General features: G+C 39.8%; 10 protein-coding genes across 13 annotated transcripts; 2 read left to right on the top strand and 8 right to left on the bottom strand.

Annotated features, from left to right (window-relative positions):
- Window positions 1–9,099: 9,099 nt before the first annotated feature.
- Window positions 9,100–20,525, bottom strand: LOC141596487 (putative ribosomal large subunit pseudouridine synthase SVR1, chloroplastic). Its single transcript, XM_074416664.1, has 10 exons — window positions 20,001–20,525; window positions 19,145–19,224; window positions 16,536–16,636; window positions 16,317–16,389; window positions 16,112–16,205; window positions 15,949–15,997; window positions 14,605–14,755; window positions 13,265–13,321; window positions 12,648–12,703; window positions 9,100–9,703 (listed from the first exon to the last, which is right to left on the bottom strand). Exons 1-10 carry the CDS (start codon window positions 20,425–20,427, stop codon window positions 9,643–9,645), a joined length of 1,149 nt encoding a protein of 382 aa, XP_074272765.1. The 5' UTR covers window positions 20,428–20,525; the 3' UTR covers window positions 9,100–9,642.
- Window positions 20,526–23,716: 3,191 nt separating this feature from the next.
- On the bottom strand, window positions 23,717–30,072 carry LOC141596486 (aspartate--tRNA ligase 2, cytoplasmic-like). Its single transcript, XM_074416663.1, has 10 exons — window positions 29,433–30,072; window positions 28,970–29,080; window positions 27,867–27,980; window positions 27,492–27,782; window positions 27,285–27,398; window positions 27,041–27,088; window positions 26,302–26,381; window positions 25,858–25,973; window positions 24,693–24,807; window positions 23,717–24,058 (listed from the first exon to the last, which is right to left on the bottom strand). The coding sequence occupies exons 1-10, from the start codon at window positions 29,922–29,924 to the stop codon at window positions 23,932–23,934; spliced, it is 1,608 nt and encodes a 535-aa protein (XP_074272764.1). The 5' UTR covers window positions 29,925–30,072; the 3' UTR covers window positions 23,717–23,931.
- Window positions 30,073–33,993: 3,921 nt separating this feature from the next.
- On the top strand, window positions 33,994–40,651 carry LOC141596485 (110 kDa U5 small nuclear ribonucleoprotein component CLO-like). The gene is made up of 11 exons (XM_074416662.1): window positions 33,994–34,597; window positions 35,860–36,070; window positions 36,483–36,551; window positions 36,968–38,158; window positions 38,343–38,441; window positions 38,532–38,690; window positions 38,785–38,870; window positions 38,944–39,142; window positions 39,235–39,345; window positions 39,519–39,725; window positions 40,314–40,651. Exons 1-11 carry the CDS (start codon window positions 34,062–34,064, stop codon window positions 40,410–40,412), a joined length of 2,967 nt encoding a protein of 988 aa, XP_074272763.1. The 5' UTR covers window positions 33,994–34,061; the 3' UTR covers window positions 40,413–40,651.
- Window positions 40,652–42,915: 2,264 nt separating this feature from the next.
- LOC141596484 (xylulose 5-phosphate/phosphate translocator, chloroplastic) lies at window positions 42,916–44,455 on the bottom strand. The gene has a single exon (XM_074416661.1). It carries the CDS (start codon window positions 44,312–44,314, stop codon window positions 43,064–43,066), a length of 1,251 nt encoding a protein of 416 aa, XP_074272762.1. The 5' UTR covers window positions 44,315–44,455; the 3' UTR covers window positions 42,916–43,063.
- A 1,112-nt stretch (window positions 44,456–45,567) lies between these two features.
- Window positions 45,568–47,697, bottom strand: LOC141596490 (uncharacterized). 3 transcript variants are annotated; one of them, XM_074416668.1, is made up of 3 exons: window positions 47,400–47,697; window positions 46,503–46,823; window positions 45,568–45,983 (listed from the first exon to the last, which is right to left on the bottom strand). In XM_074416668.1, the coding sequence occupies exons 2-3, from the start codon at window positions 46,804–46,806 to the stop codon at window positions 45,760–45,762; spliced, it is 528 nt and encodes a 175-aa protein (XP_074272769.1). In that variant the 5' UTR covers window positions 46,807–46,823; window positions 47,400–47,697; the 3' UTR covers window positions 45,568–45,759. The 3 variants fall into 3 exon arrangements, with proteins under 3 accessions (XP_074272769.1, XP_074272771.1, XP_074272770.1); XM_074416670.1 differs by having other exon boundaries at window positions 46,503–46,834; window positions 47,400–47,526; XM_074416669.1 differs by having other exon boundaries at window positions 46,503–46,831; window positions 47,400–47,526.
- A 2,336-nt stretch (window positions 47,698–50,033) lies between these two features.
- On the bottom strand, window positions 50,034–54,863 carry LOC141596489 (RINT1-like protein MAG2). Of its 2 annotated transcripts, none has more exons than XM_074416667.1 (4): window positions 54,437–54,863; window positions 54,259–54,345; window positions 52,376–52,476; window positions 50,034–52,290 (listed from the first exon to the last, which is right to left on the bottom strand). In XM_074416667.1, exons 1-4 carry the CDS (start codon window positions 54,759–54,761, stop codon window positions 50,392–50,394), a joined length of 2,412 nt encoding a protein of 803 aa, XP_074272768.1. In that variant the 5' UTR covers window positions 54,762–54,863; the 3' UTR covers window positions 50,034–50,391. The 2 variants fall into 2 exon arrangements, with proteins under 2 accessions (XP_074272768.1, XP_074272767.1); XM_074416666.1 differs by having other exon boundaries at window positions 50,034–52,293; window positions 54,437–54,851.
- Window positions 54,864–56,575: 1,712 nt separating this feature from the next.
- LOC141596483 (RNA polymerase sigma factor sigB) lies at window positions 56,576–62,795 on the bottom strand. The gene is made up of 7 exons (XM_074416659.1): window positions 62,532–62,795; window positions 61,525–61,715; window positions 60,011–60,598; window positions 58,874–59,104; window positions 58,367–58,507; window positions 57,388–57,588; window positions 56,576–57,204 (listed from the first exon to the last, which is right to left on the bottom strand). Exons 1-7 carry the CDS (start codon window positions 62,593–62,595, stop codon window positions 56,923–56,925), a joined length of 1,698 nt encoding a protein of 565 aa, XP_074272760.1. The 5' UTR covers window positions 62,596–62,795; the 3' UTR covers window positions 56,576–56,922.
- Window positions 62,796–63,356: 561 nt separating this feature from the next.
- Window positions 63,357–70,074, top strand: LOC141596482 (uncharacterized). The gene is made up of 15 exons (XM_074416658.1): window positions 63,357–63,898; window positions 64,555–64,869; window positions 65,474–65,662; window positions 66,058–66,193; window positions 66,512–66,849; window positions 67,191–67,320; window positions 67,502–67,630; window positions 67,734–67,778; window positions 68,413–68,492; window positions 68,678–68,774; window positions 68,993–69,082; window positions 69,190–69,243; window positions 69,486–69,551; window positions 69,636–69,923; window positions 69,979–70,074. The coding sequence occupies exons 1-14, from the start codon at window positions 63,468–63,470 to the stop codon at window positions 69,786–69,788; spliced, it is 2,253 nt and encodes a 750-aa protein (XP_074272759.1). The 5' UTR covers window positions 63,357–63,467; the 3' UTR covers window positions 69,789–69,923; window positions 69,979–70,074.
- Window positions 70,075–71,297: 1,223 nt separating this feature from the next.
- Window positions 71,298–73,869, bottom strand: LOC141596481 (nascent polypeptide-associated complex subunit beta-like). Its single transcript, XM_074416657.1, has 6 exons — window positions 73,764–73,869; window positions 72,743–72,810; window positions 72,159–72,307; window positions 71,966–72,022; window positions 71,818–71,856; window positions 71,298–71,618 (listed from the first exon to the last, which is right to left on the bottom strand). Exons 2-6 carry the CDS (start codon window positions 72,808–72,810, stop codon window positions 71,443–71,445), a joined length of 489 nt encoding a protein of 162 aa, XP_074272758.1. The 5' UTR covers window positions 73,764–73,869; the 3' UTR covers window positions 71,298–71,442.
- A 2,655-nt stretch (window positions 73,870–76,524) lies between these two features.
- On the bottom strand, window positions 76,525–79,379 carry LOC141596488 (dihydroflavonol 4-reductase). Its single transcript, XM_074416665.1, has 6 exons — window positions 79,111–79,379; window positions 78,039–78,208; window positions 77,655–77,846; window positions 77,404–77,563; window positions 77,022–77,214; window positions 76,525–76,936 (listed from the first exon to the last, which is right to left on the bottom strand). The coding sequence occupies exons 1-6, from the start codon at window positions 79,274–79,276 to the stop codon at window positions 76,759–76,761; spliced, it is 1,059 nt and encodes a 352-aa protein (XP_074272766.1). The 5' UTR covers window positions 79,277–79,379; the 3' UTR covers window positions 76,525–76,758.
- Between the last annotated feature and the right edge of the window lie 64,275 nt (window positions 79,380–143,654).

Raw genomic sequence — 143,654 nt, 5'->3', positions numbered from 1 at the left:
CTTTGCAATTTCTAGTCTAATTTACAGCAATTAATCACAAGCAAACATGGAAAGGAGGCATGTGAATCATATTTCAACAATTAAAAGCACCAAATTGATCATAATAATCGAAAATCTCAGATTGTTTCACTTCTCTAACACATTCAAATCAGTAAACCATGTACATTAAGAAGAATAGCATACCTTGATTGAGTAGCAAAGTAAAGAAACGAAATTAAGCAAAGAAATCAACCCCAAGAATCACCACTAACCCAAGAGAAAGAGATTTAGAGAGGAAACAAGGCTTTAGGGTTCGAAATATAGAGGAAGAATGAGAAGAAATAGAAAGATTAGGGGTTTTAAGAAACCCGTAGGATTCACTGTACAGTAACCTACTCGATCGAGTGCCTAGGGTACTCGATCGAGTACCACCCTACTCGATCGAGTAGGAGCTATTTCATCGAGTATCTGCAGGAATTTTTCCCACATCCCGACATCTTAGCTTCCTAACTAGATCGAGTGAGGTCTACTCGGTCTAGTAAGCACTCGCACTCGGTCAAGTATGGTTAAGTACTCGGTCAGAAATACTAAGTAACTTGAAAATTCCTGCAAAACAACATTGCGTGTCGATTCCAAACTAAGGTCGGAATTCGGCACGAATTATCACACTCCATCACGGATTACAACCATTACTCACGTAAAACGTAGTTCTTCAACGAATAAAGTGTACGTCACATTACGCTATACAAGTTACCCAACTCGGTTTACCTGCTACCTAATCTTCTATAAATATAATCACACCATCATATTACACTTAAACTTACTTTACTTGTTACTACTAAGCTCGTGTTCACTTCAATTTGAAGCATATAATTAACATCAATTCTTTCTTTCACTTATCACATGAATACATACTTTTTAAAAAAATTACTCAATCATGTCTTACATTCTACCATAAGCAATTCATTTTGCACGAATCAAATATTACGCAGCGGAAAAATTTCAACCAACAAATAAGGCCCAAACGCATTACTATATGTTATGTCTCGAATTATAACTCAACTATACTATAACTATCATCATAGTGATTACTGTAGGATTTATAAACTCGTATATGACTCCCGTCATCATTAACTTATAGCAAACACCTACATGTTCACTCTTCATGTCACAACATTCAATTCCACATTTTCACGCATCTCTATTACATAAACTTCTGTCACATATCTCATAACCATCGTATAAACTCACTAATCATTCTAAAAACTCCACTAATTTCACCAACATTACTATACGCGGCCCAAATACCACTATCACACCCCTATTAACTCTAACAAGGTCTTAACCGGAGATAGCTCCGGCACAATTAACATGCATATTACACATAGACACACGGACTCCACATTCCCATACCAGGTGACTGGCTTAAGTGTCAAGGGGCCAAGGTTTTGAAATGAGGGCGCCTACTCACCCAAAACCTAGCATCAGTTGGGGCTCCCATTATACATACACCAGGTTCATTTTATTAGACTCCCTACGTTCATTATGTTCATTTGTTACAGGTTCCAAAATCGTCGCTCTGATACCACTTTGTAACACCCCCATATTCAGAGGAGCCTTAACTAGGCCTTCCTTAGCATATAAGGGCGTTACCATCTCGGTTGCCCGAGGTTAGTAATAATCAAATGTCGATAAAAGAACTCTTAAGTTATATTACAAGTGATTTAAACCAACGAACAGTATAAAAGATACAACTCAAAGACTACTCGTTATGACCATCATATCTCGTGAAGACTCATCCCTGCCCGGACTTCAGCTATCCACAATATCAACACCTGCTAAGACCGACTGCTCACCATAAAGGATCACGGCAGACACATAACAAACAAACAACTACACAAGGTCAGTACTGAGATAAGATACGACAATGGTAACTACAATCATCGATACAAACAATGCTATCATTCTCAAACACAATCACGATAACCCAACCAACTCACATCGATCGTCCACTTTGGACCCACCGCCAGCTGGGGGCCGCAGCCGTACCCACCAAATCCCCGCTCCTCATAATGAGCGATAACCCCGTCCATTAATGTGCACATCCCCTCCCGTGGCGGGTTCCACGGAGGGCGAAACTAGGCGTGAAGTCACTCCCGCAAGTGACCCCACTCACCGAGACGCATCTCGAAAACCGAGACAACAACCACAATCACAAATGCCACAAATACACACAATACAATTACGATACTAAGCAATCACAATATAACCACAACGACCGACATACTAGACCATCTACAGAAACTGAGTAGGCGAACCTACCTTTAAGCAACTGCTACCAATCCATGCCAACACATGACATATCCAGCAATCAAGCAAAGCCTATAAGCCCAACACAATCATCTATTACTACCAAGCAAACCCTAATTGCAAAGAACAAGGACACGGATGATGATTATGACATACCTATAGGAAGGAACTCAGCAAAAGACCGCTACCCGACTCAAGTGACGCCCTCCTAAGGCTCAAGGATCTTCAAAAGGGCTTCCATGGAGGTTTTGAGGTGAAGGGAAAGGGAGGAGGCGGCTGAAGGATAGGAGGAAAGTGGCGGAAGTGATTTGCGGATTTAACAAAACGCGATATAAAACCCTCGCTGAAAACTCGGTACTCGATCGAGTACCCAACATACTCGATCGAGTGACCCCCTACTCGATCGAGTAACCTAACTACTCGATCGAGTAGCCTCTACTCTATCGAGTACCACTCAAGACACGCAACCCAAGATGGTTTTGGCACGCAATTCTAAGACTAATCCCGCTCCCAAGGTCAGTCAATGCTGGTCAAAGGGTCTTTAGAAAGGGCGGGTATTATAGAGTGGGGTCGGTGTGAGGCCCACCCTTGCTTTTATGCTTCTGTATTTGAGCCTTGGTTTATTTCTTTTGCTTAACTGTTGATTTTGTTTCTTGCAGATCGATTTGGCCGTGATCTCCCCGTCTCCATCCTAAACAAGTTGGGGCTTGACCAGGACGGGAGAGTTGTTGAGCTGCATCCTAAGGCCGCGCCACGTGATCGCAGACCGGCCCCTCACGAACTTATGGAGCAGGCGTTGAAGGCAATGGATGTGGCGGCGGCTCAAGCGGAGATTGGCGGTAACGTGCCGCGCCGGAGACCAAAAACAACGTCTACGGCGGCTACGACGTCAACTCCCACTCAATCTTCAGTCCCCGCAGTCCAAAAGGAGACGGTGGTCGTCAATGTTGACGAGGACGTCACCGTTCTGGATGGTCCTCCTCCTTCAAATAAGAGGAAGGAAGCAACGCATGCTGCTGCTGTTACTGAGGTGGGGAAAGAAAAGGGGTCAGCCGGCCCTCTGCCCAAGAAGGCTAGGACCGGTACGGATCTAACCCACGGCTCGGATTTAGCAGGTTCCTTAGGCATTCCTGATGATAGGCTTTCTGATATGTCGATGAATGTTGACATGGATGCTTTGTCTGGATTTTTTGTAGATTAGCCGTCGCCAGCTGTTGTTCTCACCGAACGGCAACTGGAGAAGCAGCCTGTGCAGACGGGCGACAAAAATGTCACCGCCGATTCCTCGTCCGAGAAGGCTTCTTCCATTCAGCTCAGGGCGGACGGCATAAGGCTGGCCAAAAGGCTGGTGAAGTGGGCTGAAGCTGCCGGCGCTCATATTATCGAGCAAGAAAAGCTCATGGCTGAAACTGCCCCTGTGCTTGAACGGCTTAGGCTCGAGCTTGCCGCTGCTAAGAAGGAGGCCGAGAGGACGAAGAGGGACTTCCAGGTCGTCATGAAGGACTTCCTCGCTGAGCGAAAGCTTAAGGAGGAAGCTGAGAAGCTGGTCCTGGCCGAGAAGGCTAAGGTTGAGTCTGCGCTGGCTGACGCCGCTAAGCTGCGGGGGGAGAAAACCAAATTTGAAGGCGGCTATAAGACCATGGTTGAGCAGAGGGATAGATGGAAGTCCCTGCACTTGGCCGAGGCGAAGGAGCATAAGAACACAAAGGCTATCCTTGCTCAGAGGGAGAAGGATATTGAGACGCTGAAAACCGTCATCATCCCTGACATGTGTGCCCGGTATCGGGACCAAGCTGAAGATGCTACCAGGGATGCGATTAAAGAGCTCCTTCCTGAAGACACCTTCCCGTGGCAAGATTTTGACCGGCTTCTGGATGAGAAGGCGGCTGCTGCGGAGGCCAAGGCCGCGGACGAGGCGAAGGCGGCGAAGGCCGCTCGGGAGAGGTCATGGAGAAGGCGGCCCGGGATGCTAAGGTGAAGGAGACCAGAGAGGAGGCTGAGAGGGCAAAGGCAAGTGAAGCTGCCAAGCTTTCCTCTGGGCCTCCCACCGTTGGTGATGCTGCTACTGTTGCCGGTGGCGAGCAGCAACAAGCATAGGGAGACGGGTGGTCGTCACCAGATTCACCCGGCCCTTCTGACAGCTTCCGATGTTCGGGGGCCAACTTTTGAGCCTTTCCTCCCTGCCATCCTTTTGGCGCTTCATGTCTCAATGTTGTAATATTTTGTTGTTCCTTCGTTTTTTTTGTTAAACATTGGTAGGTTGTGTTTAGGCTATCCCTAGGGGGACGGCCGTCGACTTTGTTTTGCCCCACCTGTAAACATTTTTAACAAAGTTTGTTTATTTGCCTTCGGCTTGGCCGAGGCTTTTATCTCATCCTTCATTCAGTTGTCTTCTTACGTTTTTAAACATATTGAGCGCTTTTTCGTTTTTACCTTCGGCCTGGCCGAGGCAGTTAGATTGCGTATCTCAACTGTACTTAAACGTTTTTAAACATGTTGGCATGTCGGTCGCTTCCTCCTCCACTCCCGGTCTTAGCCGAGGCGGTCAGATTTGCGCTTCCCAACCGCTCATTGTGAACATGTTAGCGTATCGGTCGTTTTCCCGTCACTCCCGGCTTTGGCCGAGGCAATCGAGGTTACGACTCGACGGCGTCGTATCTATAGACATATTGATCGCTTCCTCTCGCCACTCCCGGATTGGCGGGCGATCGATTTGCGTTCTCAATTGTACTTATACGTTCTTAAGCATGTTGGTCGCTTTCGCGAGTATCAATCGCATTTGTAGTGACCGTTGCCGGGGCGTCTACTAAGCATGTTGGTCGCTTTCGCGAGTATCAACTGTATTTGTAGTGACTGCCCGGCTTTGGCCGTGGCGTCTACTAGTGACTGCCCGGCTTTGGCCGTGGCGTCTACCTTGGTACGACTACGGAGGGGGCTCTTTATTTTGATGGAAAACTTGGATCACTCTTCATTAGATATAATCATGCGTTGGGGTGCCCACAACGGTCTCGGACACCTCCGCCACTATATGAAATATTTCCTAAGGTTGTCTGTGTTCCAGTGGCTCATTAGAGGCACTCCCTCCATGTCTGTCAGCCGGTATTCATCGGGTCGCCCTCTTGCTGCAAGGATGGGCTCTTCCCTTTCTCGGATTTCTTTGCCACTTTGAGGGATTGCATGTTGCACCCCCTGGCAGATACTTTGACATTGACTATTTCGTCTCTTTCGTCCTTTCAGACGAGCTTTTGTGCTTCCCCCCGGTCCGAGACATACATCAATGTCAGGGCCCGGATGGACATCACAGCATCGGCCTCGCTCAAAGTGACCCGGCCTATGAGAACATTGTAGGCAGACGAACCATCAATAACCACGAACTCAGATAAAACATTTTTAGCCGCGTCCGCTTGGCCGAACATCACCGGCAGTCTGATTGACCCCAGGGGTACCAAGCCGGCCCCAAAGAAGCTGTATAGCGGGTTAGCGCAGGGGCTCAGGTCTCCAATCTTGGACCAAGATTAAGAAAGCACTCCTGAACATGATGTTCGTGTAGGCGCCTGTGTCAATCAGGCACCTTTTGACCAAGTGGTTGGCTATATCCAGGTGGACTACAAGCGGGTCGCTGTGCGGGGCGACGACTCCTTCGTAGTCCTTCTTTCCGATGGTTATATCGGGGATTGTGGAAGCGGGGATCGCTGTTTTGGGCACAAAGTTGATGGCTTGGTATAGCTCATTCAGTGCCGTTTGTGCCCATTAGTCGACCCACCGTTCTCGTTCCCCCAATGACAACCTGGATCACTCCCATCCGCCGGAATACGATTTTCTATTCGCCCGTCGGAGCTTGTTTCGGGCCTCCACTACATACTTGCCGAGGGCCCCCTTTCGGATCGCTCTTCGATGGCGTTCCTCGATGATCGACGGTTGTCGGTCTTATGGCCGGTCTGGCCGTGGTACTCGCAAAACTGGCTTGTGTCGCTGTCCCCCCTCACCTTGGGGGGCCTTGCCCACTTCTGCCCTTCATTCTTGCTCAGGGTGAAGACCTCGGCTGGAGAGGCGACCAGGGGGGTGAGACTGCTGTACCGCTTCTGGTTGTACGGTCCCGAACCCCCTCCGGCGCCCGTCGAGTGTTGTTTCCTGTTAAATCTCTCAGGCCGTGACCTATTCACGTCACGGCGACCTTCATCAATGTTGTCCCGGCGGCTCTTCCTCTCTGGGTGCCCATATTCACTGTGGCCTACCCAGGTCTTGTGATAGTCCTCCACTTTTACGGCTCGGTCGGCCATCTTTCTGGCGGAGTCCAGGTTGAGGTCTTCGCACTTGATCAGCTCATTTTTGAACTCGTCTTTTGGGAGGCCTTTCATCAGTGCGAAGGCCGCCAGTTCGATGTTCAGCTCACGGATCTGCTGAACTTTCGCGTCGAATCTCTTCACGTAGCTCCGGAGGGACTCGTCCTCCCCCTGTCGGATAGTGAGGAGATCTGATGTTTCCACGGCCCTTCTCTTGTTGCAAGCATACTGGGCTAGGAAATTGTCTCTCAAGTCGGCATAACAGTATACCGAGCCATTAGGTAGCTCCTTGTACCAACTCTGGGCCATCCCATGCAGGGTCGTTGGGAAGACTCGGCACCACACCTCATCAGGCTGCTCCCATACCGACATGTACGACTCGAAAGCCTCGGCATGGTCGGTTGGGTCGCTATCCCCTTTGTACGATAAGGGCGGCAGCTTTAGCTTAGTCGGCACAGAGACTTCGAGGACATAGGCACTGAGGGGTTGTCTGACCACGTGTCGAATGACACGCGGCGATCGGCTCCTCGCAACCTTAGTCCGGCTTCTCTCCCTCTGGCGGGAAGGGCTTCTTGTTGTCCGACTTTGGAGAGTCGGACTTCTTTCATTTCTTCGGGGGTGGCCTCGTTGTTTCCGCGGCGACGCTGTCCTCTCGCGAGTAGGGGAAGGACTTAGGTCTGCCACTGGCACCACGGGCTCTGGCGGCGTCCTAGCATGGCCAGCTCCTTGTATCGCTCCGGACAAGTTGTTCGGAGTCACTTTATGGGCCCTGGTCACCTGTGGGTGCGCTGCCGTCACCGTCGTCGTGACAGAGGTGATCGGCGTACTACCCATTAGGTCCAGGAATAGCTTTAATTTGGCTGCATCGACCACATGTCCCATGACAGTGACTTGGCCGTGAGCGGCAATGTTTCAGCTCTTTTGGCATCCCGTCGCCGGCTCGGTGACTTGGCCTGGGGGGGCTCGCCCGATCTCAGAATTACGGAACGTGTCATCCTGGTAGAATGCCATTCCTTCACTCACAGTTTCTTGTTGTTTTGACATCTTCTTAGCTTGCTGAATGGGTTTTTCTTTGTTTTTTTTTTGTAAGGGAGGTGACTAGCTTTTAGTATCAATCCCCACAGACGGCGCCAATTGTTCCGGGTGTAATTCCGGAGCAGGATTATGACCACTTAAACTTGTAGAATGACGTCGTTGGCTTGTCTCTTCCTTTCGCTCTCTCCTGTAAAGATGAACAAACTGAGGGCTCGGCTTGGTACCGAGCGTACTCACTCCGACGCTCAAGTCAGTAAACTTAAAGAGATAAGTTGTGTGTTAACTTGGCAAAGTATATTGTAGAGAGATAAGGGAGTTTATACCAGATTATTAGATGTTTTTCGGATAGTTTTTGGATCTTTTTCTCAATGAGAGAAGAGGAGTATTTATAGACTTTCATCTTTTGTCACGTAGTGGCCAAGTGGCCAAGTGGCTAGCAGGTGGAAAGACTGTCTTACCCTCGGTCGAGGGACCTATGGCAGGCCGGCGGTCCTGGTTGACTCCATGCCGAGGGGACTTGGATGTGAGTACGCGGATATGCCTCTCGGCCGGCTAGTTGCCGAGACCGAGACCCAAGTGACAGGCCGACAGGCTATGTCGGTTAGGCTGTCTGATACGTTGACTTGCTGTCTTTTGGCTTTGACCTTGCTCAATATGTTGACTCGGTCAGCGGGTGCAGAATATATTGGAGTACTTTGTTTATTAAATTTTAACTTTGTTATTTAATAATTTTTTTCCGAAGTGTACGTCATTAAATTAATGTTTAATATATTGGAGTACTTTTATTTTTTTAAAATTACAATAAAAACATGTGTATAATTAGTTAGTAAATAATAATTGAAAAAAGTAAGAGAGAGGTTTTAGTGGGGTAGAGTGTAGAAAATGATTGGAAAGTGAAAAATGATTAGATTAATTGACCCAGGTCGTGACCTTTTGCTTGGGAGGGTGAACATGGGTCAAGTTAATAAGGAGTGATTAAGAGTAAAATTCTAATGGACCCGATTAAGTCGACCTTTTGCTTGGGGATGGTCTTATAAGGTCAAGAGCAACCAAAAGGTCACGCTAATCTCATGCTTAATTGTTGGTTAAGGCGACCCAACAAGGTCGCGACCTCCCTCGTGACCTTGCTTGGGGATGGTCCAAGTAGGATATACTTAACTTTTTATTGTACTAGTCTTTGAGCTCTAAAGAGGTCCATCTATTACTGTGCGGGTAGTGCCCCAAGTATTGTTAATCTTCTTTTCAGTGAACATATAAAAAAGGGAACAACACAAACTACATTAACCGAAACACCTACTAGTACTACTATAGGAACAACAAAGGTAAATCAAGACTGGTAGGCAATGCTAAGGCAGAGGAGGATACTTATCTTACCAGCAACTCAATTGTTGGGAGAGTTTGTTGAAACTTGTACTTCAAAACGTATTTACTCGCAAACACCTTGTAATCCAACAAATACATCAAGTATTTAGTCGCAAACACCTTGTTACAGTTTCACACTTAACAGCTATAGCTGATAAATTCACTATTAGGCAATCCTCCCAATTTGGATACACTGAAATCTAATTAAACTCCAATTTTTGTACACATTAGAAATACAAATGTAAAAATGAACAATAATTCTACTCTTCTATTCAATACATTCCGGATGCACTGCAGATTTATCAGTTACTTTTCCTTCCCCAAAGTACATAACAACAACGACGCAGCTATAAGCGATTTTCCACTGTTATCATAGTACTCTGCTTTCCAACTTGTCAGGTAAAATCTTTCCTTGTAAATATTCTATTCCACTTGGAAAACATCTTACCCAACGGAGTAATAATCCCAAAATTGTGATAAGGAACTTGCACGACACACCAATTGGGCAGCTAATATATTCTCCTTGCGGCTCAATGAAGGTCCAAAAGGTGTCAGGTAGACAAAAACCATGCTACAAGTAGTTAACGTTCTTCGCTATTATATCTGTCTTAACCATCATTGGCAGCATGATTACTCGGAAAGTTGGAATGCAAAAGATGCACCACTTGCCATCTCACTTCTCCCCTCCTAGAGCTTTGAGATCATTTTCTTTTAGTTCAACATACTTCCCAAGCCTACAGTAAAAAAAATGGCAGACAAAAATAATGTACAAACACCAACAATCTTGATAGTTTTTATGGTGAGCAGGTAATAGTTTGTAGATGGTTTAACGTGTTTTATTATCGATAAATTAAACTTTAGGTCCCCTGTGCAAGAATAGAATTAGGTCCCTCAAAGTTAGGGATGGGATTTGCAGATCGCGGATCTATCCAAAATTCACAATCCATACGGGATCCAATATAATTTTTCATGTAATCCAACTATCCAAGTACATACCCGATCCACAATATAATCCAAAAGCCAATTTGACCTAATAAAAATGTACTCGTATATTATATGGCCAAAATTGAAATTTCAAGTGTAATAAAGCCTATATTTTTTAAGAAACTTATTTGGATGGACCAATAATGGATTTAGTTTGGATTTTTCGTATTGGACTTGGATATAGGTTTTTAAATAATGAATCTAATTCGGGTTTCTAAGAGTTTGGTTTGGATTGGATTTTTTTCCTTTGCTTTGATTCCATTTCGGATCAGTTTCAGCTTCAATTGCCATCCCTTTTGTTTGAAGAGAAGCAAGATGCATCGAGGGGCTAAAGGGCTGAGGCAAGACAGAGAGGCCGTATTTTTGATAACAAATTTGGATTTTCCAAATAAAATTTTGGACAACAATACCCTTTTAAGAGTTTTCAAATTGGCAAACATGTAAATAAGTAAAAGTTGGCAAAAATGGGGAAAAGAAATGGCGTAATTATAAATTTAGAAGAAAAAAATAAGAAAATTGTGTATTAATGAGCCTAGTTAGGTGAGCCTTATCTAGAAGGCACACCTAAAATGCATCGAGGCTTTTAGCTAGTCCGTCATACAAGGTGTGCTTTAAGGGCACTCCAGGCGAGCTTTTTTTAAAATAAGGTTTAAAACGGCGCTAGCCGCTAAGGGGGTGAGACGCCAAGGCGAAAGGGGAAAGCGCGCACCCTTTGGACGCAATGCACTCCATTTTTAGTAACAACTTGGTATTTTCCAAATAAAATTTTGGGCAACAATACCCTTTATAGGAGTTCTCAAGTTGGCTAACATGTAAGAAATAAAAGTTAGGAATAACAGGGAAAAGAAATGGCATAATTAAACATCGAAAAAAATACTGAAAGTGCGTAGTGTGAGCCTTATCTAAAGGGCGCACCTAAAATGCACTGTGGCGTTTTGGCAAGCTAAGGCGTGTCTTACATGCACTTGCGGCGTGCATTTTTAAACTAAGGCCAACCCTACTTGGATGACGATTAAATGGAACAATGGGGAAATGGAAAACACGGGAACGAAATCCAGAGCAAGATTGCCTAAGACATTATAAATACACCACATCCATACGCAATACAATCTAATACTTAATTACTTATAGAGCGTCTCTTATTCAACGTGATAGAATACGCTCTAACCCGAAACTGGAGTAAAGGAAAATGTCGAAGAAAAGTTTTGGTGGAGTTATGAAAATGCAAAAGGTGAAAGTGGAAAGAAGAATGGCTAGCCGCTGAACTTCAAATACGAGGAACTTAATGCCATACTTTGGTATTTTAAAACTCATGGGAGCAAAATTACTATACTGATTTCAAGCTCACTACAAAATATAATTTGTGCCCATAAAAAATAATGCCATGAGTGAGCCACCACTCTATGACGTGATAACTCTTGTAGCTAATTAAACAGAATCTTATGCACCAAATCATCACAGCTTCAAAAGGAGTAGATCTTGATGATAGGTAATACAAGGTCTGCCTCCTATAGTCTTGTACTATAACTACGAAGACCAGAGAGAGGAGGTCAACAACTTCGAAAAGAGAGGATCTTCATGAATAGGTACTATAATTCAGATTTCTTTTACTATAATTCAGATTTCGTTTAAAGGAAGTCACAACAGATTACCGCGCCATTTAAAAGCAAAGAATAGATGATTGAACCAAAACATGTTGGCTTGTCAAAAAAGGAAAAGTTATACAGAACCTAACATTTCTATATAAGCTACTTGGACATGACTACTAATGCCAACATTACCATCAAAGTGTACCTTTGTCATAAGATCAATATTTTATGTTATCACTCTCTCCCTCACAAGGCAGCTGTCCACCTAAGTTGCAAGTCCCAATAAGTTGTCCAGAATCCAAAGTCCAAACCTATTTTTCTAGCTAGTAATTCAAAGAGCAAGTAACAAAATCATACAAACTTGCATCACAAGATGTTCTTCCCTCTACAAATTGGAGGACCATACAAGCTCCAAGGTTTTGTGTGAGCTTGTACGACATCACTGATGATTTAGAGATGCCATGTTTTTCAAAAGCTTGTCACTCCTATATATTAAAAACTCAAGCAATAAGTTTAAACTACGATGGTTTGACCACAATCTATGATATAACCATCTTAACAAAGTGTTGTTAAAAAAAATTCCTTATCCAGTATTGCAAACAGTTTCAAATTATAGGGGAACGCTGCCCATTTGAACCCTCGTGCTTGGAGTGCAGCATCTTTGAAGAGGTCAGGGTAATGGTGATGATGAGATGACTAAGTTGATCAAGCTTTTAACCATCCGTTTGATTGTTATAAACATACACGGTGACATACGGAAATTTTTAGATAAAGAAATTTAGGATCTTGAGGCACCCATCTCACACACATGGTAGCATAAATCGGCTAATTTTTGTCATATTTGAGAAATTAAGCTGCAGAAAAAACCTCACATGCCGTAACTTTTAAGGCACAAAAAATATTTCATTCTCTCAACATAACATTGTTTCAAGCTACTAAAGCAGAAAACAGAGACACCATCTATCTTAAGATACATACAAAACGATACTTGGTCACTTTTAGCCAATACTAGTATACTACTAGTTACTGGGCAATATGCAGAAAATAGAAACTTCCATCAAAATTCCTAAAACAAAACAAGGAAAGCTGCAAACTTAATACTTACCTGAGGTCAGTGGAAAGCCTGAACCCACCAATGCGTGTTCTTTTTAGGGTATGAATCTGGACAAGGTTAAACAAACAACATGACCTCGGGAAAATTCTAAATCACGGAGTAGTTGAAAAAGATAACCATAACAATATTAAATATATCATGAAAAGGGTTTTCTATTCTCACACGCCCAAAACAAAACAAAAAAGATTGTTTAAAAAGCACGGATTCTCATTGGTACTTATCCACATTATACATGTGTTACTTTTTAAGAGGTGCTGAGAATCATAATTTCATCAGTCAGTTAAATATTACTGAGAAGATGGTGTGATAGTTGTCAAGTACTTCCAAAATCTAGTGTGGAGGCATAAAATGAAAAAAAAAAAAAAAATAACTAACTGCCAAAAATGTTCTTGGTTTTGATACCACTGTAAGGCTCGTAGCACTATTAAACTTTCCTATATGTATGTTGAACAGAGACATATCTGAGTGAAAGCAAGTAAAGACAAGTGCAGCTGCCTGATAGAACTGATGGTCACCCTAGTTAGCGAACACTTTCTCTCACAGGAGACGAAAAACAGCCGCAATCATGCTGTCAGTAATTAAATATTAGCTCAAAAAGAGGAACCAACCTCAAGCCCAGCATTTTTCACCATCTCGCGAACCTCATGGTTTCTTCCTTCATTAACCTGTCAATTCCGCCATAAATTAGTTGGTAAAGAATCACAACCTCGCCAAAGCTAGCAACCATTAACCCTTTATTTGGAGGGATACAATTTCCCTTGTTTTGTCAGCGGGGCTGAATAAAAGTGTATGGGGGATGAAATTGAGAGATCCATTTTCCCACCTCCAAGAAAAATCATAATTCCTCCAATATATGAAAGTTTTTGAGTAAATCATAATCCAATATATGAAAAATTTGGAGAAAAACTCTCTTGCTCCATTATAGAGACAAATAGAAATTTCAGCTTCAGGAGAAGAATATGATGATTATGTGGAAAAACAATGCAACTTACAACACTAATAACTATGAGCTACGCCTGCCCTTTATATCTCAACTACCTGGAGACACCATACAAGTATACAACAAGCCATTCTCTTTGTACAACAACATCATAGCCTTAATCCCAAAATGATTTGGGGTTGGCCGACATGAATCAACCTTTAGAACCGTCACTGAGTGGTCGCCCGCACACCACAAAATGGAAAGAGATAGAAAGAAAAGAGTGAAAAGCGAATGGGAAGGAAAACATAATACAAAAGTCAAGGTAAACCTATAGGTATAAAAATCAATAATTCAGTTTTATATTACAAAACTTAGATATAAATACAAATTAATAACAATTATTTTGAAAATAGAAGTAAAAATTAATGTTTGAAAATTTTAAAAGTAAACAAAGCATTATTATATAAGGAGTTTTAAGAAAATTGTTTGATGAATCTCAAATAAATGAATAATATTTAAAAAAAATGAAAAAGAAGTTTAAACAAACAAATACTGCTGAAACAAAAACAAAAAATCATATTCCATCATCCACACGTGTCATTTCCCTCCACAATGCTCTCTCCGTCACCATACACTATTCAATCACAAGTGATCTCCTATCATTTTGAATCACCTTCATCCAAGTTTTTTTGGGTCTTCCTCTACCCCTTGCAACCTTTTATGTTCCCCAAGTTTCGAGCCTCCTAACTGTTGCATTAATAGGTCTCTGTCTCACATGGCCAAACTATCCTAACCAATTCTCCATCATCTTGTCCTCTATTGGTGACACTCTCTTTGTATAACAAATTAAATTGATCCCTCAAAATTAACATGCATCCTTATAATTCCTATTAGAAATCATAATAATGCAACCAAATTCAAATTTGCGAAAATCAATGCATACTGAAATGACACATTGGACTCTGAAATACTATGAGAAAAGAACCATATATACATGTCATAAGAAGGAAAATTAACAACGCTTACCACAATACGAAGACGGTCTTTGGGTTTATCTGGCTGCCGAGGAAGTAGTTCCACATATTCAGGAGTACAGTGCACACCATCAATTGTTGTTCCCTGGCCAAGGGCCACTAAGTGACGTTTATGGACATCACCAACAACTGTGGCAATATATCTACAGACGCCAACTGAAGTTAATCACAAACTGATCATACGATACTGCACTAAACATGGTGGCAAACTTATGTGATCATTAACTCCAGTTAGACTATTAACAACGTAGACACGGGATATCCACCCCACAATTCTATAGATAAAAGCAGTTGTTTATACTTCCAAAGTTCATAAATATATAGTACTCCATGTAAGATAGTATACCATCAAAGCATAACTCATGATTTATTAATTAGATTGACAAGAAAGATTGAGATACATAGGCATCTAGTAAGTTATGTAAAATAGCTAGGAATTTTATACTATAAGATAGAATTTCGGAAAAGCACTTGAAGTAAAATTCATCATTTCAAATTTGAAAAGTGAAAAATAAATTTCAATTACAAATTTCCTGCTTGGGAAACACAAACAATTCAAAACTAGAGTTTCGATCTAAAACTAAAAAACTTAAGTCATTTTGGAATGCTCATTTTTCCTTTTGGATAGCCAAAATTTCTACCTGTCACACTCTTTCTCCTCCCTCTCCAATTTACTCATAGACAAAATAATATAGGAACTTTCAACTCACACCATGGAAATCTACTTCTGCAAATTTGTAAAGTTGAAATGAATAAATACATCAACTGTGAACTACAGTCCATTAAAATTTGCAGAGCTCTAAAAATTTGATAATAAACCCCAAAATTTACTTCTGCAACTTTTAGCAATTAAGGAAAATGCATACTTTGATTAATCTCCAAGTCCTACATGACAAACTGAAGATATAAATTAACTTTTTTAAGAAAGCCTACTTGAACAACCCTTCCCAACAATTCCTAGCACAAAACCATGAACGTAGAATAGAACTTCTACGTTGAAGCTATTGGAGGTCTAAGAAACTTAGTTTATCTTGGCCCTAGGTCCTAGCACAAAACATGAACAACCCTTCCTAACAAAGCACATGCAACACAATTTGGCTTGATCGATACCAAGTTTGGTTACTTGATAAAGAAAATTAGAAAGGTAAGATTAATTATGATCATAAACAATGACGCTTGTAATCTTGTACAAATAAACGCCCAAAACAGAGTCAACTCCATTTTTTTAGGTTCTTACTCGGGTACGAGAAAAACAGTACATTAAGTTTATATTTTACCACAGAAGAGGAAGATCTTTACAAATTGCCTTCATTATCAGAAGTAAAAGGGTACTTACTCCTTTGTTAGATTAGAAGAAGGGTGTGATACTCTTTGGGCAAAGTCACCTGGACAGGAAAAAAACCCATTAGAGCATTATTGTCTTCATAAGTAAATCATAACTCTAAATTGTACTACATAATCTTGATACTACGAAGTTAGACAGAGAATTGTAAATTTACCATCATTGGTGACAATAATTAACCCCGTTGTTGCAACATCCAGGCGGCCCACGGTAAATAGACGTGGTTTTAGCTCTCCAGGAAACTTTTTGTCCTGAGGGCATGCCAAGCAATATGATGACAGATTAAAGTATGAAAAGCTTCAGGGTGTCAAGATAACCAAAAAAAATGTGAACGAAGTAAAATTTGCCTATGATGCACGTACCCAACTTTTTAAGAAGTCATCAAATAAACACAAAACAGACTTCGACTCTTTCAGACCAGCTGAGCATATGTACCTGAAATGATGAAAGTATATCAAGCAAAGAATAACAATGTCTTCAAAGTTCTGAATTACAACTTAAAAGACTCTTGCAGTAACAAAGATTGAAAAGGAAAAAAAAACAATAGGTCTTTGCAAACATTGTTGGATTTGAAAATATACCCTTTTGGCTTGTTCAGAGCAAGATAGACCTTTGGTGGCAATCTTTTAGGTAGGCGGTTTCCATTGACATAGATAACGTCTTTACCTGGATCAACTCTTGTCTGCACATCATCCATAGTTAGTAAATAGCTATTCAGTGCCACATAGACAAAAGTTAACAAAGCCTTCCTAAAAAGAATCTGAACAAATCACAATCTGGCGCAAATTTTGATCAGCGCAGACACTTTCAACAAGTGATTAAAGGCTTAAGTGTTGTTTGGTTGCAATAAGGGAAGATAAATTCACATGAACTTCAATTTCACATGAAATGGAAATTCATGTGAATTGGCCAAAAGGTGTTTGGTTGGCATATGGGCATTAAATTCATGTGGGAATTTACACTTCCCATAATTTTGGCAATCAAACAGGTGCAAAAAAGCACATGAATTTAAAGGGGTAACCAAACAAGTCCTTAGGGTGTGTTTGGTATATCAAAGGAAAAGAATCATAAAAGGGATAGGAGGGGAAAGGAAAGGATTACTCCAAATTTCCATCATTGTTTGGTTACTCTAGGGAAAGGAATACATTAACCACCCTCACTACACCACCAACCACCACCACCTGCCACCCTACACTGCCGTCAGCAACTTGCAGCCGACATCAGCGCTTGACTCGATCCGGCCCACAGCAGCTCAACAACCCCACTTCCCCACAAAACGCCCACCCCACCCCACTTCACAATCACCACCAAACCTTTAAAAAACCCTCCCCCACCCTCAGATTACACCAGGGCTGGCGTTTTCGAGCGTGGGAAAGGATATTTCAGGTGCGGGGAACGGTTTTTAAGGTTCGGATTGGTGATCCGCCCGGTAATGACGTGCTGAGAGGATTGCCGGCATGGCCCCGTCTTGTAATACTATGGTTTTATGAGTCTCTGGGTACTCTATCGAGTGGCCTTACTCTGTCGAGTAAGGGTGTTTTGATTGACGAAACAGTGTTGTGCCTGTAGGGTACTCGATCGAGTAGCCTTGGCACTCGATCGAGTAAGTGGCACTCGATCGAGTACGAGACTTACTCGATCGAGTAGGTCGGGTTACGGGGGTTAATTGACGGGTTTTGTTAATAAAGCGGATTAATATATTATAAGTTCGTCATCTTCCTAAAACACTTTTGCTAAAACCTAATTCACTGTTTAAGAGAGTTCTCAAGTACGTTACTTTGCTATTCCGCTTTATTGACAAATTCCGGAGCTAGAGAGGTCGGATTTCATTGTTCTTTGCGTCATAGTGATCCTTGCGTCAAGGGTAAGATCTACATACCATTTTTATAACATTTGGTTAACTTTGTTTAAACCCTAATTTTGGGAATTGGGGGTTTTTATGATTGGTTGTGTATGTAGTAATTGTATGATTATGTGATAGGAGTAGGATTCGTAGAGGAGAGGTTTTGAGACAGCTGCGAAGATCGTCTGCTGTTTGTGTTGCATTCCAGGTAGGGTTTTCCCTACTCAGTATTAGCTACATAATATGTGTGGTGATTGTGCTGTAGTTAATGATTATTGATTGATTCAGACGGTTGTGATTATATCTTGATGATTGATTTAGACGGTTGTTGATTTTGGTGTTATGGTTATTGTTTATTTATTTGTGTGTGTTCTTCGGGGCGTGTCCCTGGCTGAGTGGAGTCACTTGCGGGAGTGGCTTCACGCCCATTATTCGCCTTCTGTGGAACCCGCCACAGAAGGGATGTGCACATTAATGGACTTGGGTTTATCGCTCGATGGAGATGAGCGGGGATTTGGTGGGTACGGCTGCGGTCCCCCACTGGCGGTGTGGAGTACCTGTTGCGATGGGTACTTTGGCAGGCTACACACTTTACACACTTTAGTGTGTAGTCAGTTACGAGGAGATTGATTATGGAGTTTGGGGTTTGATGTGATGACTGAGTTGTATGACTTTTGTCTTTTGTCTGTTGTGATGTATGTTGTGTAATTAGTACTGACCCCGTTTATTGTTTTAAAAACTGTGGTGATCCATTCGGGGATGGTGAGCAGTTAATGAGCAGGTTTGAGTAGAGGCTTTTGGGCTAGCTGGGATGTGTCACCACTGATTAGAGTCTTCCGATGTCGTACTTTAGTAGTTTGAGACATTTGGTTTTAAGAACATGTATTGTACTTTTATCAGTTTGGTTTTGGAATTGTAATCACTTAAACTTTATTACTATTTAAATTATGTTTCGTTATTGTCATTTGATTATCATTACCTCGGGAAACCGAGATAGTGACGTTCTTATACCTGAGTGGTCCTGGTAAGGCACTTGAAGTATGGGGGTGTCACACGTCTGCGGCTGATTGTAAGGAGGTGGTAGTGATAGTGGTTGGGTGGTGGTAGTGGGGGCTAGAAGTGATGGATGTTTGTAGTTAGGAAAAGGGAACGGGTTACACTTAGGGTGGAGGGAAAGAAGGTAGAGGAGTATGGGGGTAAGGAAAGGGAGAAGGGAATGGGAAAATGGGATAAACAAACATCAACAAAGGGAATGATTGTTTTTCATTCCATTACCCTTTCTTATAGACCCATTACCAAACAGCCCCGTTATTGCCTTATACATCATGTCGTTGAGAAGCACCTAACCTGAGGTTTATCACAGACAGTGCCGTTGACAGTCACCTTTTTTTGAAATATGAGCTCCTCACTGCTTCTCCGTGATGCCACTATGAAAGGAAACAATGAAACATACTTGTGAAAATAGGAGACGCGGCTTGACTTACAAGCAATATGCAAAAGCAAATAATCATATAAAACTGTGTAATGACTAATGACAGGCTTCTGATACGTGATAAGTGAAAATCAATCCCCTGAAGCAGAAAGGTGAGGTAGTTCACAGGAAAACAGAACGCATGTTCCAAAATTTGAAAATTTGCATAGCTGATCAAGGAAATCATGGAGGGAGTAATAACCGCAATTCTTGGAACATGTGATCTGTTTTCGCCATTCTATTCTGGAGTACTTACCATTGTCATTAGATTGACAGTAATGTCACCCTTTCTTATCAGTTGCGCCCTCAGTAACTCTCACTCACAAAAATTTGTCGGTTACTCAGTTTTATTTGTACTCACTTTCACTTCGTTTGAGATTCGCTCGCATTCAATCAAAGTCCGCTCTCCCCTCATCCTCTAGTTTTTCTAACAGAATGCAAAATCCAACTATTTGTTGCTAAATTGCTTTTCAATTGCCAAATTAGACTTACATACTTCCTTATAACTCCCTCCGTCCAGGTCATTTGTTTACCTATTTTATTTTTGGGCGTCTTAAGCGATTGCTTATATTTCTATTTTAGGAATGCCTTTGAATTTCGGCCACTTCTCATCCAAGGTAAACAAATGAGCGGGATGGAGGGAGTAATCAATAACAAACACAGAATCAGAAGGCAGCTGCAAATGCAAGAGTAATTATATTTAAATAATAATTGAGACGGAAGGAGTAATACCGCCAGCAGCGGCGAGGACCTTAGCGAGGCGCTGAGGAGGCTCGCGAAAGCGCTGGTTATAAAACCTACGAGCGGCTTTCGAGTACCTTGGTTCTTCCGTCGTCGTAGTCGTTGTTGTCGCTTTCTTCTTCTTGTCAACAACCGCCGCATTCCACGGGGCGGTCTTATCGGCACGTGATTGTCGTGAACGCGTCGGCGGAAACGCGTGAGGGAAGAAATCGTCATCGGAGCGGCGGGAGAGTGGGGTGCATGTGACAGGGTGGTTGGGGGAGAAGGAGGGTAAGTCGCGGTGGTGGAGGGTGGTGAGGGAAGAGCGAAAGCGAGAGGAGAGAGCGCGGAAGGAGGTGCGGTGGAGAGAGAGGAAAGAGAGTTTAGTAAGGGTGGTGGTGGTGGTGATTGTTGTGGTGGTTGCGATGAGGGATGCCATTCCTGGAATTTCGCTGTGACTACGCCGGGGATTTTTGTGTTTTGGATAGGACGGAATTACCGGGGTTTAGGCGCTCCTACTTTGTGATTCTCAGTTTCGGAATTCTGACCATGCTAGACTGAGTTTGGGCTCCTAATTTGGGGAATGGATAATCTCCATTTCCTTTCTCTCCATTTTTTCTCATAATCTCTTAAAATAATAACTAGTGTAGATCCCGCGCAAATGCGCGGTAAATATAGACCTTTTAATTTTTAGTGTATTAGTTATAGATTTTAGATTTATATCTCACGAATTTTTATAAAAAAAACAACTAATATTAAAATTAATTAAAAGAATTAAATAATTCCATAAATTGTGTTTTTTATGAAAATATTTTAACTACATCAAATTTTTTTAAAAAAAATCTTTTTTTGAAAAATCAGTTAGTTTAAGTAGTGGGTCCAACATATGATGGTATAATTAGAAAAGTCAAAGATTGCAAGAAGTATCACGGTAGAATATTTGCAAAATCAATTAGTTTAAGTAGTGGGCCCAACTTAAAACGTGATATGTGGTTTTTTCAGTCCAGAAAGCAGGCCCAATCATAATGGAAAGCACTTGGGCGGGAAACTACTAAGAGAATTTTATTCTCTTAGTAGTAGGGGGATTTTCTCTTATACCTTCGTTTCCTTCATTTTCGTGTATTTTTATGCGTAAATTTAGAATCGTTAAATGTTGTCAATATGTGATCCGGGCCATTAATAGGTACTTGTCTCTCCATTTCTTTTTGAGGAAATGGAGAGAAAATGGGCTCCCTAATTTGAGACAATTGAGTGGGTTGGGGTTGGGTTTGGGTTTGGGTTTAGTACTTTAGTTTATGATGAATTCATATTCCATGGCTAAACGGGTTAACGGGGTTTAAGAGTCCCGGCTTTATAAATAGAGAATGTGAAAACTAAGGTTTATGGGAAAGAGATGGTTGGGGTAAAGGGGGGGTGGGTACGATGGTGGCCGTGAGGGAGAGGGTGGAAGTCGGCCGGGGCGGTGTGCACAGAGGTGTGCTGGTGGTCCTCGGTGACTCTATGCGCAAGCTAAAAGAGGGAGGGGACTGGTGTAGGTTGTCGGTTCTAGGCCGTGGAGGGGTCAGGTGGGTCCGGCCACTCTGGGCGGAAGCAGCACAAGTGGGGGCGGTGGGGTGATTGATGTAGGCGAATGATTGGGTGGCAGCGGCAGGAGCGGTGGTTGAGGGTAGAATGTAAATGAGAGAAAAAAGGAAAATATGTGTTGAAATGAGCGGGTAAAATGGTCATTTGTGTCAATAATTGAGTAAATCATTTCTATGAATGAGCATTTTTTTACAGTTTATCTCTAGTTGTTTATTATGCGGATTAAATTGAATGTACAAGATAAATCTTATATTATGCGCCATCATTTATTCATGCCCTCGAGATTATTTTTTTTTTTAAAGAAAGGAAATTTTTCATAACGCCCCTTAATTTTGTCAGATTTCTCATAGTACCCTGCTTTTAAGAATCCGCCATTATACCCTTGAGGTTCCATTTTTTTGCCTGTGGTACCCTTTAATGTAACGGTCGTTAACGGAATGTTAACTTTTAACACAAATTGTTGTGTAAGACTTAAATTTAGGTAAGACTGACTCAATAATATTAGGCCCATCAAAGTTACTTAGTAAAAATAAAAATAATATTTTTATTTTAATAACTTAATATTATAAGTTGATAATATACATATTTAAATATGTTAGTTTTTAAAATAAGTTATTAAGTTATCAAAATAAAATAAAAAGCTTGATATATTAATGACTTGTGCCTAGGCTTGTTCCTATTGGGCCAGTCTTATGCTATAGGACGGTCCTATAAGAGAGTTGTTGATCTTTTATTCTTAAATTAAAAATTAATAAAAAATATGAAATAAAAATAAAAGTTTTAGCATTTTTCATGGTACCCATGTACTTTATATATTTTTCCCAGATATCCCTATTACAACAAAAAAATCATCATGTTTTGCCATTACAACTCACCACCTAAAAAATTAACAAGGTTGTGGATTTAAAAAGAGACTATAATGAAAATGAATCCTGGCTTATTTGGCGTTGTTAACTCTGTAGAAGAAGCTCGGCAAATGTTTAACATGGCTATGTAAATTAAACGGAAATTTTCCGTTATGGTATCTCTTAATTTTGTCAGATTCTCCATGGTACCTCTATTTTTAAGAATATGTCTATGGTACCCTCGAGCTTCCATTTTTGTACTCATGGTACCCCTAATGTAACGATCGTTAAATGGACTTTAAGTTTTGATTACGTGACAATAAATTAGTAATTAAAAATTACGAAAATTTTCCATGATATCCCTTAATTTTGTCATATTTCTCATGGTAACCCTACTTTCCATTTTTATTTCATATTTATTAATAATTTTTAACTACTAATTTATTGTCACATCATCCAACTTAACGTCCATTTAACAGCCATTAAATTAGGGTGTACCATGGGCACAAAAATGGAACATCAAGGGAATCATAGGCAGATTTTTAAAAGTAGGGGTTCCATGGAAAATCTGATAAAATTAAGGGGTAGCATGAGAAATTTCTGTTTAAAAGAAGATTTGAGAAATAAAGTTAACGGATAATTCACTTGGTACCCTTGAACTTTGTCACTTTGAACATGATACCAATATTTTAAGTTTGTGCATATAATACCATTTATGCTTGATTTTCATGGATGTGGGTGGGGAAGGTTCTCTTCGATTCTTGGCGATTTACACAAGTGGGAGGGTGGTGGTAACTCCGGCAACGGCATGGTGGGAGAGTCGCCGGTGTGCTAGAGGTCGGAGGGTTAGTATGGCGATGGTTGGTGTCATGGTGGCAACAGTAGGTGTTGATAATGGGTGGCTATGAGGGTGAGTAAAGGAAAGGGATTGGGTTACGATGACAATGTAGAAAGACCCGAGGGTAAGGGAGGGGTTCTCATACCCTTTATTTGCATCAAACAAACATATACAAAGAGAATCATGAACTTTCATTCCCTTTCTCTCAAACCCCAAACCAAACACACTCCAAGTAATGTAAAATTGTAAGCAACCTGTCAGAAGTTATTCATTCAAAAGAACATTCATATATCCTTTATGTATGTCCGTACAATTTTGCACGGCCGGGTCCTAAGCCCCTAAACTAGTTTATTGTGAATACAATGGGTGACTTTTGTAGTAGCACACATTCTCATTTAAGATCGATTAAGTAATTAGAATAAAACAAAAGCAGAATGCATAGGAAATAGGAATGCAATAGATTTGCAAAAAGGCCACGCATAAATAATGTGTGTGGAAAAACCATACACAACCAATCAAAACCATACGCGGCAATTTTGAGTTAACCTCAAATGATTAGTTTAGGATTAGGTTAGCTTGTTAAATCAAATGTAAAATATAAGACGTCAAAAAAGTATTTGGGATGGAACAGTCTCAAAGTAACCTTGTCCCATTCAAGACTTGGTGCCAAATAAAATCAAGGCTCGAGCCTGTTTGGATCACGAGGAAAAATAGTTGTCATCCTAATGTCGTCGAGGTTGCAATACAGCTTAACAACACGCTCCAAGCCCACTCCAAAGCCCCCGTGAGGCCAAACACCATACCTGCAAAATATCAGAGTGGTAACAGATTACACCTGCTCAAAATTCCGAGGCCTGTACAAAAAACAGTCTGTCCAACATGAATTTTGAATCTAACGAACGATTTTTGGTGCGCTGATAGAACATAATATAGACCCAGCAAAAACCAGGATATTTTCCTGATAATAACTAACAAATGTATAAAATTCAACTAAATTTTACTCAACCGTAACCTACTTTGAATCTAACGAACGATTTTTGGTGCGCTGATATTTTCCTGATAACTAACAAATGTATAAAATTCAACTAAATTTGCAACAAAGCATCATCAACCCCTAATCAGCTCCATCAATGATCATCATTAGCAACACCAATTAAAAAAGCGCCACCCATCATTATCATAGCCATCTCCTTTATTGATTTGGGTTTTTCCAAACGTAGCATGATGTCTACCAATCACAGGGTATTATGATCGTTCAAGGTATGCCATGTAAATATGTGTTATACGAGATGTGTTATGTGCTGAATTTTGGTTGGATAACCTGCCAACTCGCCTGACTGATGTATACTACTATTCAAGTATTCATTAACTACCAAGTGATGTAAGAGAGGGGGGAGGGGTTCGCGCTTTAGTTGGAGTTGAAAATCAACAACTTACTTGAAGGCGTCAAGGTAACTACTAATTGAACCGACATCAATCCCACATGCTTTAGCACGCTCTTCTAAAAGTACAGGGTCATGAATACGTTGAGCTCCTGAAATGATTTCTTCCCCTGAAGGATAGACAGGACAAAAAAATCAATGCAGACAAACAATTTACTTCTCAGCTATTCACCAAGTACAAACCAGGAATAAAACTCCTGTGGTTGACTACATTTTCACTGTCAGGGATTTCTATTTTGGCAGTAATAAGCCAGTGCAGACTCGAAAAATAGAAATTCACAGCTGAAAGTAACAATATAAGAGGTGTACGACTGACGAGCGACAAATGATGAAGTGAAAAAAAAGGAGTCTAATTCTAAGGTTCCCTAATGAATCTCTAAGCCAAACAAAATACTTCATCCAAATTGAATTCTATACACAATTCCATTTTGTGCAATTCCATTTGATAGTATACATTTCTTATTTTAGTAATTTTAATAGCAAATGTTACAATTACACTTTGCACTCAAGAGTCAAGACCCTACATTTTCGGTTTTTCTTACGACTGTGCCAAAAGCAAATGTCAAGCATACAATGGATTGGAGGGTAAGTTTTATCCATTCTCAAAATCATCGTTGTGACGACACAGAGATTCATTTTCCCCAAGTTTGCAACAATCAAGCTAACAATGCTCAACTCTATAATAATTCTCGTAACTTGTATCCTAATCTTAACTTAGAAGGCATTAGGCAAACCAAGGTAACGAGGAGCCTTGGCAAAGAGGCGCAAAGCATGAGACAATAGGCAATTCATGCATGTGAGGTGAAACTGTTTTACGAACAAATTTGCATTTTCAAAACTAAATTTTGTACAGTTATAGTGCTAACATGTAAAGAAGTAAAAGGTGGGGATAATGGAGTTTCAAAACAGAAAGGTAATATAAATGCAGCAGCAAAAAAAATGAAAATACACAATGGGACTAGTTAGTTGTGCCTTGTATAAAATTTTTATTTTTTAACATAACAAAAAAAAAATAGGGCAAGTATTCGTCATGAACAACAAAAACCCCAGAATATATAAAGTGCTAGTACTGGGAAAAAATTGAATAAAAATAAAGACCAAATGAAGAGATGCAGCCAAAACAAGAACGGAACTTAAACTGCAAAATGATTTGCACTTACCTCTTATAAAGACATCAAAGGAATTGCTATAGTTAGGGTCATCGTCGCAAGGCATTGTGTAGAATGGCCTTATAGCTAATGGATACCGGTGGAGTATGAAAAAGTCCGTATCATATCTGCAAGTAGAAAACCCAATCAATCATCTCCGCTTTCACAGTCTATACTTTGTACAGTCTAACAACTCCCTCCATTTTGAAAATAATTTTTACCCCCACTAATTTCTGGAAAGAAGTTTACCATATCATTTCACTGTTATATAAACCTCTTTACCCCTTACAATTAAAGCTGTACTAATTTTTCTTACAGCAAAAACAGTTCAGATTCCAACTTACAGGTTTATGATGCAACCTACACTTAAAATTCAAAAATGATGACTTTGTAAATAAAGAAAAAAGCTGACAAGATTTTACAGCGGAAGACAGATACAAAAACAGGAAAACTAACTTTTCGCGGACCAATTCACCAAGCTTTTTCTCAGTTTCAGTGTTAAGGTCCCCAAAAGGATCAACTTCGGTACCAGCCTCCTGCATAAATGAAGTACGTAGATATGGAATTCAAATGTACAGAAGAAACATTGTAGAAAGTAATTCACAATACACTGACGTCAAGAACGATATGCACTAAAATCAACCAGACACAAATAGAAGCATTCTAAGCTTTAAAAGATAAGCCTTTCAAAATAACATCGCAGACGCACTTGTGTATGTACGTCATTTTTAGGCAATGCCTTGGTAGAAAGGCAAAGACACTAGCTTAGTAGAAATCCAGAAACATCAAAGAGGTGATTAAGAAACAAAAACTCAAGCGATAGCAGAAAACCAGAAACATCAAAGATTTGCTTAAGTTTCCAAGCAACATATTAGAATCAAGCTTGTTTAAGTTTCCCAAATAAATCAATAAAGCACAATAACTCTATGTAAAAGTATGGCCAGTAATCAAACGATCCCGACCGATTCATGTTGAAGTCTAAACATAATTGCAATTGGCTCCAATAAATGTAGCTACTTGAACATTGGTGGAGGTGGAGATACAAAAACACAGACCAAAAGTAAACAACCTTTTGTAAACACAAATCATACATACATACTGCTAGAACAGCAATTACTAATTGTGAATCTCAAAATAAGCAACAATGATTCTGAATAGTTTTAATATACAAGAAGCAAACTAAATAAACTGTTACCTTAAGCATTTGAACTCCTTCCTCAAACGTGAGCCGCTTTGAATTATACTACACATGAGCAAACCATAACAATCAATAGCCAAGACATACATTCTACGTTTCTACCATACTGGAAAACTTACAAGGATGCTTCAATTCAACTCTAAGTAGGCAGCAACAGCTTACAAATTTAAAGAACAGCTATGCTACAGATTTGAGTTTTGCGGAAGAAAAAGAAAAGGAACGAAAGTTACAGAAACTCAACCTTCAAAGGTGTAAATAATGGGTACTGCCTAGAAACAGCTTCCAATTCTTCTTTACGGTCCTTGGTCAAATGATCAAAAAGGGCCACAAAAAGTTTATCAACTACATCCATAACCTGAAAAAGAAGTCGTAACCCTAATCAAATAATAATGCAAAATCCAAGAACTCCTTAAACTTCTGCTGAGGGATCAGAATATCCAATCTCTACCTCCGAGTAATTCTCTTTAATCACCATTTCGGCATCAAGACCCGTAAATTCACAAAGATGCCTATGAGTAAAGGAGTCCTCCGCTCTAAAAACAGGTCCGATCTCAAATACTCTCATAAAATCACCACAAATTGTCATTTGTTTGTGAAGTTGAGGAGATTGAGCTAGACATGCAGGCTTCCCTTTGTAGTCAAGTCGGAAAACAGCTGCTCCACCTTCACTAGTTCCTCCAATCAATTTGGGAGTATCGATCCACACAAAACTCTCAGAATCCAAGAAGTTAACAAATTTCTGCAAAACTCACATATTAATGTTACCAAGGCCATCAATAAAACTCAGAAATGAACTGAAAGAGTTACTCATATATTTCATTACAGATTTAATTGCACTCCGTAGACGGAATATGGCCTGGTTAGCTGGTGTTCTCAAGTCCAAGACCCTGTAATTTAAACGCGTATCTTGATTAACTCTGACCAATTGTTTGCCCTCCTGCAATCATGCATAAATCAAATAGCATGCTCGTTTATTAATTATTTTCTTAAAAGTATATGAAGAGACTTAGAGTAATAATTCAAGCACAGACCAAGCGTCATGAATTAACAAGGAAAGCAGACACAAAAGCAGCCAATATCTCATAAGTTCACTGACAATTTTGACACTTCCCCTTGATCTCGGCCACAATTAATAATGGAGTTGGAGTGCCCACAGCAAAGGACTAAACCTTCAGTGCAGTATATAAGAAGCAAAGTATATAAGAAGCAAAAAAAACTGACAAAAGAACTTGATGTGGTACACTACCATGTTGCATACCATGTTGAGGCAAAACGCTACCTACAAGTCCTCCACTAAAGAGGAAAGATTACAGCATACATGGTTCAAGGTGCAGACCGCGATAATGATCAATTATCTTCCAAAAACTTTCCATGATCATTTAACATGCAATCCATTCCAGGCTATTTCATGTTTATTAGTTTGAAATCAGATTCATTCACATGCTCATCAATACCATACTCATCATTTTTCCTGCTAATTCAGTTTGTTTTTCTTCACTCAAAACATCCTTCTATGATGCATCTATGAGTGTTTCATATCACTAAGTCATATTCATTCACATGCAATTATGGCTCTTACTCATCCCCACGCTCAATATACAGACAGTAGTATTATTTCAATCTTTGAAATCTACCTCCACCTAAAATCAGCACTCAGCAGTCCTAGGAAAAGGATTGGCGTGATCTGACTAGCTCAATACATGAATCAGCACACGTTAAAACTGATGATTCCAAGTCAATTACTGCCAACTAATGAGTTTAATGACACAACACCTTTCACCTTAATTACCAATATTGAATTGAGTTGAATTCAGAATTCAAAATTCCATCTCATTGAAACTAGCCCTAGCTCAAAAGCTCATACTCCTTATATAATGGAGTAGTAAAGTAAAATTAACAAAAAGCCGGCATAGAACAGTAATTCACCTTCAAAGCTTCATCAATCTCAGCCTCACTACGAGCAGCATCTTCTATATTTATAGGCAGAACCGTGGCTGCTTCGCTGACACCATAAAGCTTACTCACCTGGATTTCAACCTGCAAAAATCACGCCCCCAATATCTTCATACATTGTAAGTTAAGTCGTTAAGACGGTCTTAAAACAAAAATTAGTGGGATGAATACAAAAACTAGGTACTAGCCTCCTTAGCTCCGCCACTGACTGTGGGTTTGAATGAAGTCACTGTGTATCACATTATAATCATTTGTTTACCTTTTTAATTCTTTGTGAGACGGAAAGGTACTAGTATAAAGTTACATTCTTTGACAATATAAAAGGTAATCATTCTTTCTGATTCTTTGTGAGACGGAAAGGTACTAGTATAAAGTTGCATTCTTTGACAATATAAAAGGTAATCAAATGATTGAGACGGAACAAAAATAGAATTACCTCTTGAGTAGTTCCCTTGATAGGCTCATTGGGAACCGAAACGATCCCAAAGACCTTAACAATGGACTCACGATGCAACGAATTGGAAAACTTGACCATCTGCTGACTAACATACCCAGGCTTAACAGTAATCACACACTGAACAGTTGTCCCAGTATTACGCACCACAAGAAACGACATCTTTTTCGACACAGCGCGAACAGTATGAACACGGCCGCGAATTAAAACCTTGGTACCATTGAGCGCCGGTGATAGAGCCTTCACATCCACATCGGTCCACTCGTTACCGGACCCGGTATTCCATTTGCGGTAACCGTAATTGTCAGCGAGCGGGTCGATTGATACTTCGGCTACGGCGGCTGCTGCGGCGGCAATGGCGGATTCTTGTTTCTTGCGGAGTTTTTCTTGCTTGGCGGCTTTTTTACTGAGTTCGGGTTCGGGTGGGGATCCCTCCGGTGGGGGAATCGGGTTTGGTTCAGAGGAGGACGCCATTGATGTTGAATGGGAAGAGAGGAGATGATCGGGGGTTTCTAGGGTTTATTACGAAATCTGTGATAATGATACTCCGTATTTGTATTTGTGGGTTTATATAGTGGCTGCCAGCTGCTTGTCGCGGGCTAGCGGACTTCCTTTTTTTTTTTTTTTTTTTTTAAAAAAAAAAAAAATTAGGGTTTTTTTTGGGAAAAAGGATTGTACATCGAATGTACTACATCATACTTCATGATTTTTTGAGTTTTTGTGTATTTTTTTCGAGTACTATAGAGTTTAAAATTATATTTTAGTTTTATAATGTCAAAAAATCAAATTTTTTTGAGCTTATATGTAATTTTTTTGAGTTATAATGTAACTTTTTGAGATTAAAATTTAAGTAAATAAACTCAAAAACTTTAAAATAAAACTCAAAAATTTTAGATTAAAACTCAAAAACTTTGTCTTAATACTCAAAAACTATACCATCTGATGTACGACATCAGATGTATAATCCACTTACTGGTTTTTTTTGTCAGAAGTTATCTACTCCGACAATTCCATAACATTTAAGTCAATTTGTGTAGATATAAGCTATCTAACATTATTTTTTTCTCCCTATCTAAAGTTTAAATTTCATTTGTTAACAAGTACGAAATATTTTATTTGTGTCCGTGAATAGTTTACACTTACTGGAAAATAAAGTAACGATAAACAATTAACCTAACCGGATAGAGGGAGTACCAATTAACGTTTTCTGTCAAAAAAAAGTTAATTGGGGTTTGATTTACGGAAAAATATGATTTATTTTACTCCATCATTAATCCCTTTTCAGACAAGTCAAACCCCAAAGTCGACTTTTTTTTTACGGAAAACGTTAATTAACACATTGTTAACAAATAAATTTAAACTTTAAATACTTTTGGGCAAAAAAAAATAATGTTAGGTAATTCCCTGCACAGTGACAGAAATATTAGATACCTTTTGAAAAAAAACCTCACGTTAAAATAAAGAATCAATCATCAAAACTAAACGATAAATAGGTAATAATATTAAACGTATTATTTTCTCTCTTAGTCATTAACCCGAAAATGACCGACAACCCGATCCGCTTGACCCGATTAACATACAGAGATAGACTCGAAACCCAAAATAACCCAACCTGACCCTCATTACCTCGATAATGTGACACATCCGAACTAGCCTTATCAGAATTGGCCCGACCCGACTGACTTGTCAGGTGTACTTAGACTTGGCAAAATTGACACGTCCCGAATAACCCGACTGACACGACACCCGAACTCGAAAAACCCAATCGAATGTTTATTGTTGTAAACTGATTATTATCCATAAATAACTTGAAAATAGCTAACCCGAAATGAACCAAAACCCGAAAAAATCCGACGACTCAATGTTTCCCAAATAACCCGACCCAAACCCAATCCAATTGACCCATTTATCCGGTTTATGTACTCATGACCATCTAATAATTTGTCTACGACTCTACTAGAGTCTAGTCTATCCCCACATTAAATTTGAACAACCTCTTACAAAAACCAAGAGCTGTGAAACATGGCGGGCTAGCCTGGCCCAGCCAGGGTGTGTAGGTCGAAAAATGACAGCCCAATCAGCCCCTAATGCCAGGATAATGCCACAATTAATCGGCCCGGCCCGATCCAAACACAAATAATATACTCCCTCCTAGTCTGATTGTTGGTTTCCTTTCTTCTAGGCACCAAAATTAAGTAAATGAATTTGGACCACACAAAACATTCAACCCCACATGGAATTGAATTTGTACCACACAAAACTTACGAAAAAAGGAAAGGGAAACCAACACCAGACTAACATGAAAAAAGAAAGAGGAACCAATAATTAGACTATGAGGGAGTATGTGTATATAAAGCTTAGCCCAGACTGGCACTGACCGACTATGCAGTCGACCGGGTTAGTGCCACACAAAGCTTGGCCTGCACTAGGGGTGCTAACGAGCCCGAGTCGAGCTGAGATTGGCCTTGCTCGGCTTGTGCTCGAGAACCAAAACTCGAGCTTACCCGAGCTTGTTAAAATTGTGCTCGCTATTAAGCTTGCGAACTGTAAAGCGAGCTCGAGCCAAACTCGAGCTCAAATCGAGCATATGTATAATGGTTAATTTTTTGTTTTTTCCTTCCCATATTTAAAAAAAAAGGCTTGAAGGTTAAATGCAAAAATATTTCACAATTATCGGTGAAACATTTGATATATATGATACAAAGATATAATCATGATAAAATACTTTTATGGAATATAAGAAATATCTTATATAATCACTGATAGGTCCATTTTATATACATTTTAACCCCCTATTTTACCTCTATTTTACATGTCATTTGCACTAATGTTAGTGTTTGTGAGCTAATTCCGTGTTCTAGTTGTGCTTGCTTGTTTTCCATTGTGTTTTGTAGGAAATTAAGCTTTTAGTAGCTTTTTCCCGTCAAAGTAGCAAGTACAAGAGTTCACGAGGCTAATGAGAGCAAGTCTTGATCATGCAAAGGAGTTTCGGGAAGCATAGGGGCATTTTGGGAAGAAATTGGAAAACCCGAGCAAGAGGAAACCAATCTTAGTTGGTGGATATGTAAAGAAATGAAATCCAAATGAAAGCCCATGATAAGAGTTTGCATTGGATGCCAAAGGATGCTTAAGATAACTTAGACGGACGCATTAAGACATAAGCATCGGATTCCGCATCAACATTAAGTGCAAAGTTAAGACGGAATTAAGAGAAATTTGAGAAATACCACGACCCCGATCGGGGTTGGGTGGCCCCGATCGGGGTTAGCCCCCTGTAGCTTATTTCCGTTACTCCCTTCACTCCTATAAATAGAAGCTTTGGTCGACACTTCTTGGACACCTCTTACACACTCTTACATATATTTTTCTTCCTAAATTCTCTCTAAATATTAGTAGTTAGTTTAGTTTAGTTTAGTTTTAATTTATATTAGTTTGTTACAACATTTCTATTATCAAGTTCAAGTTATATTCAAGCTTCATTTCAAGTTATTTCCATTTGCATTTGTTCTTCATTTCCATTTCCTACTTCAAGGTAATTATATTTCTTATTTGCACTATGTTATATATCATTCTAATTAACATTAGTTTAGTTTACAACTCCAACATGTTAGAGTAATTTCCTTTGTCTAGGGAATAAAGGAAGCCATGCATGATTAAGTAAATTGTGAATGTTAAAATGAGGCTAAGTTAAATTGATAAATTGTTTCTATCACATGTTTGCATCGTCACGTTTAATCTATGTTTAAAGGCCTTATTCATTGATTAAGTTTGTTCATTCATTCTAAAAGTCGAGAGGCACAAAATTGAATTAGACTAAGCATGTGTAGTAGGACGACCTAGTCATGGACGAGAGTTTCTCTAGGACCTGTTCTATGGTTGGGACACTAATGCCGAGAGGTGGGTGTCTGATGACCTAAACAATTAGTTAACGTTACCTAATCCGAGTTTAACATGATACATTTATAAATTTGCATGTGTGACCCGATTTCCCTAGACAATCTTTTAATCATATTGTTTTTGCATATTTGCATATATTGTTTTATTCACAGTTTTTACATCATTATTTATAAATCAACTCAATCCCACCAACCATTTTCTATTAAGATAAAACTCATTTCATAACAACTAAATAATAACCACCGAGCTCTCTGTGGAATTCGACCCCTTAAATACTACATTCATTTGTTGTACCAAAGGGTATTTTTGCATAGGTGTGCGATAGCCTATCAATCACACAATCAAGTTCGAGCTGCTCACGAGTTTTTCGAGCCGAGCCAGCGTTTGCTCGGCTTGACTCGCTAAGCTCTCGAGTCGAGCCTGAACTCGAGCCGATCTCGCACGAGCCAAGTTTTGACCGAGCCGATCTCGAGTTGCTCGCGAGTTGTCACGTCTCATTAACACCCCTAGCATGCACTGGCGCACAGCCCGGTCCTCACTTAGTGCGACTTGCGAGTGCTCCACTTTCCCAGCCCGGCCCGCTCACCGGGCCAACCCACCGCACACCCCTACAAAAACCCTCGTCCGCGATTTGTAAATCTAAAATCTAAAACCTTCTTCGACCCTCTTCAGTATTCACTTCACTCGTCCCTCTCTCTCTCTAACCCTTTCACCATGGACGACAGCTTATACGACGAATTCGGCAACTACATCGGCCCAGAAATCGACTCCGACAACGATTCCCTCTCCTCCGACAACGACATCCCGGAGGATGACAACTCACCGGCTCCCTCCGCTGCCAACGGCGGCCTCATCTCCGCACACGGCGGTGACAACGACGGCGAAGACGACGGAGACACCGAAATGTTCGATAATCAAATAGTACTCGCTGAAGACAAGAAATACTATCCTACTGCTGAAGAAGTATACGGCGAAGATGTCGAAACCCTAGTTATGGATGAAGATGAACTTCCTCTTGAAACACCTATTATTAAACCTGTTAAAGCGCGTAATTTTGAACTCGGTGTTAAGGACTCGTCTACTTATGTTTCGACTCAGTTCTTACTCGGTCTTATGGGGAATCCTAATTTGGTTAGGAATGTTGCGTTGGTTGGACATGTTCACCATGGGAAGACTTTGTTTATGGATATGCTTGTTGAGCAAACGCATTCTATTTCGACTTTCGATACGAAAAATGAGAAGCATTTGAGGTAGTTTCGCGGATCTTAATTGTGTTGATATTGTTGTTGCTTTGAAGTATTTTGTTTGTGCGATATTGATTGTTTGTGCATGTATTTGATTGTTTGCGGATATTTGATTTTAATTTAGTTAGTTTTGTCACACCTTGATTCGATTGTCATTGTTACTCAGCCGTATTCGATGTTTTCAATTGGTGTTAGGAAGAGTAAGAAGTTGATTTTGTTACTTAGGGTTCGCTTGGGATAGAGCTAATTATTAGCGGATTAATAGTGTTGAAATAAGAAGAGATGATAAGAGTGATGGTTGTGGAGGGTGGAAATTGATGTATTGATAGGGTTAGTATTTGATGTTAGGAAAAATGAGAAGCATTTGAGATAGTTTTTGTACCTTTGGTTGTAGGATGTTTACGAATTTACGAAGTTGATTTTCTCAATTAGGGCTCACTTGGGATTAAGGTAATTATTTACGGAGTTAATAGTTTGAAATATGAGAAAGGGGAGGAGATTGGTGATTTGGTGGTTAGTTGTGGTTGTGGAGGGTGGAAAAGGGGGCGAGGGAAGACTCATTACCTCCATATGGGGGTAGTACATTGCTTAGGGGAGGTGGGTAACTATAACTGGAACAATTATTTACGCTCTTCCTCTTTTTTATCTTCCACCCCCATCACTTTCTTCCATTTTCTAGTTCATTTGACCTCTATTACCCTAGTAACAGTTACCTCCGGCTCCAAACCAAGCAAGCTCTTGTTTGACAAAATTGTGGATGTATTCCATTATTTGACACTAGAAATTTGGATTTTGTTGCCGGAGTGTTTAGACGTTTAGTTGATTATTTTATTGGCAATTATTTGAGGTTACGCATTGAAATTATGTGATTTTGACGGACTAATTGGAAATGTTCAATTTCTAGGTAACAGGTAAGGTATTGTTTGGACTATTACATGTTGATAAGGTCTGATTAGTGAATTTTGTGATTTACATTTGATGTTTGATTTCTTGGTGCTGATTGCTGAGAATAGGACCTTAGCTGGTAGTTTCTGGTTAAAGTTAGCTTAGTTCGAATCTGGCGTTTCTGCGTTATATGCTTCCTCATATCCAACGAATTGTATACATTTTTCAAGAAAGTGTATACAATTGATTGAAATGAAGGGAGTATTAGATTCTAGTAGCACTTTTGGAGCACGTTTTTATAGTGACAACCATGTGGGAATGTTGTTCAGGGGTTTGAATTGAGGAGGGACCTAGAAGCTGAGATGTGATGTGTTTTGTTGTAGGTATACTGATACTAGGGTTGATGAGCAGGAGAGGCGGATTTCCATTAAGTCGATGCCAATGTCGCTTGTTCTTGAGGATAGTAACTCAAAATCGTTTCTTATCAATATCATGGATGCCCCAGGTCATGTAAACTTCTCAGATGAGATGAGTGCTGCTCTCCGGCTTGCTGATGGGGCTGTTCTCGTTGTTGATGCTGCTGAAGGTGTCATGGTGAGAAATTCCGTTTGTTTTCTTTGGCTGCGCGTGGTTCATCTGATGCTGATGTTTAGTTATTCAATTCCGAGTTTCTGACAGCACATTATTTTCACTACCCCAAATCCCAAATCCCTATGCATGAATAGATGCTTGTTGGAGACATGTAGATGAATTATGTATATTCATATTGAGTCTTGACATAAGCTTCTGCTATTTCCACTTTGAAAATTGAAAAGTAGAACTTCTGGAACGGCACCTAAAGTAACCTTTAAAATTTCTAATAATGCAATTTTTTTGGGTGCTTTTTTTGGGCTCACATTTTTCTTAGATGGCCAGATTTCATTTAACTCTTGTTAGTGTCACAAATCATAACATATTACCTGATATATGCTTTTCAGTGTTCTAAATGATTTCGCTATTGTGGTAGGTCAATACTGAGCGAGCCATACGACACGCCATTCAGGAGTGTCTTCCAATCGTCGTCGTCATCAATAAGGTAACAAATTATTTTCCGCCAAATTTATTCTTACATACTGCTATTTGGTTTGGTGACTTGGTCATATTCTTATATTTTTTTTCTGCTTTCCGTCATGCTGTATATTTTCACCCTTCTTAAATTTTTCAGGGTAATTGACTAGTTTCTCTTTCCGTCTCACAAATAACTTCTGAATTTATTGGTCGCTTGGTTGCTTACAAAATAAGGAATTCCCATTCATGGGAATTGTAGAAAATAAGGAGTAAGTACCTAGCTCCTGTGGGTATGCGGGAATTCCTATGCATTTTAATATCTCTGAAATGTTACTTAGAGTTGAGCCAAAGGACCACTAAGGCTTCATTGTTACTATATGGTACAAGTGAGTAAGTGACTGTATTCAATGTGCTTATGCATTTTTTTTTTCTGTTTTTTTCAAGGTTGATAGATTGATAACTGAGCTTAAATTACCCCCAAAGGATGCCTACCATAAGTTAAGACATACTATAGAGATCATCAACAACCATATTAGTGCAGTGTCACCTGCTGGTAATGTCCAAGTTATTGATCCAGCTGCAGGAAATGTCTGTTTTGCTAGTGCAACTGCTGGATGGTCGTTCACTTTGCAATCATTTGCCAAACTTTATGTGAAACTGCACGGTATACCATTTGATGCTAGTAAGTTTGCTGCTCGTCTTTGGGGAGACATGTACTACCATGAGGATACCAGGACTTTTAAGAGAAAACCCTCTGCTAGCGGAGGGGAAAGGTCTTTTGTCCAGTTCATTCTTGAGCCGCTGTATAAGATATATAGCCAAGTCATTGGGGAGCATAGGAAGAGCGTCGAGGCAACGCTGGCAGAGCTAGGCGTCACACTTCCGAATGCAGCCTACAAGCTAAATGTTCGGCCATTGCTAAGACTTGCTTGTAGCTCAGTTTTTGGTACCGCAACAGGGTTTACTGATATGCTAGTTCACCATGTTCCTTGTGGCAAAGAGGCTGCTTCAAAGAAAGTTGATCATATATATACTGGACCTAAAGACTCCGTGATATACAAGTCAATGCAGAACTGTGATTCCTCAGGACCCCTCATGGTTAATATCACCAAACTCTATCCAAAAGCAGATTGCAGTGTTTTTGACGCTTTTGGTCGAGTGTACAGTGGTGAGCTCCAAACAGGGCAGGCTGTCCGTGTACTGGGAGAGGGGTACTCACCAGAGGATGAGGAGGATATGACACTAAAAGAAGTAACAAAGTTGTGGGTTTATCAAGCGCGCTACAGGATACCTATTAGCAAAGCCCCACCTGGTTCATGGGTTCTCATTGAGGGAGTGGATGCCTCTATAATGAAGACTGCGACACTTTCCAATGTTAATCATGATGAGGACGTATACATATTCCGTCCTCTCCAGTTCAACACACTTTCTGTTGTGAAAACGGCTACAGAGCCACTTAATCCAAGTGAATTACCAAAGATGGTTGAAGGTCTTAGAAAAATTAGCAAGAGCTACCCTCTTGCCATCACAAAAGTTGAAGAGTCTGGAGAACATACAATTCTGGGCACTGGGGAGTTATACCTTGATTCCATCATGAAGGACCTTAGGGAACAATATTCTGAAGTGGAAGTAAAGGTCTGTTATTCTTGTTTGCCACCAACTCTTCTACTTCACTCTAGTCCTGGACTTATGACGTATTGACGTGCACCATCTGATAGAATAGTTGGCTCATTTTAATTGTTCCATTCCACATTTGGATTTTATTTTTTAGTCTGTTGCAGGGTTAAACTTACAGTATCTATGTTATAATCACTCTCAGGTAGCAGATCCAGTTGTCTCGTTTTGTGAAACAGTAGAAGAGCAATCATCAATGAAGTGTTTTGCTGAAACACCAAATAAGAAGAACAAGATTACTATGGTATGCTATTTATTCAGGTTGCATGTTTTTTTTTCCAGCAGTTTTGGAAAGTTCTTTTCTATTTATGGATTTGCTTTTATACCTATGTAGATTGCAGAGCAATTGGAGAAAGGACTCGCTGAGGATATTGAGCATGGCGTGGTTAGCATCGATTGGCCCCGGAGGAAACTTGGAGACTTCTTTCAGTCGAAGTATGACTGGGATCTGCTGGCTGCTCGTTCTGTCTGGGCATTTGGTCCTGATAAGCAGGTCTGTTTGTCTGAAATCTTTGAAGTTAGCTCTTAAAATCTGCATCTGAGGTGATGATTTTGGATCCTCTAATCTAATTGCCATTTACTCACAGGGACCTAATATACTGCTGGATGACACCCTTCCGGCTGATGTCGACAAGAACTTATTGAATGCTGTGAAGGATTCTATCGTTCAAGGGTAAGTTTAAGTTCTTATTGTCCGTGAATTTGTGGTTTCCTTCTTCCGCTAAATATTATGTTTGTTTGTGAAGATTCCAATGGGGTGCCCGTGAAGGACCCCTCTGTGATGAACCCATGAGAAATGTCAAATTCAAGATGGTCGATGCTAAGATTGCAGCTGAGCCATTACATCGGGGTACTGGACAGATCATTCCTACAGCACGTCGTGCAGCATACTCTGCCTTCCTTTTGGCGAGTCCCCGTCTTCAGGAGCCATACTATCATGTGGAGGTGTCTACTTATTTCTGTTATGGAACTTCTGATATATTTTTTTAACCTTTTTCCACATTTCTTCTGAAGTTGAATATCACTTGCTTGTTCAGATACAAACCCCAATAGATTGTGTCTCTGCCATCTATACGGTGATATCTCGTAGGCGTGGCCATGTGACTGCTGATGTTCCGCAACCGGGGACTCCAGCATATCTTGTAAAGGTAGGTTGAATGACACATCCATACTTTCTTTGCACATACTATTAGAATTGATTTTCTGCTCTTTTTTTTCCCTTGGGTTTTATTTTCTAGCTGCATTTGCTAGATGGTGATACCCTCCGGCCTCCTCAGCAGTTATTGTTGTTTTAACTGTGGGCTGATCTATTGTTTTCTAGGCATTTTTGCCCGTGATAGAGTCATTTGGATTTGAGACCGATTTGAGGTACCATACTCAAGGTCAGGCATTCTGCTCCTCCGTGTTTGATCACTGGGATACTGTCCCTGGAGATCCATTAGACAAGAGCATAGTCCTGCGACCACTTGAACCTGCTCCCAATTCGCATCTCGCACGAGAGTTTATGGTTAAAACAAGACGTAGAAAGGTACATTTCTCTACTTGCCTAGATGTTTCTCGACTGTACAATTAGGTAGCCTTCTTTAGTATTGGGGAACTATGTCGCTTTTCTTGTACTGTAAAAAAAAGCTGTGTTGCTTTTGTTATTTCAGAAGCATGTTGTGTCTCTTCTTGTAACTCGGGGATATATTGGACTAAATCAAAATAATTTGGATAACCCACCTCACTCACATTGATTCATGCCCTTTTCCCTTCCCTCTCCGTTCTTTCCTCTCCCCCTCTCCTTCTGCCTTCGTTGTGTATCCAAATTCCAACATAAGGCTAGTCAAATATCAGTGGAAACTGCCTCCTTGTTATTATATTGGGAATAGTTCGTCAATTTTGTACATCCCCTCCTTTCCATCAGTCTACGCTTTACATGCTAGAGTTTTGAGCATTTTTCAAGGCATGAGGGTAAAGATACACCGAATGATAATGAATATTATTATTGTTGGATAACTGGATTTAGTCGAAGTGTTCATTTGAACCTGATGAGTAAGTGTCGTATCAGCAAAACCAGTTGGTAACTTCTAGAAGTTAAGTTTTAACTTGGTGTTTTTAATGGTTATATTTGCAGGGTATGAGTGAAGACGTGAGCATTAATAAATTTTTCGACGAGGCTATGGTTGTCGAGCTGGCTCAACAGGCTGCAGGCCTTCACATGCAGATGCTATAGAGGGTAAATCAACAAGCTCCTTTTATTACCATTTCTTTTTATGATGTTCAGTCTTCGTAATTTGATACAATCAAAGGTGTATCATGCGGGCGAATTTTTCGCATATTTCTGGTAGATGTTTTGGCGTTTTATATGCGTCAATGTATTACTGATGTAGAGCCTCCATCGAGATTTTGTTAGTGGAAGTATACCAATCAGGTGAGAACAGATGCGATATTTCTCGTACCATTTTGCTCCAACATCTTGCGCAAGCTTTCATTAAGCCTTCACTAGCTTTTCTATAATTCGTGTTGATTCCTTAAAATACATGCATTATACTGCATTTGAGGCTTGTTAAGCCGGGAGTTATAGTTGGGGATGAATGTCCTTTCTCCTGTATTTTACTTGTGAACATTGAAGTTGAGCTCGTCCTAGCATTGCGCAGTAGTCGTAGTTACACTAATGCTAATTGTACTTGAGTACGTTTTTTCTGTCAAACCAACTAAATAGGCTCCAAATTTATTAATTTGGTGGATTATATTATGGGTACTTGTTAACATTATATTCCGATTACTATTAATCAAACTAACCTATGTGAGGGTTTTCCTTGCTTTATTATTACCAAGTGTTGATTATACTCTCCTTAAAATTAAATCAGATTATTAGTTCAAGATTTGTGCAAATAAAGACGCTGTTATGGACGTCATTCTCGTAGCCTAATTTGCATTCCCTTTAATCAGATTATTAGTTCCAGATTCTTATGTGCTTGCACATGAGAATACATCTTGGACAGTATTAAATCTGCTACACGTCCGTGCAATAAACTGTCTTGTTTGCGAGCATTGTTTATCTCGTTTGTGACCATGATCAATGGCTTCTCACTTGTCGGTAATATCACATTTGTGACCACGATCAAAGGTTTCTCACTTCTCAGTAATCCAATATCGAGTAAGACAGACATTCATGTGAAGCTTCAAGGTGTGAATTTAAAAGACAAACGCATTAGAGGATTGAAATATTGAATGATGTTGTTACCACAAGTGAAAATTAATCCAATATCAACGTTCACCCCTTGCTTGGCTCATTGCTGAAGTCTTCATTAATTCCGATCAATCTCTGCTAAGGTCGTCTCTAGATGATTCATAATTGTACATCTAAATTGGTACTTATATTTAGGAGTGGGCATAATCCCGTCCGGACCGGAAAAATGGACCGGTCCGGACCGAAATCTAATGGACCAGAACCAGAATTAAACCAGTCTCTGGTCCACCATTTTCTAAGATTCCGGTTTCCGGTCCAGGACCTGTATTTTCCAGTCCGGACCGGAATGCTCGGAATTATAGATATTTGCAATTTTTTTAGGATGCTGATTTTCGCAGTACACATTTTATTCATCACAGTACATTTTGACGATTATGCCCCTCTCATTTCCCATCCCATTTTTTTAATGTGTTCTCTAATTTCCTCTCTTATTCATTAACACCGTCAACTACCGGTGTTATCAACTACCTTTATACCACCGTTAACCAAACCACCGCCGTAAAATGGCCACTACTCCCCCCACACTAATCACGATCTTCGATCAAATTCACCAAAAAGCATCAAACAATGCAAGTATTAAACACAATCGCAATAGCAAGACTAGCCCTACAAAACGGCGTCGTATTAGGTGCAAAAATAGAGTTTGGGGAACGCAACGTGGTTCATATATGGTGTACTATGCTGTTTTGGTGTTTCCTCGTACTATTTGCAGGCTTTTGATGCCTGAACTTTAGGGTTAATTAATTTTAACATAAACACTAATTTAGAAAAAAAAAATAACAAAATTACAAACCCTAATTTTAACATAAACTCTAATTAATAGTGGATTAATTAATGAATTAAATACATGCTCTACACTTGAATAATCATCCATAATTGTAGAATTTGAAGGAGTATGAAGGAGGTTAAGGATTCAACGGTGGAGAAAATTAAGTTGATGTTTTTTTAGGAAGGGTAGACAAATTGGAAAGTTTGGAGCAAAAAGTACTATAATGAGTAAAAATTGTACTGCGAAAATAAATTCCGTTTTTTTATTAAAATTATATTTTCAATCCGGTCCGATGGACCAGAATTTTTGGACCGGAATTTATAAAAATGGGCATGTAATGACAAATTCCGGTCCGATCTTGGACCGGAATTTTTTAGGTCCATCCCGGACCGGAATTTTTGAAATCCGGTCTGGTTTTGGACCGGTGCCCAGCCCTGGGAGTTATATTATTCAAAAGAGGCCTCCTAGTGCTGTAGTGCAGTCATTCTTAACCTTTCGCTCTTAGAACGAGTGGAAGGCGAGGTGCTTTCCTGATAGTTTTGATTTGTATTACTCCAGCATCTGTTTTTAAAGGCGAGGTGCTTTCTAAATACCAACACAAAAGTTACTAAACACAACAAGTCTACAAGCATCACTCAATTTCTAAACATTCAAAATTCCCCAGTAATATGAAACTCGAAAAGCAGAATCAATATATAATCGCAAAACAAAGTCTTAATCGCAAAATGATTTGAAGTCGACTGATTAAATTGTCTCATGAAACCAAAGAACTAACAGGACGATAACTTAAACTGTATGTCTACTACAACCATAACCAAAAATCCTACACCAAAACCACCACAACATTCAAACAAACATTCAATCAACTACTCTTCTCATCTTCAATCTTCTTCTTAGCTGCCGCGACCTTAGCCTTCTGAGCTGCAGACGCCTGAGAGTACAAGAAAGTACCTAAAATCGCAATACCAGACCCCAAAGCATTCAAAGGACGAACCGGGTTCCTAAACACCAATACAGTAGACACAATAACCACAACCCTCTTCATTGTATTCCCTACAGAAAATGTCAATGGACTAATCTCATCCAACGCCTGATACGACGACTGATTGTACAAATGATAAAACACACCAGCAATCAAAACCCACAAATAAAATGTCATTGGATTGCCGATGTTCGCAATTGCAGTATGATATCCCTGCACCCACTGCGACCCTTCTACATATATTGCTGCAGGAAATAAGTAAAGAAACGCAATTATACTAATACAACCGTATAAATTCAACCCATCTACTTCTTTAAAACTCTGCAGACTCTTTTTAGAGTAAATATTTCGAAGCACGAAACCTACATTACTAATCATAGCACCCCATAACCCACCCACATTGAAAGAGACTTCAGTGACCGCGGCTAAAGAACAACCGAATACAATTGGAAGGATAGAAAGCCAAATTGATATTGGAAATGATTCGCCTAAGAAAGTTGAGAATATAACTGAGAAAACAGGTTCAGCAGATTTGATAACATGTGTAAAAGAGACTGCAACTTTAGAGAATGAGACACATGCTGAAATATGACCAATTGTGTGAAATAGTGCAGGACCTAAGAGTGCAATTATAAAGGGTTTTGTAATTTTAGGGCATTTTTGTAATTTAGTTGCCCATAAAAAAAGCATCCAAATTGATCCAACTAAGAGTTGGAATGATGCTAATAGCCATGGATATGGGAAGATGTTGAGACATTTTTTGTTGTAGATGTTGAAGACTATGTTTTGGAAGTACCAAAGTCCAAAAACAAGTGCAAGTTTTAAACTTTTTGAGTTTGGATTGATTGGATTGGTTGGTGAAGGTTCAATAATATCTGAAGAAGATGATTTGGGGGTGATTTGGGATCTAGGGTTTGGTAAAAAAGATGGGATTTTTGAATTGGGAAATGGGTTTTGGAGATTTGAGGAAGGGAAATCATGGGTTTTTGTTAGATTTGTGAAAAATGAAGGATTTGTTGATGAAATTGATGAAGATCTAAGTTTTAGGGATGAACAATGAGGGAGATGAGATGGGTTTTTGGGTGATTTTGTGGTGATTGGAGAAAAAGGATGGAGGTTTAGAGTAAGCATTTTGGAGAAGATTTTTGTTGTGTTTTGTTGTGTTGTAAGAATGGTGGAAAGAAAGTGGGGAAGGTGGTGAAGATTTTTATAGCTGTCAACCTTAGTCTTAGGGCTTAATGTTGTTGTTGTTGTGGGGTACTTGTTTGTGAAAGACTTTGAAGAGTTGTTGAAAAAAGTGGGACTGATGAGTGATGAGAGTAAAAGAGGGGTTGTTTATGTATATGGGAAGTAGTGGGCTGGCCCTATGGGATATGTGGTAAAGCTCATCCACCAGCCATGTCATGAAGGCAAGGGCCAAGGGGTATGAGACTATGAGCTCACAAAAGTGATCTAATAAGCTTGATCCGACACCTGAAAATAAAGTGAAGAGAGTGACTCCAAAGTTACTTGATAAACCCAAAGTGACCTGACTCGATCGGGATTGAACCGATAGACTAGAAATGACTTATTTAAGGTAAAATTCTGATCCGAAATAACCCAAAACGATCCGACCAGGAATGGTTCGACCTGGAGCGACCCGACCAAAAAATGACCTAAACCCGACCCGAATGACCCATTTATCAGGTATAGGTATGATACTATCTCAAAATAGTTTTTTTAAAAGTATTATAAAGTACAGTACTGTATTAACAAGGGTTGGCCCCAATGGTAAAGAGTTCACCTTCTGACAGGGGCGAGGCCACTAAGGTCTTCGGTGTCGCAGCCGCTACACCAAAGGCGAAAAATTCGGTTAAAATTTTGTTATTTGCTACACCAAAATTTACTATTTTCGCACTAATTATCTATACATTTTACCTTGAGTATATATTTTGCTACACCATCAAAATCCTGGACTCGCAACTGCCTCCTGACCCTCAAGTCAGGTATTCAATTTCCATTAAGTTAAAATATAGGCCGCTTGATAAGCGATTTGTAAACCCCATAACTAACAGAAACACAACAGTGATTGGTATAATTAAGTTCTACACAAGCCACTTTAGAAACTACTTAATTTTCTAACACTATTTTTTGGAAGATTAAACTTTTTTTGAGACTATATGTCAATCCCTTTGAGACAGTTTGAGTCCTTAACATGGTTTGTACTTGTGATTTGGGTTCACTATTTCTGATCATCTGCTTAACAAGTCACCTATTCCTAGAGGATAAAGGTAACCCACTTCTACTCTATAGTCGCCGTGATTTGGGGTCGTCCAAGCGAGTAGTTTTGAGTTTACATGTCACAGCAGCGTAGCTCCAAGGACCTAGGGGAAACAAGAATCAGAAGAGAAGAAAATTGCAGTAACTGGTTTCAAACTCGGAAATTTACATCATATAATCGTCTGTTGCTGGATCAAAACAGTCTGCGCAAACAATAGTAAGAGCATAATACATAAGCCAAGCCAAACATATATATTACAACACTCGAGTTCTCGACATTCCATATGAATAAGAATGAGCATGATAGCTGCCAATGATCACTTCCACTTCTTGAACTTGTGTCGCCCAAACATGCCATGATGCTTACCAAACTTTCCGTGCTTGAACTTTCCATGATGCCCAAAACCGAAAGGACTATGACCATAACCATAGCCGCCATGGCCGTGATGGCCATGATGTCCATGAGAAAGATGGTGAACCCCATATAGCGCTGCAGCTGCTGCAGCTCCACCTGCTAACATTCCCATATTTGGTCCATGCCCTATTCAATATGAAGAATTTTATTATCGAATGCATTTTAGGAATCAATAAGACGAAAATATATATTGTCGTCTCTATTGTGTGGAGTTGGAACCGAAGATGGTAGAACCACAAGGAGAAATAGGAACATACATCGGATGAAATACCTTAAACTCAATTGTTATTGAGCTTATGCATATTTTTTATGAGCTTTTTAAAGTTTATAAGTTACATTTTAATTTTTTGCCGTCAAAACTCAAATTTAACTGAGCTTATATGTAATGTTTTTGAGTTATATTGTAATTTTTTTGTTTTTGAGCTTAATGTTTAAGTAAATAAACACATAAACTTTATAATAAAACTCAGAAACTTTAAAACAAAACTCGAAAAAACTACAAAACTGGTGGTAGTACACTAGTACATGATATATAATCTACTTACTGAACCACAAGGGTATACTGTATACAATATAGAAAGAAAAAAACAGAGAAAAACCAAAGATATTATATTCACTGACAGGCATGAGGATCTGAGGATGTACCTGAATGATGATGGGAGGAGGAAGGATAATAACCGGAATGAGGAGGGTACGGTCCAGGAGGAGGATAAGCTGCAGGGGGATAACCACCGGGTGGTGGGTACCCTGAAGGTGGGTATCCACCTGGAGGCGGATATGCTGGATAGGACTGATGTGAATGATTATGATGATGATGATGAGAAGGCGGGTACCCATATGGAGACCCGTATGAAGGAGGGTACGCACCATGATGATTGTATCGTCCTGCTCCATACCCCATCAGACCTGACATTAAACCTTTGTCTGTAGGATCATTCCTGTCATCCATTCTTCCAACTTCGATTGCTGACTTGCTGCTGTACAAGTAATGTGTAAGTAATTCTCAATACATATTGATCGAGGCATTTGGTTAAATTAGAACAACCTCATATTAATTGATCTAAGTGCTCACAGATACCAACTTTATCATACCAGGAGTTTGAAAGTTAATTAACCGTTTGACCATATCTTTCTCCCTACGATTTTTCTTGAATAAACTTTTTCCATGTTACTCATTTCTTTAATATCTTGATGCTAAACATTGAACAATGAAAGAATTCATTCCCTACCGGCTACCGTTCCCTTAGAATCAAGATGTACCATGACAATTAAATAAAACAAAACTGTATGGAATTTCTTAGAACATCATAAGCAACAACAACAAGAACAACTAAAACCCTTATCATCAAATAACCAACAATTCATAATATGCGTATTTTGCGTCCTTTAATGAATTCTCCTGTATAAAGCGGTTTTACAATAACTTATAAACGTGATCATCATCATGGCACCACATCATCTCGCCTTGTGAAAACATGGTAAAAACCAAACCCAAATAAAAAAAATATAGAATAATGGAAGCAAATAAATTGCTAAAATTACCTGTATACAAAATAGATTGAATATATTATTTGTAATAAATGTTTTCTTCCTCTTTGTTATTGTTAAAAAGGAACAATATGAAAGGAAGCTGAAAATATAGAATGAAGAGCGCAAATGCGAAGGAACCAAATTTCTTTTACATTTTACGTCGTAATAAATAGATTAGCTTCATACGGCACGCGTTGCTTCAACGCGTTTTTTTATTCTCTTCCAACTCGCTATTCTTATTCCATTTTTCTACTCTCTATATAGCGGGGAGGGGATTCGAACCTGAGATCTATTGACCCATTCAAATACTTCCGTTTAAACCATTAGATTAAGACATCTTCGATATATGAGTAAATCTTAAGGAAGATTAAATGGAAGATTTCTAACTTTAAATATAATCCAATTTTTCGTGACATTTATTATCGAGTATTAAACTTATTATTAAGTCTCCTTAACATGTGATAAATAAATCGTTTCACAATATAATTGTGTAAGGTGCCTTATACAAAGTAGTCGTATTAGTTTTATGTAATTTGCTCTCTTCTAATATATTCACCCAAGAAAGAAAATCTTCTGTAAATGTCAACTAGATTAGTTGGTAAAGTTATGAGAAGTGATGTTCAGGACATGAGTTTAAATCCCGACAGCATCAAAATTACCATTGTGACTTCCTTTGCGAATTAGAAAAAAAAAATCTTGTATGATAAGATCTTTGAAAAATTAGTCTAAACTCTCAAGCCAATTGAGTTAGAAACTAAAGTGGCACTTGTATATTTCGAGTTTCTTTTTTCAAATAACGGTGAAAATTGTAGTTTTTGCCTTTGTTCTCACTAGATAAAATTTTGTAATAAAGATGATAGTTTACGAATTACGTATAATTGCACACTAAAAATGTCTTAATAAATAATTTAAGTGGTTAAAACCGTTTTGCACAAGTACTATTGTAAAATCAAGTCATATTTCACTTAAATAACCTCACAAGAATAACTTCCACCAAACGTTTTTTTTCTATGATAAAAGGCATAAAGGTCTTTTAATACATGACTTTACAATTTCTTATTGTAAAACCGTTTCACAAACACTTATATAGTTATATTCTTACAATTTCGGTTTTAGTAATTTTAACACTTTGTTTGAACTTATCTTCCACCTAATCTTAAGAAAAACTGTATCAAATTGACGTGAACTTGGAAATTAACGAAGGCACGCCATAAGTGGAGAATGAGACGTAAGGGATATTTGGAATGGCGTTATCGTCGTCTTCACTATAAAATGACATATAACATTCCAGTTAGTAGTGTGATTTGGCAACATGCCTTAATCTATAAGTATCTACTCCTGAAATTTCTTGGCAATTTCATCATTTTCCGACTCTTATCTTAAAAGAGTAGTTGGGAATTTCTGTGTTTTCCAATTGGAGTTTTGTGACAATATAAATAGTTTCACGTAATCCACAAACACTTGCATCAACTGATAATGAGTTGTTCTAACTTAATCAGATGTTTTTGTTCAAGTCCTAAAAATACAGTAATAAAACTCATGGGAAGAGCTTTTTCGGCTTACCGCCCTAGTGGTCACACCTGGCTCAAATCAGAACTAAACTGGATAATATACCCCAAAAAAAAAATGTTTCATGTTTGATGGATGGATACAGTAGGCGGGCTCAACCAACAATATTTTTTGTCACATTTATCGATTAAAGGAGCGGTAAGTGGAACATCTGATGTAGTACATCAGATGTTATAGTTTTTAATAAAGTTTTTGAGTTTTAATCTAAAATTTTTGAGTTTTATTTTAAAGTTTTTGAGTTTATTTACTTAAACTTTAATCTCAAAAAGTTACATTATAACTCAAAAAAATTACATATAAGCTCAAAAAGATTTGATTTTTGACATCATAAAACTAAAATGTAATTTATAAACTCTATAATACTCGAAAAAAATACACAAAAACTCAAAAAGTCATTAAATATGATGTAGTACATCCGATGTACAATCCTTTTTGGAGTCAAAAACAAGACTAACATGAAACGATTTATTTTGGGCAGAGGTTAAAGGAAGTCACAAATTTGCAATAGACAATCTAACACGATCAAAGCACTTTAGTCTCAAAGAATGAAGTACTTGAGATAAGGGACTAATATGCACCACTGTCTCTGAACATGATGAAAAGAGCAAAGTCGAAGCAATTGTATCGCCTCAACAATTTTCAACGTGAAGTTCCAAGAACTAGGGCTGAACAGGGGTTAGGAAACACGGTCCTAAGTAATACTTCAGATCGGTGAATCGGTCCATCTATTTCAATGTTTCGGATAAGAGATCCAAAATTCTTTGGAATTGGTCCACTTTACAAAGTTTGTGACAGGGATTTTGAAGAAAAGAGGCAATTCCAAAGAATCGGAGAGAGTATATTGCTCAATCCTACCAGAAACTACGACGAACATGAGAGCATGCCCTCTATCTACAAAAGTCTTGTCCCTCTTCCATGAATAGATACACAAAATAGTGATTACACAAAACTCCCGAGTATTAAGAGTTAAGACCCAAGGGACATGTCAGTAAATGAATCATATATTAATGATGATTAAACCTCTCATGTACCATGATGACAAAAGCAGTCTAAGAAATTACACGAAAAACAAAAGAATTTGTTTGGCATAATTTCGATATATTAGGAGAATATAGATTCAGCATTATTACCTCCTGTTATGACTGGGTTGGCTCGGAGAAAAAATCAGTATGTTGTACAGCAAAAGATATCTACAGTCTACAGGGTAACCCTTTTCACTACTTGCATCACTGCATTCAATTCCTAAAACTCCCCAGAAAAAGAAGTAAGTCTCCGAGAATCCGAGATGAACAGCTGTTCTCTTTTTTCTGGGTTGAGAGTAGCTCCCACACACCCCATACTGATATTTTTGATGTTTTCGATCACAGGAACTCTCTGTTCTCTGACCTCTAAGGTTTTGGGTTGGGTTAAGGGTATCCAGGACTATTCTTCAAGTCTAGTGCTTAAAAACTCTACATCGAGCAATCTTTTCGGCCTCAGCTAGGCTCAAGTGCCTGAATTTGTTGTGCTTCATCCATCCCTCCCCTTGAACAAAGAGATCATGAAGATGATCTTCGTCCATCTTTAGCAACTTAAGGCCTTCACTCACACGGGGAAAGAAACCTTCCGGTCTCAAACACCAACTCTTAAATACACCAAATAGAACATCCATATCACCTCCAAACCTTATAACACCACCATCATGGAACTTAGCATTGCTAATTAAAATACTAGTAAAAATCAAGCGGTCGATGCCTTTGGCTACACCTTTCCATACTGTGATAAAATCTTCGTTATTCAGACCTTCTTCCAGTTTAGATATCTTCCCCTGCAAGTAATCGAGAGCCACAACGAAAGACTGTGTCACTGTCCACCCTTCTTCAACCTTCTCCTGCCATTGCTTCTTATTTCTTACATAATCTCGAATCGGGGCATCTAATCCCCTCAAAACAACATTTGTTATATTATCAATCCACTCTATTCTGAACTCCTCTAGGTTTCTGATGTCCTCCTCGAAAACACCATTTTCAGTTTCCTCAATCGCACCAGCGAAACGACTATTTTCAAAGGGTTCACCAAACTGATCATTATTCTCAAGTGCCATATCGAGAAAGAAGTCATCATCTGACCTAACTTTCAAGACTGACCCAATATGGCGAGCAGAATTAATGGATGTCAAAACTCGTGCCAAAGCATCATCATCTGCCAAAGCAGTGAGCCCTTCTGCTTCTTGACATTTGTTAATGAGGCAACTTAAAAAGTTATGAACAATTGGTGCACCCACTAATCTGACAAATCTAAACCTCATAAATACAGTAGGCAGTGACTTACAACGTTCAATGACCAATTCCACCTGTTCTAGCAGTATGAATGAAATAATAGGCGATTTGTAATCATCTGATCCTGGAATTATGGTTCCGTGTGTCTTAATTGTCCAGTTCCTGTCATCCTCCATCTCTGGCTTTAATTTGTCAAGAAGACTACCAAGTTCTATCTCTGCCCATATATCAAGCCAATCTGGCCGATCACAGAAGACAGACAGAGAAGACATCCTTTGCAAGAGGCCATACTCGGAATCTATGATGCCGGCAGCCAAAGCACGAATTCTTTTATCAAATGATATCATCAAATCAACTAGATGAAGCCAAGACAACCGTGTATGAAGCCTAACATCTGGTAAGGTTTCTTCATTTAGACTAGAACAATATTTCGGGAATATCTCCTTTGCCAAGTAAGTTGACAGGGAGGTCACCATACCTGAAATCCATTCCTCCCTGCAACTGTATCCCGTCAACATTGCTTTGTCGACTAATGGTTGCAACAACTCATCTACTGAGTCTATATAATCCCTGGTAATTTTATAAACGAGGGCAAAAATGTATTCGGGTTTATCAATCCACTTCTGGAAATGAGTTTGGGATGCAAGAGATAGAGGATTCACAAGTTCTTCAATACCCCAAAGTGGCTGGTATTGAGCAACAATATTGTTATACCCCTGAAGTTGCCGTGCCTTCCTACGTCGCTGCAATTGCTGCAGGCTGCACAATGCAAGAAAATTTTCACTATAATTCTGCTTAAGCTCTCCATGCATTGCTGAAATAGGATTTGGCACTTCAGAGGTTCTCCGTGTATCCATATTTGAAGAGCCCAATGTTGAAAGGGGAGGTGGCCAGCCAAGGGAAGAAAGAAGGGTGCGGTGATCAGCAATGGCTTGTGGTCTCAAGATGGCCAAGGCTCGATTCACTCTATGATCAGCAGCAGTTACAAGTTGGGTCCAATGAGGGTGAGCCTTCATTACCGAAGCTAAAACATCTTCCGCCATGTTTAGTGAACTTATAGCATGGCTGCGTGATTCCTGCTAGACAAAAGAAATCATCACTTGAAATATGGCATGGTATACAGATATGGTTTGTCTAGATCGTGATAAGTTCTGGCATTACCTTTGAACTTTCTGCTATATGTTTCTTCAAACTTCTGCTCATCACAGAAGAGACCGCATCTTCGATTTCACCGACTAACCCATCAAGCTTCAACGCAGTCTCTGACAGTAAAACAAGTATATTCCACAATTTAGTACTCGTACATGGTTTGAAAAAGTCCGTGCAGCCAAAGATGAAAGAAAACAGATTGAGTCTAATAAAGCCAAGTCGACTAATGTGTGTGTCTTAAGATATTTTCATGCAAAACAACTTGTGATAAGTCTAAATCAACTTCTGCAGTAGAACACATTCTTCATATGCTCCTGCTGTAAACTATAAACCCTCCATCCCATTTATAATGTCCCATTTTGGCATTTCCTTTTGGTCCATCCCAGAATAATTGGCCCCTTAATGTATGTGTGAATATCATATTTTATCTCTTGTTAAGTAACATTATATGAAAACTAAGGTGGTATACGTACATGTAAATTCTCCAAGAGAAGGGAGAAGAATGATAAATCATCATTAAATATTTAATATGACCTTTTGTTAAATGGGGACAATATATATGGAATAAAGGGAGTAGTAGTCATCACAGATTTTTGTGTGAAAAAGTAAACTTGTGCATTTAGGCCTTGTTTGGAATTTGGATGGCAATGTAGAAGGGAAAGAAAAGGGAGGGCGATAGAGGGAAAGGAAAGGGTGAATGAAATATAAGTGTTTGGATACAATTTCCATCCAAACCTTTCCTATGAGGGGTTTTGATTTGCCTTGGAAGAGGGAAAACAGATCCCTCCAAATCCCTCCCCCTCCATTTCTATTTTCTCCTGTCCCATTTGTTATCCAAACAAGGGATTTTGTATCCCACCCCCTCCCCTCCCTTTCCCTCGAAAACCTTTCATCCAAACAAGGCCTAAAATAACAGGCAACGATTTAAGATTTCAAAGGGAGTAGCTAAAATATGAAATCCCATCAAGCTCACTCCTTTTTTACTTCTTCAAGCGAACTGACATTGTTGAGAAATGCTGAAACGTATGTTTACTTAGGTATAAGAGGATGTAACTGAATCACGATATAGAAAGTACCGACTTCATTCCTCCTACTCACTAGTTTATGAGAATGGGAGTAGAAGATGCATTTGGCCATTCCTCTATATAGGTCATAATACATAAAAGCAATGTCTAGGATAAATCGTGAAATTATGTGTAGCATTGCTCTGACTGATCCATCAGTGCCACACTGAAAGTTGTTGATAGAAAGGTTCATAACTTTGCTCACCTGAAGTCTAATAAAACAACAACCTTAAGCCATGTTTCAATTTATTCCGAAAAGTGCTATGCAACTAGTTCACTCATCTTTCTCCTATAATCCTTCAGCTATAATTTTTTGAACGGAGTTCTAGATTCCAGCAAAACAGTGAGTCGTGACATTACTCATTGCCATGGATCTTTCAGGTAATATTCTGAACACATTTCCCATTTTCAGCTTACTAGCGCGTCACTCATATGATAAGCATCAAAACTCCATTGCTCTTTCGATATTTCTCTTATTTTCCTTCCAAAAAATCACTTCTTTCTACCTAAAATTCGAATAAATACTCAATCACCACCTAATTACTACAATCTCAATCGTTATACAAGTAGTACTACGGAAATACACATACTAACTGCACTATCAAAAACTCTGCAATACAATAAGCAAATCACAAAACGATCATCAAATATGATCGAAAACAGCAAAATACAGGACAGTGCCAGCATAATCCTCATGCTATACAATGTAAATTGCATTATCAAAACTCGGCAACACAAATCACGAAAACGTTCATCAAATAATCCGTATCAAACAAAAAACTCGGAAATGCGGCTTTTCTAACAAAATCAAGATAACATGCATCAACTCACCAGCATAATCCCTAGCCATCTCAACCCTAGCAACCTCCTTCGCAAGCTCCGGCAACTCCTCCGCCACCATTTGTTCTCCTCCTCCATCTACAAGCACAACAAAAACACCAAATTTGACCTAAATCAAACAATTAACGCATCAAAACACATCAATTTACAAAATAATTCATAAAATTACCTGAATTTGAGTCGAAACTAGAGGATGCGGACTTAAGATCATCAAACCGATGTCGAACATGGTGAAAAGCGCCATTAATTTGATCAGAAGAAGAAGCGTAAGAAAGAAGCAATGCTTCGAGGTGGCGAGTTAGATCGGCGAGTTTGTGAGTCAATTGCGAGCACTCAGAGTCGAGTTGAGAGACTCGGTGAGTCGACTCAGAGAGGTTGAGGTCGAGTTTGGGAGAGAATGTGGAGTTGAGGTAGGATACAACCGCCGGGGAGAGGGTGGATGTCGCCGGTAAAGTCATCGGCGACGGCGACTGCTGCGGCGGCGATGACGACATTGATTGAATTGGTACTGTTTTTTTGGTGTTTGATACTTTGATTGACTTCAATGTTATTGTGGTTTGGGCGATTAATCAAAGTTTTAACCGGAGTTTACAAGTGGGGTAAGACTGGTTGGAGTAGTACAATGTGGTCTGATCAAATTGGTCTAATCAAAGTTTAAATCAAATCGGGTGCGAGTCGGGTCGTTTGAGTTTCCAAGCAGATGGATCGGATTGGCTTAGTATGGTATTGAGACGGTTTTGCTTGAGTTGTCATCATAATTGTTAGACTATACTCATCAATAATTCTAGCAACACCAATGTCACCGAGTAAAAAATATTACGGAGTATTTCTTACTTTTCCTCCACAACTCTTAATGTAACATTCTTTACTCCATTGATAACTTTCATTTTACCATTATTTTATGTGGTGTAAGGACTAATATCAAAAATCATGACATTGTGTTGCAGAGCAACACTAGGTTGTGATTTTTTTTTTCTCACTCCTCTTTTTTTATTAATTTTTTAGGTTGATTTTTGTTTGTCTTTTGTGGAAAATGTTCCGGGTGTAATTCCAGAGCAGTTATTTGTTACCACCCGTGCTTGTAGAATGGCGTCTTTGGTTTACTTCTCCTTTCGGCCTCCTGAAACAGTGAACAAACTGAGGGCTCGGCTTGGGACCGAGCGAACTCACTCCGACGCTCAAGTCAGTAAGCTTAGAGAGATAAGTTGTTGTTACTTGGCGAAGTATATATTGTTGAGGAGTATTTATAGACTTTCACCTTTTGTCACGTAGTGGCCAAGTGGCCAAGTGGCTAGCGAGAAAGGAAAAGATCGATCTACCCTCGGCCCAGGGGGCCATGGCGGCCGTGGGCCTGTTGACTCGCCGCCGAGGGGTCTTGGATATGAGTCATGGGATGTGTGCCCATTGGTGTTGGTTGTCCCGTAGGGGACCCAAGAGACAGTGACAGTTGCCTTGGTTAGGCTGTCTAAGCCGTTGACTTGCTGTGGATATCTTTGACCTTGCTCAATATGTTGACTTGGTCAGCGGGTGCAGAATATGCCCCATCAGAAAAAATTGTTGATGGACATAGTCTTAAGGGGTAATGGTCGGGAATCTCGGGATGAGACAATAAATGTTCGGATAGGATCAGATGAGGATAAGTCAGACAATTTGAATTACAAATCAAATACGACTCCTTTGTTAGGGTACGGGCTAGGTGAGTTTTACCAGGTTTGTTAGTTGTAAAATCTGTAATAGAGTATTTTATTACTCCATTCGATATATTTCAAACTACCCTTGGAGCTTGGAGTCACTATTTACAAATATTAAAAATAATACTGTAGTAAACCATTATAAACTGTGAGCGAGTAAGTGACATCTCATGACTAATTTACTGAATAGACAAAAAAATACGGTTTTGTCGGGATGACATTTTTTGTAATTCAGGGTATGTTATTAGGATTGTTTAAACATTTTTGTTTACCAAAATATAATCGGTAGTTTGGCCTGAAATTATCAAAAATAAAAAGTAGATAGTTTTGAATGGACACGAATGAGTAATCTGGGAATTATTGATTCTTGATACAACGGGTCATATTCGTATGTTTATGACTTATATGAGTCACGTCATGGAATGGATGTGATTCACAATTATTTTGTTCAACTTAAGATCTTATCGAGTCAATTTTACTAGGTGAAAGTGACAATGACAAACTCCCAAAATGGTCTTCTCAAATACTTCATCTATACATGGATTTTCCGGAAACCTAAAATGCAAACTATCACGGTACAATATGAAAAAGGAGGAAATTTAAACGTAGATCTATTATTTACAGAAATTCGGATTAGCCATTAGGCTAAAACCTTGGTTAGAGAAATAATTATCTTAAGTAACCTTCAAATTACAAGTATCAAATGTTTTGTAATCTCTATTTCCTCTATAAAAATATGACACAATTCAACAATTAGGGCACAAGATGACTTCTCTACCATACATAAATAGCTTTGTACTCCCTTCACATACATACCCCCCAACCCCCAAAAGAAAAAAAAAAAAAAAAAAAAAAAAAAAAAAACCAAAAAATTAAGAAGTAAAAGGACTTAAGGAGGGAACTCTAGTACTCTACAAACAAAAGAAAGAAATCCTACTGCTTGAGCAAGTTGTTGAGTTGAGTCTTAAGAGTACAAGTATTGTTCCAAATGTTGGTTTCTCTTCTTATTCTGCAACTTCCTAAAAGCAGAAGACTCAATTTGCCTAATCCGTTCCCGGCTAACGCCCATCAACTCACCAATCTCTTGCAATGTCTTCATCCTTCCATCCTCGAGTCCAAACCGCCATCTTATCACCTGACCCTCCCTTTTACTCAGACCATCGATCACTTTTTCGAGATCCTGCCTCATGAATTGCTTCACTAGCAAGTCTTCTGATGTTTCTGCCTCGGGATCCGATATTATTTCCTGGTGTCAAATAGAAAAGCTCATGACTCGCAAGAATATGAAGTGAATGTCATCACATTGCATAAATGAAAGCAAATTCCCATATGTGATCGTCTCATGATAACATTACCACGAGACCAAGTCATGTGAGAATTAATATCATTTGAACGCATTCAACGCATCATACTAGGATAAGATGCATACCGAAGGTTTCAGATTCATATCCATCCCGATCTTCTGGTCAAGCGACCTAGGAGCCTTCGGGGTCATTAGCACAGCATTTACCCTTTTCATCGATAACCCTGTCTCCTCTGCCACTTCCTCATCATTAGGGTGTCTTCCCTTTTCACTAATCAGTTTCTTTTTAGCCTCTTTCACTCGATATGTTGCCTCGACCATGTGAAACTGCATTAAAGTAAGAACTATTTTTGAACATTGATAAACGCATTATGCCCAAAATTAACAAAATCATCCCGTTGCCTGAAAAGCTCCCACAGATGCATGGCAAGGGGGTTGGACGTGTGCAACGTTAGTGCGATGCTCAAAACGCGAAATAGCATTATTGGACACCCCATTTTAAAATTGCAGCAATCTGGTCATCACCTCATCCTCCCTATATTCATTTGACACACTACGTTTTTCGTTATAGGTCATCTAAACAAATTCACTACATTTTTACTTTCGGAAAGATTTTGATGGTGAAATGAAAAATTTAACCTCTTAAAAGTCCATGGCCCCCACTGTCCATCACCTTGCTTGCTATGTTACTCGGACTCGTCTACTCGTATCCGACAAAATACGTATCGGAGTATCTGATACGGCTATTTTGTGCGAAATTTTCAATATTTTGGTCTAAAATGAAGTATCTAAGTGTCGTATCGTATCCGACAAAATACGTATCGGATATGGAATACGGCAAGTAAGTGAAGTATCCGAGTAACATAGCTTGCTTGTACTTATTCTCTCCATCCAGTTGACATACATACAATTCCCACTAACCTCTTTCTTAAAACTTGTGTCATCTAAAAATGCAGTGAATCCAAATCAATAAAAAGAGTAATATTCCGTATAAGAGCTGATCGATTAGTGAACAAATGCACCATGCCCCTAATTTCAGGTTCTGAAGTGTATAATGCGGTCTGTAAATAAAGTTATCAACTTAATATAGTTGAGTGGAACATACTGGCAGCCGGATTGTCCTGGACTGATCAGAAAGAGACTTTCTAACAGCCTGTTTAATCCACCAGTGTGCATATGTTGAGAACTTGAAACCTTTTGAAGCATCAAACTTCTCTGCACCCCTTATAAGTCCTCGGCATCCTTCCTGCAAGTCCATGAATTCAATTATTTTTACATATTAACGAATCTTCTCCCTTTTAACCTATCCCAAACTATTTTGGGGATAAGACAAGAAGACAAATCCTATCCCATTCAAACTATGGAAAGGTTAAACAATATTTTTTAGGGCAAAAAGCTCAAGGAAAACTCCCGACACCAAAACTCCATAGTACACCGTAATGCACATCCACGTCCACCCCAAACACCAACAATATGAAAAATCCAAAAAAAAAAAAAAAAAAAAAAAAAAAAAAAAAAAAACGTGTACGAAGCAAAGTTAGTCTCCGAAAACCAAACAAAAAAAAATGTCCAAAAACTAAAGGCTAAATATAGGTGAACAGAAGGCTGATACCTGAACAAGATCTTGAAGATTCATTCCAGCTCCCTGATAATTTTTGGCAATTGATATGACAAGCCTGATGTTGCTTTTGATCATCTTGTCCTTGCACATGGTACCCTGGTGTACGCGAGTCCTTAGAGTTCTCTGATCAACACCAGCAGCAGCTGCCCATTGTACAAAGGACGGCTCCCTCCCACATTTTTCTTTCAGTTCATCATAGAGTCTTTCCAGTTTTAGCAACTCCTGCAAATTTTAGTAATTTTTTATATTAGTGCATAACCCCAACCTCTATAACAGAAAAATCAGGTAAGTCCACAACCTCGGCATCTTGGAAAGAAATTGACTCCCCTAGCCTTCCCATCAATGCCTCATTGCATTACAAAATACAAATAAAGGATTTTTAGACCTCTCTTTCTTCACCCTCAATTTCCTAATATCATAACAAAGGGCAAAAAAAGGTCGTTCTTTTGAGCATTGTGAAAAGGAGTTAGTGTTTGTCTGCATGCATTCACCGAGGCTATTCCAGATTTCTAGGGCGATGCCTCAGTGCCCAAGATTTTGCAAGTAGGGATTTTCTATGTTGTACCATACTACCACGTGTTTTCCGAATACCAACAGTAACGTTGGTTATTTTGATAATCTAATACATCCTAAACTAAATGAATATTTTGAAGCATAAACTCAAGTCTTATAATCTCTCTCTTTCAAATGTTATGTTTAGGCACTTTTAGTTGATAATTCAACGTAATTTGTGGTGCCACCAACATAAATACATAATCAATGTTTACTCAACAATAAACATCCTTCCATCACAAAACTTAACAGTCAAAGACACGAAATATTAATTAAGAAATATCCATTGGGTATAAGGACGCAGTAGATGTTATTTTATTTTTTTTTTAAATGGGGGACATACGTTAGAATTTGGGGGAAAAAAAGCAGGTACAACATAGAAAATCTCAAACTATGAAAATAAGTAAAATAACGAAAAATACTTTCACGAGTAATTATGTATCAAAAAAGCTATTCCTAATTAATGGCCACAGGTTCGACTACACATATTTCTTAGCAGTTAGCATATACTCCGTAAGTAGCATAGTAGCTCCACTGTAAACAGAGCTTTACTTGGTTTCCCAAAATTAGACAAACCTGGATTCCTGCTGACAACTTTATCTCTTCAGAAGCACTAAGAAGCTTGGAAGTGCTGGTAGTTCCTCTCAAGTAACGCAACGGATCATTATAGTCCACTTCTTGGACAGACGTGCGCTTTTTTCGGCTACTGGAACCCACTTTCAGGGGGATCCCACTAGATACACCCTTTTCAGCAGCCCGTGCTCTTTTAGCCTTTCTCTCTACTTGACGTGTTGATCTAACAGCTACGCTTTCAGCAAGTTCTGCCTCCAGGAGTAGAAGCTCCTCTGGAGATGGCTCCAAGTCGTCCGGCTCAAAGTTCGAGCACTGTGTGAGGCCGCCTTCTCTAAGATCACTATCAGGATTCTCGAAATTTCTCATGTTCCCAAGTTGTTCATTCTCTGACTGTTGACTATCTTTCAGTTGGAGGGGTTGACCTTCTGAGAGAACAGGTTGACTGGTGCCACTGCCAGCCATCAATGCTGCGTCCTTTGCAAGCTTAGCTGCTGCTCTTGCCAAAGCAAGTGCCTTAGAGGCAGCTGCAGCAACTGTAGCTTCCTCATTCTCTATTAGGGTTTCTGTCGTCAATGTTGAATCAAACTTATCCTGGGATGAAGAGGCAAACAGGTGTATTAGAAATTAGGATAAGCGATCATCATATCTTAGGATAAAAATGGCTGTATAAATACATTCTAATGACGTATAATTATATCTTAGGATCAGCTATTGAGACGAATAGTTATGAGTTTTGTGTGCAATTTTACTTGTAATGTCCCTAGTGATTGCCCTTGGTAATGGGAAGCTTTACCAGCAAACAGGTGCATTTCTTCATTTATTCTCTTTACAATTTGCATAAATTTATTATATGGAAATGAAACTTAAAAGTCTTGATATGAAAACAAATAAACTAAAAATATACATAAGTCGTTACCATTCCTCTATTTTTTTAAACTTCATAGTTCATAACCAACACCCGCAAGAGTATTAACTTCACTAAGACCATAGCCAAATTTTGGTGAAGCCATAACACACACATTCATCGCAATGTAGTAGTACTATGAATATACTCAAATTAATAAAAGATTAAAGAAAAAAGATCTATCATATACAATGTTTCCATTTCCAATGGAGCCAAAGACGAACTCTTCTTTGGTTCTAGACAACATTGGAATAAAGAAAAAAAAGGCGCAGTGGCGGCTCACTAAACTGGACGCATCCTTTTATTATGAATTAGTAGCCATTTGATTCCTTGACGCAGTTTTCATTATGGTCTACCAAAAAAGTCTCAGTGTTGTTAGAGTGTGGTAAGGAAGTGTTTATTAGTTACTACACCCCTAGTCCAATTACCCACCATTTGCATATCCCTTAAGACACTGAGGGTACCGTAGATGGATCATGGATGCCAGATATACATTGTTGCTCATATGCAGCAATCCCCGTAGACAATGCAATATGGAAAAATAGAAATTCATCACAGCATATGATTACAGAAGCAAGATCGCAGCGTGATAACAGCAATGAAAAGGCCTCACCTCAGCAGGACTACCCAAAGGGTTTATATATGTCAAAGAACCATAAATAGGAAGTGCACTTGAATTAGACTGAACATAAGCCAAACGTAGCTTCTCTATATCGGATTTTGCAGTTTCAGTAGCTGTTAATGGTGGTGGAGAGATAGACACTGCACAATGAGTGCGAAAACAAACCGTTTCTCTACTTCTCACTGCACAAATTCATATAACCATGATTAACAATACATCCACTAAGTTCATCCCACACAATTGGATTAACCAACCAAGATACATCCTTGACTCAATAACTATAAAAACAGTGGCATAATAGCTGAAACAAAGTACTCCATCCGCTTGCTTCGATGCAATCCACTACATTTTGAACAAATATGTGAGGGGGAGTTTGGAATTTGAAAATGTAGTGAATTGGACCGAATGGGGGGAGTAATGGGCACTCATACATCATATAAATTTTCAATCAAAAACATCAAATTCAGACATTTGGATCATTATATCAAATAAGCACAATACAATTTATCATGACTAACAATGAACAAGACCAACATTATTCCAGTGCCTCAAGGGCTCCTGCAAAATGCGGGTTATGGGGGATCGGATGTGCGCAGCCTTACCCTTTTGCTACCAAACCAACACAATAATACTATTTCTGAATGACCCAAGATGAAAATTGTGAGAACTGCATAGAATGGCTGATACCACATTAAAAAGAAGCGCAATCAGTTTATTGAGCCATTTTGCACCCAATTGAATTAACCAAGATACACCCTTTAACCCAATACTAACAAAAACACTGCAATAATTGCTGAAACAAATTAATGGGCATTCGTTAATCATACATTCTTTCAATCAAATGATTCAAATTCAAAAATTTCAATCATTCTACCATATGGGTACATAAAAAACCAATAAAAAAAAGATTACTTCTTTTAATGTATAACACCATTAACAGCAAATAAAAGCTTGAATTACAGCAAATGAAGGAAAAAGAAGAGAGAAAGAGAGCATACAGAGTGAAGTAGGGTGAAGAATGGAGGAAGGTTGGCATTTGAAGTGTGGTAATAAACATGTCATTCTTCCTTAAATTATTCCTTTTATTGATGCATCAAGGTTATATATACAGAGGATAAATTACAGGGGAAACAAAGAGAGGAGAAGAGGTGGGAAGGAGATAGATATTAGAGAGAAAGAGAAAGATTGATGATATGAATATGAATATGATTTCAGAAGGCCGCCCAAATGGATAAGGAAATCGGTTGTGTGAATGTTTGCTTGGTTTAGCCTCTAATTTCCCAGCTTTACCTTTTTTTTTCACTTTTACCTAACTCACAAATTCAATCAATTTTTACTCCAAAATTTGCTCATGTCAATTACCTTTATGTTAACTTTTTAATTCAAGTATAATATTTTGGTCACTTATGACTCTTTGATCTTTGTAACCGGACCATCTAAAGGTGTCAATCAGGCCACTCGAGTCGATTACAACTTACAAGTTAAAACAGTCCGGTCATATCGAGCTCCAATTTTGTAATGCAATGTCAATTTGTGGTCAATTCGTGTTTATGTCGATTCTTTATCGTATAACATACTAGATCGGATCGGATCAAATTAAAAATCCATCAAATTGGATTCATGACTTTGACCAGAGTTACAGACTATATAAAGATGTCAATCAGGTCACTCGAGTTGGTTATAATTCAGGTTTAAGAGGTTAAATCTTATCAAGATCTAATTTTCTCGAAAAATATTAAATTTTAGTCAATTCAAACTCATATCGAGTTATTGTCCGAAGACTTGTCAAATCATATCGGATCGAGTTATTATCAAATCGAAATGAGCCAATTGAACTCCAAATCAATGAGTGGCCAACGGTTAAACCCGGGAAATGAGATTAGATAGACAAACAATGAGTAACACAAACTGAAACATCTCCACTCAAATCCACCATGTTAGCACCTCCATGCACAACCAGCTTCAAATTCAACCCAAAATTCACATCTTTTCATTCTTCCTACTCTCCTCCTGCAATCAACTCCAAACCCATCAAATTCCCTGACCCATCTTCCAATTCAATTCCCAATTCCAATAATTCGAATTTCAATTCCAAACCCAAGTTAAAGAATGATGATGATGATGATCACAAGAAGAAGAAACAGTCTAAAATGGAGGAGGGTATTTCTCAAATTCAAGTTCCTAGAAATAAACACATCCCTGTTTCTAAATCACAGCTTCTTCATTCTCTTACTAACTTTCTTAGTACTTCTCACCATTTCTCCGATACTGATAATGGCGTTGGCGGTGGCGGTGGCGGTGGCAGTGGCGATAGCGATAATAATGGTGCAGAATCTGTTGTGTCTCAGTTCCTGCTTCTTGCCTCGTATGTTTTATCAAGACAATATTTTGATTGTATTTTTCTTCATTTTTTTATATCTGTTTATTGGCAAACGGGTTAATCGGGTCGGGTTGATTTTGCAGGTCTAATTGTCTTTCCCCTAGACAATGAAAAATATGAAACTTTTACGTAAAAAGTTTTGATTTTTTTTTGTTAGTGACTCTATTGCATTACTAGTTCGCCCGCGTAAACATTCGATATGTTCATGATTATGGTTTGAGTAACTGTTTTTGGTGAACTTTGAAGTTAATAGATTACTCCCTTCGTCCCGGTCATTTGTTATCCTATTCCATTTTTGGGTGTCTCGGTCAATTGTTGTCTTGATGAACAATTTGATCATTCACTCTCAATTTGTTCCACTTGTCATCTTAAAATTGGCCCCCTTCCTTTTCCTTGATCTTTGTGCCAAAACTAAAAGACAATAATTGACCGGACGGAGGGAGTATGATTTATTATTGATTATGCAATGGAAAGGTTGGGTCTTTGGAAATTTTGCATTTCTTATGTTTAGGGTAGTATTTAGTAACATTGCGTAGGTGTGGCCCTTCACCCTTGTTTCTCGTTTCTAGGCGTCCCATGTTCGTGCTCATTTCTTTGTTTAGATGATCATTGAAGTTGTATTTCTCGTGTCTTGTGTGTAGATGTTTGGACTCAATTATTCATGCTGAGCATAAAAGCATTTTGGAAGAAATGCGAGCTGATTACTTTTCTTCTCATTCTGTGAGAAATGAGGAGGATTTGCCTCTTGCCGGACTTGAAAAGGAGGGTCAAGCTGATAATGTGAAGAATGTTGATTTTGTTGACGATAGAGGGAATGGGAGTGCATCAACTAGTAGTGAAGATGGCAAGTTGGGGTTAGAGGATAATCAATTGTCTTTTCTGAATGGTTTCGACTTAAGGCAATTGTTTGCTTCAGCAGCTGCTCGTTCCCAGAAAGATCTTCAGGAAACTTCCAGGTAGATATCTTCAATTGCTTTGCGCTACACTGTTACTTAATCGTAGATATGGAGTCTAGTTGTTTTGTACTATGGCTGGCCAAATTGGATATCTGTCCATGACTTCATGTTGAATGCTATACATTGTCCATCAGACTTGAAAAGAAAATGAGCTCCTGTACTTTCAACATAATCAAACTGATTGAAATCCGTCATTTTATGCCCTACCCTTTCTTTTGCCTTATTTCAAGTAGCAAACACTGGCACATTCTTCTAAGCTCCGTGTTGTACTTTGGCAGGTTATAATGAGATGTGGGTGGCTCATCTTTTAATATTAGTTAGAACTTAGAAGTTGATGTGCCGATATTTTGTCAGGGTTTCTGTTAGATAATTAAGTGGGATCTTCTGATAATGTTATCGGTCAGTCGAAATTGATTCAGAACTCGTTTTACAGTATCCTGTTTGATTATAAGTAGCTCCTGTATAGATTGATGGTAGTAAGTCACTGCCAGTATCTTGTATGTTTTGGTGAACAAAATATGGATCATCTGTTTTTTTGTTATTGTATGTTTGTCATTGTTAATGAAATAATCCCGTCTTCAGGCAACATGAACTTACTGTGCAGTACTTCTGAAGTTGCAGCTGCCACTCGGTTTCAACGGTCTTTCATGAAGCTTCTCCAGGATGCACAATTTGAAGAGCTTTCTACAAGGGATTTGATGATGACATCAGCACTAAATACTGATTATCTCCTCACGTTACCAGTATATGTTGATTGGAAGAGAGCTTCTGAATCCAATGCAATTATATTCAGGTGACTTTTATTGAGATTATGCATCTTCGCATTGTGTATACACACAGTCTGCAGGCATCGCAAGTCCTTAAAGGTATAAGATGATGATTTTAGCTTAGACAACGAGGAATAATCACACTCAAGTTTCATGATTTCTGCAATTTTACAATAATAAAGGTAGAAAATACACACTGATAGAATTTGGTGATGCTTGGAAAGCATATGGTTGAAAGCCCTTCCATTGAGAAAGTTAAGCATTTCGTTCATCCTTCTTTATTGAGTACCTTTCTTTCCAAATCGTATTCCCTCTCCAACTTTATGAGAAGATTTAAGGAAAAGAGGATAACTTAGTAGCTGATGGAGGTGAGTGTTGCAATCTTTTCTTAAATTCATGAATATTTTTGTTGTGTTTTCAGGCGGGGTTACAGTACGGAGAAAGAGAAGGGGTTGCTCATTGTAGAAAAACTGGATTATTTACAGTCCAAAGTTCTTCAGGCAGTTTTTGGTCTTGTATCAAAACCGCTAATTCAAATTGGAGTCTGGATAAAAGAGGTAGTTGTTTCTTGTACCTAAGGTCAGCATTATAGTTCACTACTACACGTCACGTGTCAAGCTGTTATATTTGTTCACTTCAGATTTGGCGGCTCGTTTACCTGATTCATTGGAATTACTCCATTTCTAAATTTGGTGTTTTGGAGTTCAAAATATCACTTTACCCTTTACAATATTGAATTCAAGCAAGAAATATATCACTCCTCCCTTAAAAGTTGTTACAAGAGAAGTCGATACGGTCTCATCACCGTTCCTGTCTAGTCTATCTACCTCAGCCCCTTCTGGCAGTGATATATACTCATTGCACCATTTCTCCAGGTCATTCAAAACATCGGTCAGAATGAAGACATATCACTTATGATTAAGAGGGTTCAGTTATGGGCCAAAGAGACATCGATAAATCAACTGCCGTACACTTCTGAGATGCAAACTTCAGGCGATACATTTAAAGCTGATGAGGATTTGGATGAAGAATTGCCTATCTGGCTAGCAGCACAAAAGGCTGTTAGTCGTTATGAAGGATTTTTATCATCAATAGGGCCTCGCCGTAGACTAATAAGGAAGTTTCTTTCTTGGATAGGGTTTCTACCATCAATACCAGAAGTTCCTGTTGAATTCGATGGTGACAGCAGTGTGGGTTCTGAACCGTACATGAGGTGTGTCCACGTTGAAGTCACCTTCTTATACTGCGTGTCCACAAGGAAATCATGTCATGTAAAGAATAATAAGGCTTGTATGAAACGATGGTCTCACATGTGCAACCAACCCAGAGGCCAGATCCTTATGTATTCGTCATTTAGTTATAGGGTGAATGAGTTGGTTTCATATGTGAGACCCTCTCGTATAAGATTTTGCTCATAAAGAAATGGTTTATTACCTTTTTGTCTCGTGTTTTCTCGGAGGGGCATGGTGTCTTCCTTCAGATCGTTTCCATTGTTCATTTTTTTTTCACGAACGTGTAGAGACAATCACTCTTAAGAGATGTTTTTCCATGCAGGCCAGTTTCATTATCGAGAATCTCTCTCAATGATATATGGAGACCTGCTACACGTCAGTATTGTGAAAACAATGCGTGGAGAATGTTGAAAGTTGGTTTCTCCATCATTTTCTCGAAATCAATTCTCCAGGTACGGTTACATTTTTCATTGTTTCTGGTTTTGGTGCCTGAAAGGCCGAAATTATTTGTTTGCCTCCGTATCTTAGTTTTCATGTACAAATGTATTCGACTGCGCTTGTGTGTGTTTTGGCCAGGAGCTGTAGGCCCACTTATTAACCAATTATTTCTCTTGCTGTTGATTTTAATCCCAGGAACCTGCTTTTGAGGAATTGATTTTGCTGTACACTGAGGAGCCTGGAGATGCAAGCGATACTGAAAAATCGGAGATCCCCTCATTACAGTTAAAGATTTATGAGAAAATTCCTGTGCCAGACTTACCCGTAATTTCTATTGGCAATTCATTTCAATAGTCAAATTTATAGTGCATCCAGAGTTCAAGTTCTCTTCTTCCATACTGCCTTAGAATTCGTAGTCATCATGCAGGTTATTTTCCCGCATAAAAAGCTGTCATTCCGCATCATAGACACTGTAAGTACTGCATCATTTGCTGCAAATTCATGATATCAGAATATCAATGTAACATTGACTAAAACAATTACCCAATGTGCAATTTATTCATTTCTTTATCATCTGACTTTTGAGTCGATTTTTCGTGTTATAAGTCTATTTTCCTCTCCTCGATAATTTTAGTATCAGTTTTTACTTTCAATGCATGGCTTTTTATTTTGAAGTTTTTCTGTTATTCAACTTCAGCTCAATGACAAATTCAAACTGCCCCTATTCAATACTCCCCCTTGTCCCGGTCATTTGTTGTCTTTTTCCATTTTGGGGTGTCTCAGTCAATTGTTGTCCTTTCTATTTTAAGAATGAACTTGATGAGCAATTTGATCATTCACACTCAATTTGTTCCACTTGTCTTTTAGTAATTGGCCCCCTCCCCTTTCCTTGGTCTTTGTACCAAAACCAAAGGACAACAATTGATCGGGACGGAGGGAGTATTAATTTACTTCAAAATCACAACTCATGTAGGTTACAGGCTTTGATTATGTCTGATGTGCTATTTGATGAACTAGTTGCAGAACTGAACTATATACAATAATGGTTACATGTGCTTGAAAGTTAATTTGTCCAGTGTGGTTGCGATTATTTGCTTCATGTGTAGGTACGCCTAGACATTGCGTCAATAGTAGGACTCTTGGCATTCGGAATCAATTACAGATTTGAGAATGTTTCATCTTCTCCGTATGTTCCCCCTTGCACACTTTATTTCCAGGGTTTCTTTTGCATAAATTGGTATTTCAATAGACGATTTACCTACACATTTCTTTCTCGATAAATGGTTCTAACCATGTCGGAATTGCTCCCACTTTAGATTCAACATTGGAGAAAATTAACTGCACTCTATAAGATTGTGTTACTGTTCTCAGGTCCGCTATAATGCTAGATGTCATTGCTGCAACTGCGCTCATAGTTCTTCTTATCCGAGTCGGCCTTGGATACAAACAAACATGGGATAGATACGAGGTAATACCGTAAACTATGTTTTCTAAGACTTCAAGGAACAAAAAAAATAGCATACTTTTTGTTGTTGAGATGGTTGCGAACCCAACCCGAATACTTTTGTTCATCATTTAATTATATTTATGTAGTTAATAGGTTGGTCACATGTAACACCGTCATTTGAATATTCATGAATGTCAAACTCGCTGCTAATTTGATCGTGCAATTGCTTATGTGATCAGCTTCTCGTCAACAGGACGCTGTATGAAAAAACCTTGGCCAGTGGTTTTGGATCAGTTCACTTTCTCCTTGATGCTTCAGAGCAACAGCAAGTGAGACCTCTTTTTGCAATGTTAACTTGCCTCATCTGTCGAAACATCTAATTTCAAGCCTTAAATTTTTTGTCAATTTGATTTCCTGCTAAATTAACCATCCACAGTACAAGGAATGCATTTTGGCTTATGCAATCCTGCTCAAAGCTGAGACGAATCAGGTTTTCTTCTATTCTGCTTCTGCAGTTTTCTGGTTTCTTTCCATTACTCATCATTGCAACTATCTGACTTTCTTTGATTGCTGATTTGATCTGTTTTATTCTATTAGCTGTGCTTCGTTCGCACTATCGTCGTATTTACAGTGGTGCTTTCGGCAGTCCCTTGCCTTTGGCTGAAATTTATAATGCTAGTAGAAAATAAGTACTGTTTCTGAGTTTATAAAGAAAATCTCTTTGGAATGCAGTTTCCTTGTCGGAAATCCCTTGGAGAAGAATGTGAAAGATTTTTGTACAAAGCATTCAGAGAAAAGGTGCTTGTCCAGATGCTTAATCATATATACAAACAATGCTTAATTTTTCTGTATTATGTTCTGATGCTTTCTGAACATGTCCAGGTCCAGATGCCAGTTGATAAAGCTGTGGATATGCTCATTAAGTTCGGCCTCGTGCAAGAACAGACAATAACCGGCAAAAATACACTACAAGTTGTGCCTTCTTCAGTGGCATATGATACCCTGAGAGAACGTTGGGACTGTTTGTTGCGCTGAATCTTATAGGTAGCAGTAGGCAAAATTAGACCTTCCTAAAGCGTCAGTGCTCCGTTTTTGTGGTAAAGTAGCAGTCAATTAATGCAAATTTGCAATGAGATTTCTAGCATGAGCATTCAGAATTAACCACTTTCTGTCTGATACAGCGATAATGCGCACATAGAGCTTCCCTTACATGCCCACCAATAAGATCTCGTAAATATCATACTGTATTCAGTTACGTCAGTATAACTCTGTATAAGCAATGCCTTTAATAGAAATGTCCTGCTAATCTGCATGTAATGAAGGTTTTGAACTGGTAGCTGTGCTTGTAAACTTGTACTCCCTCCCTTCAACTCCAAATGGTACTTATCACTTTTTCACGTTTGTCAACGCGAGTTTTACTTTGTAAATATCTTTAGTTACACATTTGTAAAAATTATAAATGTGAGATATTTTAAATGTACTCCTAAAGATGAATAAAACAAGATCCCACATGAATATATTTTATCTTATATATTGGGAGGAAATGAGAAGATTCTTCTTACTTGTGAATAGTGTACAAAAAAGATAACTACCATTTGGAGTTGAATGGAGGGAGTAATCAATAAAATTGGTAGTAATTCTCCATTTTAAGTGAAGTAGAGCAGACGGTAACTGATCGGGTCAAAGAAACTACACAACCAAATACAAAATTGATGAACCGGAACCAAGCTAGATGCAAAACCATTAACCTGGTAACCACCCTAATTAACTTGACCTAACACAGGATTGAAACCGACAACAACAATCTGTGTTCTGTGACCTGTAACAAATTGAGCAAATTTTGTAACAAAAAAAAGGGATAATCCCCCTACTACTAAGAGAATAAAAATTCTCTTAGTTTTTCCGCCTAAACAACTCCTACTTAATTGGGCCTATTTTCTGGATATTGACACCACAACATTAGACGGATTGTAAATTGTGAATCATATAAGTAGCCCACATTTTTCTATCCCACATGTCAAAGTAAAAAACTATTAATAGCCCACGTTTTTGAATTAGCCATTGTTTTAAAATTAATACGCATTTTAATTAGATTATACAACTAACTTAATTATATTATTAATGTCATAAAATAGTTGTATGTAATGATATACCATTATTTTTAATAGTAATAAAATAGTAACTTTTTTAAAGTATTTTTTTGATGGTAATAAGCATTTTTTTACCTTCTATTAATATTAATATTAATATTAATAGACTATAACAATTAATTAAATCATAATTCATTTATGCAAATACTTTAATTGAGAGCGTCTCTTTATAAAATAAATCTAAAAAATGTCGTGCGGGAACTACACTAGTTGTAATTTAACTCTGAAAATGAACCCAAGTTCACTCAAAGGATGTGACCCGACAAAGCCAGAACTGCGCCAAATCTGTAAGCGACCTGAGTGATAACACTGATCATGATGACGAGTACAAGTCCAGTTTTACAGTCATCAAATCAAGGTACTGCATGTATTTTGAAAAAATAAGCACAAATCATGAAGGCAAAATTAGAACGGACGATCATCTTCATTACTTGTTCGAAGCAAATTCAGCAAAATTGCTAGTAAAGTGAAGAGGCGAAAATGCATTAATATGAGCAATACAAAGCAATGAAGCATGGCACACAAAATCACTGATGAAATTAAGACTTCTGGCCTTCCTCTGCTGCTGCTTCAAAGGTTTCTCCAGCAACAAGATCGGGGACCTCGTCATCGTCCTCATCAACAGTATCAAGCCCAGTTCCCTCTGAGTTTGCATTAGGCCCGCCCTTCTGGAACTGCTCTGCCAACTTCCTCAAGTTGTCCAAGTTATCGGGACCTGAAATTCATGGCAAGGGTATATTTTAATTTAGCAAGTCCATTGAGGACCGTCTTATACTATCATAGTTTGAGACCGACAGACTAGGAGAAAAAACGGAAAAAAATTGTAAATAATCCCGTTGTAGGGGTCGAGTTCATGGTAATATCAAGGATTGTCTTTCATGCAATAAAAAACCATTTCTAACAAGAAGACGTACCCAATTGGTTGATAATTCCGGGAAGAATATCTTGCAATTCTGAAAGAAAACAACATCAAAGTCACTTAGATATACAACTAAGACGATTTTCTTCAAGGGAAAAAAAAAAGAGCAACAATTGTGTATAAATTATCAAAAAGCTACTTACTCTTAATTTGTGGCGTACCGCTGACAACCCAAGTATTAGCCGCAATAGAGGCTTGAACTGGAGAGGGAAAAAAAAAGAGCATCATATTAAGATTGAACGAGTAATCGAAAAACTGCAACTTATGCATAACTTATCATGGTTAATAAAAAAAAAAGGCACAAATGGAATAAAACACTTCACCAAATTCGCTCACCTTTAGGGGTTTGAAACTGGATAACCTGGTCATCCTTGAAAATATTAACTTCCTCAATCGAGGGAATAGCGTTGACCCCTATTCTCTTTAAGGTGCCCTGCAGCCTTTTGTCATCTGTGGTAGTAGTTTTGTGAACAGCCTTCTTCTTTCTGCAAACAAAACAGAGGTCAAGAGGAATTTCTATACGAAGTATTACTAATAAAATCAATGCCACACGCGTGAGATCACTATTCGAGACATCGTGTTTGAGCCATGCAAAATCAAAGACACGCCAGCAGAAAGCAGGCACAAACTATACCTCCATTACTACTAGACAATGTGGCATGCCATTGTAACCCTCTTCATTTAAGCCTCTAAAGAACTTACAGACAACGTTTTTAATCATTTGAAAATGTCAGATATGGCGGCTCAAATACCGCCTTCAAGTCGGGTGTAATATCTATGTTAACCAATAATTTCATTTTGTAACATCTTTTTTTCCGCACCATGATTGTTTAGGTCTGGCGTGTCAAACATTGTAACAAAAACATTTTCAGGACTACCATGCAAAATGTTGTAAAAATGTTTCGCTATTATAGTAATACCTTCTCATGCTGCCCTTGCCACCGGTGCGAACAGCACCGGCCATCTTCATGAGCTTCTCTACATTCATCTAAAAAAAGCAGACACGGATAAAGGTTAATCCTTTGTGAATTACGAAGTACTCCATAAATCATTTATTATCCATTAAAATCATAACAGGCAAGATTAATGCGAAAACATTGCATGCCATAAAATTAAGCTATGAACTCAAAACAACTGATTTGCTTAACTGCAAACCGTAATACAAGAACAAATTCTAGAAAAAACATCAAAAACCCCTAGCACTAAACATTTATCGTCTTGAAAGATACCAATACGGAGTATTTGACTAAATACTCCCTCTGTCTTAATCAATTGTTTACCATTGATTAAAATACCCCTCACAAAAATAAAAAGGTAAATAAATGATTACGACGGAGATAGTAGCAGAATCGCTAACAATAAATGAGCTAAAATTAGTTCAAAACAACACAAAGATTACAGCTTTATCCAACACATAAACTTATACATTAACGATTATCCAGAAACAAACTAAAACGCACAATTGAAATCATAAATCTGCGATTAAAGTCTTCTGAGAGACCATTTTACATTAAGACAATACCAGTCACAACTTATACTCCCTCGTACCAATCATTTGTTTACCTTTGACTAAAATACTCCTTACAAATGATTAGGACGGACGGAGTAACACATTAAAAACTAGCAATACAATTAAAAATAACTGTCAAAAATAACTACCATAAGCTTATCAATAATTTATCGATTAGTGAAAATCTACAAAAATTAGTGAAAATCAACAGAAATCAATCCAAGAAAAAACCCAACCACACAACTAAAACATACTAAACAAAAACATTTCTAAAACCCTAAATTATTTAGTTAGGTAAAACCCTAACAATACAATTAATAACAATAAAAATGAAAATTAATTAAAATAAACCATGAAAATGAACGAGCATAAATGATATGAACAAAAAAGAAATGATTGAAAGAATAATAATAAATGGAGGAGAAAAATACCTTGAAGGTGAGATTTAGGGATTAAAGAGAGAAGATAGAGAGAGAAAGGGAAGAAATATAGAAGAGATAGACGGCGAAGACACGAAGCCAAGGTCTAGGGTCACTTAACAGGCCTTTTTATTGGGTAAACATTTTTGAAGTCACTCATATGTGTGACCCGTCTCTCATTTGGCCCATATCTTTGAGCCTTCTAATTCAAAATTGAGGGTCAACCGGATTGGTTGGGATCAGGTCAATTTTGTCGAGTTAATTTCGGGTTTGTAAGAATACGGGTCAGGTTGGTTTTGGTCTTTTTCGGGTTATCTATTATCAGTTTATTTATGAATAATAATTAGTATGTGGCAATATACCTTTGAGGTGGGTTATATTGGATCGGGTTAATTCGGGTTCGAATCAAGCTCAGATCTTGAGTTTGGGTATGCGATCGGGTTATTCTGGACAAAATTTTGCTAGGTCTATATTTGTATGTGAATTTAGGAAACAATTAGGCGGACAATTCAAGGTTTGTGAAAAATCGGTTAAGTTGGGTTGGGTTAGGTCATTTTGATTTTTACTTTGTTTTCAGGTGTATTGCTCTTAAAGTTATCTTAAATTCACGCGATACCCTTGAATTTTGACATTTTGTACGAAACAACCAATTTTTTTATCTGAAAAACTTTAAGATGCCACCCATATGAGGCCCAAGGTTAATCAAGTAACAGCTTCACTCCAATACCTTCTAGCAAGACTTCCATTAGAGAGCGAGCAGGCATCGAACTCCCTCTAATAGTGTCTGCTTCATTTGTTTCGGCTACACTATTCTGTTGTGATGTACCCCTGATGGTATGATGCCTTCCTACACCTTCATTCTTATAGAACTCAAAGAATTTTCCTAAACAGAATTCCAAACCATTGTCTGTTCGTAGCTTCTTGATCTTCTTACCTTTCTAATTTTCCACCAAAGTCTTCTGTTGTACAAAGACTTTGAAAGCCTCACTCTTATGCATAAGTAACCTAGGCCATGTGTACTTGGAATAGTCAACAATAAATGTAACAAAATAAAAATAACCTCCCATACCTTTAACGCGAGCATGCCCCTAACAACAATTGGTCTCCTTTGTGACGGGTTACCATTTGTGACGGATATTTTGTGAGATAAAATGGTAACAAAATGGGTTAGTGGAGAAAGGGGACCACATGAATAGTGATGCAGAGAGAGAAAAAGTGGGTACTTTGTGAGATAAAATGGTATCCGTCTCTTGTTTGTGACGGATAGGTGCTGTCACAAACAAAAATTTGTGCCCTAACAATCTGAATTGATTTAACAAGAATTTCTACTGTTCTATGAACACCCTTGCTAATTTAGATTTGTGTTTCTTTCCAAACACACTATGTTCACAAAACTCAAGGTTCCTAGCAAGGTATAAGATTTTGTTTGACATCTTTTAGCACCAAACTAGAACCACCCTTTGTGACAGAAAATCTTCCCTTATCCCAAAAACTCATATCCTATATCACTTAATGAATCAAGTGATATAAGATTTTCCCCCAAAACTGGAACATGCCTCACATTAGTCAAAGTACAATTCTTGCCCTGAATAATCTTCAACTTGATCGATCCAATACCCACTACCTTACAAGTAGCAATGTTACCAACAACAATGTGACCGCCATTAAAGGACTCATAAGTACTAAACCAATGCTTGCGTGGACACATATGATAAGAAAATCTTGAATAATCTAAAATCCAACGATTAATAGGATGAGCAAAATCAACCGCAAGTGCATAGTCTGCCTCAAAATCGTACTCCACATTCTTACTTCGAACTACAACCGCATTAGACTTAGTTTTTAACTTAAGATAACCAGGTCTTTTATGACTTAGTTCTTGACATAGAAGACAATAACAGAATTATTAGCTATATTGGTGTCTTGAACCTTAGCCTTGGCCTTTTTCTTCCGAGCTCCACGCTTTTTAGCAGTATTAACAACAAAATCATACCTGGGAATTACTGATGCGAAATGCGGAAGCGAAATAACAGAAAAATAAAACAAAAGGGATATTTGCCTTGAATTCATGGGTAGAATTCAAGTCAATGAGATATTTACTCGGTGCTAGACCTATAACACGAGTAATGGTGAGAATACTCAAGACCTATTGAATATTACTCGGGCTAAAGCTTGATCGCGTCAAACTCCAACATTTTTTTTATCGAACACATCGATCTTTTTTTTTCCATCTCAATACTCTCTTCCATATCTATCTTACAAATGTTGGCCAAAAGCCTCTATTTATACTAAGGGGGCGTTTGGTTCAAACATTAGGTATGGAATGGAATGGATTCTAACTCCAATGAGGTATGGAGTTAGAACCCCATACTTGTTTAAAGTTGTTTGGTTCAATCCGGGAATGAGAATAATAATGTGTTGGATGGAATGGAGTTGGAACCTTGGGGAGAAAGATGGGTATGGGATTCCAAGGGGTTGGAATGGAGTTAGAATCCATCAGGTATCTAACTCCATTCCAAAATGCTCCAACCAAACATTGGAATGGCTTGAATCCATTCCAATCCATTCCAAAAGCTCCAACCAAACACCCCCTAAAAGAAGTAACCACTAACATTGAATCTAATACTTACTACTTGTAGTCAATACAAAGGTTTGAAGGAAAGACATCGAACATAGTCCAGCATCAAAAACAATAAACAAAATACATTGCACATAGTCTAAGATGAAATGGTGGCCATATTCGTATCAATTACATAGAAAACAGATAACGGTCTTACGCAAAATTAGCGGATCAAATTATATCATAATAATCTCACATTAGTTAACTCTTAACATTCTTAATAATCTCACATTTCAAACTCATAATGTCCACACAATAAGACAAAGGCATACTCTCCACATTACACTCTAATAGCCATATTATGCTATGTGACCATAAACAACCAAATCAGCCTTTATTAATACTGAAAATTCAACCCCACATCACACAAACACACAACTCTTCTAATTAAGCAGTTTCATTCTCATGGCTCTCAAATGAACGAGGGAGAAGCCCCTTTGCTCTGCATGTTTCAACAGCTTCTTTGTACATGTCCTTCAACCCGTACTTGAACTCGAAACCCAAGTCCGTCAGCTTCTTCGACGAGAAATGTACTAGCTCCATATCATCTTTAAAATCCTTGAATCTATCACATGAAAATAAAGCTTCTTTAGTCATAATTATTAGACATCAGAAATTTAAATGAAAGCATTGTATTTCTAAATAAATACTTTGTGGGCACATTGTACTCGGGGTATTCTTCCCTTAGCATCTTTCCAATGTCGAAAATGGTGGCATCACAAGCAGAGGCGATATAGCGACCCTGCGCCTTAGGATTCTCATACAAGAAGATGTGAGCCATACAAAGATCATCTAAATGCACAAATTGTCCTTGCTTTATAATTGTATAGTGAGATTCCGTCCCTGAAAAATGAGACAATCCTCTGTCTTTTTATAATACAAAAATAGATTATGTTGAAATTAAAATGATACAGCGTTAGTACTGAGTTTCAGTACCACCCTTTCACATGCATTTCTTCTACGTCCATTGTTTAGGACATATTAGAGGGTGATACTAGAATTCAGTACGAGATAGTCGATTAGTTCTAGTACTTGTTATAGGAGAGAGTGCAGTAATGAGACTAGGAGGCATAGTTGGCATGATAAAGGGTCCCACAACCAGAGGTGGAATAATACTGATGAAGTCAAGATTGTTCTCAGCTGCATACTTCCATGCTGCTTGCTCTGCTAGTGATTTCGACACGAAATACATCTGAAATTTCACAATCATGTAGTTCAAATATGCAAATCTTAAAAATGACATCAATTCATATAAATGTTGAGTGAGTTAGAAAGTGTGTTACCCATCCGGTCATCTTAACAGAGCGACAAAACTCGATATCACTCCAACAATTTTCATCGTACACCGGTTTTTGCGTTTCTTCAACATTCACAGTTCCGGCAGATGATGTGAACACCAACCTTCTAATTTTGGCTTTCACACATGATTTCATTATGTCCAACATCCCATTTATCGTCGGCTTTATCATCTCATTCTATTACCACAACAATCAAATAAATTCTTAAAGTAATGTTCTTACTTTCAAAAATAAAAAGATTATTTTGAAACGGAAGAAATATTAGTAATATGAATAATTATAATAGTTGAGCCTCAACCATCACCTTAAAATTATAGTTGAGGCTCAACTATTATAATTATTTCTGTTAATTAGTTTTGTGCTGCTTACCTCAGGATCCTTGGACTCGAAGTCCATAGGAGTGGCAACATGAAACACTCCGGTGCACCCATCGACCGCTTCATTGAAACTTCCTTCTTCATTAAGGTCCGCTTTCCATAGGCTTAAATGGGTTTTCGCTTGGGGTAAATTCAACAAATGTTGCACTTTTTTCATGTTATCTACAAAATCGCATAATAAAAAATCGTATGAATTTTAGGTAAACAAATGACTGTGCTATTATACTAAGATAAAGGAATTTTTTTCAAAAATGGGGTCAAACACAAACAAATTAACGAAATGAGTTGAGTTTGAAAGTATTTACCCAAAATGGGTCCACGTCATCACCGAAGCTAGGCTCGGATTCAAGTCGCTCTCCCGCTCAACGACCTTACCCAAAGTGTCACTTAAATTCCACCCAAACCTTAGTATGCTATTTCAAGGCAAGTCGCTTAGGGAGTGAGCGATTTCAGCTCAAATCGCCCTCCCCCATAGCGACTTGGGTCTGTGGAAAAAAAAAAAAAAAAAAAAAAAAAAAAAAGCTGTTAAGCGGAATCGAACCCATATTCTTCAACAAAACAAACACTTATCTTGTAGAAGCTAACCACTAGTACATTCAAATTAACATGTTAAAGTTCAGTGCTTAAACTTTATAATTAGTAATAATTATTCAAATCCCAAACAGCTATTAAATACTCTTAGCATTAAATATGTATTTTAATTACCATAATGAGTAAGCATTAAATATGTATTTTAATTACCATAATGAATCAATACATTATGCTGGGCATTTTGGTTAGGGGTGTGAAGTATCTAAATTCAGATTGCGGGTTCGATTCCTATCAACTTCTCCTTCTGTAATTTTTTTTTTTTTTTTCTGCTAAGTCGCTCAGCCGCACAGCGGTTTGGCCTCAAGTCGCTCTCCCGCTGAGCGACCTTAATCCCAACCCTAGCATCGCCAAAACCGAGCCTACATGGACCCATTTTTGGTAATTAGTTTCAAAGTTGCCCCATTTCGTTAAATTGTTTGTTATTAACCCCCATTTTGGAAAAAAATTCAAGATAAAGAGAAGGAATAACTCACCGGGGTCTCGAACCGTGGCGCGGACAGTGTAGCCACGTTCGAGGAGTCTCATGATAAGCCATGAACCAATGAAACCAGATGCACCAGTAACGCAAACGGTCTCACCTTGTACGCCCTTAACGTCATGTATTTTATCTTGTGATTCGATATTCGTTGAAGAAACCATGTTGTAAAAGGGAAATTAATTATGCGACTTAATTTGATTATTTTGATCCTAAATTAATATTTTATTTTATGACCCGGAAAAATAAGTCTATGAAAATATTTGGAGCCTTAAATGATGCACTTATATAAACGCACCAACATTCATTTTATGAGTTTTAGATTATTATTTTTTTGTATGGATGACATGGCCCATGGGGTTGGGGAAATTAACTTTCGAATTTTTCTTTAGCAGGTAGATAGAAGGATCGTCTAATATAAAGTTGAGGCAGAGATTAAGTTTACGACTAATTGTTAATTCCGTCTTAATTATAACGTCCAAATTGGACAAAAATAAATTGTTGTCCCGATCATTTGTTGTCCTTTTTCATTTTTGGGTATCTCAGTTAATTGTTGTCCTTTCTATTTTAAGAATAAACTTAATGAACAATTTGATCATTTACACTCAATTTGTTCCACTTGTCATTTAGTAATTGGTCTCCTCCCCTTTCCTTGGTCTTTATACCAAAACTAAAGGACAACAAATAACCAGATCGAGGAGTATTTTATTTTAATAAGACGATATATCAATTCTAAATAAAATTTTGTGTTATCACAAATTCTTGTTTGTGACGGCACATATCCGTCACTCTTAAGTGACGGATACCATTTTACCTCACAAAGTATCCACTTTTTCTCTCTCTGCAACACTATTCATGTGGTCCCCTTTCTCCACTAACCCATTTTGTTACCATTTTATCTCACAAAATATCCGCCACAAATGACAACCCGTCACAAGGGAGACCAATTGTTGTGTTATACTCCGTACTACAAAGGAGAGTGTAAGGGAAACTTGTAATCTTGTAGCACGTGACGGAGCTACCAGTTAGATGGTAATTTAGGCGGAGGAGTTGGTTGATAAAAGGGATAATGGGTTGACTGGTTGTTAATTATGCATGGCTTATCTGCCCAATAAGCTAAAACACAAACGTATCAACGATTCAACGGAAATATGGCAATTTAATTCGTCTTTTTATTTAATTTTGAGTTTCTTAAGGGTGTTGATTTCCGCAGTACACATTTTACTCACGCAGTACATTGTTGACAATTATGTCCTTCTCATTTCCTCCTCCCATTTTCTCTCTCTAATTTCTCTCTAATCTATCTCTCTAATTTCACACATTCATTCTCCCGTACTACATTGATAAATTATTTTAATAAACACATGTAATTATGTATCGCGTTGATAAATATATTTCGTTATAAGTTAAGTTTACAATTACATTATTTTTTAAATTATTTTTACAATAAAGTATAAATAAATTTGCCAAATAAATGTTCTATGTACCACATTAAAATAAAAAAAAATAAAAAAAAAATCTACAAACAAGCAGGCACGTAGTACACATTGCCACCACCAAGAGCATGTTCTTCTACTTTACATCTTCCTGTTACTGAGAGTAATACACCACCACGACGTAATACACATTGCCACCAACACCACCACCATCGCCGGCCACCAGCATCGGTCACCGATGCACACACAGCCCGCCTTCCACCAGTCCTACCTTATCACAGCCTCACGCACAATTCCGGCCCCTCCCTCACGCACCTGCCTCCGTCGAACGACCGTCGGTGACCACCTGACATCCTTATCATTGTCGGCGCACTCCCCTATCGCCGGCGACATCCCAGTAAACCAATACCTCCATGGTTCCATCCCACACGGCCGCACCAATTAACCCAAACCCTAATTAAAAAAGCTACAACATTTATAACAATTTAATTAGTAATAACAATGAATTAATGAATTAAATACTCGCTCTATACTCGAATTATCGTTCATAAGTGAAGAATTTTGTACAGTTTTGATGGAGGTATAGAGTTGACGATAGAGAGAGGCAGAGAGAATTAGGTTTTGATGGTTTTAGGCAAGGGTAGACAAATGAAAAATATAGTACAAAAAGTACTATAATGAGTAAAATGTGTACTGCGAAAATAAATTACGTTTCTTAATCTGGGTGATTCTTCTTAATTATAGATAGATGCTTTATTTATACGTTATTGCTTGATCGATTCCGTATTTGGGTGGTATATAGACATATACAGTATACCAGTCAAATCTGGACATAATTTAAACGGAGCGAAATAAGAATAGAATGCAAATTTTAGTGAACTAAAACCGAGTTAAACAAATACAGACTAAAACCCGGTTTGATGATACTTGATAAGTGATAACTATCCCCTATTTACTAAATGAATATGCATCCTCACAAATTTTCCCTCTAAAAAGCATCTTTCTAAATAAGGTAACTAATATCAATTATGTATACATTAACTAAGTAAGAAAGCTAATAATTATAAAAATTTATTTCATTAAATTATTATCTTTTCATTAAAATTAATATTTTCATCAAATTATATTTTTTTGGAATAATTTGACTCATATTAGGTATAATAAAAAATTATAAACCATTTTATTTACTTTCGAGACAAAAATTTGAGAAGTTTTAAATTGGAATCATTAGCTTTGCGGTATAAAAAAATATTCTTTTTCAAAAATACATTTCAACATGCTACTCAATTCTCTTAATTATTTTTCAGTTTCAACTTTTTATTTCTCAAAGCAAAATGCATTGACGAGAAAAAAATGAACAACTAATGAGATACCACTATTATATACTCCCTCATATTCACCATTTTCTTCCCTATTTCCTTAAACGGATTATTCAGGTTTTCTTCCTCTTTCCTTTCCTCTCTCCTATCACCAAACCCCACTCAACTCACAATTCCTTATTTAATTCTTATTTATTCATTCCTCTCTCCTATCATCAAACCTCACCCAACTCACAATTTCTTATTTAATTCATATTTATCCATTCATCTCTCATATCACTAAACCCACCCAACTCACACAATTCATACTTTAGTCTCCTCCTAAAATCTTGTGCCCATAACAAAGGGGAACAAAATGGAGAATAGGAGGGAGTATGTAATTTAGTAGAAATAAAAATAACTCTATAAGACGTGCATTTAATGTACGGGGTCTAACCTAGTTCTTAATAATTGCTGATTAAATTGAGTAAATGATGATGTATGTAGGCGGCTATAAAATTCTCCTTCAATCCTTTTTGTATTGTTATACTTTTGTGAGAACTCTTAGAATTTTTTGGCAAATGGGTGTTCATTAGCAAAATAATTAGGGAGTTGGAGTTCGTTTGAAACTATTTTGCTCAAATGGGTCCACATCATCACTTTTTATTTTTTTCTAGTTGGCTTATTTTTTTTTCCTGATAAAAAAAGGTGAATAGTGAAGCCGCTAAGAAACCTAGCGGCTTCACTATTCACTTTTTTTTTCAAAAGCTGTCACCTTCAAACATAGATGGCAGCCTATTCTAAAAATAAATAACCACTGAAACCGCTAAGAAACTTAGCGGCTTCTCTATTTCTCTATTTTTCATAAACTTATGGCATCTATCTTCTTAAAAATGACAAAAAATTAAGCCGCTAAGTTTCTTAGCGGCTTGCTATAAAAATTGGAAAAAAAATAAAAAGTGATGAATTTTAAATTTATTTATACCTTACATTTTTAAGAATGTATCAGTATCATCAAACCGGGCTTACATGTGTATACACGAGAAATCATTTATTTCATAGTATTGCCGAGTACCTAAAACAATGTATATTATATGTATATTTAAACCAAAATAATGTCGTAACCATATGAATTTTAAATTTATTTATATATATGTCATCTATATATGCCCGTGCAACTTTGCACGGGTCCTAAGCTAGTTGTATAATATATTAGAGACATGCTCACAATCCTAGATAATTAGCGCATGACAGCGTAAGTAGAAAGTAATACATTATTACCCTTGTCTTTTTTTTTATAAGGTAAGAAAACTAGATTGATCGTCTTGGATAAGACCAACCTATTTTATCCTTTCGGATGATAGAGGTGAGTTGAAGCCACCGACTTTCAAACCACCTCGAAAGAAAAGGACACGAGTGTCCAACAGAGGCCATAAAATCGACAACTTTATTAGCCTCATGGAAGCAATGTTTAACTATTACTTCATCGAAAAAAGTAAGATCTTTAAATTCACATCTTTGATAATACTCAAAATTTCTCATGGAATTCGCCAAGTATTTCTAATAGAGTTAATAACACAAACATTATCTCCTTCAATAATCAGCTTCGAAATTCCTAAAGATTTAGCTGCTAGTACGCCTTCTTTTAATGCAAGAGCTTATGCAATGAGAATGCTATTAAAACCACATGCTTTAGCTCCTAACAAGATTACTTTACCATTATGGTCTCTTATAGAGTAATCCAAAGAAGCTTTATTGTCAACTAACTTAGATCCATCAAAATTTAATTTAAGAAAGTCTTTTGGAGGTTTATCCCAAGCAATTTCTTCATTATCTTTCACATGATTTGTAACCGACTTTCCTATATCGGTATTGTTGAGATCTTTAAACTTAGTCTCATTCCAAGTTTCAATACTATTCTTACGAAAAAGAGTAAGCTTACTAACATTCACATTAACATTATTAAAGATAAAGTCATTTCGAAAAAACCAAGCATTCCACCAACTGAAAATAATTCTAATGAAATCAATTCTTAAAAACAAGTCTTTTAACGCGTTGAGTTTTACTACAAAATTTTGACTTGAAATGACAATACTTGTTTCAGAGAAGTCGCTATATCTGGATATACCCATATCTTCAATAGTTGAAGTAATGAAAGTGCATTTGAAAAAGAAATGATCTAAATTCTCAAAATGATGATTACACAAAACACAATGTGTTGGGACATCAATATGACTTCTAATCAGTCTGCTTTTATTAGTAGGTAATCCATCAATACAAGCTTTCCAGAGGAAAAACTTTAACTTTGGAAGAATATTTAATTTCCAAATCCAGTGAAACTCACACTTTGTAGGATTATGATCATACAAACCTTGTGCTAGACAAGTTGCTGTTTTGATAGAAAAATTTCCTTCACTTGACAATCCCCATAAAAGATTATCCGGAACCTCATTACGAGGTATAGGAATATCAGTAATAAGGTTGACAATGTCGGAATTGACTGACAGGCTATCGCATACCTATACAAAAATAAATACCCTAGACACAAATGAATGTAGTACGTAGGGGTCGAATCCACAGAGAAACAGTAGTTGTTAATTAGTTGTTATGGAGTGAAATTTATCAAGGTCGGTTATCGAATGATTGGTTGGTTTGGATGATGGAAAAAAACAATAATAATAAAGAAATAGTCTAGGGAGGTCAGGTCACAAATACAAATTATGTAAATGCTAAAATTAAACATAGGACTTGATGAATCGTTAATTGTTTAGGCTTAGACACACCCACCTCTCGATATTAGTGTCAACCATAGACCGGGTCCTAGAGAAACTCTCGTTTATGACTAGTTCGTCCTACTATACATGCTTAGTTTAATCCGATTCCGTGCCTCTCGACTTATAGAACGAATTAACAAATTTAATCTAAGATAGTGATCAATTATCAAAGACTAACAAAACAATGCAAACATGTAGAAGAAACAATGAAACGATATTATAACATCCTTGTTCAACAATTGCAAGAGCTACTTACGCATGGTTCCCTTATTCCCTAGACAATTGAATTACTTATGCATAATGAAAACTAATCTAATGACATATAAAATGATAAATATAAACATACTAAGAAATAACAAAATAATACTAGAAATGAAATTACCTTGACAATGGAAATAGAACTTGAATATAGAAGAACAGATACTTGAAATGGAAATTGTAAGTGAACTTGTAATATAAATTGAAATGCTTAAGGAAATTGTTTATAATATAAAGGAAATGATAATAGGAAACCTAATCTAACCTAAACTAAGAACTAAAATGAGAGTATAAAAGTGATGTAGGAAGTATGTAAGAAGTGTGTAAGAGATCCCGGATCAACGCCCTTTATACCAAACTTGATCAAGTTACAAACAATATTATACCTTAGGCGTATATGCCTACTCTTGCCATTATAAGCCTTATTCTTGGCTACATGAATGACAGCTTGCGAGTCACAATGTAGCGGCACAGATGGCACAGGCTTTGGCCAAATAGGAATGCCCGCTACTAAACTTTTCAACCACTTAGCTTCTCGACCAGCCAATTCGAGAGCTATAAATTCCGATTTCATTGTAGATCTCGTAATACACATTTGCTTGAATGATCTCCAAGATACTGCTGCTCCTGCTAAAGTGAAAATATAACTACTGGTAGAGTGTATATCATTACTCTCTGAGATCCAATTAGCATTACAACATCCCTCCAAAATTGGAGGATAACCACAATAAGATAATCCAAAATCAGCAGTACCTTTAAGATATCTAAGCAAACGAACTAATGCACTCCAATGATCATGACCATGAGTATATCTACTCAAGCTCCCAACACAATATGCAATATCAGTACGAGATGAACACATAAGATATATGACACTACCAAGAATCTTAGCATACACTACATGAATTCTTGTTTCGGGCGACTTAAAATGGCGACTGATGAAAATAGTCGCCAAATTGGTGACTGAAAAAAAAATCGGGCGACTGAAGATGTTTGCCAATTTGGCGACTATCAAATCCCACAATTATTGGAGCGGGGGACTGATTTTCAGAAGTGGTGACTGATCAAAATGGCGATTACCCTTTTTCGGTCGCCAAATCGGTCGCCCATTTTTTTTTATCATGTTTGAAAACACGGGACTCTTTCTCCCCTCTCTCTTACTTTACTAATATACAAACACACACCAAACAAAAAAAAACGACCGACCACCACACAAAACTATGCCGGATCTCCGACCACCACCACTGCGACCACCAAGACACGCCAGCACTTTTTCCTTCTCCCTTACTTCATTTCATTCTAACCTATTTGAAGGTATAATTTCTTTGTTTTAAATTTCAATTTCTTGATTAATTTTAGTTTAATTTGTTATTGTAATTAATATTAAGATGATTTGATATCTTTAATTAGGTTTTGGTGAAATTGGGATTAAGGGTTATATAAATTGGGGGTTTTGATAGTGATGATTGTGGTTATAGTAGTATTGTTAGTATTGTTGATTTTGATTAGTATTAGTTAGGTTAGTCTTGTTGATTTTAGTTATTGGTGATTTTGTTTACTTAATTAGTATAATGTTAGTAATAAGGTTGAAGGTGGAAGTTAATTATATAATGTTAGTAATGTTGAATATATAGTAAGTTAGTATAAAGTTTGTATTGTTGAAAGTAGTAAATTATTATAACGGAAAATTCACGTGGTATCCCTAAACTTTACCACTTTGCGCATGGTACCTGATGCGTGTCTTTTATATAAGGTTTTTACCTCATTTTTACACGCATTTCTGTGCTTTTTATGTAGCATCTAGCTACAAATACCCCCGAATATTCTACTTTGGTCCGTTTATTGTATTTTGCAGAAATTGACCGAGGAGGAGCTAAAATGAGCCTTAATTGTCCCAATTGTATGCATTCATGGGAATTATGGAGCCGGAGCTTAGGAATTTCACACCTGGAGTGCGCATGAGCTGAGCAAGGGAGAAACACGAGTCCTGACGTGCTTACATAGCTCGATCGAGTGGTTTTACTGCTCGATCGAATGCTTTTTACATTGAAGTTGGTCGATCGACTGGTTAGTGGAGTTCGATCGAGGAAGTTCATACAGCAGTGCTCGATCGAGTGGATGCACTAGCTCGATCGAGTGACGTGGAGTTCGATCGAGTAATCATCTTACTCGATTGAGGGGTTCTCGTGCGCTTTAGTTTAATTCTACCTAATCTTTTATGGGCCTTTCATAATCAGTCCATAGGTTAGGTTTAAGATGTTTTTACAGTATAAGACTGAGGAGAACATTACGTTACTCCTATCTCATTCACTACGAACATTTTCGACTGCTACTTTTATCACTATCCTTTGGATTTTCCACTCTACTTTGTTATTCAATTCGGTATTATCAATTTATTCCTTAATCGTTTTTACTGTTCTTATTGTTTTATTTCCTTTCCTCTCTTGATTATATTTGTTCAATCATCTCTTTAGATTATTCACCATGCTTAGTTTGAATTGTTTGGTTATTATGATTGTTACCCCCATAATTATGAGTAGCTAATTTCCCATGCTAAGACTATAGGGGATCCATGATTTGAAGGGAGAGTAATCGAATTACTGGGTTCATGCTAGTATCGTCCATGTTGTTAAAATGCTACATATAATTGTAATTGCCTGATTGAGTCGACGCAATTAGACCCTTATTCTTAGTGGACCTTGACCTGGACCGAAAGGTTGGAAGGGGGAGACTAGTAGCGAGCAATAGAGTATTGCAGCGAGGACGAAAGTTAAACTGTTTACACTTTAGGGTGAATTAAGGACCGAAAGGTGACGTTCGCTACCCCTTGGATCGTATTGCATTGACCGGGACCTAGATTACTCGACCGGACGATTGTGGTGAACCGCTTGTCTTAGCTGTTCTCTTTTATCTGTTAAACCCTCTTCCTTTATTTCTCTTTCCCTCAGTCCCTTTAGTTTAGAAATCACAATTTATAAACCCCCCAAAAATTGGTTACTTAGACGAGAGCCTAGTTTTAGCAAAATAAATTCCTACCTCCCCGTGGATTCGACCCGACTTCCCTAGCTATATTAGTTAGTTGGCCAGTTGGTTATTTTTGACAGTACGCGACAGACGTGTCAAATTTTGGCGCCGTTCTTGGGAGGTGGCGCAATTTTGTTGCTTAAATTAAGTTTGTCTTTTGTCTCAAGGAATTTATTCCTTGAGGCTGATCTCACTTTCTGCAAGAATTGATAAGTTTTGCAGATTAGCCGTTTGCCAAGATGCCTACGATTACAGAGCATATAGAGCCATGTGGAAGATGTGGTGAAGAAGGGCACGATCTCTACGAATGTGTAGCGAGTATAGAGCGCGCCCTCGCATATAAGAAGTTCAAGCAGGGAGTTCCTTTCTCCCAGCTATATGAAGAGATAAAGAGCGTTGCCGCCCTTCTACGCCAAAGATCACGACCGCTTCTCCCTCTTCAAGAGAAGAAATTGCCGAGTTGAAGTCCATTATGCTGAGTATGTCACAGAAATCTGATTCAGTTATATCAGAATTGAAGGAACAAGTCGCACAGTTGACACAGGCCACGGATCAAGCCAAGTTTTTTCCAACTTGTGACCCAGCCAGTGCAATGAACTTCCATCATGAAGAAGACAAAATATTGGCAGCTAATGATGATTCAGACGATGATTTAGACGAGTTCCTGCGCAGAAATGCTTGCTGCGTGTGAAGTCACCACTCGATCGAGCAACTCATCCACTCGATCGAGCGGCTCTAATCATCCAGTCACTCGATCAAGTGACAAGATGCGGTCGATCGAGAAATAAAGAACTCCAAGTCACTCGATCGAGAGACTATGCTGAAGAAGACACTCGATCGAGCATCAAGACAGTCGATCGAGTGATGTTGAAGGAGAAACTGGTCGATCGACCAGTGAAAGTGTTCGATCCAGTGCTGTAAGTGGCGGAAATTCCAATTTACTACCCAGTACCACCACCGTGTCATCTTCCCCTGCTGTGGAGCTGTCACGCATTGATAAGGGTAAAGGAAAGGTTGCGGGACCGCTCATTGCTACCAGGGTACCCTTCCCAAGTCGTCTGAAGGACGCAAGGATCGAGCAACAAGACGGTAAGTTCGTGGATATCGTGAAGAACCTTCGTGTAATCTGTTCCTTTCTTCAACTTGTCACTCGGGTTCCTACTTACGCTAAATTTATGAAGGATATTGTGACGCGTAAGAGGAATTTGAGCGAATTTGAGACGATTTCGTTTATGGAAGAGTCTAGTAACCTACTGTTAAATAAGGCCCCTCCAAAAATGAAAGACCCGGGCAGCTTTTCTATTACCTGTGTCATAGGTAATTTGGTTATTGATAACGCCCTTTGTGATTTAGGTGCCGTGTGTCGGTGTCATGCCCCTTCTTGTTTGCAAGCAATTGAAGATGAGTCACTTCAAGGTGACTAACATTACCCTACGGATGGTGATAGATCTGTTAGGAGACCTTTAGGTGTCTTGGAGGATGTGCTGTGAAATAGGCAAGCTTTACATCCCAAGAGATTTCATTGTTTTGGACATAGCCGAGGACACCGGACCCAGTTATTCTAGGAAGACCATTCCTTTGTGCAGTACAAATGGGGCCGTTATTGATGTTAGACAAGGGCGTCTGACTCTTGCAGTAGGGGATGACGCTATCACCTTTAGTTTGCCTAATACTCTAGCCCACCCAATGATAGAGGACACTTGTTATTCGGTCGATATCATTGATGAGTCTATTTATGACTTCTGGTCGGGTTCTTTTATGAAGGACCCACTGGAAGCTCTCATGCTTTTTGATGAGTGTGCAGATAGCCCAGAGGACGATGACGCTGCATTGGATTTGCTTGTTGATGATTTAGATGAGCGTGAGGGAGAGCAGGTGGAGCAAATGATCAGCACTCTTTGCTCCATTGAGGTAAAGGTACCGGAACGTAAGCCTCTTCCTTCTCATCTTAAATATGCTTTTCTAGACGACACAGAGCAGTATCCTGTCATTGTTAGTGCCAAACTTAGTGATGATCAGCTGACTTCTTTATTAGCTGTACTTAAGAAAAACAGGAAAGCGATGGGCTATTCACTGGATGATATCACGGGGATTAGTCCCGATATTTGTATGCACAGGATAGAGCTGGAGGAGGATCACAAACCTTGCGGGCGGTCGGGTCAGCGTCGGCTGAACCAGAAGATGCAGGATGTTGTGATGGCTGAGGTAATGAAGCTGCTGGATGCAGGTATTATCTATTCGGTAGGTAATTCTAGATGGGTAAGCCCAGTACAGGTAGTCCCGAAGAAAGGAGGGACAACTGTAGTTAAGAATGAGAAAAATGAATTAATACCTACCCGAGTAGTGACTGGTTGGCGGATGTGCATAGACTACAGACAGCTGAATGCCGCCACCAAGAAAGATCACTTTCCCCTTCCTTTTATTGATCAAATGGTAGAAAGGTTAGCTTCACATAAATTTTTCTGCTATTTAGATGGGTATTCAGGGTTCTTTCAGATCCCTATCCACCCAGACGATCAAGCCAAGACTACATTTACTTGTCCTAAGGGTGTTTTTGCGTATCGCAGAATGCCTTTTGGTTTGTGTAATGCCCCTGCCACCTTCCAAAGGTGTATGATGGGGATATTTTCAGAGTATATTGAGTCTATCATGGAAGTTTTTATGGATGACTTTAGTGTGTACGGAAGTGATTTTTCTGATTGTCTGTCTAACCTTGAGAAGGTGTTGCAGCGCTGTATCGAGGTTAACCTTGTGCTGAACTGGGAAAAGTGCCACTTCATGGTCAACGAGGGAGTTGTCCTAGGGCACTTGGTTTCTGATAGGGGAATAGAAGTTGACAAAGCAAAGGTGGAAGTGATTCAAAATTACCGCCTCCCGTTAATGTTAAGGGGGTGAGGAGCTTCCTTGGTCACGCCGGTTTTTATCGCCGGTTCATCAAGGATTTCTCCAAAATTGCTAAACCACTTACACAAATGTTGCTTAAGGATGCCCCTTTTGTGTTTATCGATGCTTGTCTTTCTCGCTTTTAACGGTTAAAGCGGCCTTAGTCTCCGCGCCGATCATACAAACCTCCCAACCGGACTTGCCGTTCGAGATCATGTGTGACGCGAGTGACTACGCACTAGGAGCGGTGCTTGGCCGGAGGAAAGACAAGGCCTTGAGTGCTATTTACTATGCGAGCCGAACTCTGGATGAGGCTCAAGTGAAGTACACTACCACTGAGAAGGAGCTGTTAGCGGTAGTTTATGCCTTAGAAAAGTTTCGTACTTATTTAGTTGGGTCAGAAGTTACTGTTTTTACTGACCATGCAGCTCTGAGGCATCTCCTTGCTAAGAAGGAGGCTAAACCGCGGTTACTGAGATGGATACTCCTCCTTCAGGAGTTTGATTTGCAGATTAAGGATAAGAAAGGAGCTGAGAACGTTGTAGCTGATCACTTGTCGCGGCTGATGCGACAAGAAGGGGAAGATTCTCTCCCTATTGATGATTCTTTTCCTGACGATTCTTTAATTGCTCACATATCGTCTATTGTTGACCAGGAACCCTGGTACGCAGATATAGCTAACTTCGTTGTCAGTGGCAAGCTGCCGCCCGACCTTTCTTCTCAGCAGAAGAAGCGTTTTCTCTATAACGCTAAACAAGATTCCGGATGATCCTTACCGTTTAAGGAATGTGCAGACGGTCTCTACAGACGGTTTATTCCGCAGTGGGAGACCAAAATAGTCCTGGAAGGCTGTCACTCCTCTTCATATGGTGGTCACCACGGTCCATCGCGCACCGTGGCTAAGGTACTTCAGTCTGGTTTTTACTGGCCTTCTTTGTTTGCTGACGCCAAGTCTTTTGTTTCAGCTTGTGATGCATGCCAACGATCAGGGAACATTTCGAAGAGACATGAGATGCCACAAAACGGCATCCTAGAGGTTGAGGTTTTCGATGTCTGGGGCATCGATTTCCAAGGACCGTTCCCATCCGATAAAAGGTAACAGTACATTTTAGTAGTTGTAGACTATGTGTCAAAGTGGGTTGAGGCAATTGCTTCACCTCATTGTGACGGTAAGACCGTGATAAAGATGTTCAAAAAGATCATATTCCCCCGTTTTGGTGTCCCTAGGGTCGTCATTAGTGATGGGGGGATGCATTTTAAGGAAAAGAAACTTACTTCCATACTTTGTCTAGAGTTGGTGTCCAACACCGGCGTGGTTTGGGGTATCATCCCCAAACTAGTGGTCAGGTAGAGGTCTCTAATCGCGAGCTGAAAGAGATCTTGTCTAAAGTAGTTTCTAAATCACGGAAAGACTGGAGTCTTAAGCTAGATGACACATTATGGGCTTATAGAACTGCCTTTAAGACACCAATCGGTGCATCACCTTATAGGTTAGTTTATGGGAAATCGTGTCACTTACCTGTTGAGCTGGAATGTAAGGCCTGGTGGGCAATTCGTGAGCTTAATTATGATCCTAAATTGTGTGGTCAGAATCGTCTTTTGCAGCTTGATGAGTTAGAGGAGTTTAGGCTTAATGCCTACGACAGCTCACGCATTTACAAGGAAAAGACGAAGAGATGGCATGACAAGAGAATCTTACCTCGGGAGTTTCATGTGGGGCGAAAAGTCTGCTTTGTTTAATGCCCGATTGAGACTATTTCCTGGCAAGTCAAGTCCGGTGGAGTGGTCCATATACGGTGACAGTAGTCACTAAGTTTGGATCCGTGGAACTTGAAGACTCAGGGGGCGCAGATTCAAGGTGAATGGCCAATACGTGAAGCACTACCATGAGGCGAGTGAAGCGGACAACCGCGTTGAAGTCCTGCGCTTCGACGAGCTCGACGCGCCAGTAACTTGATACCAGAAAGGTCGTGCGGGACCTCTTAAACCAGCGCTCTCCGGGAGGCAGCCCGGACAGTTTTATTTGTGTTTTCGCTGAACTATTTGTTTTTCCGTTTTTTTTGCTTCCCTTTAAACTTTAAGTTAACATTTAGACGCTGCTTTGGAACAATTTCTGTATTTTCCTTGCTTTCATGCGTCCTTTGCAGGCTAAAAGTGGTCGATCGAAGGGTTTTTGAGCTCGATCGAGCGCTTCCTGACGCGGCTGCTACTCGATCGAGGGATGTTGTCCTCGATCGACCAGATCCATAACAAGGCTTACTCGATCGAGTGGCTTGTCATTCGATCGAACCCTTCCCATACACTGTTCACTCGATCGAGCTGTTCCAGGAGGTCGATCGAGCAGTTATGACTTCCAGCCGCTGTTTTTACGTCTGCAAGGCCGCTGTTGACTTTCTTTGACCTCCCATGTTCATGGTCGGTTTGGGGAGGTCCCGCTATATGATGTTTCGTAAGTTTCCCGGCACCACTCCTCCTTTCCCGTTTAGTTTGCATTTCTCTCCCTATTTTTGGTACAATGAGGGCATTGTACGGTTTGGTTTGGGGAGGTATGCATCCATATCTGTGTCTGCATGTTTCTTGCATTTTTGCTTGTCTTAATTTATTTATTTCCGCATGCATTGTGTCTTAATTAATTCATAAAAATCATAATAATTTATTTATTTCCGCATGCATTGTGTCTTAATTAATTCATAAAAATCATAAAATTCAAAAATTTTTGAAAATTTTCATGTTTAAGTTGAGTCGGAACGTTTGAACATTGACGCTACTTTGAATCTTTACTTGAGCCTTGCATATTCTTGACATTTAGTCGGCATGATTATGTGCATAATCTACGAGTTTTTGTCTCTCTTTTATCTGAACGAATAGACTTGATTCTTTATGTCGGCAAGCTACAATAACATTCTGAGGTTAGAGCTTATTAAACTGGTGACATTCATGACCGGTTTCATTTAGAATGTGAGTAGTACTCTCTTTAAGACATGTAACATCAATTTGCATAAGCATGAGTCTAGTCTTCTTAATACCTGTATGCATTCGGTCTGTGGATGGTGACACGTGTTAGGAGAGGCAATCCCCCTTATTTCATTCTATCCATGAGCCTCACATAGCCAAATTGCCTTTTTGCCCATCAACTACTTTCTATAATTTTTCCTACCCTAGCTGAGCTAGTAACGAGTAGTTCTTGGAATGTGTTATTGCAATATGGTTATTTCATCTGATTTCAGAACATGGTGGAAGAATTGAAGGGAAAGAAAGAAGAAAAATGTGTTGAGTTGTGAAAATGAAAAAAAAAAAATGAAAGAAGTGAAAAGAAAAAAAAAACGAAAAAGAGACAGAAGAGAAAAAATTTCAAAATGAAAAAAAAAGAGAGGAATGAAAAAGAATGAGAATTGCTCAATGTTTCACACTCCCATGCCTTATTTATATTTTATGGGGAGTCGATGATTTTTGGTGTTTATGAGTTTTGTGCATAATTTTGCACCGTTCATCTTACTGTTATAAGTACGAAGCTGGGATGCAGTCTATATTTGGATCCGTTGTTGCTAGCCTAGCTATAAACCCCACATATCCAAATTCATTTTTTGCCCCTTTCTACCCATTACCTCACTAACCCAAATGTAAGTCCTCGGCACGTGTCTTGGTCATTAGTATGGTTGGAATGCATATGTACGGTTGTAGAGGCTCTATTCATGTTAATTGCATGCATGTTCTTATAGGTCGAGTTAGGTGAGTGTCTTGCTTCTTCCTATCCTTCACATATATACTCACCCTATACCTGATTTTGAGTGACGAGCGACCCGTGAGAGTCCGACATCTTTGAATCTTGCAAGGTCGACGGTTCAGTAAGATTGAAACATTAATTTAACTCGTTTGCACTTTTCAGTTGCCACTTTGTCATTTTGTTGCATTAAATTGGTTCTGATGGATGATTTGTAGCTGATGCGTTGGTCCCGTTCTATCGTTCACCCTTAGTTGCATTCATATTTGCTTGGGGACAAGCAAAGGTTTGGTTTGGGGAGATTTGATGCGTGTCTTTTATATAAGGTTTTTACCTCATTTTTACACGCATTTCTGTGCTTTTTATGTAGCATCTAGCTACAAATACCCCCGAATATTCTACTTTGGTCCGTTTATTGTATTTTGCAGAAATTGACCGAGGAGGAGCTAAAATGAGCCTTAATTGTCCCAATTGTATGCATTCATGGGAATTATGGAGCCGGAGCTTAGGAATTTCACACCTGGAGTGCGCATGAGCTGAGCAAGGGAGAAACACGAGTCCTGACGTGCTTACATAGCTCGATCGAGTGGTTTTACTGCTCGATCGAATGCTTTTTACATTGAAGTTGGTCGATCGACTGGTTAGTGGAGTTCGATCGAGGAAGTTCATACAGCAGTGCTCGATCGAGTGGATGCACTAGCTCGATCGAGTGACGTGGAGTTCGATCGAGTAATCATCTTACTCGATCGAGGGGTTCTCGTGCGCTTTAGTTTAATTCTACCTAATCTTTTATGGGCCTTTCATAATCAGTCCATAGGTTAGGTTTAAGATGTTTTTACAGTATAAGACTGAGGAGAACATTACGTTACTCCTATCTCATTCACTACGAACATTTTCGACTGCTACTTTTATCACTATCCTTTGGATTTTCCACTCTACTTTGTTATTCAATTCGGTATTATCAATTTATTCCTTAATCGTTTTTACTGTTCTTATTGTTTTATTTCCTTTCCTCTCTTGATTATATTTGTTCAATCATCTCTTTAGATTATTCACCATGCTTAGTTTGAATTGTTTGGTTATTATGATTGTTACCCCCATAATTATGAGTAGCTAATTTCCCATGCTAAGACTATAGGGGATCCATGATTTGAAGGGAGAGTAATCGAATTACTGGGTTCATGCTAGTATCGTCCATGTTGTTAAAATGCTACATATAATTGTAATTGCCTGATTGAGTCGACGCAATTAGACCCTTATTCTTAGTGGACCTTGACCTGGACCGAAAGGTTGGAAGGGGGAGACTAGTAGCGAGCAATAGAGTATTGCAGCGAGGACGAAAGTTAAACTGTTTACACTTTAGGGTGAATTAAGGACCGAAAGGTGACGTTCGCTACCCCTTGGACTGTATTGCATTGACCCGGGACCTAGATTACTCGACCGGACGATTGTGGTGAACCGCTTGTCTTAGCTGTTCTCTTTTATCTGTTAAACCCTCTTCCTTTATTTCTCTTTCCCTCAGTCCCTTTAGTTTAGAAATCACAATTTATAAACCCCCCAAAAATTGGTTACTTAGACGAGCCTAGTTTTAGCAGTCAAATTCCTACCTCCCTGTGGATTCGACCCGACTTCCCTAGCTATATTAGTTAGTTGGCCAGTTGGTTATTTTTGACAGGTACGCGACAGACGTGTCAGTACCCAATATTTTAAGTTTGTGTACATAATACCCTCCATGTTTGATTTTCAGGCCCAACGTGCCATTTTTGTCGCTATAAAAACATTCAATTCAGCATAACTCGTAGATCGGAATTCAGATTCGGCAAAATCTTTTTTTCTAAAACGATTATCTTGCCATAATATACGATTTGATAAAAAATTTGTCGACCGACATTTTGTACATTTTTTTATCGAAAATCTCAAATCAAACATATCTTCGATTTTAAATCTTCGAATGACCATTTTCGTTTTATCAATCTGTAGATCTCGAAGAGGTCATCAATTTGGAAAAAAAAAATTAGTCAATTCCGATTTCTGGTTTATGATTTATGCTCAATTGAAAATTTTAAGAACGATAAAAAGGGCACATTGTGCTTGAAAATCAAATCTGAAGGATATCACGTGCACAAACTTAAAAAGTTGGGTATTACGTGAAAAATGACAAAGTTCGAGGGTACCACGTGAATTTTCCGTTATTATAATTAGTACGATGTGGAGTATTCTTAAAGGTAGTAAATTAGTATAGTTAGTATAATTTTAGTTAATTAGCATAGTTGAAGTTAGTAATGAAGTATAATTAGTATAATATTGTATGGATTATTGTTAAAGATGGTTTTATGGATTATTGTTAAAATTATGGTTTATAAATTATTTAGATTAAAATGAAGAGGTTGGAAAGTGGATGGATGTACGAAGAAAGAGTAGATACAAAGAGACGTCATAGGGGTTTGTGGATTTATTGAATTTGCTTAACAACATGATGAATATGACTTGGTAGAAAATAAACTTAGATGTCCTTGTACTAAATGCAAAAACTTGAAATATCTACATGACATAGAGGTAGAAGAACATCTTTATCACTACTACAAATCCAGGCAACTACAACGCCCCTTTAACAACGTTTATGCACGAAAATCACAATAGACGTTGTAGAATGTATGAGGCGATTTTTACTAAACTTAATTACAACGGGTATGGTTATATAACTGTTATAAGTTTTAACAACGGGTTAAATTTGCACAACCGTTGTTAATAATTTGGCGCAAAATTGGCGCAAAGTTAGTGTAAAGTAATCACAACGGGTATTTTTAAACCCGTTGTTAAAACTTATTTAACAACGATTGTTATTTTACAACCGTTGTTAAAACTTATTTAACAACGGTTGTTATTGAACAACCGTTGTCAATACTTTCAATACTATAAACCACACAAACACAGATCTGCTACAGCCACAAAACACATATACATAACCTAACACAAACACAAACACAGACAAACACAAACACAAACACAAACACAGCAAACACACTTTCTCATCGTCTCTTTCTCTCTTTCTCATCGTCGCTTTATCATCTCGCCGTCACTGTTGGTTTCATCGTCTCTTACTTTCTCTAATTATCAGGTAAATCTCGCCGTCACTGTTGGTTTCATCGTCTTTCATCGTCATTGTTTTCTTTTTTTAATTATTTCATTTAATTTGCATGTATATATGATGGGTTTTTATCGATCATTATTATGTTATTATTCGCTTAATTAGCTCGTAAAACAAATTAAATAAAATAAAACAAAGAAGAAGCAAGATGATAGAGAGGAATGCATGATAAACTTAATTAATAATTCATTAATATATATATATATATATATATATATATATATATATATATATATATATATATATATATATATATATATATACATAAATTAAAAAAAGAATTATATTTCTAAAAATGCAATTCTTATATTTTCATAGAGAGTCTAATTCTCTTCTATGATATCCCTCCTCTCCTCCTTAGCTATTTGGAGGTTTCGTTCGGCCGATTGCTATATCGTCATATAGCCGCAACAATCGCCGCTCTGTCAAGCCATTTCTTTTGGCGTCCCTGAGTGCGGCTTGAGCATCCACAAGATAGCTCCTAAAACTGTCCTCGATGTGGAGCAACCGGCGGATGAAGCTAGTATTTTTCTCGGTCATAGTAAGCGTTTTAAGGATGTAATCGTTCATTTTGTTGATGAACTTTGGAGTTGTTAGTTTGAAAGATTAATTAGGGGTTGGAGATTGTTTTAGCAGTTAGGGTTTGAAGATAGTGAGATAATGGAATGGTGGTTGAGATAATGTATGTATTTATACTAAGTAATATGTCCTTTGAGTTGTTTTTTATTTAATATAATATATGCATGTTTAGGAAGTTGTGCCATAATCATCATATCTCCCTGCTCCAAATCTAATGTAAACCCTTCTCATTCCATATATTGTCCATTCATATGCACAGTACAGGAGAGATGGCAGTAATAATGCATGCATCGGAATTATAACGGGCCCCGTAATTATGCATGCATCTAGTAATATTTAATTTTTTTTTTTATTTTGTAAAAACAAACAACAACGGTTATGTAGAAACAACCCGTTGTCTTTAGTTATAACGACGGTTCTTTGTAAATTAACCGTTGTTATAACTTTTCCACCAAAATTGAGTCAGACTTTACACAACGGGTTTTTATACTTAAAACCGTTGTTAATAGTTTTAACAACGGGTTCCTTAAGAAAACCAACTGTTGTTAAAACCTTTTACAACAGACGCTTTAACAACGTCCGCTTTTTTATATAACAACGGTTTTTAACCGTTGTTATAGCCTGTATCTGTAGTAGTGTATACAAATGGGTTTTGTCTAAACTACTGCAATTGGATTTCTCATGGAGAAGCATATTCTCTCAAACAACCTAAAATCCAACAAAATGAGAACTCATATAAAGATATTGTTGTTGATGCCTTGGAGTCTAATATTTTCAATAATGACGACCATCTTGCAATGAATGAAAAAGAACCGCCAAATCCATAAGCAAAGGCCTTTTTTGACATGTTAAAAGCTTCTGAACAACCATTATATGAAGAGAGCAAAATGTCATTGTTATAAGTTGCCTCTAGGGTAGTAAACTTGAAATGTGAGTTTAATATGTCATTTAATGCCGTGGATGGCATTGCTTCTTTGCTTGAGGATACTATCCCCGAAAATAACGTCATGACCCGAAGTTTCTACAATACCAAAAAAATAGTTAAAGGTCTTCAGCTTCCGTATCAAAAGATTGATGCATGTTCCGAAGGATGTATGCTCTTTTGGAAAGATGATGTTTTACTTGACAAGTGCAAGAAATGTCAAAGAGATAGATATGAGACAAGTGAGGGAGATTATTTTGAAGGGAAAAAATGCAAGAAGGGTAATAAGAGAGGTGAAAAGAGTATGAAACCAATATCAATAAACCCGCCATTAATTTACTTTCCCCTCGCTCCAAGACTTCAAAGAATGTATGCAACAAAAAATATTGCCGAACAAATGAGATGTCACAAAAAAATCCTCGTACTCCGGGAAAGATGTGTCATCCGAGTGATGGGGAGGAATGAAAGCGTTTTGATATGATTTATCCTGATTTTGCCGATGAACCCCGCAATGTGCGACTTGACTTGTTTACATACGTGTTTTCTCCATTCGATCAGTTTAGTAAACCTTATTCATGTTGGCCCGTAATGGTCACTCCATACAACTTACCACCTTGGTTGTGCTTGAAAAAGCAATTTATTTTATTGTCACTTATTGTTCCCGGTCCAAAGAATCCAAAATGTCACTTAGATGTTTATTTACAACCATTGGTGGAAGAGTTGAAACATTTGTGAGAAGTTGGTGTGCAAACATAGGATGTGTCCAAAAAGCAAAAATTTCAATTAAGAGCTTCACTTTTATGGACAATAAATGATTTCCCCGCTTATGGAATGTTATCTGTGTAATACTCCGTATTTATAAGTCTTGGGGCACTCTATCGAGTAGCCCTTACTCTGTCGAGTAAGGGTAAGTTGCGAGATAAAATAGTTTCTGACCTGTTGGGTACTCGATCGAGTAGCTGGGGTACTCGATCGAGTAGGGGGGTACTCGATCGAGTACCTTGGGTACTCGATCGAGTGTCCGGTTTTACGGGGAGTTTTCTCGGGTTTTGTTAATTACGCGATTGAGGTATTTAAACATATTCGTCATTGTTTTAAATCACTTTTTACAAAACCTAAAACCTGTTTAAGAGAGAAAGTAACTTGTTCTTCTTCCTAATCGCGTTCTTGACAATTCCCGGAGTTCAGACGGTCGGTTCGTATCGTAGTTCGTGTCGTTGGATTCCTTGCGTCGAGGGTAAGCTTGTAATATAATTTCTATAATGTTTTGTTAAGATTGGTGAAACCCTAATTTAGGAATTGGGGGTTTTTATGAGTAGTATTTGAATGGTAGCATCTATGTGTTGTATGGTAGGAGGAGAATTCGTAGAGGAGCCGTTTTGATACAAATTGTAGATACTGTCTGTCGTGTTGTGCTTTCCAGGTAGGATTTCCTACTCAGTATTAGTTCCATAATGGGATCTTGGTGATGTGTTGTATGTAATTGGTTTGATGTAATGATTGTTGTGATTGTGATTGTGGTTGTGTTTGTTGATGGTTCTCGAGATGCGTTCTCGGCTGAGTGGGGTCACTTGCGGGAGTGATCTCACGCCCTAGTTTCGCCTTCTGTGGAACCCGCCACGAAAGGGGATGTGCACATTAATGGGACGGGGTTATCGCTCGTATGATGAGCGGGGCTTAGGTGGGAACGGCTGCGGTCCCCCATCGGCTGGCGGGTCCAGTGGACGATCGATGATTGAGACGGTTGGTTGGATGTGTGTGTGTGTGTGTGTGGCGATTCAAATTGTCTGTTTATCTTATTGTTGATATATGTATTGAATTGTGTGATTAGTACTGACCCGTTTAAATGTTTTAAAAACTGTGGTGATCCATTCGGGGTGGTGAGCGATTATTGAGAGCGTGTGTGATATGACGCGTATGGGATAGCCGGATGAGTCATCACGTGGCGCTTAGAAGTCTTCCGCTGTGTCGACGAAGTCTTGTAGCTTTGATAGTTTAGCTGTAGACCGTATGAGAACCTTGTAATTCCTTTTATTAGTTTTGGTTATAACATGTAATCGCTTAATCTATAATTACTTTAAAAGTACGTTTCTTTATTGTCTTATGATATTCAGTACCTCGGGCAACCGAGATGGTAGTATCCTTATACCTGAGTGGTCCTGGTAAGGCACTTGGAGTATGGGGGTGTTACAAATGGTATCAGAGCGACGATTTTGGAACCTGTAACAAATGAACATAAAGAACATAGGGAGTCTAATAAAATGAACCTGGTGTATGTGTAATGGGAGCCCCAGCTGATGCTAGGTTTTGGGTGAGTAGGCGCCCTCACTTCAAAATCTTGGCCCCATGATACTTAAGCCAGTCACATGGTATGGGAACGTGGAGTCCGTGTGTATATGTGCGACGTGTATGTTAATTGTGCTGTATATGGTTTGTTGAAAGCATGTTGCATGATAGTTGGTTGACATGTTGGTTGGAATCGTTGGAAAAGTATATGAGAATGATGAATGATATGGTAGAAAAAGAAAGTAGTTCGTATATGATGATGTGTGATGAAGTGGATTTGTAATGTTGTTGTATTAGCAACATGGAAATAGGATTTGTAGTGTATGGGTGTGGTTTGTGTTATGAAAAGTTATGAAGATTTAAAACATGCGGGTAATACATGATTGAAAGTTGAATGTTATATGAGCATGATAGATGGTAATGTTTGACTTTTGGTAAGTAGTAACATGAAGAATAGAGGTTCAATGATATGTGTTTTATATAACGAATTGGATGAAAAGCATGATGGTTGTTTATAACGTGGCACTTGATAACACGAAGTAGATTATTTTGTTGATTGTATGAGGAGTCGCGCAGATTTGAATGCGTAGTTGTAATCATAATGTTGAAATAATAATGAATGCATAGTACGTTAGGGTATGTGAGATAACATTCGGGTAGTATTCACGAGTCCGCATGACTCGATCGAGTGGGTTTGATTCGATCGAGTGGGTACTTGTCGTTATTTTGACCCGTAATCGTGTTTTTGGGCACTCGATCGAGTACCTCGGGCACTCGATCGAGTATGGGGTCACTCGATCGAGTAGCCGGGCTACTCGGTCGAGTAAGTCAGAGATCAGAAGGTCTGTTTGGGTTCTGGAGTCGGGGCACTCGATCGAGCATGTTGGGCACTCGATCGAGTAGCCTCAACTCGATCGAGTAGGTTCTGGTACTCGATCGAGTGGGGTCTGTGCAGGTCATATGCGTATTTCGGGTCATATGTTTGTCTTTTGACATTGGTTGCATATTATGTTTAATTCAAAGGTGTTGTATTACTTCTTTATGCATTGTTTTACGTATGTGTTGGTCCTGAAGCGTAAGTTACCCAATCTTATGATGTAAAGAGTGGCACTATGATGAGTATGAGTTCGGTGGGGAGGACATGAGTTATATGTGATTATGATAGATGGTGGAAAAAGAAAAGGAAGATTGGTATAGTTTATTGAGGCATGGCGCACGTTTTGCGAGACGGGATGAGTGATATGATTGTGTGTTGAGTAATGTAAAAATAAGTGAATGTAGACAAGGGATGATGTGAGTATAATGAACGTGAGAATGAAAAGATTGAAAGTAAGAATGTGGATAGTGGCAGCTTGAGATGTGTAAAGAGTTATGGAGGGAAATGGTTAGGAGTCGTGTGGGTTATAGATTTATGTAGTGAAAGTTCGTTTAAAGGGGTTGAGAAGAGTAATATATAGTGAACTTTGTGGAGACATGTCGCGAGGTGTATTTGTAGACAGTGAGTGAGTTTGGGAGGTTTGGTTTATTAAAAGATGAAACTACTGTGTGATTTCCTTGGGTAATTAACGGTATTAAATGAATTCTGAATTCTAGAGATGTAAAAAGGGAGATGCAATTGTTTGAACATTAAACGTTGGTTCTATGGATAGATTAGTGGCAAGTATGAGTGATAGCATAATAAGAGAAGATCCATGGGAAGAAAGAGTGAGATGATGTCGGTAGAAAATAATGGAACTGAGTTTTGGAGCAACGAAGGGGTGACCAGATTTCTAAAGAGTTAGCTAGAAGGAATAAGGAGTTGAACTATTAATTGGTATTATTGAGTGTAAAGAGAAAAGAAGGATAAAAGTAAGCTGAGGAAAATGTTCACCGGAGCTATGTCATATAAAGATAAGGAATCATCGAAATGTGTGATGGTATCACGAGGATGTTAGCTAAAGGTTATATAGGAGTTTCAGGACAACATGATTGGTAATGAGTTTCGAGGAATTAAGGGAGTAAGAAGTTGGCGGAGTATTGGCACGATACGAGATATTTGGTGGAGAGTTGGATGACAATACAAATAAGATAGCATTGGGAATAATGTTGAGGTAATTTTGTGGATGGGTTTGATATTCGTTATTTGCAATGTTAACCAAAAATAGGAGAAAAACCATGTTATTTTGATATGAGTGTAAGAGATTTGATATACGAGCAGCGGTGGCATTGTGGTGTTATCACTAATGGTTAAGAGTGATGGAATATTAGAAAGGTAACAATTCTAAAGAGGTTGATTTGGTAGGGACCTGATTGTTGTGTATGATTGTGAGAGGGTATAAGATGTGGTTAGATGAGGCGGACGCTATTAGTTGAATAGTGAAGGTGTGATTATATTTGGCAGGAAGTGATGGTTGTGCGAATGGGGAATATGTTATGAGGGGCATATGAGTTAAACTCGGGCGGCGTAACCTTTTAGAGTGGTGACTTACGTGGTCGGGATTGACTAGTTGGTTGTGATTACGGTCCGTGATTTGTGTAAATTTTTGTGTGAGGTTCTGACCTCACAAGAAGTGGTATGGTATGATAATTATAAAATTGTTTTATGAATGTTCGGTAATATATATGTTGAACACGGTAATTTAATTTAATGATATCCAAAAAGGTAATAATTTGATTGATTTGACATGGCTAGTTATAATTTTATGTGTATTGATAACACATGTGTATCCCGGGAAATGGTAGAGATGATGTTCATGAGATGCTTATCTGTTTATCCATATAATATGTTGCGTGGTGATTTAATAAGGTGGATTTAAGTAAGTTTTTCTTGTCTGAGAAGTTATGCTAAGTCAGTATTTATGGGAATTGTATGCAGTTGTGATGTCTATCGGTGTGGTTGTGGTGCCTCGGGTGGTGATCCGGGCATGGTACATAGTGCTGTGATGCGGGTATTTTCGCACTACGGTGTGGCTGTTGGTGGCGGTGTTGTGATGCCGTCACCGGTTGTGGTGGAGTAGGCGGGATGATTATGATTCGAGTTTCGAAAGTACATACCAGTTATACATAGATTGTTGTTTTGTTTGATGTTGCTCTCTGCGAGTTTCAGTTTGTGCTGATAGACAGTTGTCTTGCTTATTCATGTTTTCTTTACCAGGTTAAGTTGGGAATGAGGTAGAGTATGATATGAAATAGAGTTGTATATGTTTCGTTGTTGTCATGGGATAGTGATAATCTGTTGATGGGACACGGTGGTGAGAGGTTGTTACGGTAATTTTGATCTTGTTTTCAGATGAGACATCGTTAGACATGGTAATGGAAAATGATTCGTGGAACATGTGTTGTAATGATCTGAAAGCGGCAGGTAGTTCATAATCTTTTGATGAGACAGTGAGGGTAGGGTGTTGGGGAAATTAGTGTCATGTTAAGTTGTGTATGAATTTTGCGGTAATGAAAGAAAGAACTTGAGGATCTAGTGTGCGTGTACGTAACGAGTGCGGATCGTGAGTTATGCTTCTGGGAGATAAGTGTCTTACATAGAGAGGTATGTTGTTTGGTAGTAATACTGAAGAGTGGGTATGGTAATTTGCTACGAGTTTATGGTATAGGTTAGGTGCTATGCCGAATGAGTTGAGGAATGGGAAATGTTTATGTATGGGAGCCTTGGATATAAGAATGGTGAGTGTTTGGTTTATAGACGGTTATCTTTGACATGTGGTGGTACAGAGGGTAATGAGATATAGATATGGTTTGGTATTAGTGAGTTACGAGGACGTAACATTTGTCTTAAGAGGAGTAGGATGCGATAAAACAGATTTTGATGGTTGTACATATGGTAATATATTCGGAAGTTGAGTCTTGATGTAGAATAAAAGATCGATTCGTGTTGTGGGTGATTTTATTAAAGGTCATGACCGTGCTTGTAGTAGCGTGATGTTTAGGAGTGTGAGAATATTTCGCTAGTATTGACAGTTGGATGATAAGGTTACGAGTGTGAGTAAACTTCGAGGACGAAGTTCCTTTTAAGGGTGGTAGAATGTAACATCCCGTTTGATGTCTATGAGTGTCTTGGTATTGGATTTGATAGTTGATGATATTATGGAGCTAGCAGCATTAGAGATGGTAGTTGGTTATGTATGGAGTTGGTGTTGTGAGAGATATATACGTGGTGGATACGATATCGTGAGTCATGTTGTGGAAGTAAACATAGTTGGTGGAGTGAGTGTTAAGAGTTCATGTTCTATGTTCGGTCGAGTTCTTGAGTCCTTAGCTAAGTTGTTGTGTCTTGGTCGAGTCTGTATGGTTGTTTTTATGTATGGGTTGAACTTCGGGGACGAAGTTCCTTTTAAGGAGGGAAGACTGTAATACTCCGTATTTATAAGTCTTGGGGCACTCTATCGAGTAGCCCTTACTCTGTCGAGTAAGGGTAAGTTGCGAGATAAAATAGTTTCTGACCTGTTGGGTACTCGATCGAGTAGCTGGGGTACTCGATCGAGTAGGGGGGTACTCGATCGAGTACCTTGGGTACTCGATCGAGTGTCCGGTTTTACGGGGAGTTTTCTCGGGTTTTGTTAATTACGCGATTGAGGTATTTAAACATATTCGTCATTGTTTTAAATCACTTTTTACAAAACCTAAAACCTGTTTAAGAGAGAAAGTAACTTGTTCTTCTTCCTAATCGCGTTCTTGACAATTCCCGGAGTTCAGACGGTCGGTTCGTATCGTAGTTCGTGTCGTTGGATTCCTTGCGTCGAGGGTAAGCTTGTAATATAATTTCTATAATGTTTTGTTAAGATTGGTGAAACCCTAATTTAGGAATTGGGGGTTTTTATGAGTAGTATTTGAATGGTAGCATCTATGTGTTGTATGGTAGGAGGAGAATTCGTAGAGGAGCCGTTTTGATACAGCTGTAGATACTGTCTGCGTGTTGTGCTTTCCAGGTAGGATTTCCTACTCAGTATTAGTTCCATAATGGGATCTTGGTGATGTGTTGTATGTAATTGGTTTGATGTAATGATTGTTGTGATTGTGATTGTGGTTGTGTTTGTTGATGGTTCTCGAGATGCGTTCTCGGCTGAGTGGGGTCACTTGCGGGGGTGATCTCACGCCCTAGTTTCGCCTTCTGTGGAACCCGCCACAGAAGGGATGTGCACATTAATGGAAAGGGTTATCGCTCGTATGATGAGCGGGGCTTAGGTGGGAACGGCTGCGGTCCCCCACTCGGCGGGCTGGTCCAAAGGGACGATCGGATTGAGACGGTTGGTTGGATGTGTGTGTGTGTGTGTGTGGCGCGATTCAAAATTGTCTGTTTATCTTATTGTTGATATATGTATTGAATTGTGTGATTAGTACTGACCCGTTTAAATGTTTTAAAAACTGTGGTGATCCATTCGGGGTGGTGAGCGATTATTGAGCAGTGTGATATGACGCGTATGGGATAGCCGGGATGAGTCATCACGTGGCGCTTAGAAGTCTTCCGTTTGTGTCGACGAAGTCTAGTAGCTTTGATAGTTTAGCTGTAGACCGTATGAGAACCTTGTAATTCCTTTTATTAGTTTTGGTTATAACATGTAATCGCTTAATCTATAATTACTTTAAAAGTACGTTTCTTTATTGTCTTATGATATTCAGTACCTCGGGCAACCGAGATGGTAGTATCCTTATACCTGAGTGGTCCTGGTAAGGCACTTGGAGTATGTGGGTGTTACAATCTGGTTGGTCTATTGCTAGAAAAAAGGCATGTCCTTGTTGCATGGAAGAGAGTAAAGCATTTTCTCCTTAATTCCAAGAAAATAAGTTGGTTTGATTGTCATAGACACTTCTTATCGGAAAGACATGAACATAGGAGGAACAAGAAAGCTTTCTTAAAAGGTAAAGAGGTGCGTGACGATGCTCCAGAACGACTTCCGGGGGATGCGTTATGGGAGTTTATATGTGATTTGTTAACTACTATTGATGGTACAGAAGAAGAGTTTAAAGAGTTGAAAAAAAAAGAATGGGTGGTTTAAAAGAAGCATTTTTTTGGGACCTTACATATTGGAAAACAATGTTAATTAGGCACAATTTGGATATAATGCACATAGAAAAAAACTTCTTTGAGCTACTGATTAACACGATTATGGATGAAAAGGAAAGTCATGTGATACTATTGGTGCAAGAAAAGATCTAAACAAATTTTGTGATCGTCCCAAATTGCACATTCGCAAAGACGGGTCAAAACCAAAATCCATTTTTGCTCTTGACAAAGCTCAAAGGAAGGTATTGTGTGAGTGGTTACGAAAGTTGAAGTTTCCTGATAGATATGCATCGGATTTTAAACGATGTGTTGATACGGAGAAGCTAAAGTTGCAAGACTTAAAAAGCCATAATTGTCATGTCTTCATGGAACGATTATCATCCGTTGCTTTGAAAAATCTTCTCCCAACTACCGTGTGGAATGCAATTGTTGAGGTTAATCAATTTTTTCGAGATTTATGTTCCTCCTCAATATGCGTTGATGACATGATACGTCTTGAAGAGCAAATACCAGAAATATTGTGTAAACTTGAGATGATCTTACCTCCTACATTTTTTAATTCTATAGAGCATTTACCGGTTCACTTGCCTTATTACGAAGCTAAAGTTGGAGGACCCGTCCAATATAGGTGGATGTATCCATTTGAAAGGTAATAAAAGTTACCTAGTATTATTGAAATTATAACTATTATTGTTTTATACAACTTTTTAACCTTATCAACTTTTAATTAAGCTCTACAATTATATTATAGGTTTCTTAAACATATGAAGAAAAAATTGGTAACAAAGTTCGGGTAGAAGGTTCTAAATGCAATGCCTATTTAACAGAAGAGATAGCAAATTTTTGCTCTATTTACTTTGAAAAACATATAAAAACTCAGGCAAAATACTTGAATATTGACAAAGAGGATGAAATTGATGTAAGTTTACCCGTGCCTTTTCAAACTCATGATGATGGTTGTTCAACAATTGGAGGAACAAGATATTTGGATGACAAAGAATATAATCGTGCTCACTTTTACGTTCTATCTAATTGTGAAATCTTAGAACCATTTGAAACGCGGTTTTGTGACTGATTTCATGAAAGAGCATCCTAATGTGAACAAGAATGATGTTTGGAATAAACACGAGGATCAATTTCCACCATGGTTTAAGAAGCATGTTATTGAGTTGAATATCGAAGATGATTTTGTTGGAGCTTGTGTCCTCCACAAATTAGTGTGATAATATTTGTAAATCTCTTACAGGTTCACAAGGGTATACTTCGTATTTTATCAGTTGATTAACGATTACCTAATAACGGTTGGCTTGCTAGAAAGTTTGACGTTATTATCATACAGATGGCGGTGATCAACTGGTCCCTAAAAGTCACACCTAAAGGATGTGTTTGAGAGATGTGGTTATGGAAATGTAATCACATTGATGCCTTATATGACTAAAAAGTTAGTCAACGTGTTGATGAGACTATTATTTAATGCCGATGAAATAATATTAGCTGAGACGAATTAACTGTCAATTCGTAAATTGAATATAATATGTTATATTTAATTAATGTATATAATGTTAAGCTTGGACGAATTAATATGTTAATTCGTAATTAAATGTAATCGGTTATATTTAATGAGCTAATTATAAATATGCGGTATTTATAATTAAAGTATATATTATACAATATTGTCACAGACCGGCTTTAATAAATCGACTGCAAGCTGTTGTGTATAGACTTATTAATACAGAATTAAATCAATGACAATTTATATATATATATATATATATATATATATATATATATATATATATATATATATATATATATATATATATATATATATAAATTTATATATATATTACATTTTATACATTTTGTAAACTACCAAAAATAAGGAGATTTGGCATGGAATACTGTCTGCAAGCCAAAAGAGGAAGGCGGCCTTGGGATTAAAGATCAGGAGTTGTGCAACCAGGCTATGGTTGGGAGGATGGCTAATTGGGTTGCTGAGAAGAGGAACTCTATCTGGGTTCGTTGGGTGACTACAAATTATCTCAAGGGGCAGGACTGGATGGAGTACCAACCTAGTAACAACTCGAGTTGGGTGTGGAGGAGGATCTGTAGAGTGAAGCAGATTATTACAGCAGGTTATGTTGATGGAGTGTGGGATGTTCAGCACTCTGGCTATACCCCTGCTGGTTGCTATGAATGGCTTAAAGGGGCAGGAGCTACTGTGCAGTGGTGCAAGGCTGTTTGGAATGACTGGATTGTTCCTAAACACCAATTTATGGGTTGGTTGTATGCTCATAGGGCTATGAGAACTAATGATAAGTTGCTGATGTATGGGCTAGATGTTGATGATAAATGCCATCTATGTGGACAGGCTTTAGAATGCATGGATCATGTGTTTTTTGGGTGTAGTTACAGCAAGCAGGTGATCAACTGTTTGAATCAGTTAACTGCTTTCATTCTCCCTGATCAGCACATTATGGAGTGGTGCGTGGATAGGTAGGGGTCTAAGTTGCAGAAGGGGGTACAGGCTGCTGTAGGGATGGGAGCAATATACCATGTTTGGCATCAGAGAAATTGCAGCAAGAATGACTGTGTGTTGATGGTGCCAAAGAGGGTAGCTGAACTGATTATAGCAGAGATCAGACTGAGGGTTCGAAGAAGAGATGAGAAGGATCTGGCCATAGGTGATAAAGATTGGCTGAAAAGTATGAATTTCGTGTAAAAGTTATAAGGCTCCATATGTAATTACCTATTTTACTCTATTTATAATATACTCACATTCCACCAAAAAAAATAAGGAGATTTAATCACCTTATTTTAGTAGGTGAAGAAACCGAAAATAACAAGAGATATGCTCTTATTATTTCGGTTATTTTGGGCCGAAAAAAGGGAAGAAAAATCTACCCTATTACTCACCTAATACTTGGTTTAAGTATGTGAGAGGTAGATCATTTTCTAACCTAATTTTTCTAACCTAGCCTCCTCTCATCAGAAAAACACAAAATAACCTAAAAGCTTTACAGAAAATTTGAGGGATCGATTCTAGCAAGAAGCAAGGGCATATCTAATATCGTCTTGGGTGCAACTGATAGGAGAATATCATTGCGATATTGTTCTTAGACCATATTTGCTAGGACCGAAGGTTATTTCTTTATTCTCTAATTTTGTTTATGTAATTTCCTTTATGACTAGTTTCATCATTATAAATTTCGTTATAATCCTTAATAATAAGGGAATTATACAGATTATTTCCCACAAGTGGTATCAGAGCCAAGGCCACAAATTTTATTTTGATGATTTTCATAAAATTGGATGTAAACATTTATTAGGGTTTCGAAAAAAAAAAAATTCGGCTGAAATTTTTTTTATGTCGAGATGAATTTTTTTTAGCCGAGTTGCTTCGTTTTTGTTGTTGTTTTATTTCCATTTGATTCTTTCATATTGTTGTTTTAATCGGTTAAGATAATAATATGATAATTTGTAGATATTTCGATTTAATAAATCGAGATGTAAATGGAAATTGGTTTTGTCGGATTAATGAATTGTTTTTGTTGTTTTTTTGGCATATACTTAATTTAACAAAATTCAAATCAATTATGATAAACGGTTCTATCATGATTCAGATATTCTTTTAACAGGTTAAATTTGAATAATCTAATTTGAATATGTATTTAAATTAAAAGTTGAATATGCCAATCTTGTTAATAGCAACTTTAAACAATTGTTCGTTTTTCCGATCGATGAGTGCGGCTGTTTTTCAAAAGAAAAATTTTGAGTTTTTTGTTTAGGGTTTTTCAGCCGCAAGAGAAAAAAAAAATTGGGCTGTTTTTTTTTTTTTTTTTTTTTTCAGCCGAGACACAAAAAAATAGGTTTCTGTTTATTTTGTTTCGTTTTTCAGCGAGAAAAGATAAAAAAAAAATGTTTTTGTTACTGTTCACGGCTGGACAGATTTAAAAAAAAAAAAAAAAAAAAATTTTGTTTTTTTTCGAGAAAAGGTCTTTTTTTATTGGGTTGTTTCGGTTTTTACCGAGATAATTTTTAAAGAAAATTTTTGTTGTTGTTTTTGGCCAATATTAATTATACATTACATTTACAATGTATGATTAATTGTTGTGAAACGGTTCACAATTCTAAGATACCTAATTATTTTAAAGAAGTTTAAAATATTGATGGATTAAATTCATATTACAAGTTTAATATGAATTAAGATTAAATTTAATGTGATTAATTGAGGAATTGTCACTTAATTTTATCAATTAAATAGGTGGTTTGGATAAAATTAATCTACATAATTAAAGAATTATGTCTTGCATGTTTAATATTTTAGTTGATGCATTTTTTTAGTTGAATGAATCGTTGAATGGTTTTATTTACGTATTTTTGCAATCGGTTGTAATTTGTAATACCTAGTGTGGCCTTAGTCAATTATGTTTTCGTAATGAAGGAAACATAATGTTTATGTAATTTGAGATCTCGAATCTCCGTTATTTTTCTTTAGTTTTTGGGTTTTGAAATTAGAATGTAATAAATAGGTTTATTATGTAAATTTATTTATTGTAATTTTCAAAGAAGACTAAAGATGGAGATTGGAGCTCACTCCCGCTACATGGAACAAGATGGAACATCAAGACAAGCTTCTCGGGTCCATGGATGGATTCCAAAGTTGTATTTATGTTCATTTTGATAGGATAGGCCACACTAGGACTTTATTTTTTTACGTTTTACCGTTCTTATTGCTTTTCATTCACATGCTAGTTAATGCATCATATTCCGCCTAAAACCAAACCACCTACTAAAATGCATGAAAATTGAAACATATAGGTTGTATGTTAGTTTTCATAGACATACAGATGTCACATGTTTATTAAGCCATCACCTTAGCTTATTCATTCACGCATGCTAGATATTAGTTCACTTAAAATGAATTAAAATAAAGTTGATGGGATCTTCCTCTAAAACGGAAATTGAGATTAGTCTTTATAAGGGCAAACAACTATGAATCCCTTCTTCGTCGGTAGGCATAATATGACCCCTTCTACGTTGGGTAAGTAGTTTGTGTTAACTTAGTTTATCTCAACATTATAGTCCAAAGAGTTTCTCGTGATTATGATGGACTAAAGATAGAATTTACAGAAATTTATCGACCAAGAATTCTAACAGTAGAATTAGCCAAAAGGTTGGCTTATCAATTTACAGATAATTGAGTCTTGGGATCATTTATATAATTCTTGAGGAAGGTCAATTGTATAAATGCATGAGTCTTCGCGTTATAACAGTATTACATTAGACTTAAATTAAAATCGATCCACATGCTTATTATTTATTCTTCTTTTCGCAGTGTAGAACACGTTTATTTTATTGTTACAACAAATGGCTGGAAATAACGAAATCCCAATGCCAAGTGCCACACTTAGACGCGAGTCCTGGCTGAAAGTTTTTATGGACAACATGAATCAGTACACGCGACTGAAGAATGATGGGTCCAACTTTGTGGACTGGGAGGCAGCACTACGGAATGCTGCCATTGTTGACGGTAAGCTCAAGTAATTAACTGAGCCAATACCGGTAAACCCAGGCCCCAATGCGGGAGTTAACGAGTCACTTGCTTATAGTGATTTCGTTATGGAAGCGGGTGCGATAAAGAACGTACTCATCTTTGCAATGGAAACCAATTTGCAGAGACGCTTCATTGCTCAAGGTGCGAACAAGATTTTCACCACGCTCACTAACGAGTTCTCAAAAGCACCGAGGATCGTTACTTATGAGTATACCTGTCGCTTCTTTGATGCGAAACTCCAAAAGGGCCAACCGGTTAGCCCACACATTCTTAACATGATTGAGAATGTCGAGAAATTGGAGGCACTTGATTGTAAAATCAGTGAGAGCATAGTCATTGACCGTATGCTTCATTCTCTTCACGATGGTTTTGCCCTTTTCAGGGCGAACTACTACATGAATGACTTGAAAAAGAGTTCTCATGAGCTACACTCCCTTCTCGTACAGACCGAGAAGGATATGAAATTGAGTGGGAGCATGAAGCAGGTTGTTCTCACGATTTCCAACAAGGGTAAAGGTAAGGGGAAAGCTCCAGGCGACCTAACTGTAGGTAAGCCAAAATTCAAGAAGCCAGGAAACGGTAAGAGTGGGCCCGGTGAGACTAGTGACTCACAGGGTAAGGCAAAGAGTAAGGGCGGTGACATTGTATGCCACCATTGTCACAAGACTGGACATTGGAGGAGGAACTGTCCCGTGTACCGTGAGGACATCAAAGCAGGCCGCGTCGTTCCTGTTGGTATGTCATCTTATATTCATATGATTGAGATTAACCATGCAAGTTTCGGAACTTGGGTACTTGATACTGGTTGTGGTTCTCATCTGTGTAATCATTTGCAGGGCCTAAGAAACATCACACCTCTCGGAAAGGGTGATGTGGACCTGCGAGTCGGGAATGGAGCTAGAGTTGCTGCTGTCTCGAAGGGAACATATGTAATCCAACTCCCTAGTGGTTTTGAGTTATTTTTAAATAACTGTTACTATGTACCCAGTTTGTCTAAGAACATTATTTCAGTGGTTTCCATGAATGTTACATCTTAGATCAAACCACGAAAGTATTACACGTGAATAATAAGAAATTAAAGGTTGGTGACAAAGATCAAACCTATCTATGGCATTGTCGAATGGGACACATAAATGAGAAACGCGTAAAGAAACTCGTCGATAATGGGACCATTCCCGCATTCGAATTTCTACATATGGCACGTGTGAATCATGTCTCATTGGCAAAATGACTCGAATTTCCTTCAAAGGTGTTGGAATGTGCGCTAGTGACCTATTAGGACTCATACATACTGATGTTTGTGGACCTATGTCAATTACCGCTAGAGATGGCTATAGATATTTTATCACTTTCACGGACGATTTGAGTAGATACGGATATGTCTACTTAATGAAGCACAAAAGTGAGTCCTTTGAGAAATTCAAGGAATACCAGAACAGGGTTGAAAACCAACTGGGTAGAAAGGTTAAAGCACTCCGTTCAGATCGGGGTGGCGAATATCTTTCAAATGAGTTTGATCAACACCTTAAAGACCGTGGAATCGTTTTGCAGTTAACTCCACCTGGAACACCTCAATTAAATGGTGTGTCCGAACGGAAAAATCGAACCTTAATTGATATGGTTCGATCCATGATGAGTCACACGGTAGTGCCTGATTCATTATGGGGTTTTGCTCTTTTGTCAGCCGCTCTTATACTTAACCGAAGTCCGACTAAAGCTGTCGACAAGACTCCATATGAAATGTGGAAGGGAACGGTCCCTAACTTGTCCTTTATTCGGGTTTGGGGCTGCGAGGCTTATGTCAAGTGGAGACACAAGGATAAGCTTGGCCCGCGATCGGTCAAGACATACTTTATAGGTTATCCAAAAGGAACATTTGGTCATTACTTCTATTCGCCTACCGAACATCGAGTTTTTGTTTCGGCTAGTTAGACGTTCTTAGAGAAAGAATTTCTCGAGAATAAGACAAGTAATAGAACCTTCGAGTGTCGGAGATTCCAGAACCAACAACCGAGGAACAGATGGAGGAAGTTGTTCCTCCAACTGATGATACGGTTAATATTCCTGAGGAACCTAGGAGGTCGGGTAGAGTCTCTCATCCTCCGGACAGATACATTGGTATGGTCGAGGAGAATGACGTTTTACTCCTAGAGAGTAATGAACCCGCTACCTATAAAGGTGCTATGGCCTGTTCCGACTCAAAGTTATGGCTCGAAGCCATGCAATCCGAGATGGACTCCATGTATGAGAATGACGTATGGGATCTAGTTGATTTACCTAATAAGGTAAAACCTCTACAGTGCAAATGGCTTTACAAAATAAAGCGTTCTGTAGACGCGCAACCAGATACCTATAAGGCACGACTAGTGGCAAAAGGTTTCACTCAAGTGTACGGATTGCATTATGATGAGATTTTTGTACCTGTAGTCATGCTACGTTCCATTCGGATAATCTTAGCGATTGCCGCTTTTCATGATTATGAAATTTGGCAAATGGATGTGAAAACCGCCTTCTTAAACGGTTATTTGGAGGAAGAGTTGTACATGGTGCAACCCGAAGGTTTTATAGATCCTGAACATCCTAAAAAATTATGCAAGCTTAAGCGTTCCATTTATGGACTTAAGCAAGCTTCTCGGAGTTGGAATCATCGTTTCGACCAGGTGATAAAAGAGTATGGTTTCACTCGATCGGTCGAGGAACCATGCTTATATATCAAGTCGAGTGGGAGTAAGATTGTATTCTTGATATTGTACGTCGATGACATACTCTTGATTGGGAATGACATTCCTCTCTTATCTTCGGTTAAAGAATGGTTGAAGAACTATTTCCAGATGAAAGATCTGGGTGAGGCACAACGCATTTTGGGAATCCGTATCTACCGAGATAGATCACGACGGACGTTATCACTTAGTCAGGAGTCTTATTTGGATAAGATTCTTGAGAGGTTCAGCATGACCAACTCCAAGAAGGGGAACCTTCCAATGACGTCTGGGATGCAGTTGAGCAAGTTTCAATCACCCACGACGCCTGAAGGAATTGAGCGCATGAGTCGTGTTCCTTATGCATCTGCAATAGGATCAATCATGTATGCCATGATATGCACACGTCCAGACGTGTCATATGCATTGAGTATGACGAGTCGGTACCAAAAGAATCCAGGTGAAACACACTGGATAACTGTTAAAAATATCCTCAAGTACCTACGGAGGACTAAGGATAGGGTATTGACTTATGGAGGCGATACTAAGCTATGCACAATCGGTTACGCAGATGCTAGCTTCCAAACGGATCGAGATGATTCAAAATCTCAGTCCGGGTTCGTCTTCACTCTTAATGGTGCTGCGGTCAGCTGGAAGAGTTCCAAACAGAGTGTTGTAGTAGCTTCTACCACTGAATCCGAGTACTATGCCGCTTCGGAAGCAGCTAAGGAAGCGATATGGATGCGTCAATTCTTACAAGGACTTACGATAGTTCCTAATTCGAATGACCCGATCACCATCTATTGTGACAATAGAGGTGCCATCTTCCAGGCTAAGGAGCCAAAGTCTAGCAACAAATCTAGACATATACATCGGAAAGCTCACATGATCCGTGATTACGTGGTGCAAGAAGAGATAGTGATTGACAAGATAGCTTCGGATGTGTAGATACCTCATTTCTGCACCTCCCGCAAACCACCCGGTGATGATTGGGCCGCATGTTTGATACGCGGAACGATTTGTGACAGTTCGTAAGATTATCATCGAGTGATTGCTCAAATATTAAATGTCTACCTCCTAGTTGTCATCCACGTCCCGATACGGTCGTTTTGGCAGTAATTAGAGTACATTCGGAGTCCAGGTCAAAAACCGTCTCCACTTTCTGATAACCGTTAAATCCCGAGTCAGAATGTTCTGTAATGTTTCGGATATTTCTATTCCATATTTCACAAATTTTATCTTTTGGCAAATAATATCGCGTAATATTCATAAGATATTCGAATTATTTCCGTCCTACCATAACTCAAACGCGGAAATCTTTCTTCAAATAGAGGAAACCTCCCGGGAATGTACGCAGAACATGCGCCTCTTCCAAGAGACGCAGTGGCTGCTGCGCCTCTTCCCAGGCCCTTTTCTGCATGATTTACGTATCTTTTTCATATCTTTCCGAGATTCACTTCCAAAGAGTCTCCGAAACCCTAATTCCGTCGTGTGATTAGTATAAATAGGAGCTTTCGTTCCTTATATTTCTCACGCGAGTGTCCGCCCTTCTCTTCTCCCAACAACACTCAGAATCCTCTTGGAGTTCTAGTGATTACAAGTGACGAATCTACCTTAGATTGCTCACACCTCATTTCTCCCACCAAAAATGAAATTCATGCAATTGAGAAAGAAAGGCTCTACTCTACTATCTCCCCTACCATTTCCGACTTCATCACATGGGCAAGGAGTGTAGATAGACAAGTATGGGAACTAGAAAGCATGGTAACGACCTTGCGCAATCCCAACGCAATACCTAAAGAACGTGTACCATTGATCTTCTCTCAAAATGCCACTATGCAAGAAGTAGTCACCGTGGTCGATAAACTAGTCGATCAAATCATACGACTAGAAGGTGATATCATGAGAATGAGGGAACTAGCTGCAGTTAATGGGGTTTGGGCCGATGATGATGAGGACGAATATCTCATTGAAAACTCCCTAGTCAAAGAAATAGTCCAAAATGGTGAAGACCAAGATGTGGATCACCTAACTCGTTCGGGTCGCCCATATCAAAGCACTACTCAAAACGGTCCAACCAACGTCATCACACCAAATGACAACGAAGATGACCCCACTGATCATTTGCTCAAGCAACTACGAGAAGACCAAGGCCGATCTTTCAGTCTGGCGGCAACTAGTGGCAAGCTCATTTCCACATCGCCAAGCTTTACTGCAAGCTTTGGCCAAATTGAATGTGGCACATAACTCCACTCCTGAAGATGTAGTCAACTTGGTCTTCCAAGAATCACCTAAGCTAAGTAATCCTATTACTTTCTCGGATGAAGACTTGCCACCTTTTGGCGCTAGTAATAGAGGGGAAGGAGGACCAGTAATAGAGGACACCGAACCCATCAATGTTGGAACCGAACTAGAACCCAAAGAACTTAGGATAGGGACTACCTTGAGCTCTACCGAAAGGGCCGATTTCATAGACCTCCTAAATGAATTCAAAGACGTTTTCGCTTGGTCCTACAAAGACATGCCAGGGATCGACAGGGATATCGCCGAACATAGGATTCCGATTAAGCCAGGTTTCAAACCTGTAAAACAGAAGCTTCGACGGATGAGAACGGAATGCGCTCTAAAGATTAAGGAAGAAGTTGACAAGCAATTCAAAGCCGGGTTCATCAAAGTCTCCGAGTATTCTGACTGGGCAGCTAACATAGTACCTGTACCCAAAAAGGATGGGAGAATCCGTGTTTGTGTTGACTTTAGGGACTTGAACAAAGCAAGTCCAAAAGATAACTTCCCTCTACCTCACATTGACATATTGGTAGACAATACATCGACCACCACGCATTACTATCCTTCATGGATGGATATGCGGGTTATAACCAAATCAAGATGGCCGTGGAAGATATGCATAAGACCGCGTTCGTCACTTAATGGGGAACCTATTGTTATACAGTAATGCCGTTCGGATTGATCAACGCCGGAGCTACATACCAACGCACCGCAACTACACTCCTACATGACATGATGCACAGAGAAGTTGAGGTATACGTAGATGACATGATCGTCAAATCCAAGGAAAGAGAGGGACATATTGCGAACCTTCGCAAGTTCTTCGCAAGGCTACGAAAGTACAACATGAGACTCAATCCTCAGAAATGTACATTTGGGGTAACATCCGGCAAACTCCTAGGATACGTTGTTAGCAAACGGGGTATAGAAATAGATCCTTCCAAAATCAAAGCTCTGATCGAAATGCCACAACCTCAAACAGAAAAAGAAGTCAGAGGATTCCTGGGAAAAGTGCAGTATATAAGTCGATTCATATCGAAACTCACGATGATTTATGAGCCTATCTTCAAGAAACTCAAGAAAACAGACCATACCATGTGGGATGATGATTGTCAAAAGGCGTTTGACCGAATTAAGGAGATATTGGCTAAACCACCAGTGCTCATGCCGCCGCAACGAGATCAACCTCTTGGCTTATATCTCACAGTAACTGAAACCGCCATGGGTGCCATGCTAGCTCAAACTGTAGGAAGCGAAGAAAGAGCTATTTACTATCTAAGTAAGAAGTTCTTGGAGTACGAGTGCAAATACTCACAACTCGAAAAGACATGCCTCGCTCTTGTGTGGGCAACGAAGAAGCTACGTCATTATATGCTTAGCTACTCCGTCAAGATATACTCCAAAATGGACCCCGTCAAATACCTCTTCGAGAAACCCGTCCTCAACGGACGTATGGCAAGATGGACTCTGATGCTCTCGGAATTTGACCTCAAATATGTGCCACTGAAAGTTATAAAAGGTCGCGCCGTCGCCGAATTCTTCGCAGAAAATCCTATCAATGATGCACAAACCATAGATACTTGGTCATTTCCCGACGAGGACATACTTCAAACTGATGTAGACTCCTGGGACCTATACTTTGATGGATCATCAAACTTAAGAGGGTTCGGAATAGGAGTGTTGCTCATTTCTCCTGAAGGTGAGCATACACCGATTGCTGTCAAACTCGACTTCGAGGTGACAAACAATGCTTTGCGAGAATCACGAAGCTTGTCTCATTGGACTACAAGCGGCGATAGTAGCTTAGGCATTAAAAACCTCCGAGTACATGGGGATTCATCACTGATCATCAACCAAGTTACAGGATCCTGGAAAATCCGAAGCGAAAGCCTCGCACCCTATCAGGCTAGGATAGACCAAGTCGCTCAATTCTTTGATCACGTAACATACCTACACCTACCTCGGAAGGAAAATCAATTTGCAGACGCTCTTGCGAAACTTGCATCTTTGATAAATATGCCAGATCATATGGTAGAAATGCCCTTGTGTATCGAACGACGGTCAGAGCCGGCTTATGTCCATCAAATCACCGATGAAGAAGAAATCGCACAGGAACCTTGGTTCCAAGCAATCCTGAATTTCAAGCTTAATGGTACCTATCCACCAGATATGGACAAAAGAGGACAACGTGCTATACGCCTATTAGCTTCCCAATACATTCTGATGCAAGGAGAATTATACAAAAGAACACCTCTTGGTGTAGTCCTACGATGCCTTGATCATTCACAGGCACGAAAGGTGATGGAAGAAGTCCACGACGGAGAATGCGGTCCTCACATGAGTGGGCCCATGATGGCAAAGAAAATCACACGTTTGGGATATTATTGGACCACAATGGAATCCGATTGCATAAAATACGTAAGACATTGCCACAATTGTCAAATCTTCGGGAATGTACAACATGTCCCTCCTTCGTTGCTCTACACGATGACATCTCGTTGGCCATTCTCTGCATGGGGAATTGACATAATCGGGAAAATAACCCCAAATTTAACAGAGGTCACCGTTTCATTCTAGTGGCAATTGACTATTTCACCAAATGGGTAGAAGCGGCTTCCTACACTGGTCTTACGGCCAAAAATGTGGCCAAATTCATACAAAATAACATCATCTGTCGATATGGTTGCCCACATGAGATCATTAGCGATAATGGGTCACACTTCCAAGCTGAAACCGAGCAATTGCTAGCCAAATACAAGATTAAGCATCACCACTCTTCGCCCTATAGACCACAGACTAACGGCGCGGTAGAGGCAGCAAACAAGAATGTTGTCACAATTCTCAAGAAAATGATTGACAACTATAGAGATTGGCCAAGCAAGATACCTTTCGCCTTATGGGGGTATCGTACATCTGTCAGGACGCCCACTGGGGCTACTCCTTTCTATTTGACCTACGGAATGGAAGCTGTACAACCAGTCGAGCTAGAGATACCATCCTTGCGTATTCTACTAGAAAGTCAAATCCCGGAGGCTGATTGGAAGAGGGATAGGTATGAAGAACTCATCCTCCTGTATGAACGTAGGCTACGCGCCTTACATAATGTCCAAACATATCAAGCACGTATCAAACGAGCTTTCAACAAAAGGGTTAGGCCAAGAAACATCAAAGAAGGAGACTTAGTACTCAAATCGGTTAGAGCTCTTTTACCTGTCGACCCACGGGGAAAATTCAAACCTAACTGGGCCGGACCATTTCTAGTCAAATCCATACTCCCGGGGGGTGCGGTTAGAATCACAGACCTAGATGGGAATGAGTTTTCAAACCCCACAAACCTTGACCAATTGAAACGGTACTATGCCTAGAATAGGACAAAAACGCGCCTCGCGTAAACCCATGTGTCGCTCTTGTAACACTAAGGGTCCGTTTGGATACAATTTTAGGAGGGAAGGGGAGGGGAGGGGGAGTGAGGGGAGGTGAAGGGAGGGGAGAGAAGGGGAGGGCAAATGGGATGTTGATGTTTGGATAACAAAAATTATGAAGGGAAATGGAAGGGGATGAAGGAGGGAGATGAAGAATGGATGGAGGATTGAAGGATGCTAGTGATATAATTAGAGGTTCAAATAATGTTTTCTTTCCAAATCTTGCCACCATTGGAAAGATTATAGTTTGTCCTATAGGAGAGAAAATAAGTCCTCTCATTTCTCTCCCCCTCCATTTCCTTTCTCCCATATTTTTTATCCAAACAAAGTAAATTAAATCCCTCCCTTTCCCTCCCCTCCCCTTCTCTCCAATTCCTTCAATCCAAACGGACCCTAAATAAACGGCCCCTGGCCAAGCTGAAATAAGCTAAATGTCACTGTGCTCTTGCATTTTGACAAGTTTGTCATCCTCATATCATCAAACAAACTAAATTCGCACCTCCAGAGTAAGCAAAAGCTCATGCTTATTTTCTATGTTCATTACAAGCTCTTGCTTCGAACAATTATTCTTTTACATTTACTCGAACTACGCGCAAGGGTTTGATTTCGCTTTTTAAGTGAATACGTAGGCAATCCTTCACGGGATTCAACCCATCATATCTAAAAATGTAAATAGAAGGACATTTGCATTGCATTTGAAATTCGACAAGAATAATAAGTGGAAAATCTCAACGGTTTCATAACCATTTAACCTTTTTTATTTCATTCACTTTCTAATAATAGTAGTACGTTACATAATAAAAATAGAATAGGCTAGGATTCTAAAAATCCCTCCTTTTTATTACAACAACAATAATAATAATCAAATAATAAATAAAGACTCGGGCTATTCCTCCATCTTCCCCTTGCCCTTGTCATTCTTGTCATATTTCTTGTCACGACCTCGAGCCGGGCGCTCTTGCACCACTTCAGACCTAATCACCAACGGTCTTTCTCGAGGCCTGACTCTGCCATTCTTGCCAACCACCATTTCCGCGACAGGAGTAGTCTTTGATTTCTTTGAAGGATGAATGACTTGAAATCCGGCTTCTTCTTCTCCCTCTGTCAGATGCTTCTCCTTCTCTTTCTCTCCCTCGCGCACCTTGTAGTCAACAGGCTCGCGTTTCCTCAGTCTCTCGCGCTCTTCCGGAGTTGCAGCCTTCCTCCACCTCAGATAAGAGTCCGACATCCACAAAGCATTGGTGGAGAAGCTCAAGAACCACATGTTTCTTTGGGCCCATTTAATGGCCCACTCCCTTCGGCTCTTTGTAGTAAGCGCCATAGCAGTCTGCGGGACGGTATCAAGCCTAGGGATCGTCTGCTTCAACCCAACTTGCCTCATCAATCTTTCCGGAAAAATGCATACCATAAACTCCAATCCCGGAATGCGCACGGACCTAGTGGGATCCAAGGAAGATACTCCAGTGACAGACTTGAGGTGCCACCACGGTACAACCCACCTAATCAACGGACCATCATCATTCTTCAGCTTGCTCTTCCAATAATCGCAGACCCGAGTAAAGTCCACCATGTACAACCGCGTCCTCATCGCAATCGAACGGGAATGATAGGAAAGTGCATGAACTGGGGGCTCGATCAATCGGAGCCGTTCCATAAGCCAAACCTACCAAAAGCAGGCATTAGACATCAAAAAAAAAAAAAAAACGAAAAAAAAAAAGAAAGAAAAGATGATGTCTTTTACCTATAAAATGACGGGACTCCCCAAGAACGGCAGATCGCGGTTGGATTTTCTATTATCCTAACCCAAAATGATCTCTCCTAAGCATAAGCAAGCTGGGCTCCTGCGCAGCTCCATTTGCTCAATAAGACTCAAAAGACGGGGATCACCTCTCAAGTCTTCGTCAACGTGTCCCTGGAAGACGTACACGTGCAGCAAACAAAAGCCAAATGCCCTCCTCCTAGCAACATGAGAAACAGTAGGGTCGGCCCTGTTGATGAATCGGTCTATAAAATCCAACATCCTCACGCCTTTCGGGGTAACTAGACGATCCACCTCGAGTCTAGTCAGTCCAAGCAAGTCTCTGAATTTGCTCTTGTACCCTTGTGAAGTAGAAGGGATGGCAGGTAAATGTTCGGGTCCCACCCACCAATAGCAGACAATTTCTTCAGAAATGGGCAAATATCACCTCCCGGAACGCGAAAACATGATAATTCGGGTCCCAATAGTCAAGGCAAGCATCCAAGAACGGTTTTACTACCTTAATGAGTTTCAAACTCAACAAAGACCCAAGGTTATAAGCACCCATGTCGTGTTTCTCCATATTCGAAAACTCGTTGGTCCATTCCTTCAAGCGGATCTCCAAAGTATTCATAATGACAATTTTCTCTTGAAGATTTATTTTGAGAGTTTTATGTGAATAGACGAGGAGGAGACGGAAGAATTATGTGAATTAACGCCCGTCGACGCTTCTATTTATACTAATTGTCGTTTCCAAAAATCCGCCGAACGGACTGCTTGGGAACAAAGCGCAGACTCGCCGCGCCTCTTGAGGGACGCAGCTCATCATCTGCGCCTCTTCCCGATCTCACTTCGTGATTTCCGCGTTTGGATCTTTCCTAATTCTATAACGAATAATTTCCTATTCCTACGGGATTTTATTTTGGTAAATACGAGCAGTTTACCATGTTTCAAGTTTCCTATTTTCGCGGGCACGCATTTCGAGACGACATCGACAGTTCGCCATTTTACCACATGTGCACATTTTCATTTTAGGAAATACATTTCATTTTCATTTTTAGAAATAATTCCAATTCCTCATTTTAGGACATAATTTCCATTATAATTCATTTACTTTTTTTTATTATTATTTTTATTTTCCTAATTTCATTTTCAGATCTCTAACTTACAGATTTCTTTTTTCTTTTTTTTTTAGGGGGTAACCCTCCCTACCGTCCGGTCATTTTCCGGCAAATTTCTCCCTACCGTCCGGTCATTTTCCGGCAAATTTTTGCTTTTCCTCGTGTTCTTTTGCGTCTCACGCAAATTTTTTGCTTTTCCTCGTGTTCTTTTGCGTCTCATTTTGCGCTGATTAAAGGCCTTATGTATATAAAATGTATGTTTTGCGTAATTTCTATGTAAATTTCGGCAGCATGACGGCGCAAACCGTTATCTACCAAACATGTTCAAGAACTAACTGCAGTACAAGCAACACAACCCAAGAAAGAAAGGCACTCGGCCGTCGTATATACACCAAACAGAGCAAATGTACAAGCAAACTGGGGGCTTGCGCCCCGAACAAAGTCCAAAAGTCCAAGCAAACTGGGGGCTTGCGCCCCAAACAGAGTCCAAAAATGTTTCAAAATCAGATGTCCAAATGTACAAGTCTACAAAACTACACGAAACTACTGCTGGGCGCCCTCCAACTCGGCAACTCTCGCCACCAGAACGGCGATCTCGGCGTCCCGAACCTCGAGCTCCCTCAGCAAGCGAGCCGTCTCCTCCCGAGACTGAGTCAACTCTCGCTCCAACTCGCGGTCACCCTGTAAACAGCAACAAATTGGCTCATGTCAATCAATTCACGCAAAATTGGAAATCAAAAAAAAAAATCAAATAAGGTTCATACCTGACGACCTCGACCACCGACGAGTGCCTCGATGGCAGTAGCTCGCAGCCGGTTGGCCACCCTCCATAGCGCCACGAACCGGGACGGCACGACCTGCATTATAAAAAATTCTCAGCAAATTGAGCAAACTCAATCAAATGTGTTCTTACACAAAAGTCATACAAGTTGGAGGCTTACCCTCCGAATCGATGTCTTTGCAAATATCTAAGCCAAGATCCGTCACAGCTACGTCAAAGTCACGCAACTCGAGATCGTCGTCCTCCCGGCCGCGCCAAAGTGTACTCGAGGGTCTCGGGGTACTCTAGGGGCTCGATGCCCGCCGCCTCAACCTCCTGCAAAGACAAATGGCTCTCATTAATCGATGATCCTTCGTCGTAGTTCTCGAATCAAATCAAGAAAAAGTAAAAGATACTCACCACTACCGCCGACGCCACCCTCCCCGTAAAGGAACGCCGAGTAGTCCTCGCCAGTGCGAAAGAAGGTCGTCGCCACCGGCACCAGCCAAGTCCGCCTCCTCTCGGCCTCGAAGGCTCCCTAAACATCGTCCCGGGAGGATCGACGGGAACCGTCAACACGTCCCGAGAGCACCGACGAGCCAACCGCTCGCCCAAGTACCACACAGACCCATCGACGTCCTCAACGGCCAGCAGCCGACTCGGGCTCCTAGGTCGAAGGACCTCAGCGACGAAAGGGGGCGCTCCTGCGTACTCCGCCCAAGGTCTGGGCACCCACTGCGACAATATAAAAGCACAGATCATCCCTATGACCAATTAAAAGCAAAGTATAAGAAGAGTAAATGAATACAAATGGGATACTCACGCTGCTCAGCTGAAGAGCATTCACGTCCCGCCGGTAGACATTGTGAGAAGAACGCTTGCTCTTCATCCGACACATGACCCAATCCCTCACCACGGGATAGGCCCTCTCCAACGGCTCCGTCCTCTTGGGCGCGAGGCCCGGAAAGTAGGAGTACACCCACGCCTCGTAAATGTAATAATCAATGACGATCTTTCGTGATTTGATAAAGAAAGGAATTTACTTTGGCCCAAAGGAAGGTTCATACCTCCAACAAGAGCCCAGTCCGACAAATGCGCAGGAGAAGTCCCCTTCTCCATCAACTCCGGACGAACCATGGCCCTCATGAAGCGGATGAGGACCGCAAAAACCAGCAAAGGACCCGGCCCCAACGCCCTAGGGAACTCAGTCGAAAGGAAGGGAAGAAGCTTCGTCGACAGCCTCTCGCCCTTGTCTCCGAGGTAAATCGAAGACAGAAACCACCAAAGCCACAGACGAGCCCTCTGCTCAGCTGTACAGGGAGGAGGAGCCGTCTCCCTCCCATCAATCGTCACCAGCGCCGGGGTCTTCCCCGCAAAGTAGTCTCGAACGTAAGTACTGGGTACCAAACCCGGCACTGCAACAAGCCTTTACTCACTTACAAAAATTCGACACACCTTCATTATGTCTCAAGCAGTTCCCAGCCGCATCCTGCCACTCGCATTTGTCCCCGGCGCAGCAGTATTTTGCAGTATTGCTCACTCAAGATTTCTTCCATGACGATCAAGATGTTCCTAGGTCGTCAAAATATTTGTCCCCGCAGATATTTTTGCGATTGCTCACTCAAGATTCCTTCCATGGCGATCAAGATGTTCCTAATCGTCAATATATTCCCCAACCAGAGTTCGCTTGAGACCAACGCAAGCGGATTCCCCAGCAGTTTCTACCGACGTCCTGCTGCTTTCGATATTTATTCCTCACGGAGTTCGGCAAAGGTGTCATTCTCCGGAAGCATCTCGAGAAGAAGTCTCAGGTATGGTCTCTTCTTATGGCTGGCGAGCCTCCTTACGTAGTCTAATGGACTTTAAACGACCCTCCCCGATAGTCGACAGACTCTAAAATGTTCCCGACGACAGTCCTTGGCTCGACCCCGAGCCGCCTCGCGTCGCCATAGGTGTCAGGTTGTAATCTTCGATTGACCTGATGGCTATACTTTGACTTTCGCCTTGTCCAAGCCTCAGTCAAAGTGGGGGCTCTGTAGATACCTCATTTCTGCACCTCCCGCAAACCACCCGGTGATGATTGGGCCGCATGTTTGATACGCGGAACGATTTGTGACAGTTCGTAAGATTATCGTCGAGTGATTGCTCAAATATTAAATGTCTACCTCCTAGTTGTCATCCACGTCCCGATACGGTCGTTTTGGCAGTAATTAGAGTACATTCGGAGTCCGGGTCAAAAACCGTCTCCACTTTCTGATAACCGTTAAATCCCGAGTCAGAATGTTCTGTAATGTTCCGGATATTTCTATTCCATATTTCACAAATTTTATCTTTTGGCAAATAATATCCCGTAATATTCATAAGATATTCGAATTATTTCCGTCCTACCATAACTCAAACGCGAAATCTTTCTTCAAATAGAGGAAACCTCCTGGGAACACGACGCAAAGGCGCTGCGCCTCTTCCAAGAGACGCAGTGGGCTGCGCGCCTCTTCCCAGTGCCCTTTCTCGCATGATTTACGTATCTTTTTCATATCTTTCCGAGATTCACTTCCAAAGAGTCTCTGAAACCCTAATTCCGTCGTGTGATTAGTATAAATAGGAGCTTTCGTTCCTTATATTTCTCACGCGAGTGTCCGCCCTTCTCTTCTCCCCTTGCATTCTAGACTTTGTTCTTACTTACTGGCGCCTACGTGCTTGAACTTTCGACCACGTAAGCTCGGATCTTTCCGGGTACCAGCCTCTCCGTTGCATGACCGACCAATTTGACCAACTACACTCAATCAACTTAATTAATCAATCGTTTTCCTCTTACGAGGGCACTCTCTTTGCATTCGCGTCGAGCATTCACTAATCGATATCTTAGTCCTTCTCGTTTCGTCAACATGTAAGTCTGAGGGTGTATGATCCTATTTATTTATTGTATTTTACTTTTCGTTATCAATTGTAAGATTTACGTCGAAAATACCGTTAAAATCGATTTCTAAAACCCTTTGTTAAAATCTGTTTTTGCGGATTCCCAGTAAATAACCGTCGAGAAAGGACGCAAAGAATCGCTGCGCGCTCTTGAAGGAGCGCAGCCTCTGCTGCGCCTCTTCGTGAGGCTGCCGCAGTTCCTGCTTCCTTTCTTCTTCGTTTGTCCTCTGCAATTCGTATTTAAATCTTTCTTTTGCTTGTTTCGTCTGTTAATTTTTCGTCGTAATAGTATATAATCCACATGTATTATAATCATCATCATGTACATGTTTTAATTCATCATAAATCCGACTTAAATCCTAAATAATCCGATATTTACGGGTTTTCGTCACAAGATTCAAACCCGGATTTTAGAGATTCAATTTGTTCATATTGAGTTTCTGGAATTCGTCATTGATATAGTTTAATCTGTTTATTCGCATGTTCGTCGCATATTATATCCGTCGTATTTAGTCTAATTGACTTATTTCAATAGAGGACTCATTAATGTTTTCGCTTTCATCATAATTTCATGTAAATAATCCGTTTCCGGTTCGTCCTATCCATGTTTATCGCTTTCATGACCCCTTCATATGTTAAATAACCTGTTAATCACTTTCATCCGAGTAAATAATTTTAATCCGTCATTAAATTCACCAATCGACATTAACGATTTGCAGTTCCGGCTTCACAGCCAGAACTCACCCTTGGAAAGACGCAAAGAATCGCCGCGCTCTTCCAGAGGGCGCAGTCCTGCTGCGCCTGTTCCAGGATGATTTCTGTCCCTGAACTCCGTTTCTGCCTTGACGTAGTTTAATTAGCTTACGTATTTAATCTACTACTAATCGTATTATCACTTCTGTTCTGTTCGTAATTCCTTCTTTTTGTTCTTTTTCTCAAATTATCTGTTTTAAAGGTATTTTCGACATAAATCGCCTATTCCATTGTAATTAATGTAATTTTCATTCTTGTAATTTATAATCATTGTATTTCTTTTATTGCTTGTATGCCTTCACATGTAAATCAACATTAAATCCTACTTCGACCCAATTGTATGTTAAACTAATTGTTCACCGACTTAGTGTTAATTCTCACATGTTAGGATTAAAACTTGGATGTTGCATTGCATGCATATAGCCGACGATATATCAAGTACGAATAACTTCCCTAATCATTAGTAGAGGCCGCTATCGAGGCGGGCGGGATTAGGTGTTCGATCAAAAGAGCTTCCTAATACGTACCCTCACCCCTTACTCCAGATCTCCGTGAGCACCCGTGTTCATTGGCATCCACGAGAGTCATTCTAGACATAGAATGCTAAGGGTAACGATTGCTTAGTGTTCATGTCTTTACTTTGTGTCTTGACATGACACGAGGTATTCGAACGGTTCCAATTTCCCATAAAAATTGGTGGCGACTCCATACAAAATGCAAACGCTTGTTTTTCGACCTTCACCAAGCGCCCCCGTGGGCGGCCCGCTGTCCACAGATGATAACATCGCGGACCCTCTTACTAAACCGTTGAATTTTGATACGCATGAAGGGCACGTTATTTCCATGGGAATTAAACGTGTTCCTGAGTTGTAGTAGTTGATTATGGATTTGATACATTATCTTTTTCATATACTATTTATAACTTCATCGTTTTAATATAATATTTTGTTTTTCATGTGGATTGTACTGACAACTTTGAACGCCACAAAGTGAACTGAATTACATTATATTTTGTTTGGTCCGTAATCGCCTTAATGAGCTGATAACTCTGGCTATTATATTGTGCAGTCGATTGATGGTGGGTTCAACGAGCCATAAGTCAAACGGTTGACTGATCGATCACAGATGCGAGATTATAACGATACCTCGTAGGACAAATTTTTGTGACAACGTAATGGAGTCCTAAATGTTTAATAACATTCGGTGCCAGGTCGTGGATAGGACATCCATTGTGTTCCTAGAGTCGATTCTTTTGACTATCGATTGTCTCTTGAGATTAAGGCCTTTTTGGGTGACTTTGGTTTCTTTCTCACGGTCTGCCGTAACTGGAGGCTAAGTATATTTTTTCTGGGTCATTTCATACTGTGCTTATATCTGGAGGATTCGAGTTGAGGAAAATATCCAACATTTATCAGGTATAGTTATTTCTCAGGGCCACTCGAGGAGTAGTAACTGAAATGCATGGCCATGCTCGAATGATGATTCGTTTATCAGTTAAGTTACTCTCTAGTCGGGGAAACCACTCTTGATACAGATCACTTGTAAAATACGACCTTTGTGAACACAGATTTTGCAAATTGTTTTACATTGAGTGGGAGAAATTTTAGGATATGAGAATCGGTTATCGCACATACACTTGTGAGGACAAGTGGGAGTTTGTTGGAACTTGTGTCCTCCACAAATTAGTGTGATAACATTTGTAAATCTCTTACAGGTTCACAAGGGTATACTTCGTATTTTATCAGTTGATTAACGATTACCTAATAACGGTTGGCTTGCTAGAAAGTTTGACGTTATTATCATACAGATGGCGGTGATCAACTGGTCCCTAAAAGTCACACCTAAAGGATGTGTTTGAGAGATGTGGTTATGGAAATGTAATCACATTGATGCCTTATATGACTAAACAGTTAGTCAACGTGTTGATGGGACTATTATTTAATGCCGATTAAATAATATTAGCTGAGACGAATTAACTGTCAATTCGTAAATTGAATATAATATGTTATATTTAATTAATGTATATAATGTTAAGCTTGGACGAATTAATATGTTAATTCGTAACTAAATGTAATCGGTTATATTTAATGAGATAATTATAAATATGCGGTATTTATAATTAAAGTATATATTATACAATATTGTCACAGACCGGCTTTAATAAATCGACTGCAAGCTGTTGTGTATAGACTTATTAATACGGAATTAAATCAATGACAATTTATATATATTACATTTTATACATTTTGTAAACTACCAAAAATAAGGAGATTTAATCACCTTATTTTAGTAGGTGAAGAAACCGAAAATAACAAGAAATATGCTCTTATTATTTCGGTTATTTTGGGCCGAAAAAAGGGAAGAAAAATCTATCCTATTACTCACCTAATACTTGGTTTAAGTATGTGAGTGGTAGATCATTTTCTAACCTAATTTTTCTAACCTAGCCTCCTCTCATCAGAAAAACACAAAATAACCTAAAAGCTTTACAGAAAATTTGAGGGATCGATTCTAGCAAGAAGTAAGGGCATATCTAATATCGTCTTGGGTGCAACTGATAGGAGAATATCATTGCGATATTGTTTTTATGCCATATTTGCTAGGACCGAAGGTTATTTCTTTATTCTCTAATTTTGTTTATGTAATTTCATCATTATAAATTTCGTTATAATCCTTAATAATAAGGGAAGTATACAGATTATTTCCCACAGATTTGATAAGGAGTTTGGCCTTTATTCCTTCACGAATGGTTAGAACCTGGAATCGATACCTAGTTAATGGATTCAATTTCCATACATTCAACTATTGTAAAAATAAGGCTAGATGCAATTATGGTGTCACTATTACTTCTCTTGATGACAATGACTATTATGGTATAGTAGACGAAATCTTTGAGATGTGTTATAATGGGCGTGACCGTGCTTATAAGACTATCTTATTCAAGTGTGAATGGAAAGATAATTATGTGGCCGGAACGAGAGTCAATGAATATTACAAACTCGTAGAAGTGAATCATACTCGAACATATTCTAAGTATGACCCATTTATACTCGCACATCATGCTTATCAAGTGTATTTATCTTCTTATCCAAGCACGAGGAATGATAGAAATCCAAAGCAATGGTGGGCAGTCTTTAAGACAAAGGCAAGATCAAAAATAGATACCTCTTTTTTCCAAGAAGAAGTAGTATCAAATAGAACAATTTTGTCTCCAATTGAAGAAATCAGTTACGAGAATGGGAATGAAGAGGGTGAAGAGTTAGAAGATGAGGAAGAGGAGGAAGAGAATGGAGAAGATATAGAGTTGGAGGAGAGGGAGGAGAGGGATGAGGAAGTGGATAATGATGACGGTGATGATGATGATGATGATGATGATGATAATGAGGATGAAAATGAGGATGAAAATGAGGATGAGGATGAGGAGAAACTGATGAAGAGGACGATGAGGATTAGTGTTTGTTTAATTGGTAAATGTTTTTTATTATGTTTTCATTTTATTGTAATTATGTTTTTATTTTACTAACAACACTTTTTAACAGTTTTTTTTTGCAATTGTAGATGGCAGGAGGTCGCGCAGGCCGAGGTAGACAGCGATTCGGCGGTAGTCAGTGTCGTAGTACGTCTTCTTTAAAGGAGAAGGAGATTGAGCAACCGTCAGTCGAGGAATCGACCAATGATGATGACTCGTCAGATAAAGGACCCGAGATTCAGCGGACTCAAGATGAGAAGATGATACTTGATCCGGCGGGTTTTTGGTAAGATATATATCAATATCCTAGTTATCTTAATTATACTTTGTTATTTAATGTTACTCATATATTCATTTCATGTACTCCATTAAAGTTCTAACATTCACACTTTGTTTAATATAAATTCATACTTGGACTTAACATATTGTATTTCAGGTTTAACAATAAAGTGGTTATACGAGGTTGTTCGGCTAGTACGAAACAAAAGATGATGGGGCATGCTCCTATTTATTGGAGTGACGCTACGCCCCAATAAAAAGAGGATTGGTCCAATATTTTTCGGGTATGTTTTTGTATATATTTTGATGGGGCATATTCTGCACCGCTGACCAAGTCAACATATTGAGCAAGGTCAAGGGTATCCACAGCAAAGTCAACAACTTAGACAGTCTAGCCGATGAAGCCCATCGGCCTGTCACCTAGGTCTCGGCCAGACAACTAGCCAGCCGGGACACAAATCCGCGTACTCATATCCAAGACCCTCGGCGAGCCTGCCACAGGTCCATCGGCCGAGGGTACAACGGTCTTTTCACCTAATAGCCACTTGGCCACTTGGCCACTACGTGACAAAAGGTGAATGCCTATAAATACTCCTCAACCTTCATTGAGGAAAGGATCCACAAATTGACCTAATAACCACTATTCATCTGGTAATATCTTCCTTATCTCTCTACAATATACTCTTAGCCAAGTTACAACAACTTCTCTCTAAGTTCACTGACTTGAGCGTCGGAGTGAGTACGCTCGGCCAAAGCCGAGCCCTCAGTTTGTTCATCGTTTCAGGAGACCGCAAGGAGGATTCAAGCAAGGACATCGTTCTACTAGCTACGAGTGGTAACAAACATCTGCTCTGGAATTACACCCGGAACAATTGGCGCCGTCTGTGGGGAAGAGAGACACTAGAAGCTAGTCACATTCATTCCCAAACAACAAAAACAAAAAAAAAAAAAAAAAAAAAAAAAAAAACCCACCCAAAAAGCTGAGAAGATGTCAAAACAACAAGTAGTCGTGACCGACGAAACCGAGCTACACCAAGATGATACATTTCACCATTCTGGAGTAGTGCAACCCTCCACCGGCGGAGTAGTCCAACCGGAATTCGGAATGCCGATAATACCGGACACGCCGCCTCCCGCCAACCAGGTCACCATCATGGGACAAGTGGTTGACGTAGCAAAACTGAAGACACTCCTGGACCTAATTGGGAGTACACCAGCTCATATAGGCACGCCGACACGAGCGGCGGAAGCCGTCCAGGAAACCAGGGCCCAGAACGTGACTCCAAGAAACTTGAACGGAGCACTGGGAGAAGCAGACCCTACCAGGACGCCGGAGGAGCCCAAAGTGGTCGTGGTAAACGTAAGTCCTTCTCGCACTCGGGAGAGGACATCGCCGCCGCACCACCGACGAGGCACACCCCGGGAGAACCAGCGAAGCCCGACTCAGGAGAGTCGGGAGAAGAAGCCCGAGCCGGAGAAGAAGTCCTTCCCGCTACGAGGAGAGGAGCCGGACTAGGAATGCGAGGAGTCGGTCGCCGCGTGTCATCCGACACGTGGTCAAACAGCCCCTCAGTGATTATGTCCTAGACACCGCCGTGCCAACCAAACTGAAGTTGCCGGCGTTCACATACAAAGGAGACAGCGACCCAACCGACCACGCCGAGGCTTTCGAGTCTTACATGTCGGTATGGGAGCAGCCTGATGAGGTCTGGTGCCGAGTTTTCCCAACGACTCTGCATGGGATGGCTCAAAACTGGTACAAGGGGCTTCCCGACGGTTCGGTATACTGTTTCGCCGACCTAAAGGACGCCTTCTTAGCCCAGTACTCTTGCAACAAAAGGACGGTCGTGGAGACATCGGACCTCCTAACTATCAAGCAGGAGGAGGGCGAGTCTCTACGAAGCTATATGAAGAGGTTCGACGGCAAGGTCCAGCAGATTCGGGAAATCAATCCCGAACTGGCGGCTTTCGCACTAATGAAGGGCCTCCCAAAGGGAAACTTAAAAGACGAGCTCATCAAGCACGGGGGTTTGGGCCTGGACGCCGCCAGGAAGATGACCGATCAGGCCATCAAGGTAGAAGACTACCACAAGACCTGGGTAGGCCCCAGCGAGATTGAGCCCTCAGAAAAGAAGAGCCGCCGGGAGGACAGCCCGGATGAAAGGCGCCGCGGCGACAATAGGTCACGGTCCGATAAGTCCGCCAGGAAACAGAACTCGGCGGGCGCCGGGGGGAGTTCGGCACCTTACTACCGAAAGCAGTACGATGATCACACTCCCTGGTTGTATCCGCCGCAGAAGTCTTCGCCCTGAGCAAAAGCGAAGGTCAGAAGTGGGAAAGGCCCCCTAAGCCAAGGGGCGACGGTGACACAAGCCAATACTGCGAGTACCACGGCTACACCGGCCACTTAACAAACGATTGCCGACATCTGAAAAATGCCATTGAGGAACCGATCCGGAAGGAAGCCTAGGCAAATATATTGCCGGAGGCCGAAGAGCAGATGCCGGCGGATCGAATAAGAAACCCGTCTTAGAACGGAAAGGAGTAATTAATGTCGTCATCGGGGGCAACGAGGGCGGCGAGTCCACTCGTGGGTACAAACGGCACCTGAATGAGCTATATCAAGCCATCAACTTTGTGCCCAACTTAGCAACCCCCGCTTCCAACATCCCCGATATGACAATCGGGAAGAAGGACTACGAAGGAGTCGTCGCTCCTCACAAATGATCCACTTACATCCACCCGGACATAGCCAACCACTTGGTGAAGAGGTGCCTAATTGACACAGGCGCTTACACAAATATTATGTACGGGGAATGCTTTCTTACCCTCGGTCTGAAGGTTGAGGACTTGACCCCCGCACCAGCCCGTTGTACGCTTCTCTGGGGCCGCATGGTACCCCCAGGGTCAATCAGCCGCGATAATGTTCGGAGAGCGAGGTGCAGCCAAGAGCGTTATGTCGGAATTCGTGGTCATTGACGGATCATCCGCCTACAACGTCCTCATAGGCCGAGACACCCCGAGTGAGGTTGACGCGGTGATGTCCATCCGGCCCGACACTAATGTATGTCTCGGACCAGGGGGAAGCGCATAAGCTCGTCTCGAAGAACGAGAGCGATGAGGTGGTGAATATCCAAGTATCCGCCGAGGGTGCAACCCGCAATCCTTCAAAGCGGCGAAGAAATCGAAAAGGGAAGAGCCCATCCTTACGACAGGATGGCAAACACACGGATACCACCGTCGGCATGGTAGAGGGAGCGGAGACCGAGGAGGTAGAGATTGACCCAGGCCGCACCGTGACTATCGGTGTCGACTTGGAACCAAAGTTCAGAGCCGCTCTCCTAGATCTGCTGAGGGAAAACAAAGACGTCTTCGCCTACTCAGCGGCCGAGATGCCAGGCGTGAGCCGGGAGGTAATCATTCACAAGCTAAACGTACTCCCCACCGCTCGCCCTGTCAAGCAAAGGATGAGAAACTCCTCGGCCGAGAAAGATGACGCCATCAAAGCCGAGGTAGATAAATTACTAGCAGCAGGCTTTATTATGCCTTGTACTTATCCTGAGTGGTTAGCCAACGTCGTAATGGTGAAGAAATCATCGGGGGCATGGAGAATGTGCGTAGATTTTACCAACCTTAATAAAGCATGCCCCAAGGATTGTTACCCTTTGCCTCGGATAGATAGCTTAATCGACGCCACGGCAGGCTACACCATGCTGAGCCTGCTAGGCGCCTTCTCGGGATATCACCAGGTATTCATGGATGAGGAGGACATGCCTAAATGCGCATTCATCACCGCGAACGGCACATACATGTACAAAATGATGCCGTTTGGTTTGAAAAACGCCGGCGCAACGTACACCAGACTGGTGGACAAATTATTCCAAAGTCAAAAAGGGCGAAACATTGAGGCTTACGTCGACGACGCTATTGTGAAAAGCAAGTCCGACAGCGAGCACCTGGCCGATTTACGGGAAACGTTTTGTTCACTAAGGAAGTACAAGATGAAGCTCAACCCAATGAAGTGCAACTTCGGTGTCCGGGCAGGTAAATTCCTCGGTGTACTCGTCAGTGCCAGAGGCATTGATGCCAATCCAGTTAAAGTCCAAGCAATCCTAAATCTGCCGGAACCAAGGAATCGAAAAGAGGTTATGATGCTGACCGGGAGAATGGCGGCTCTCGCCCGTTTCATCTCTCGGTCAGCCGACAAGAGTACCCCATTCTTCAAAGTATTGAAAGGGAATAAAGACTTCAGCTGGGGGGAGGAGCAGAGCGCGGCTTTCAAGCAACTAAAAGCTCATCTTCAGACTCTCCCGACTCTGTCCAGGCCGATACTAGGGGAGACGCTATACCTGTACATAGCAGTTACCTCGGCCACGGTCAGCGCCGTGATCATCAGGGAAGAAGACAAACAGCAACACCCAATCTACTTTGTCAGCCATACACTGCTGCCCGCCGAGAGAAATTACCCGCCGAGAGCGACGGGGACACAATGACCGATACGCTAGAAGAATTGCTATCGAGCCATAACCCCGTTACCTTGGCAATTGGCCGAGAGCGACGGGGACACAATGACCGGTACGCTAGAAGAATTGCTATCGAGCCATAACCCCGTTACCTTGGCAATTGGCCGAGAGCGACGGGGACACAATGACCGATACGCTAGAAGAATTGCTATCGAGCCATAACCCCGTTACCTTGGCAATTGGCCGAGAGCGACGGGGACACAATGACCGATACGCTAGAAGAATTGCTATCGAGCCATAACCCCGTTACCTTGGCAATTGGCCGAGAGCGACGGGGACACAATGACCGTGCAGCTAGAAGAATTGCTATCGAGCCATAACCCCGTTACCTTGGCAATTGGCCGAGAGCGACGGGGACACAATGACCGATGCGCTAGAAGAATTGCTATCGAGCCATAACCCCGTTACCTTGGCAATTGGCCGAGAGCGACGGGGACACAATGACCGATACGCTAGAAGAATTGCTATCGAGCCATAACCCCGTTACCTTGGCAATTGGCCGAGAGCGACGGGGACACAATGACCGGTACGCTAGAAGAATTGCTATCGAGCCATAACCCCGTTACCTTGGCAATTTGCCGAGAGCGACGGGGACACAATGACCGGTACGCTAGAAGAATTGCTATCGAGCCTTAACCCCGATTACCTCGGCAACTTGCCGAGAGCAACGGGGACGTCGCCAATACATCAAAGACGTTACGCTTGAGAGATATGCATTCAAACTGCCTCGGCCATACCAAAGGTAAAAATGAAGGCACTCAATTAATAACGCAAAAGGACAAACAAAGGTGGTTGATCAATGCCTCGGCCAAGCCAAAGGCCAATAGGACAAACTTTGTTAAAAGAATTAAAAGAAGAATACAGACGACGGCCGTCCCCATAGGGGTAAGCCTAAACACAACCTACCAAGAAAGTTTTTTACAAAACAGGGAAAAGAAAAGCAAAAGATTACAAGCATATCAATTGAAGCGCCAAAAGATGGCAGGGAGGAAAGGCTCAATAGTTGGCCCCGAACAGCTAAGGCTATCCGAGATGCCGGTGAGTCCGAGACGACCGCCCGTCTCCCTATGCCGTCGTGTTGCTTCCCTCCATCGAGGCAAGCAGATCTACGGTGGCCGGCTCAAGAGAAGGCTCGACATTTTCGTGCACCTTTAGCCTCTCAGCCTCCTTTTCGGCCTCCTTTGCATCATAGGCCGCCTTGGCCAACGCTATCCGAGCTGCTTTCGCCGCCTCCGCCTTCTCGGCGGCAGAAATTACACGTCCGCAGCTTCACCATCTCATCCAGGAGCTGGTCATATTTATCCCACGGGAAAGTGCCGTCGGGGTCGAGCCTTCCGATTGCCTCCTTAGCCGCCTCCTCGGCCTGGTCCCTAATTGAACGCACATTTTAGGGAGGAGATCATCTTGAAGCATGTCAATATCCTTCTCTTTTTGAACCAGGATAGCCTGTGTGTTCCTGAGCTCCTCCGCCTGCTTCTGGAATAGATCCTCCCACTCGTCCCTCTTGGCAACCACGGCGTCGTAGGCACCCTTATACCTCTCCAGCTCATCCATCATCTTGGCCGTGGCGCCGTCAGCCTCCTCAACTTTGGCCCTTTCGGCCTTCAGCAGCTTCTCAGCCTCCTCCGCACGCTTCTCGGCAACACGAAGATCCAGCTTAGCCTTCCCGGCTTCCCCTCTCGCAGCAGAGAGATCAAGCTTGAGCTTTGCAATCAGTGGCCCAGATTGGGCCGCGACCTTTTCCTGCTCCATGATGAGGGAGGCGGCTAGACGGCTCCATTTCCCCAACCTCTTATATATTCTCTCACCCTCCGCCACGAGCTCGGTAGGAGTAGCCTTCTGGGGTGAGGAGTCAACGGTGACATTCCTGTCACCCGCCTTCTCAATCGCCTGCTCAGGCTGCTTCCCTACTTGCCGTCCAGTGAGAACGCCGGCTGCCGATGATGGATCTACAAAAAATTTACACAGGGCATCCATGTCACCGTGCATTGACACATCAGAAAGTCTGTCATCAGGAACATCCAACGAGCCGGCTAAATCCGAACCGCAGGTTAGATCCGTACCAGTTTGGACCCTCTTTTTTGGAGGGCTGGTGGAGGCAGGTTTCTCCCTGGCGGCGGTGGAGGCGGGACGGTGGGTCTTTCCTCTTCTTCGGAGAAGGGACCTTAGCAACGGTCACCTCCTCCTCGCAATGTTGATCACCTCCACATGATCCTTTTGGACCACCGGGTCGAAGAGGAGTTGGCGTTGAAACCGCCGCCGACTTGGACGCCGCCTTCTTCGATCTCTTCGGCACGCCTCCAAGAACCCGTGCATGGGCCGTCTCCTGATCCAACCCCCTCGTCTGCTTTTCCATGATTTCGTTGGGGGATAGCCTGCGATCTTTCAACTCGGCCGTAGGGGACGCCGATTGACAACCTTCCCGTCCTTGTCAAGCCCTAGCCTCTTCAAGTCCTTCTCGACATGATCCCGCCCAAACCGATCTGCAAGAAATCAAGCAAGAGTTACGTAAAGGAAGTAAAACAAGGCTCTGAAAAAGGAACACAACAAGCAAAGATGGGCCTCACACCGACCCCACTCACCCCATTGAGGGCCGGTATGAGGCCGACGCGGCATAGCAACTCATCCTGGATAATAATCGAGTCGGGGCAGCCATCCCTCCTCGATCAAACAGTGCATCGCCCGCTTCGTCCACGATAAGGGGGACAAACGAAGCGTCCATCTTAACCTTGCTACCCCGGGAGATGTGTTTCTCATACTCTTCCCGGGTCTCACACCGTAAGTGAACGGGCTCGGAAAGACCGAGGCAATGGGTAGTCATCCGGCACTGGACGTACACCCATCGCCCTTGCCGGTCTTTACAAGAAGTGAGTTTGTTCACGAGACGAGCCCGGCTCCGTCTGTACGCTGTACCACCCCACTTTGCCGGATTTTGACGGCCGAAGACTATGGAGGCGGCGAAACAAGTTAATCGATGGGACCTCCCCCTAAAGAGACAGATCCATACAAAGTCGACTATCGTCCTCATGGCCAACGGATGCAGTTGGGCCACGGCAACGTTCATAGCTTTGATGATGGCCATGACGTACTCATTCAAAGGAAACCGGAGCCCATACTCCAGATGCCTAATATGCACGCCGATATGACCCGGGGGAGGACAGCAGACCGCCTGACCCTCCTCAGGGATAACAATCTTATACCCCTCACCGAAGGAGAAATGATCTCCGAAAAGAGTCTCTCCGGAACTGCTTGCGAATTTATTTGTAAATACACGGTCGAGGCCAGTCGTGCAGGCCTCACCATGATCCGGGATAGTCGTCCTTCCACCATCAACGGGAGCCCCCTCATCATCCGCATCATCCTCATCCTCCAACTCCTCCAGGAGGGGCAGATCGGCAACGGGAGAGGGAGACCTAGGGCCCCCAAACCTTAACGGGACGGCTTCTAGTATCCCCTCCTCGTCAAAACGCAACGGGGAACCCCCCGGCGCAGAAGTACTAGTCCCGGCATCAGCAGAGGACATGTTCGCAGCAATTACTAACGAAATAAAAGAAAATTTGTTTGTTTACCTCAAAGAAAAACACTCGCCGGATCGAAGACCGAAGATTGGAAGAAAAGAAAGCCTTTGAAAGTTTAAAGAGAGGAAGATCTTGGGAGAAAATTTTGGAAAAATTTGAGGAAATGAAAGTAATGGCCAAAATCACGGAATAACTGCCCTATTTATAGGGAAAAGCCCATGAAGAGGGACCAATCAGGGCACAGCCCATGAAGCGTCAACCAATCAGCGAACAGACACGTGTCAGACATGCAACCACGGAATGTCAATCGTTGCAACAGTTGAATGTCAATCAATGCTACAGTTACCAAGCGTGTTCAACACGCCCATTCACATCTCTTCGCCTGTTCATCTCCCTCAACAAATTCCTAGGCACCTGCTCTCCGCCGGCCGCATGATCGACCAAGCCAGGAAGCACCGGCCGGGGGCAATCAAAAATAACCGGCACTCTCAGCCCTGGTCTCGGCCAAACGTCACATTATTTCCCACATCGGATACCCTTTACGCATCCATGTGGAGGGGGGATATATGGTACGGCCTAACAAGAACCACGCCGATGCTTCAGAAGAAGCCGATACCAAGAATTTTGCAAAAATACTTGCGCAGAATATACGCTCAACATACATCGGAGCCCATACCACGGCATAGACTACGCTGGGGGCAAATTGATGGGGCATATTCTGCACCGCTGACCAAGTCAACATATTGAGCAAGGTCAAGGGTATCCACAAAGAAAGTCAACAACTTAGACAGTCCTAGCCGATGAAGCCCATCGGCTGTCACCTAGGTCTCGGCCGACAACTAGCCACCGGGACACAAATCCGCGTACTCATATCCAAGACCCTCGGCGAGCCTGCCACAGGTCCATCGGCCGAGGGTACAACGGTCTTTTCACCTGATAGCCACTTGGCCACTTGGCCACTACGTGACAAAAGGTGAATGCCTATAAATACTCCTCAACCTTCATTGAGGAAAGGATCCACAAATTGACCTAATAACCACTATTCATCTGGTAATATCTTCCTTATCTCTCTACAATATACTCTTAGCCAAGTTACAACAACTTCTCTCTAAGTTCACTGACTTGAGCGTCGGAGTGAGTACGCTCGGCCAAAGCCGAGCCCTCAGTTTGTTCATCGTTTCAGGAGACCGCAAGGAGGATTCAAGCAAGGACATCGTTCTACTAGCTACGAGTGGTAACAAACATCTGCTCTGGAATTACACCCGGAACATATTTAATTTGTTAATTTATATTTATATTTAATTTTCAATTTTCAATTATTAATTTATACTAATAATAATCTTTTGTAGAAATCCTTTGAGTGGCCGTCGGGATTGGAGTATGTAGTCCGTGAAAGGTACACTATTATTTGTACTAAAAGATATAGGGACAATATCTATAAGATCGTGAGGAGAAAAAAGGAGCCCGAATATATGAAAGGTATATAGTATTTTATTATTTTGATACTTGTATTTAGTTATAATTTCGTGACCATTTTATTTTTTGTAACACTATTTTAAATTGTAGGTGAGGCATATGAGGGTCTAATGAAAAAACGTTCAACCCCCGAATTTAAGACCAAGTCGGAACAAGTTTCACTCAACAAAAGGGGAGGAAAGAAATTAAAGAAGGCATTGTTGAGGCTACTCACTATGGGGGATCTCGTTCTTTCTTGGTCCGTGTTTTTGGAGTAAGTCTACATAACAACACCTTAGATTATTATTAAAAAACTTTAACCGTGAAAACCCCGAATTTATGCCTTGTTTGTTTTTTTAGAAGGGAAAGAAAAAAGATAAAGTAGAGATGACGGCTCCACAACTCTTTGTAGACACGCATACCAAGCTTGACGACAAGGGTAATAGGCATTAGACTAAAGTGAAAGACAAGGAATTATATGTAAGTTTCATCAAATTAGTCAATTTTCCTTAATGAGATTTTTATAGGTAAATTTTTATATAGCAATAACCTTTAATTCTATTTGCTTTATTTTTTTTGTAAGATGCTTATTTGCGTGAAAAAGAGAACAACCCTAAAAGGCCCGATAATGATATTTGGTTTGACTTGGTTGAGGGGTACAAAAAGGGCGCGGTGTATGGAGCCAGAGAAGTTCATGAAGCTTTCTACAAGGCGCCAAAAGCAAGGACTTTTTCAAAGTCCAAACAAACTTATGAGCCGGGAATCGTAAGTGTCTTACAAGCACAACTTGATGAAGAAAGGAGGGGAAATGCCGAAAGGGATCAACAAATGCGTGAAATGAAGGAAAACGTTCGATAAGATGGAAACCTACTTCGCTTCGTGCAACTCCGGTCTTCGTCCCCATTGGCAAGATCCTAATGATCCATCCGGAGGAGTCGGTTTTGGCACGGGTGCTTCCTTTCCTTGTGCTTGATTTAGGTGCCCCTTTCCCAAAACCTAGAACATGGTAGTGTAAGCTAGGCTTGTGACGAACTTGGTTTGATTAGGATTTGTTGGTACACTTTTAAACTTGGATTTATCCTCATTTTATATATGAGATTTGGTTATTGGTGTTCCATTCGTGTTGTGGGTTTGGTTTGCATTGGTGTTGTAACAATAAAAATGCAGGTACGAGCAATGAAATGGGAAAATACAGGTAAGGCAATGAAATGGGTAATAGGAAAACTGAATTTTCATGTAAAAATCCAGACAAATTGGCGACTGAAATGTATTTTTGGCGACTGATTTCAGACGCCAAAACAGAGTACCCAAACCAGTAGCTACTGGTTTGCCAGTGTAAATGGCGACCATTTGGCGACTGAAAGTAGTCGCCAAAATGACGACTGATGACGCAGTAGTCGCCAAAATAGCGACTGAAATTCAACCATTGGCAACTGATTTCAGTCGCCATTTTGGCGACTCCTTTGACTTTCAGTCGCCATTTTGGCGACTACTGTCAATCGCCAAATTGCTTATTTGGTGACTGTTTAGTCAGTCACCAACTTTGGCGACTGAAATCCGTCGCTCGAATTCCATTTGGCGACTAAAGCGTGCGATTGTGTTTGGGCGACCATTTTCAGTCGCCAATCTTGATTTGGCGACAAATTTCAGACGCCAATTGTAGTCGCCCGAAACAAGAATTCTTGTAGTGATATCCAGCTTGATCCACACTATCAGACAGATTCT

This window comes from Silene latifolia, chromosome 8, assembly GCF_048544455.1.
Source record: "Silene latifolia isolate original U9 population chromosome 8, ASM4854445v1, whole genome shotgun sequence".
In the NCBI taxonomy this organism is placed as follows: domain Eukaryota; kingdom Viridiplantae; phylum Streptophyta; class Magnoliopsida; order Caryophyllales; family Caryophyllaceae; genus Silene; species Silene latifolia.
This window is presented reverse-complemented; position numbering and strand designations above follow the sequence as displayed.

Bases quoted from the DNA above. Each gene is read 5' to 3' on its own strand.
- LOC141596485 (XM_074416662.1), top strand. From the start codon at position 34,062: ATGGACGACAGCTTATACGACGAATTCGGCAACTACATCGGCCCAGAA. The intron at 39,143-39,234 runs GTGTCTACTTAT...TTGCTTGTTCAG, and splicing joins AGCCATACTATCATGTGGAG to ATACAAACCCCAATAGATTG. The intron at 39,346-39,518 runs GTAGGTTGAATG...ATTGTTTTCTAG, and splicing joins CTCCAGCATATCTTGTAAAG to GCATTTTTGCCCGTGATAGA.
- LOC141596483 (XM_074416659.1), bottom strand. From the start codon at position 62,595: ATGACATGTTTATTACCACACTTCAAATGCCAACCTTCCTCCATTCTT. The intron at 59,105-60,010 runs GTTTGTCTAATT...TAAAATTTGCAG, and splicing joins AGTTGTCAGCAGGAATCCAG to GAGTTGCTAAAACTGGAAAG. The intron at 57,205-57,387 runs GTATGCATCTTA...ATTTGACACCAG, and splicing joins ATATGAATCTGAAACCTTCG to GAAATAATATCGGATCCCGA.
- LOC141596488 (XM_074416665.1), bottom strand. From the start codon at position 79,276: ATGGTTTCTTCAACGAATATCGAATCACAAGATAAAATACATGACGTT. The intron at 77,847-78,038 runs GTAAGCAGCACA...TTGTGGTAATAG, and splicing joins TCGAGTCCAAGGATCCTGAG to AATGAGATGATAAAGCCGAC. The intron at 76,937-77,021 runs GTATTTATTTAG...TTCATGTGATAG, and splicing joins GAGTACAATGTGCCCACAAA to ATTCAAGGATTTTAAAGATG.
- LOC141596490 (XM_074416668.1), bottom strand. From the start codon at position 46,806: ATGGATGACAGGAATGATCCTACAGACAAAGGTTTAATGTCAGGTCTG. The intron at 45,984-46,502 runs GTACATCCTCAG...CATATTGAATAG, and splicing joins CTCCTCCCATCATCATTCAG to GGCATGGACCAAATATGGGA.
- LOC141596487 (XM_074416664.1), bottom strand. From the start codon at position 20,427: ATGGCATCCCTCATCGCAACCACCACAACAATCACCACCACCACCACC. The intron at 16,206-16,316 runs GTACGTGCATCA...GCATGCCCTCAG, and splicing joins ATGACTTCTTAAAAAGTTGG to GACAAAAAGTTTCCTGGAGA. The intron at 14,756-15,948 runs GTAAGTACCCTT...TGGCGTCTGTAG, and splicing joins TCTTCTAATCTAACAAAGGA to ATATATTGCCACAGTTGTTG.
- LOC141596486 (XM_074416663.1), bottom strand. From the start codon at position 29,924: ATGGCGTCCTCCTCTGAACCAAACCCGATTCCCCCACCGGAGGGATCC. The intron at 27,089-27,284 runs GTTGAGTTTCTG...GCTCATGTGTAG, and splicing joins CATTATTTACACCTTTGAAG to TATAATTCAAAGCGGCTCAC. The intron at 24,808-25,857 runs GTAAGTGCAAAT...TCTATCCTTCAG, and splicing joins CTTTGATGTCTTTATAAGAG to GGGAAGAAATCATTTCAGGA.
- LOC141596482 (XM_074416658.1), top strand. From the start codon at position 63,468: ATGTTAGCACCTCCATGCACAACCAGCTTCAAATTCAACCCAAAATTC. The intron at 66,850-67,190 runs GTGTGTCCACGT...TTTTCCATGCAG, and splicing joins GGTTCTGAACCGTACATGAG to GCCAGTTTCATTATCGAGAA. The intron at 69,083-69,189 runs GTGAGACCTCTT...AACCATCCACAG, and splicing joins ATGCTTCAGAGCAACAGCAA to TACAAGGAATGCATTTTGGC.
- LOC141596484 (XM_074416661.1), bottom strand. From the start codon at position 44,314: ATGCTTACTCTAAACCTCCATCCTTTTTCTCCAATCACCACAAAATCA.
- LOC141596481 (XM_074416657.1), bottom strand. From the start codon at position 72,810: ATGAATGTAGAGAAGCTCATGAAGATGGCCGGTGCTGTTCGCACCGGT. The intron at 72,308-72,742 runs GTATTACTATAA...TTTTGTTTGCAG, and splicing joins GGCAAGGGCAGCATGAGAAG to AAAGAAGAAGGCTGTTCACA. The intron at 71,619-71,817 runs GTACGTCTTCTT...CATGAATTTCAG, and splicing joins CGGAATTATCAACCAATTGG to GTCCCGATAACTTGGACAAC.
- LOC141596489 (XM_074416666.1), bottom strand. From the start codon at position 54,761: ATGTCGTCATCGCCGCCGCAGCAGTCGCCGTCGCCGATGACTTTACCG. The intron at 54,346-54,436 runs GTAATTTTATGA...TTGTGCTTGTAG, and splicing joins TAGTTTCGACTCAAATTCAG to ATGGAGGAGGAGAACAAATG. The intron at 52,294-52,375 runs GTAATGCCAGAA...TCTTTTGTCTAG, and splicing joins ATATAGCAGAAAGTTCAAAG to CAGGAATCACGCAGCCATGC.